General features: G+C 38.9%; 2 protein-coding genes across 8 annotated transcripts; both read left to right on the top strand.

Annotated features, from left to right (window-relative positions):
- The first annotated feature begins 12699 nt into the window (after positions 1-12699).
- On the top strand, positions 12700-17995 carry LOC102394284 (procathepsin L). 3 transcript variants are annotated; one of them, XM_006063091.4, is made up of 8 exons: positions 12700-12847; positions 14223-14359; positions 14647-14769; positions 14873-15019; positions 15124-15348; positions 16027-16192; positions 16754-16871; positions 17596-17995. In XM_006063091.4, exons 2-8 carry the CDS (start codon positions 14234-14236, stop codon positions 17693-17695), a joined length of 1005 nt encoding a protein of 334 aa, XP_006063153.1. In that variant the 5' UTR covers positions 12700-12847; positions 14223-14233; the 3' UTR covers positions 17696-17995. The 3 variants fall into 3 exon arrangements, with proteins under 3 accessions (XP_006063153.1, XP_025137840.1, XP_006063154.1); XM_025282055.3 differs by having other exon boundaries at positions 12744-12880; XM_006063092.4 differs by lacking the exon at positions 12700-12847 and adding an exon at positions 12877-13014.
- A 41730-nt stretch (positions 17996-59725) lies between these two features.
- On the top strand, positions 59726-142118 carry ZNF782 (zinc finger protein 782). 5 transcript variants are annotated; one of them, XM_044940277.2, is made up of 5 exons: positions 59726-59864; positions 62084-62134; positions 86513-86639; positions 132265-132360; positions 137801-142118. In XM_044940277.2, the coding sequence occupies exons 2-5, from the start codon at positions 62120-62122 to the stop codon at positions 139669-139671; spliced, it is 2109 nt and encodes a 702-aa protein (XP_044796212.2). In that variant the 5' UTR covers positions 59726-59864; positions 62084-62119; the 3' UTR covers positions 139672-142118. The 5 variants fall into 5 exon arrangements, with proteins under 5 accessions (XP_044796212.2, XP_044796213.2, XP_044796210.2 ...); XM_044940278.2 differs by having other exon boundaries at positions 59750-59877; XM_044940275.2 differs by having other exon boundaries at positions 59785-59864; positions 61956-62134.
- The last annotated feature ends 2061 nt before the right edge of the window (positions 142119-144179 follow it).

Here is a 144179-nt window from a genome sequence, read left to right as displayed (position 1 = left end):
ACCTGTGCACTTAAAACTAATGAATTTCTTTGTGAATGATACCACAAAGCTGACAATAAAAAAGATTTTAAAGCCTGATTGTGGATATAAAGCAAATTCAAATTCAAAATTTTAGCCCTGAAAAGTCCTTAGAGATCATCTAGTGGAACTCTTTATTTTCATATTTTTAAGTGAGGAAATGGTGGCTCAGAAATGATGTCATTTATTCAAAATTATACAGTCTGTTGGTGGTTATAAAACACCCCAGGACCTAGTCTTTTCAGTCTTCTTTCTATTCTGCCATCCCCCGACCCAGGATATTTAAAATGCAAATGTATCATATCACACAATTTACAGACATCCTAAAATACTTTGCAGATATATAGTACTTTTAATTTTTAACACACCCTCATTGTGTCCAGCCAGAGGCAGAAAACCAGTAAGAAGCATGTATTAAGAGATTCATTGCAAGGAATTCATTTATGCAATTGTGGGGCTGGCTGGGTAGGTCCCAAATTTGTGGGGCAGGTCATCAGGAAAAACATGATGGAATTCTCATGCCCAACCAAGTCCACAGAAGAGATTTCTTCTTCCTCAAGGAAGCCTCAGCTCTACTTTTAAGATCTTTCAATTGATTGAATCAGGCCCACCCAGATTATCTAGGATAATCTCCCTTACTTAAAGTCAACCAATATGGACTTTTATCACATTTTAAAATACCTACAACAACTAGATTAAAATACCTAACAACAACTAGATTATTTTTATTGAATAACTGGGGACTATAGCCTACCCAAATTGGCACATAAATTGACCATCACACCCATACAGCAAGTATGGACAGTACTACAATTTCTGTTTTTCTACTAGGGGACTGAAAGTGCTGAGTGCTTAAACTATTTGCCTAATGGCACATAGCTAACTCACATTTGGTTTTTCAGTTGTAAAATGGTTAGCAATTCTTACCTCATGTGGTTGTTGAAAGGAATATATTCAATTGTCAATTCCAGCTGCGTACGTAAAGTCCCTGGAACAATTGATTCTCAATGTGATAAAACAACAATTAGATCATATTTTGCTTATAAATGAGCTGGTGCACAAGTCATGAGGAAATGCACATCTCCTTCACTACAGATGGGAGTGTGTATTAGATACATATTCAGCAAGTAGCTCCATTTCCAGGAATTAGTTTTATAACACTTGAACATATTTGTAAAGATACATGTGCAAAGATGTTCAATGCAGTGTTGTTTGTAAATGAAAAAAAGTCTAAATGCTCATCAATAAAAGAAAAGGAGAGTATTAAAGGAATTACGATATAGTTAAACAAGGGAATACTATACGTATTGAAAGGAAATTATATCCATGGTATAGTATCAGATCTAAAATAGAAGAGTTGGCATTTTTTAAATTTTATTTTTATTTATTAGTTTGTTTTTGGCTCTGCTGGGTCTTCACTGCTGCATGAGCTTTTCTCTAGCTGTGGAGAGCAGGGGCCACTCTCTAGTTGTGATATGTGGGCTTCTCGTTGTTGTGGCTTCTCCTGTTGTGGAGCACAGGCTCTAGGGCATGCAGGCCTCAGTAGTTGTGGCATGTGGGCTCAGTAGTTATGGCTCCCAGGCTCTAGACCACAGGCTCAATAGTTGTGTTGCATGGGCTTAGTTGCTCCACGGCATGTAGGATCTCCCCAGACCAGGGGTTGAACCCATGTGTCTTGCATTAGCGACAGGTTCTTTACCACTGAGTCGCCAGGGAAGACCCGAGTTTGTATTATTGATACCATTTATCATCCAGGAGATAGTGAAGGACAGGGAGACCTAGCATGCTACAGTTCATGGGTGCTACAGTTCTCAGGGTTGCAAGGAGTCAGACACAACTTGGCGACTGAACAACAACATGATCCTAGATGTTTCGGGTAATACCTTTGGTGGTAGACAGGGGATGGTCCTGTACCCATTCTGTTAAAACAAATATTTTCCCCTGGAGAAATAACTTCAAGGTGGTGATGAAAGTGTTTTGGTTAAAACCTCAAAGGCTACACCATTCCTCCACTACCTGTCCTCTCTGATTGGAATATTGGCCCCTGTTTTCTCCGTTAACACAGGGGGACCTGCAGAAGGTAATGGTGAGGTCACCACAAGGAGACCATGAGAACAGCCTGAGGGCCAGTGGTGCAGTCAGACTCCCTGAAGACAGAGATCAGACATCAGGTCACAGTCGGGTGAGCTGGAGCAGAGCCAGGTGCCCCTGTGGTTACAGCAGAAACATCTGAATCAACCAGGCATGTCTGAGCTGTAATGAAGGTCAGAAGATCTTTTATTCGATGTCGTTCAGGACTCCTCTTTTTCCTGATGAAATCCAGAGAAGATAGAAGCGGCCACACTTTCTGAGCCTCCCTCTACCAGGGGCATGGAATGGCTATATGGAAACTTTATTACCTGTGGGCCCACAAAATAAGAAGGTGCCAAGATTGTTAGGTGAACAGTGGAAGGAAGGAAGCACAAGTCCATATATTATCCAAAGGGAATATTTGATTCTTCTCTACTGCATGGATGTAAGCGTCTCCAGCACAGGCAAGTATCAGTGTTTGTTCATCACTGATTCCTCAGCACAGGGTCTGACATAAAAGGGACTCAGTAAGGATTCCTAGGATGAACGGCAAAACATCACTTCCTGAATCCAGCCACTGTGCTGTTATTATCCCAAGGCTCCACCCTTCCATTCCAACCTCTTATACAGTATCCCCAGGAGGCAGAGAGTGGGGAAGAGATGGATGTAACACTCAGTCCTACAGATCTGACTAAAGGGCGAGCAGTAAGGGCGAGGCTCAGTCATTCATGTCATTCTGGATGCAGGCCTGGTACATGATGCCGAAACACCTTAAGACCCTTTGTCTCATGCCTACCACTCAAATTCCTTAAATGAAATTGGAAACATATTTTACAATTCTATCACTCTTTTAGAGGATTTCAAATCCTCTCATAGGTTCATGTGAGTTCCTGGAGGGGAGACCTTCCTAGGACAATAACATGAAAAAAAGGGAAGAAATTTGGCAAAGGATCATCCTGAATGGGAAGGATGCCAGCTCCCATGGTTTTGTGGTAATTGAGGGCTGTTTCCCTGGATCAAGTTACAACCTTCTCTACTGCCTTGCAGTAGGATTCTAAATGAATGATAAAAGCAATAACATGACCAACAGATCATATCTCAGTTGCAACAGAGGTCATGGCAATGTTAGTGTACCTTTGGAATGAATGTCATTCAAGGATATGTCCATTTTAGAGAGAGAAACTCTGAATGTGGCTGCTCGTATCAGTATTCATGTTATCTCATTTAATTTTTAGTACAATCTTATGAGGTGATTAGTATTATCCACATCTTATAGTGGATGAAACCACATCTTATAGTGAAGATATGGTCTGAATCTTCAAGGATGAAGCTTGGAGAGGATACGTTACTTGTACAAAGTTTATGACTACCAAAGTTGAGATTGGAACTATCTATATTTTGAAGAGAGTGCAATTGGGTATTAAATTGGGTCAAAGGGTACTGAAAGGTGTTGCTTTTATTGGTTTGTCATTTTTCCACTGACTTTTTTATGAAGACATGGTCATAACATAGAAAAGTTTTAAAGTAGAAGTTTTAGAATATTATTTAATTGGATATCAAAGTTTAATGTTTTCAGCAAAGCATTTTTATTTATCAGTTCTCTCCTCCATTTCAATCAAAATAATAAACAGGAAGAAGAGAAAGTATAAATGTTTTTCACAGCTTCTCCATCCAAAGGAAAAACTGTAAAGGTAAAACAGAAATGAAAGTTCACACCAGTCCCCAGTGTTTCCTGCTCTTTCACTAACTGGGCAAAATGATCAAACTATCAGCTTTCAATGGCAACTCCCCATTGTTCTTACAGAAAGATTTCATTGTCTATTGGATTCAGTGCCTAGATTTTCAGAGTATTCAACAGGGGGAAATGCCATACGATACCAAATGAATTTATTATGTTAGTACAGTGTATTCTTGGAAATCACTAGATTAAACACTTGATTAGATGAGTCTTACTTCCATGCTCATTTTTACTATTTCTCTCATGCATCTCTATTTCTTTTTCCTTAGTGTCCCTTTCAGATCAGATCAGATCAATTGCTCAGTCGTGTCCGACTCTTTGCAACCCCATGAATCGCAGCACGCCAGGCCTCGCTGTCCATCACCAACTCCCGGAGTTCACTCAGACTCACATCCATTGAGTCAGTGATGCCATCCAGCCATCTCATCCTCTGTCGTCCCCTTCTCCTCCTGCCCCCAATCCCTCCCAGCATCAGAGTCTTTTCCAATGAGTCAACTCTTCGCATGAGGTGGCCAAAGTACTGGAGTTTCAGCTTTAGCATCATTCCTTCCAAAGAAATCCCAGGGCTGATCTCCTTCAGAATGGACTGGTTGGATCTCCTTGCAGTCCAAGGGACTCTCAAGAGTCTTCTCCAACACCACAGTTCAAAAGCATCAATTCTTCGGCGCTCAGCCTTCTTCACATCCAACTCTCACATCCATACATGACCACAGGAAAAACCATAGCTTTGACTAGACGGACCTTTGTTGGCAAAGTAATGTCTCTGCTTTTAAATATGCTATCTAGGTTGGTCATAACTTTCCTTCCAAGGAGTAAGCGTCTTTTAATTTCATGTCCCTTTAGGGTTCTCCTAAGAGAGGTGCAGGAGAAGAATAGCAATCTCCTTGGGATCAGGCAGGAATGAGAGCTTCTTGGCTTACCATCTAAAGAGGCCACTTACTGTGACCTCCTCGACTGCCTTGGTGGATTCCAGCAGAGTTCTAGAATCAGGACTCTGAGGATGGGGTGGTGAGACTCAGGGCACCTTTGCTGATTAGCTCCTGATCTTGGAGACTCTCTAATGAAAGAAATAGTTCTAAGCTCCCTATGGTATTTCTAAGTATTTGAAAGATAGTGAAGAGGGTCTAGGATTTCTATGTTCTGGGAGCAAGAGAAGTTTCCCAAGTCCACGTGAGACCCACTGATTTCTGGACCAAGTACCATGGTCCCCAGGAAATTGTAGTCAAATTGGCAACAATCCCTCTCTTAGCCCAATGACTGTCATTCTGCAGTGATGTTTATTGCATGTCTGTCACACACTGGAGACCCTAAGACTAAAATAAAGTCTTTGTCCTCAAAATGATTTTGTTGGGGAGATCAAATATGAAACTTAGCTTTGTCAGTCCTCCTTGTGCAACTAAAACACATATTTTTACATCAAATTATCCTTTAGTTCCATTTCCCCTTTTGAACTTGGAGAAAAAATTCTTCTTTTATCACTATCCAAATTTACACAAATTCCATTCACTTTCCACAGAGTCATGCAACCATTACTGGACACTATTACTGAGCTTTGCATGACAATAATTTTTACAGTAAGCCCATGGAAATTTTTCTTATTTTTACTTTTATTTTATTTATTTATTTATTGGCCTTGACACACAGAATGTGGGATCCTAGTTCCTTGACCAAGAATTGAATCTGGGCCCTTGGCAGTGAAAGCACAGAGTCCTAAACACTGGACTGACAGGGAAGCTTCAAAACTGGGAAAGTGTGTGTTAGGGGTAAAATGCTATGCAGAAGGGTGGGTGCATTTGGAAGACATACATGCCATATCCTCAGTGTAGATGCTAATTAGCCTTGGAATGGCCATCTTGTGTGATCTTTGTTCTTTAGACAAGAAGCATAGCATGATGGGAAGGAAACACTCAGGCAGAATAATCAGACTGCAAGCTTACTAATTCAATGGTGTGGTGGGGCTACAAGACTGGTGAGAACCTATGCATTCCGCCATCTGCCTGTTTTCTCTTCCTAGAGTTGGAGAACACCATCTTCAACCAGAGTTGTGTGTTCTATACAGAACTCTTACATGCTATTTTATCTGGCCATGTTAGCAGTGATTCCCAAGAAAGATCAGATTCCCTATTTATAAGAGTAGGTTAGTTCTCAAAGTAGAAGCTGAGTTCCTCCGTGGATATTATGGACATAAGGATAAAGTTTAGATGTGATTGAGACCACAGCTATAGGACTGCTTTGAGGACAATGAAACTAAGATAGAGTGGTAGCAATCACAGGTTTTTTTGGTGGGGGGCAGGGAGTGGAGGGTTGAATACACAGGACACAAGAAAAAGCATACATAAATGACCAGAGTGGATTCGGTAACTCAGCAAAACTACCAGAGCTTCTACTGAAAAAAATTCCCTGGTTTTGGTTTTTGAGATGATCATATAGGGAATTGGGTATACCAATTCTATGGTTATATTTCCTTTTTGAGGCTTCAATTTTTTAAAAAAGGAATATTTCATATGTGTGTTTTTATAATTGGTGAATACATGAGCTTCTCAAAATCATGAGTTGTTGAAGCATTGTCATCAAAAGTAGGCTTAAAAATCTAACAATGACTTGATTATAGGGAAGACATAGAGCTTTTGTCTCTGAGAAATGATCAAGCAGGGAAACACTCAGGAGGCACAAGCAAAACACCCTGCTAGAAGCTGATCGGGTGGAAAGAGGCCCAGCCCAGGGCAGGCATGACTCCTCAGGCAGTCACATGCCTTCTGTGTGACTCACCTATCTTTTCCTCCTTTCACATGACACCAGGTAAGCCAGCATCAGCATTGAACTCCAGAGCCTGGCCCTGAGAAATTGTGGTTCCTTATCTCACGTTTCCTCAGTGCTCATGCTTCATTTTCCTTGTGCCCTCTGGCAACCAGAATCCAATTTGCAGAGTGAGGGATGGGGGCTGGGGGTGAGGGGCAAAGGCCAAGTCTCCAAAGCTCAGCTTCCTTTTCTAAGCTCTGCCTGCCTAGAGTGCATTTATTTCTTCACTTTAGAGAGGAATCCGGCACCACCCTTGGTTTTGTATAGCCCACTGCCATGACCATCTCCATCTGTAAAATGGGGCACCCGTCTCCTGGGGCAGTCGTTCTCCAAGTGGGTCCCCTTATCTGAAACATCTACATCACTTGTGAACTTATTAGAAGAGCAAATTCAGGAACCCTATGCCAGATCCACTGACTCAGACACTGGGGGTTAGAGGTCAGCAATCTGAGTTGTTACAAGCCCCTGCCCTGCCCCCAGGTGATTCTGATGCACTTCAAGTTTGAGAATTACTGTCATACTGTTGTTGGGAACTTAAATGAAGGCACACAAATAACATTCTTAGAACAGTGCCTGGCACCTGTGTTATTTAGCTATTAGAATTATCATTATCATCAGGGGACTCTTTTCCGATCATATTTTAATTTCCAGAAGTACCAGGTATTCACAGATGGAGTTATCTTTCCTATGAAACACTGCTCCCCCATACCCCCACCCCATGAATATATGCAAGCTCTATTCACAGCACAAAGGTCCTCTCTGTCTTGACCTCTTTACATAATGATGCAGTATGTCTAGGGAAAGACTATTAATAGGGATGATTGCAATAGAAAGATGCTCAAAGCCTAAACTAGAAGTATCTCAGGGTAGGAGTGGGTGAGCAATGCTTTTATATGCAGAGACCATGGAATAGGTGGTTGTGAAAAGAGGAGGGAAAGGGAGGTAATAAAAACTGCTGTGTGGGAGTCTTGAAACCTAAAAAAACTGTGTCAAACTTTGCACTAACAGGAGAGTCAAGGCAAAACTGTTGTCTGCAATAGGGTACATGAGAAAAGAAGTTACAGAGTGGGAAGGTGCCATACAGGGCTTAGCTGTACTAGTGAAGCCAGCCTAAAGATATGTTAAACACAAGTTTGAAACACAGTCAAAAAAACTGATTCTCACTTATACCATTCTTTACATATACCATGTTAGGACCCCAAACATACAAGGTCTTAATTCTTGGAACCTCTAAATGTTACCTTATATTATAAATATTTTGCAAATGTGATTACGTATTTGCGATGGAAAGATTACTCTGCATTATCTGGGTGGGCCTAAATATTCTTATAAGAGGGAGGTGGGGGGATATTTGACATAGACTGAAGGGGAGAAGGCAATGTGACCACAGAGGCAGAGATGAGAGTGATGCAGCCGCAAATCAAGGAGTGCCTGGCGGCCTCAGAAGCTGGAAGAAAGGAGGAGCAGGTTTTCTCTTAGAGCCTCTGGAGGGAGTACAGCCCTATCAACCCCCAGTTTTCAACCCAAAGGGATGCTGATTTTGGACTTCTGATCTTCACAACTGTGAGAGAATAAATTCTTGTTTTAAGCCACCAAACTCGTGGGAATTTGCTATAGCAACCATAAGAAACTCATATACCTTGTTTCATTAACAGACTTTCAGATTTTAGGAAGAGATCCTCATAATCTTAAATAAAAAATAAAAAAGTTGCTCAGTTGTGTCCGACTCTTTGAAACCCCATGGACTATACAGTCCATGGAATTCTCTAGGCCAGAATACTGGAATGGGTAATCTTAGGTAGGTAGAATAGAGAAAAGGAGTCCAAAATGGCGGTGGCTAAAAGACAAGGAAGCAAAAAGCCCGTGAAAATAGAACAAAAGAAGGTCCAGGACTGGAATGAGGACCTAAGGTAAAACAAACAACACTCCTGGCTGGCCCAATTTACATAGGACAGGCCCAGGGAGAGATAAACATATAAAAAGAGGAGCCAAAGCTAGCTCGCTGCTCTGCTCGCATGGGCTCTCTCTCTCTCTCTCTCTCTCTCTCTCTCTCTCTCACTCTCACTCTCGCAGGGCGCTCTTCTCCTCGTGTCTTTGGATCGACGTGCCCTCACGCCTCGAAGATGGATTTTCCTGCTATCTTCTAAATAAAATAGAGCTATAACACTGAGCTGTAACACTGATTTGTCTAAGAGCTATAACATGGTCCATTCGAGACCTGAGAGCTATAACATGGTCTATCCAAGACCTGAGAGCTGTGACACGCCGAGGGGGCTTTAATGTCTGTCCCTGCAAATCTTTGTTGTGACGAGACAAAGAACTGAAGAACATACACTCATGTGATATCTAGCCTTTCCCTTCTCCAGGGGATCTTCCCAATCCAGGGATTGAACCCAGGTCTCCCGCCTTGCAGGTGGATTCTTTACCAGCTGAGCCACAAGGGAAGCTCCTTATAATCTTAGGAGTAGGGAAAATCCCCCAAGGTCAGCTCCTATGTTACCTACTGCACCAATATGCTTTGCCATCATCTCATTTAAATATATTAATCATGGCTGTGCACATATGCTGTAAAATCAAGACTACTGTAGTTAATCTTAGTTTGTTTAAATGGAAAGGCTGAGCTTCAGAAAAGCCGTCAGGAAAGTTATATGTAGAATGTGCGTGCTGTCACTCAGTTGTGTCCGACTCTTTGCAATCCTAGGGACCGCTGCCCGCCAGGCTTCGCTATCCATAGGATTTTCCGGGCAAGGATACTGGAGTTAGATTGCCATTTCCTCCTCCAGAAAATCTTCCTGACTCAATGATTGAACCCTTGTCTCCCGTGTCTCCTACATTGCAGGCAGATTCTTTACCATTGAGCCTGTGGGGAAGTCTTTACATGTAGACATGTCTAAGTAAATGCACAAACTACACCAGGAGTGGTCAACAAGCACAAAGTAAGAATTTAATTAATTCTTGTAGATTGACTTACTTACTCACTTAACAAATTGGCTGTTTAACCCTATAGGAAAAGCAAGGTTACAGAAGCTTAGAAAAATGGGTTATTTCTTAAGTGGCTTTATTTGAACATCTAATCATAAACAAACACTTTTCTATAAAATTATAAACACTTTTCTATTAAATTATAACTAGTAAAACACTTTACAAATGGATTGGATAATGATTTTTAGGAGTAATTAATGGCTTATTGAAGTTAAACAAATTAGAGGGGGCTGTTATATTGGGGAGAGGTGTTAAGTGGCCTCAGGGTCTTGAATACCACCACGTAAGATTTGTTCATTCCAGTATGGTTTAAACTTCCAGAGATGAGATAAAGAATTTATATCCTGTTTCACAAGTAAGCAAAAGAAATCTAGACAGATTCACACAAAAATATCCTTTCACAGATGATTGTTAAGTTATACCAACTGCATTTTATCAAAAGCAGAGCTAAGGCTTGGTTACTTGGCTAAAATGTGACTGTCTCAATAATTAGTACTCACCTAAGTTACTTTGCAAAAAAGTGGGAATAGAAGAAGAAAAGGAACATAATGGTTAGTAATAACACAACTTTGTAATGCCTTATTTAAGAGATAATGTTAGCAGATTTCATGAGTTTGAGCAATAATTCATTGTCTTATTTAAATGGCTTTTTCCTGAATTTAGATATTTCTTAAATTTAGGGTTTGAGGATATTTGCTTAAAGGAAAAAAAGAGTCCATTTCCCCTCCATTGTGTTTTTATCACATTCCAAGAAACAAAGGAGATGCCATTCTTTGGAGCAGCATCAGTTACACTGCCTCCAGTCAGGTATTGCTCAAGGCAAACAGTCAAGAAGTAGCAGGTTTTTCCACCCTCTGCAATCCTAAGGAGCTGTGACCCAAGGGCAACTGTAAAACCCACGTGTTAGAATAACTTAGATTTCTTGTGATAGACCGAGTAAACAAACAGACAATGGTTCGACTTCATAGGACAATAGAACTCTTAACACACAAAAGAAAACGTTGCAGCAACCACTTCAGAACTGCCAGGATTTAGTGAGTGGTTAACAACTTATTTTTTCTTTCCAATTCCAGGACAAACCAAAGAAATCAAAATATTCTCCCAAAATGTAAGATGTATCATTTCAAGGTACTCTTCTTCCAGCTTGCTTATAATAACAGCCTCCAATCAGGGACTTCCCTGGTGGTGCAGAGCGTAAAGCGTCTGCCTACAGTGTGGGAGACCCGGATTCGATCCCTGGGTCAGGACGATCCTCTGGAGAAGGAAATGGCAACCCACTCCAGTACTCTTGCCTGGAAAATCCCATGGACGGAGGAGCGTAGTTGGCTACATACAGTTCATGGGGTCGCAAAGAGTCGGACACAACTAAGTGACTTCACTTCACTTCACTTCACTTCCATCAGGGATTATGGAAACTTTCCCCTTTTCTCATTATAAAGCTTTCCATCACCCAGACAAGAATTGCATCCTTCCCTATATCATGTTGTTTCCATGTAGGGAACAAGTTGTTCCCATGTAGGTGCTCTTCACTTATTTCCACGTGTGAATGATACTTGCGTTGACCACCACGTGTGTGTACATACTCAGTTGTTCAAGTGTCCAATTCTTGCCACCCTGTGGACTGTAGCCCACCAGGCTCCTCTGTCCAAGAGATTCTCCACACAAGAATACGGGAGTGGATTGCCATGCCTTCCTCCAAGGGAATCCTCCTGACCCAGAGAGACGCATCTCCTGAGTCTCCTGCATTGGCAGGCGGATTCTTTACCACTGAGCCACCTAGGAAGCCCCATTGATCACCCCAACTACTTCTAAATAAAGAAAAGAAAAAGAACAAAACAAAAATTTCTAGTGATTCGCCATACAATATATATTTCTGTAACCACCCGAGAATTCCTGGCTGCTAGCTGTGTTTGAAAGGAAAGAGATTCTACTTCAAAGAACATAAAATAGACATTTTTAATAAATTGATTTTTAAAAATATTTGTACTTCTATGAAAGTTACTAATTTAATTTTAACTAAGAGTTTTCAAATCGATATGCACTATTTTTGTTACATACATATAAAAGAGTTATGGGTGAGCGGTTGAGGGTGTTTATTTTCTAAAATACATTTTTTATAACGAATATGTTTCTTATATAATTTTTTAAATAACTTTTTAAAAAGTTTCTGAATTAATTTCCTCAAATCTTTAGCTCTCTATTTTTTCCTCTATCCAAAACTTTTCTTTTAACCACATAAACTTAAATCCTAACATTAAACATAATTAAACCACTGATTTTAGAAGTGGATTTCCTACATCTCAAGAGAAGTGCTTTGTATACTTCTCTTGAAGTAAGACAGTCTATCCTACTCTTGAAGGAAGACAATAATCCATAATTCAGAAAGTGGAGAAGCAAAAGTGATTTCCACCCTTTTTCCTCGACCCTTCTCATTTTTATTAACACAAATTGTCTGTAAATAGCTCATTTCTGTTGGTTTTATGACAGGCTTGAAAGGCGAGAAGACCCCCTGACTCGGAAAAACAGGACAGGGGCATAACAAAATACACGCCGCCTCTGCAGACCCACCCAGCCCATCCCTTTGCCTCCTGAGTTTTGGGCACAAGCTTTGAGGAAATGCCATTCCGCTCTGATTCTTCTCAAATCCAGCTAGTACCACCCTCAACCCGGGAGGGAACACGTCTGCCTGCGGGCTCGGGGTTCCTCCAGGCTGCCCCACCTTTGCTGTTGAATAAGCGGGAACCCCTAGACAAGACAGTTCTCAGTGTTCCCGCATAATTTCACCAAAAACTCTAGGACTAAAGGAGGTACAGAGTTACACTGAAAATCCATTTGGGGCTCCCTGTAAGCTTCTTTTTCGTGAACCCAGCCGAGCATAGGAATTCGAGGTAATTAGCTGATGTTGGTCCCCAGGAAGGCGCCGGACCCCTCCTCAACACTGCCCACGGACCCCCAGCTCTTCGTAGTCGGTCCCATTGAGGCTGGGACGGCCTTCCCTGGGACAAGTTGGAACAGAGTCGCATCACGCGCTCAGAGTACCCACGCCTGGAGGCCCTGCCCGCTGACCAGCTCAGCCAATCGCTGCGCGGGCAGGCGGGAGGGGCGGGGCCAGGCGGGCCGCAAACCCAGGCCTTAAAGGCTGAGTCAAGCGCGACCTGGCCAGCACCTCGGGCCTCGGCGACCTTTGGAGAGAGAAACGTGCGACCGTGGAGTGCGCCTGCGCAGCTTTGGAAGCCGCAGGTCAGGAACCCAGTCGGGCTGAGGCGGGTTCAGGTCAGAGACTGGAGGAGGCGATATCCAGGGACTCCGGGGAGAGAGTAGGCGCGACCTCCAGGAAACAACAGCGTCTATCCGCCGGGAGTTAACGAAGTTGGGTCGGCACTGCCTCGAGCTTTGGCCTCCTTGAGGTGGTGAAGGGGGAAGGGCTATTTTGGGGAAACCCAGGGCGAAGCTGAGACCACAGGGGGTACTAGGCCGGTCAGTCTCTGGGCGCAAAGTCCCGGTGGATCGCTGTAGTCTGACCTCCGAACGCAGGATTACGGGACCAGTCGCTCGCTGAGCCACCGTAAACATCCTCTGGAAGCGACTGGCTTGTGCGGAGGAGGCCTGAGAGTGGGGCGGCACGTTCCTGGGCTGGCCGCACCTGCAGCGCTGGTGCGAGCTCAGCCCGGCAGGGTTCTCCGAGCCCTAGGAGTCAGAGTCGGGCCCTGTCTGGCACGAGAACTGGGGCTGAGGTCGCCGTCGTGATCGCGTGCCAGTTTCAGGGAGAGAGAAGGAGTGTGGGCTTACACAGGACAAGGGGAAGGACGGGTGGAGGTCTGGGTGCACTTCGGCCCACTTTGTCTTGGGGAGGCTTTTCAGAAAGTTTTCAAGTAGCGGAGATTCGAAGGTGTAACTCTCCCTCTGCCGTATATTAATCAAGAAGAAAGGTGTGAGGTAGCACCTAATTTTTCGGGAATCATGTCTGTCCCTACTTTGGATCAGACGTCCTGATAAATAAAATTTTTCATCACCTCCGTACCTTCTTCAGTAAGTAACCTGAACCAATGGTTTCCTAGCTATTATTGTCTGGACTCCGACCCGTAAGATGGCAGAGACCCTTGCGTGCCTGCGTACATGTGTATTCAGTCTTGTCCGACTCTGCGACCCATGGACTGTAGCCTCCAAGCTCTTCTGTCCATGGAATTTTCCAGGCAGGAATATCTAAGTGGGTTGCCATTTCCTTCTCCAGAGGATCTTCCCGACTGAGGGGTTGAACTGGAGTCTATTTCGTCTCCTTCATTGGCAGGCGGGTTCTTTACCAGCTGAGCGATCCTTACCATGGTGAATTTTCAGTGCACTCATAGTGAAGTCGGTTTCAATTCCTATAGCACTTGTCAGCCTGTTTTTTCAATTTGATGGCTGAACCAAAACGTAATAATTTTGTGTAATATTTTATCTGTTCTTCTCCATCTGTATTTTTAACCTTTTTCTACAGACCTTTCATAAATATTTGAGAAGATCATTTAAATGTTCTCAGTCCACTATAGTGGCTGTAACATCTCAGAAGAAAGCTTTTTTTTTTACTTAAGGATTGTCCTCATCAAATTCTTACTAATTTCTTTTTCTTTCATAGGTTTTTGAGATATGAATCCTTCATTCTTCCTGACTGTCCTTTGCTTGGGAGTAGCATCAGCTGCTCCAAAACTTGATCCAAATTTAGATGCACATTGGCTCCAGTGGAAGGCAACACACAGGAGGTTATATGGCATGGTTGGTAACATCTGAAAATGTCCAGAGGGACCCCCACAGAGAATGATCTGTGCTGTTGGTCTGAATAGTTTCTGGAGTAGTTTTGTCAACTTTGACTAAGGTAGTAACTTAATAGCATATATTTCTGAGCACAGCATGGGCATTCCTGTGTGGGAGTTTGGAGAACAGCTCCCAGAGGTATAAAGCCATTTCTGACAATAATTTTTCTCTGTCTGAAAATCCATTTGGTGAACATGGGTTGGATTTTAAGGAGAAATAAAAATGATCAGTTATATGTTTACATCTAGTATGAAGAAGGATGGAGGAGAGCAGTGTGGGAGAAGAATAAGAAAATAATTGACCTGCATAATCAGGAATACAGCGAAGGGAAACATGGCTTCCGCATGGCAATGAATGCCTTTGGTGACATGGTGAGTGTGGCATGAATTGCTGAATTTTTTGTGCCCCCTCTCCTCTGTACTTTAGCAAAATAACTTCTTACTTTTTCTACATTTTATTTACTTTTCCTTAAAGACCAATGAAGAATTTAGGCAGGTCATGAATGGTTTTCAAAATCAGAAGCATAAGAAGGGGAAACTGTTCCATGAACCTCTCCTTATTGATGTCCCCAAATCTGTGGATTGGACTAAGAAAGGCTATGTAACTCCTGTGAAGAATCAGGTATGACAGTATTCAAATCCAGATCTTCTTAGGAGTGTTTAGGTATATGGATTGTTGTTGGTCTTTGTATCTGTCTTGTAAACTGATGGCTCTTTTATTTTCAGGGTCAGTGTGGTTCTTGTTGGGCATTTAGTGCCACTGGTGCTCTTGAAGGACAGATGTTCCGGAAAACTGGCAAACTTGTTTCACTGAGTGAGCAAAACCTGGTGGACTGCTCTCGGGTTCAAGGCAATCAGGGTTGCAATGGTGGCCTAATGGATAATGCCTTCCAGTATATTAAGGACAACGGAGGCCTGGACTCAGAGGAATCTTATCCGTATCTTGCAACGGTAAAAGGAGCTCCTTATCTTGTCATTACAGCTCTGCTTTCTAACATTTTCAGAGATAAGAGACACCTTATTCAGCATTCACATTTTAGATGCAAACTGTTAGAACCGCCATTATAAATTATCAGCTAATCCAGAGGTCTCTGATTTTAGATGGTTAACATAGTTTGTCTTCTATGCAACATGGAGAATATGTGTGCCATTTCTATGCATGCATGCGTGCTAAGTCACGCCAGTCATGTCAGACTCTTTGTGACATCATGGACTGTAGCCCGCCAGGCTCCTCTGTCCATGGGATTCTCCAGACAAGAATACTGGGGTGGGTTGCCATGCCCTCCTCCAGGGGATCTTCCTAACCCGTGTCTTATTATGTCTCCTGAATTGGCAGGTGGATTCTTTACCACTAGTGCCAGGTAGGAAACACCATTCTGTATATAATGCATATTTCTCCATAGTGAAAAATTTATTATGGCCAGGTAGATCTTAATGGCCTCATTGAAGAAATATCTACTACTTTTTCAACTTCAAACCAATCAGTAGCATTTTTCTGGGCTGCTTTATAACAAAATTGACTTAGAAATCATTAAGTTGCAAACTGCTGAGTCTTAATGGTCCTAGAATTCATGTTGCCCAGGAGGTGAATGGTAGTAATCAAGTCTTTTCCCCCTTTGCCTTTAAAAGGACACAAATAGCTGTAACTATAAGCCTGAGTGTTCTGCTGCCAATGACACTGGCTTCGTTGACATCCCTCAGCGGGAGAAGGCCCTTATGAAGGCAGTGGCAACTGTGGGCCCCATCTCTGTTGCTATTGATGCAGGCCATACATCCTTCCAGTTCTATAAATCAGGTAGGTGTTTGTCTTTTATTATAGAAATTCAGGCAGTCAAAATTGGAAGACACCACCATGATTGACTTTGGCATGGAGTCCTGTTTTTCTAGGACTAAAGAATTTTGAGTGTATTCATTTAATAATGGTGTTTCCATTTGACATTATACTTTAAGCATTTTCTCATTATGACAAACTCTTCATAAATATTTTTAAATGGCTATGTAATTAATTCTTTATATACAACCTATATGTAACTATTCTTCAATTGTTGGGCCCTTTTCCAAAGTGTTTTACTATTATAGTTAGAACTGTAAAGAATCCAATAGTTCAAGTATATTTTTATTTTAAGTGGAAAATTTATCTATTTTGTTGAATTTTGTTGATTTCTACTAAGTTGAGTTTTTATTTTTATTTTTCATCAGTCATTATTTTTGGTTGACTGTTTAAGTCTTATTTGGAATTTGTTTATGACATTTCTTTGAATTTTGAGATGCTTCTCTTTTAATTAGTCAATAGGATGGGTTACTTTCATGTGTCACTTGGAGCTCCTTATCCCAACACTGAATTTTACTCTCCCAGGTATTTATTATGATCCAGACTGCAGCAGCAAAGACCTAGATCATGGTGTTTTGGTGGTTGGCTATGGCTTTGAAGGAACAGATTCAAATAACAATAAATTTTGGATTGTCAAGAACAGGTATAAAACCCAAAATGTTATATTTTAAATTGAAAAGGGAAGTATTTAATTACAGGTACAAAAATTCTGAAATCCCAGAAAGTCTTTCTCCTTGTTAGAATAAACAGAGACGTACTAATATGTGATTATAAGATTCTTTAGTGAGTTTGTTGGGGTTATGTATTTGTAACATTGCATTTTTAAATTCTGAAAATTTTCTTAATTCAGAAACACATTTAGCCCAAGGGTTTTAGATAAAGAATTTTTCACCTGTAGAGTTGAGAGCTACCTTCCTTTTTCTGTCTCTAATTTTTGAACAAGGAATAGTGGGCAAAAAACATTTGCCTCTGCTGATTGTTTCAGTCTGAAAGATTGTCCAAGAGTCCAGCGGTCTCTGTGTATCCTTTCTTTCTATTATCATTTGATGTCCTGCCATTGCATTTTACTCCCAGTGATTAGAGGTCTGTGAGGGTTGTAAGAATCAATTTTCACAGCTAAAGCTCTTTAAAGTGAGGTGTAAGATAGCCTGTGGAGACAGACTGCTACATTGGAATCTCAGTTCTGCCTCAATTTCTTACCTTAAAAAGTGAAGATAAGGACCCACAGGAGTAATATAAATATATGTAACAGAACTTACAATTGTACCTAATACATGATAAGGACTATTTTAATTATTAGTTGTTATTAATGAAACTAAAGTGTACTTGATTCTTTGTATAAAAGGGAAAACATGTTCTTCTTTCAGCTGGGGTCCAGAATGGGGCTGGAATGGCTACGTGAAAATGGCCAAAGACCAGAACAACCATTGTGGAATCGCCACGGCAGCCAGCTATCCAACTGTTTGAGCTGATGGATGGTGATGGTAGAGGACTTGAGGACAGCACATCTGGAGGAATTTTGTTTTAAAACTGACCAAACCCTTACTGTATAAGATCATACGCTTGAATCATTGAGGATCCAAGTTGTGATTTGAATGCTGTGACATTTTTATAAGGGTAAAATGTTACCACTACTTTAATTACTATTATAAATAGCTTTATAATGTTGAAGACTTATTGCTTAACTCTAAGACTTTTGAATTTTCATTTTTTAAAAGGATATATAAAACTCTGCCTTTTACAATAAATTTTAATTCAATACATAAAGGTGGAACTTTCTCTTTTTAATGCATTAACTTGTAGTAGTTGGGGTATATAATTGGCCTGTAAAGACATAAGTGACTAGGTCAATGTTGCATTAGGACTAGACACTGGGTGACTTTGCAAATATTTTAGTTTTAAATATGCATATTTTATGTCAACTGTGTTACCTAGTGTTTCCAAAAGTAAATTTAATGGTTGTGATTAACAGATTTTCAGGTGCTTGTTAATAACTGGAGAAATGTGTTCAAGATCCATAAGAAATGAGGCTGAGCTACAAGAATAGTCCTCTGGCCTCAGAAGACTGATGAGATCACTAGGGCACACTTGGGCTTAGCTACCTAATCTCTGAATTGAAGAACCTCAGAAAGGAACAAAAGAGGCTAATCATGTGGCTATACAGTGACTACAAATAAAACAGTATTTTTGTATACTTAAAAGATGGGAAGGAAATATGCCAAACTTCTGGATGAATTAGGGATGATTATTTTCTTTAAGCTGTCCTGAAGAAACCATGTATTTTTATTAGGAAAAAAATTGTAAAAATATATGTACATCTCCTGCAAGCTAAAGAAGCACGCATACATGTTTAAAAAGTCTCATGTTCCCAGTCAAGGAAATACAAAGAATACGCTGCAGAAGTATTTAATTTAGCCATAATCGTTTGTGAAGGAAATGAGAGATGGAGGACAACTGGAACCTTATATCCCACAAAACCTTTAATAGCCTTTGTCCACAGCCATTTCTGGAAAATGCAGTTTACCACATTCAGTCAGGCTTTCCTTCATCTTACTTTACAACAGCAGGCTAACTCAGTGCTGTCTACCTAAGCAAGCATGTAGATGCTATATTGAGTGAAAGTATGATGGATTTTTATTTAAATAATAAAGTTTCAAGTCTGTCAAAGCAGAATACCTCCTGTAGATGTCTAAATTGTATTTTAGTATATTTGATGTTTCTATAACTTTAGCTTGCAAAAAGTTCCAAACCACATCTGTCATCTAACAAGATTTTTTTTTCAGAGGAGACAATAGACTTGAAATAGGGCTGGAAACAAATTTGATCATCACAAAAATCTGAAGTACAAACTTACTACAAGTATTTCCTATAGTCCAGATATTTGAATAGTTCCTTATAATAGTTAAATTGCAAAGGAAGTAAAGAAAGGTGAGAGAGAATTCCGCAAATTAGTTTATGTGGGTATGTAGCTCTAACACTTGCATGCATGTATGCTAAGTCGCTTCAGTCATGTCTGACTCTTTGCAACCTAGTGGACTGTAGCCCACCAGGCCCCTCTGTCCATAGGATTCTCCAGGCAAGAATATGGAGGGTTTTACTATGCCCTCCTCCAGGGGACCCAGAAATGGAACCCATGTCTCTTAAGTCTCCTACACTGGCAGCAGGTTCTTTACCACTAGTGCCACCTGGAAAGTCAAAGGGAAGGAAAGGGCTCTGTAATAAAGTTTCACTCATAGCACATACTTCAGTCAGTATGTATTGAAGGTATTTGGGGGCTTCCCTGTGACTCAGCTGGTAAAGAATCCACCTGCAATGCGGGAGACGTGGGTTTGATTCCTGGGTTGGGAAGATCCCCTGGAGAAAGGAAATGCTACCCACTCCAGTCTTATGGACTGGAGAATTCCATAGACTGTAGTCATGTGGTTGCCAAGAGTCAGACATGACTGAAGCAATTTATGCAGGCATGCAAGTGTTAGAGCTACATACCCATATAAACTATTTTTACAAATTCTTAAAATTTGTAAACATTTTTTAAATCCTTAAAATCAAGTATAGCCTGCCTATTTCTGTTAATAATTGGTGATTGATAAAAGTTAGAGCAATAAGGCCACATTAAGTGTTTTGCATGTAAAATTTGAATTTGGTCACATTTTCTAATCTTAGTTACCTTTTGACTGGTATATGAAAAGCAAAGGAAAACTTCTGGGATTTAGAAAAGCAAATATTAGTGATATCTTCACTTTAAGCAGTGGAGAAGGAAATGGCAACCCACTCCAGTATTCTTGCCTGGAGATTCCATGGACAGAGGAGCCTGGTGGACTCCAGTCGATGGGGTTGCAAAGAGTCGGACATGACTGAGCGACCATCACTCACTCACCGACTCACTTTAAGCACAGAATTTCACAAATGTCCATGATCATCTCTATTTCTAAATAATAAACTATTGCCAAGAGCTACTCCATGGTCTTGTTCCTTAGTACCATATTTTGAAACTTTTGTAGTTTATATACATTCAAGTATTAAAATCCCACTTTTATGTGACAACACTGGATGGGCTCTGGGGACACGAGAGTAAAGCAAACAGTCACAGTCCCTCCATCATGGAGCTCAACATTCTCATGTTGCTGAGCCTATGCATAACCTCCATCCCTGCCACAATGGCCACTTTGTTCACAAGCCCATTGGCAATGATAGGAGTGGCTGGGTAAAGAATCTGGTATCCACAGCACACTTCATCCTATTCACTTGATTTACTGAGGTCACCCTTAGGTGAGCATTCACCTAGGATTCAAATATACTTAATGCTTTTTGCCCATTCAGAGAGCTCTATCCACATACCTCTTCTCCAGACCTCTATGTTTTCTCCAGACCAATTTTCCAGTTATGTTCCAGATCTCTGATCGTCCAGCCAAACCATGGCCACAGTCCATGGATCAGTATATACTCCTACATCTGGCCATTTTTCCTTCTAAGCAAAATGAACAAGATGCTCAACATTCTGCTTACAGGGAGAATTATCCTTTGTCCCTGTCCTAGGAATGTCCCAGAAAAGGACTTTAGTGCTGCAGCTGTCCATTTCACTTGGCGCCCGTATATCATGCAAAACCTTCTGTAGCCCATATTTAAACATTCATTCTCTACTAAGACCCAGTAGCAATATAAAAGCTGTTTCTCAAAAGCATAGTTATTCACAGAGGATACCATGACTTTGTTCCAAAAGCCAAGGCTCTGCATTAAGATTTGCCTATCAGAGTCTCAATGGTTCCAAATAGCATCTCTCTTTGCTACTGATACTTTAAACACAATTAGATCTACTGGATCACTTAGCTCAAGTGGCAGAGCAGCTTACATGGCAACATTGGCATCCTGGACTTGTTAGAGAATCTTGTTCTGTTGTTCAGCTGCCCAGTCATGTCTGACTCTGCAACACACGGACTGCAGAACACCAGGCCTCTCTGTCCCTCACCATCTCCAGAAGTTTGCCCAAGTTCACGTCCCTTGCCTCGGTGATGCCATCCAGCCATCTCATCCTCTGACACCCTCTTCTGCCATCAATCTTTCCCAGTACCAGGGACTTTTCCAATGAGTCAGCTTTTACACACATCAAATGACCAAAACACTGGAGTTTCAGCTTCAACATCAGTCCTTCCGAGTATTCAGGGTTGATTTCCCTTAAGATGGATTGATTTGATCTCCTTGCTGTCCAAGGGACTCTGAGGAATCTTCCCCAGCACCACAATTTGAAGGCATCAATTCTTTGGCACTCTGCCTTCTTTATGGTCCAGCTCTCACAACCATACATGACCACTGGGAAGACCATAGCCTTGATTATATGGACTTTTGTTGGCAGAGTAATGTCTCTGCTTTTCAACACACTGTCTAGCTTGTCATAGCTTTCCTGCTAAGAAGGAAATGTCTTCTGATTTCATGGCCGCAGTCATCACCTGCAGTGATTTTAGAGCCCGAGAAGCGGAAAGCTGTCACTACCACCTTTTCTCCATTTGCCATGAAGTCATGGGGCCGGATCACATGATCTTAGTTTTTTTAGTATTCAGTTTTAAGCTGACTCTTTCACTCTTCTCCTTCACCCTCATCAAGAGTCTCTTTAGTTCCTTTTCACTTTCTGCCATTAGAGTGTATCATCTGCATATCTGAGGTTGTTTATGTTTTTCCCACCTATCTTGATTCCAGCTTGTAACTCATCCAGCCCAGCATTTCTCATGATGTGCTCAGCATACAGATTAAACAAGCAGGGTGACAGCAGACAGTTCTGTCATACTTCTTTCTCAATCTTGAACCAATGAGTTGTTCCATACAGGGTTATAACTGTTGCTTCTTGACCTGCATACAGGTTTCTCAGGAGACAGGTAAGATGGTCTGGTATTCCCATCTCTTTAAGAGCTTTCCACAGTTTATTATGATCCACACAGTCAAAGGCTTTGGCATAGTCAATGAAATAGAAGTAGATGTGTTTCTGGAATTCCCTAAGCTTTGTCTATGATCCAGCAAATATTGACAATTTGATGTCTGGCTCCTCTTCCTTTCCCAAACTCAGCTTGGACACTGGAAGTTCTTGGTTCGCATAAAGCTGAAGCTTAGCATGCAAGATTTTAACCATGACCTTACTAGCATGGTGGGGCTCAGCTGGTAAAGAATCTGCCTGCATTGCAGGAGACCTGAGTTCAATCCCGGGTTGGGAAGAGCCCCTGGTGAAGGGAAAGGCTACCCACTCCAGTATTCTGGCCTGGAGAATTCCATGGACTGTATAGTCATGAGGTTGCAGAGTTGGACATGACTGAGCAACTTTAACTTTCACTTTAGTAGCATGGGAGATGAGTGCAATTGTGTTTGTCCGAGTCCCACTCAAAACTAAGCTATTTGGGTTGCTCAATCAATGGACCAAAGTAGCTTGCCCAAATGAGAACTATGCTGCCTCTAAAATCCTAAGAAGCACACTAAGCATTGGGCTTGCCTCTCTTTTGGTTATAAGAGGGGCCAGATGAAACAACTCATCCTTCTTCTTAGAAGGGATATCTTGACAAGTTCAACTGAACAACTAGAAATTTAACTGAGATGAGGAGCCACTGAATTTTTGTAGAATTTATTACCCACCCTTTGATGTGAAAGTGTCTCCACTAATGGGACAAATAAGTCTATGGTAGTTGCTACTTCTTGCTCACTAGTTTAACATAATGTCACCAGTGTAATGAATCAGTATGATGTCTTGATAAAGGAAAAGACAATCAAGACCCATGCAATCTAAATTATGAAACAGAGCTAGAAAGTTGATATATACCCAAGGCAAGACAATTATAATGTATTATTGACCTTACCAGTTGAAGACAAACTGTTTCTAGTGATCTATCCTAATATGTATGGAGAGAAAAGCATTTGCCAAATTAATATACTGTATACCAGGAACTAGGGGATTATTAATTTGCTTAAGCTACTTAATGGAACATCTGTAACAGCATCTACAGTTGGAATTACCACCAGGTTATATTAATGATAATTCACTGTATGTCCCCTAGATACATCTGTTTTCTTCACAGGTCAAATAGGTAAGTAGAATGAGAAGGGGGTGAAAATTACAACCCCTGCATCCATCAAGTTCTTGATGGTGGTACTAATCATTGTAATCTTGAGGGAATGAGTCATTCCTTTTGGTTTATTATTAATATTGTGCTTGATAGAGGCAGTTCTAGTGGCTTCCAATAGGCTTTTCCTACCGTAATAGCCCTCAGCCCACATGTAACCCCTTCATGAATCACAACTTTGTCATGGTCAAGGGACTTGCATAACTCAATGAAGCCATACCATGCAGGGCCACCCAAGAAAGATGGGTCATAGTGAAAAGTTCTGACAAAATGTGCTCCACTGGAAGAGGGAATGACAAACCACTTCAGTATTCTTGCTGTAAGAACCCCATGACCAGTATGAAAAGGCAAAAGGATATGATACCAGAAGATGAGCCCCACAGGTTGGAAGTTTGCTACTGGGGAAGAAGGGAGAACAATTAATAATAGCTCCAGAGAGAATGAAGAGGCTGGGCAAAAGCAGAAAAAATGCTCAGTTGTGGATGTATCTGGTGGTGAAAGTAAAGTCTGATGCTATTAACAATACTGCATAGGAACCTGAAATGTTAGTTCTATGAACCAAGGTAAATTCGATATGGTCAAGAAGGAGATGGCAAGAGTGAACACCAACATCTTAGGAATCAATGAACTAAAATGGACAAGAATGGGTGAATATAATTAATATAACCATTATATCCATGACTATGGGAAAGAATCCCTTAGAAGAAATGGAGTAGCCCTCACAGTCAACCAAAGAGTCTGAAATGCAAGACTTGGGTGCAGTCTCAAAAATGACAGAATGATCTCAGTTCATTTCCAAGGCAAACCATTCAACATCGTGGTAATCCAAGTCTATTCCCCAACCACTGATGCCAAACAAGCTGAGGCTGACCAGTTCTATGAAGACTTAGAAAACCTTTTAGAACTATAGGGGGTTGGAATGCAAAAGTAGGAACTCAAGAGACACTTGGAGTAACAGGCAAGTTTGGCCTTGGGTACAAAATGAAACAGAAAAACAAGTAATAGAGTTTAGAAAAAAAGGTAATAGAGTTTTGTCAAGAGAACAAACTGGTCATAGCTAATACCCTCTTCCAACAATAAAAAAGACAACACTATACATGGACATCACCAGACAGTCAATACCAAAATCAGATTGATTATATTCTTTGCAGCCAAAGATGGGAAAGCTCTATACAGTCATCAAAAAAAGACCTGGAAATGACTGTGGCTCAGATCATGAACTCCTTATATCAAATTCAGACTTAAATTGAAGAAAGTAGGGAAAACCACTAGACCATTGAGAGAGTCATTTCCTAGGCAGGTTAATAAGAAGTCTAGGGGTCCCCGAGGAGAGAGGGGTCTGGAATTCTCAAGGAGGAAGAAAGGACAAACTTTTTTTTCCCTCTACATTCCTTAGGATTATATAACAATAATGTATCCTGCCTGAGGACAGTCTCTGGATTAAACCTGGCTAATCCTGTTATCTTAAAATGTAAGTTATGGGAGTAGGTCTGGTCTTTACAAGGATGATATAACAATAATGTATCCTGCCTGAGGACAGTCTCTGGATTAAACCTTCTGGCTAATTCTGTTATCTTAAAATGTAAATTATGGGAGTAGGTCTGGTGAGGACTTTACAACCTCCAGACATTCTTTGGATTCATTGGAGAGTATATAACTCCATTACTAACACTAGCAAGGGGGTACTCTTTCTACCCCCTTCTGATGTCTATGTCAGAAGCTTTCTCTATCTCCTTTATACTTTAATAAAACTTTATTACATAAAAGCTCTGCGTGATCAAGCCTCGTCTCTGGCCCTGGATTGAATTCTTCTCCTCCGGAGGCCAAGAATCCTGGCATCTGTGCGTGGTTCAGCAACAATCTTTCACCATTCAGGTATGACCTAAATCAAATCTCTTATGATTATGTAGTGAAAGTGACAAATAGAGTCAAGGGATTATCTCTGGTAGACAGAGTGCCTGAAGAAGTATGGATGGAGGTTCATAACATTGTACATGAGGCAGTGACCAAAATCATCCCAAAGAAAAAGAAATGCAAGAAGACAAAGTGGTTGTCTGAGGAAACTTTACAAATAACTGAGAAAAGAAGAGATGTGAAAGGCAAGGGTGAAAGAGAAAGATATACCCAGCTGAAGGCAAAGTTCCAGAGAATAGCAAGGAGAGATAAGAAAGCCTTCTTAAGTGAACAATGCAAAGAAATAGAGGAAAATAATAGAATGGGAAAGACTAGAGATCTCTTCAAGAAAATTGGAGATATCAAGAGAATATTTCATGCAAGGATGGGCACAATAAAGGACAGAAATGGTAAGGACCTAAAAGAAGCAGAAGAGATTAAGAAGAGGTGGCAAGAATACACAAAAAACTATACAAAAAAGGTCTTAATGACCTGGATAACTGCAATGGTGTGGTCACTCAACTCTAGCCAGGCATCCTGGATTATAAAGTCAAGTGGGCTCAGGGAGCATCAGTACAAACAAAGCTAGGGTAGGTAATAGAATTCCAGCTGAGCTATTTAAAAGTCCTAAAAGATGATGCTGTTAATGTGCTGCACTCAATATGTCAGCAAATTTGGAAAACTCAGCAGTGGACACAGGACTAGAAAAGGTCAGTTTTCATTCCAACCCCAAAGAAGGACAGTGACAAAGAATGTTCAAACTACCATATAATTGCCCTCATTTCACATGCTAGCAAGGTTATGCTCAAAATCCTTGAAACTAGGCTTCAGCAGTATGTAAACCAAAAACTTCTTGATGTACAAACTGGGTTTAAAAGAAGCAGAAGAACCAGAGATCAAATTGCCAACATACATTGGATCATAGAGAAAGCAAGTGAATTCCAGAAAAACATCCACTTTTGCTTCATTGACTACATGAAAGCCTTTGACTGTGTGGATCACAACAACTGGAAAATTCTTAAATAGAGGGGAATACCAGACCAGCTTACCTATCTCCTGAGAAACCTGTATGCAGGTCAAGAAGCAACAGTTAGAACTGGACATGGGACCATGGACTGGTTCAAAATTGGGAAAGAAGTACATCAAGACTGTATATTGTCACCCAGCTTATTTAACTTATATGCAGAGTACATCATGCAAAATGCCAGCCTTGATGAATAACAAGCTGGAACCAGGATTACCAGGAGAAATAACAACAACCTCAGATATGCAGATGATACCACTCTAATAACAGAAAGTGAAGAGGAACTAAAGAGCCTCTTGATGTGGGTGAGAGACAAGATGGCGGAAGAGTAGGTGAACGTGGAGTACATCTCTCTCCTTGGATACATCAGGAATACACCTTAGACAAAGAATATCTTGCAGAATACCAGCTCAGAGTGGCCAGGAGTCCCTGACCACCAGAAAGGAATATATAGATCCATATAAAACTTGGTAAGACGAAGGAAAGGGGGGGGGAAGGAGAGTGAGCAGGACTGGATTTGCACCCATTGGGTGGGGGAACTGACACAGGGGTCAGCAATTCTTGCTGTTGCCCTACATACCCTGGACAGAGAGACAGTTCCAGCACAGTGGCTGGAAGCTCAAGTGCAGGGATTGGAGAGCAGTCCCAGGGTGAAGTCTGCTGTTGACTATGGGTAAATGGCCAAAGTGGATGTGAGTCAGGAGATCGCAGTTTGAAATGCCTGTGCAGGAAAGCTGAGCAGCTGTGGAGGCAAGGCGATACTCCTGAGTCACACACAGTGGGTGGAGCCATCACTGTAGCCTCTCTCTTCCCACACACCAGCACCAGCAACAGAGAAATAGAGAAAGACTCCATAGAGGGTGGCCCTTTAAGTGCCTAATGTGTGGAGCAACAGAGAAGAACCAGCCAAAGAGACCCTTGGAATGTTAACTGCCAGAGGCTAGGAAAATACTCTAATTGGGCCATAGTTCTTGCAGCTTCCCTCATAGCTCAGTTGGTAAAGAATCTGCCTGCAATGCAGGAGACACCAGTTTGATTCTTGGGTCAGGAAGATCCCCTGGAGAAAGGGATAGGCTATCCACTCCAGTATTCTTGGGCTTCCCTTGTGCCTCACTTGGTAAAGAATCTGCCTGCAATGCAGGAGACCTGGGTTTGATCCCTGGGTTGGGAAGATCTCCTGGACTGGATGGCAACCCACTCCAGTATTATTGCCTGGAGAATCCCAATGGACAAAGGAGCCTGGTCAGCTGGAATTCCATCACCTCCACTAGCTTTGTTCCTAGTGATGCTTCCTAAGGCCCACTTGACTTTGCACTCCAAGATTTATATCTTTTCCCAAATTTGAGAAGTTTCAAACACTATTTTTTCAAGTACTTTTTCAGTGCTACTCTTTCTCACCTCTCTTTCTGTGTTTCTGATGGCATGTGTGTTAACTCTTTTGTTATTGTCCTACAAGTCCTTGAGATGCTGTCTTTTTTAAACTTCTATTTTGTAGTTGTGGTTTCTCACATATGGTGATTTCTATTGATTTGTCTTCATATCTCTGAATCTACCTTCTGTTGTGTCCACCTTACTATTGAGCTTATACAGCAAGTTTTTCATTCTGATTATTGTATTTTTCAGTTCTTTAATCTTCATTTGCTTATTTTTTGAATTTTTATTTCTTTGGTTAGATTTTCTATTTTTCACATTTCCAAAAATATGTAACTGCTTGTTGAAACATTTTTAAGATGACTACTTTAAAACCCTTGTCAGACAATGCTACAAAAAAAGAAAACTACAGGCCAATATCACTGATGAACATAGATGCAAAAATCCTTAATAAAATTCTAGCAATCAGAATCCAACAACACATTAAAAAGATCATACACCATGACTAAGTGGGCTTTATCCCAGGGATGCAAGGATTCTTCAATATCCACAAATCAAATTCTTCCATATCCGCAAATCAATCAGTGTAATACACCACATTAACAAATTGAAAAATAAAAGCCATATGATTATCTCAACAGATGCAGAGAAAGCCTTTGATAAAATTCAACATCCATTTATGATAAAAACTCTCCAGAAAGCAGGAAGAGAAGGAATATACCTCAACATAATAAAAGCTATATATGACAAACCCACAGCAAACATTATCCTCAATGGTGAAAAATTGAAAGCATTTCCCCTAAAGTCAGGAACAAACAAGGGTGCCCACTCTCACCACTACTATTCAACATAGTTTTGGAAGTTTTGGCCACAGCAATCAGAGCAGAAAAAGAAATAAAAGGAATCCAGATTGGGAAAGAAGAAGTAAAACTCTCACTGTTTGCAGATGACATGATCCTCTACATAGAAAACCCTAAAGACTCCACCAGAAAATTACTAGAGCTAATCAATGACTATAGTAAAGTTGCAGGATATAAAATCAACACACAGAAATCCCTTGCATTCCTATACACTAATAATGAGAAAACAGAAAGAGAAATTAAGGAAACAATTCCATTCACCATTGCAATGAAAAGAATAAAATACTTAGGAATATATCTACCTAAAGAAACTAAAGACCTATATATAGAAAACTATAAAACACTGATGAAAGAAATCAAAGATGACACAAATAGATGGAGAAATATACCATGTTCATGGATTGGAAGAATCAATATAGTGAAAATGAGTATACTACCCAAAGCAATCTATAGATTCAACGCAATCCCTATCAAGCTACCAACTGTATTTTTCACAGAGCTAGAACAAATAATTTCACAATTTGTATGGAAATACAAAAAACCTCGAATAGCCAAAGCAATCTTGAGAAAGAAGAATGGAACTGGAGGAATCAACCTATCTGACTTCAGGCTCTACTACAAAGCCACAGTCATTGAGACAGTATGGTACTGGCACAAAGACAGAAATATAGATAAATGGAACAAAATAGAAAGCCCAGAGATAAATCCACGCACATATGGACACCTTATCTTTGACAAAGGAGGCAAGAATATACAATGGATTAAAGACAATCTCTTTAACAAGTGGTGCTGGGAAATCTGGTCAACCACTTGTAGAAGAATGAAACTAGAACACTTTCTAACACCATACACAAAAATAAACTCAAAATGGATTAAAGATCTAAACCTAAGACCAGAAACTATAAAACTCCTAGAGGAGAACATAGGCAAAACACTCTCTGACATACATCACAGCAGGATCCTCTATGACCCACCTCCCAGAATATTGGAAATAAAAGCAAAAATAAACAAATGGGACCTAATTAACCTTAAAAGCTTCTGCACATCAAAGGAAACTATTAGCAAGGTGAAAGGACAGCCTTCAGAATGGGAGAAGATAATAGCAAATGAAGCAACTGACAAACAACTAATCTCGAGAATATACAAGCAACCCCTACAGCTCAACTCCAGAAAAATAAATGACCCAATCAAAAAATGGGCCAAAGAACTAAATAGACATTTCTCCAAAGAAGACATCCAGATGGCTAACAAACACATGAAAAGATGCTCAACATCACTCATTATCAGAGAAATGCAAATCAAAACCACTATGAGGTACCATTTCACGCCAGTCAGAATGGCTGCAATCCAAAAGTCTACAAGTAATAAATGCTGGAGAGGGTGTGGAGAAAAGGGAACCCTCTTATACTGTTGGTGGGAATGCAAACTAGTACAGCCACTATGGAGAACAATGTGGAGATTCCTAAAAAAACTGGAAATAGAACTGCCTTATGATCCAGCAATCCACACTGAGGAAACCAGAAGGGAAAGAGACACGTGTACCCCAATGTTCATCGCAGCATTGTTTATAATAGCCAGGACATGGAAGCAACCTAGATGTCCATCAGCAGATGAATGGATAAGAAAGCTGTGGTACATATACACAATGGAGTATTACTCAGCCATTAAAAAGAATACATTTGAATCAGTTCTAATGAGGTGGATGAAACTGGAGCCTATTATACAGAGTGAAGTAAGCCAGAAAGAAAAACACCAATACAGTATACTAACGCATATATATGGAATTTAGAAAGATGGTAACAATAACCTTGTGTACGAGACAGCAAAAGAGACACTGATGTATAGAACAGTCTTATGGACTCTGCGAGAGAGGGAGAGGGTGGGAAGATTTGGGAGAATGGCATTGAAACATGTAAAATATCATGTATGAAACGAGTTGCCAGTCCAGGTTTGATGCACGATACTGGATGCTTGGGGCTGGTGCACTGGGACGACCCAGAGGGATGGAATGGGGAGGGAGGAGGGAGGAGGGTTCAGGATGGGGAACACATGTATACCTGTGGTGGATTCATTTTGATATTTGGCAAAACTAATACAATTATGTAAAGTTTAAAAAAAAAAAAAGAAAGAAAGCCCAGAGATAAACCCATGCACCTATGGACACCTTATCATTGACAAAGGAGGCAAGAATATACAATGGAGAAAAGACAATCTTTTTAACAAGTGGTGCTGGGAAAACTGGTCAACCACTTGTAAAAGAATGAAACTGGAACACTTTCTAACACCATACACAAAAATAAACTCAAAATGGATTAAAGATCTAAACATAAGAGCAGAAACTATAAAACTCTTAGAGGATAACATAGGCAGAACACTCTCCAACATAAATCACAGAAGGATCCTCTATGACCCACCTCCCAGAATATTGGAAATAAAAGCAAAAATAAACAAATGGGATCTCATTAAAATTAAAAGTTTTGCACAACAAAAGAAACTATAAGCAAGGTGAAAAGACAGCCTTCAGAATGGGAGAAAATAATAGCAAATGAAGCAACTGACAAACAACTAATCTCAAAAATATACAGGCAACTCCTGCAGCTCAATTCCAGAAAAATAAACGACCCAATCAAAAAATGGGCCAAAGAACTAAATAGACATTTCTCCAAAGAAGACATCCAGATGGCTAACAAACACATGAAAAGATGCTCAACATCACTCATTATCAGAGAAGTGCAAATCAAAACCACAATGAGGTACCATTTCACGCCAGTCAGAATGGCTGCGATCCAAAAGTCTACAAGCAATAAATGCTGGAGAAGATGTGGAGAAAAGGGAACCCTCCTACACTGTTAGTGGGAATGCAAACTAGTACAGCCACTATGGAGAACAGTGTGGAGATTCCTAAAAAAACTGGAAATAGAACTGCCATACGACCCAGCAATCCTACTGCTGGGCATACATACTGAGGAAACCAGAATTGAAAGAGACACGTGTACCCCAGTGTTCATCACAGCACTGTTTATAATAGCCAGGACATGGAAGCAACCTAAATGTCCATCAGCAGATGAATGGATAAGAAAGCTGTGGTACATATACACAATGGAGTATTACTCAGCCATTAAAAAGAATACATTTGAATCAGTGCTAATGAGGTGGATGAAACTGGAGCCTATTATATAGAGTGAAGTCAGCCAGAAAGAAAAACACCAATACAGTATACTAATGCATATATATGGAATTTAGAAAGATGGTAACAATAACCCTGTATACGAGACAGCAAAAGAGACACTGATGTATAGAACAGTCTTTTGGACTCTGTGGGAGAGGGGGTGGGATGATTTGGGAGAATGGCATTAAAACATGTATAATATCATATAAGAAATGAATCGCCAGTCCAGGTTCGATGCAGGATACAGGAAGCTTGGGGCTGGTGCACTGGGATGACCCAGAGGGATGGTATGGGGAAGGAGGTGGGAGGGGGGGTTCAGAATGGGGAACACGCATACACCCATGGAGGATGCATGTTGATGTATGGCAAAACCAATACAATATTGTAAAGTAAAAATAATAATAATAATAATAAAATATATAAATAAATAAAACCCTTGTCAGATAATTATATCATATATATCTTGGGGCTGGTATTTGTTCATTGTCTTTTCTCATTTCTTTTGTGATTTTCCTGGTCTTGGTAAAACACATGTTTTTTGTGTGTGTGTGTTTGTTTTGTTATTATATCTGAGATATTTTATATATTACATTATGAGATTATGGATCTTATTTAATCTTCTTTTTAGCAGTCATAGTTCAAGAGCCAGGTGGGTGTATTTGTTCAGCTTCCTGTTAGGATCTTCCAAAGCATCCTGGCCAAAATGGGGCACTGACTCATGCTCCTTTATTGCAAATGGGTAGGGTAAAAGTTCAGATCCCTCATCACCTCATCGTCATTTGTCTGGCAAAGGTGGGGCACTGACTCACATCACATTGTTTTCTCTGAGTGATGTTGTATGATCAACTCACTGCTTGGCTCTACTGCCTTCCAGGTGGGAAAGAAGAGTGAGCAGAAGTCTGACTTACACCATTTTGTTACTGTGGGTAGGGGTAAAGGGTCAGCTCCCCATGGGGCCCCACTGACATAAGGCAAGGGGAGAAGCAAAGCATGAACTTCCTCTCATTGTACCAGTTCGTTCTGCCTCTCTGATGCCATATAAGGTAGAGAGTTAGCTCCCCAATAGGCCTTGATGACAGGGGTAAGAGAGGTGAAGCCTCGTTGTAACTACGTCTGCCTTGTACAACCTTGTGAAGTTTCACTGTTGCCATGTGGGAGTGGAGGATCAGTTCAAGGCTTGACCCCACTGATGTTCTCCTGAAGAAGCAGAGGGGAATCAGGCCACTGCCTGCATCTAGGAAAATACAGAATTTCAGCCCTTTCAATACTACTCTTTCTCTCCTTCTTTGTGTCTGGGTTTTAAAAATATGATGGCTTTGCTTTGTGAGATCTCCTGTTTTTATTCTCCTCTCTCATTTTAATTTAAATCTCTTTTCATCATCTCTGTTTTCCTTATCAAGCTTGATTTTGATTCAACTGCAAACAATTTCTTTTCATTGTGGGACTTTGTCTCACAAAAAGGGAACCCCAGCAGGTCAACTCAGAGTTCATAGCAGTTATATTGCTCTCTCTGTTTTTATTCTATCTTAACATAGGTCCCTTGCACTAAAGTGGTACTGGAGACAATGAACTTCCTTTTAGAGCTGCTGTTCTCAAACTAGCCCATCTCATTGTTTCCCTTGCATTCTCTTGCACAGATGCTACTAATGTGCAGATGGTGTGTCTCTACACCCATATTTTGGGATTTATGGGGCTATCTTGTCATCTTTTTTCCTTTTTTTTTTTTTTCTTGGTAAATTTATCCCTGATGCTTGATGTTTAGTTTTGTTTTGATACCTAGTTTTTTTTTTTTTTTTATGTAGTAGTTTAGAATGACTAAACTTTTTTGCCACTTTCATTGTCTTCCAAGAATCCCATCTCTCTTTCCATTCTTCATTTTCTATCATTCATTCTTCTCAGAATAGTCTGTGTGGTACTCTCTCTCCATTGTTTCTTCATGGATAAAGTGGCATCACAGGTACTCACAGGTTATCCAAACAGAAGAGAGAATTCTCATTTTGAGTCAATGACTGATTTAAGCCATCCCTCCCACAAGTTCAGTGATGATGTGCTCAGTCACTTCAGTTGCATCCAACTCTGCAACCTATGGACTGTAGCCAGCCAGGCTCCTCTGTCCATGGGGATTCTCCAGGCAAGAATACTAGAGTGGGTTGCCATGCCATCCTCCAGGGGATCTTCCCAACCCAGGAACTGAACCCATATCTCTGGGATCTCCTGCATTGTAGGCAGTTTCTTTACCCACTGAACCACCTGGGAAGCCCATTAGCACATTCGGTTCAGTTCAGTTCAGTTGCTCAGTCGTGTCCGACTCTTTGCAACCCCATGAATTGCAGCACACCAGGCCTCCCTGTCCATCACCAACTCCCAGAGTTCACTCAAACTCACCTCCATTGATTCGGTGATGCCATCCAGCCAGCTCATCCTCTGTCGTCCCCTTCTCCTCCTGCCCCCAATCCCTCCCAGCATCAGAGTCTTTTCCAATGAATCAACTCTTCGCATGAGGTTGCCAAAGTATTGGAGTTTCAGCTTTAGCATCAGTCCTTCTAAAGAATACCCAGGACCGATCTCCTTTAGAATGGACTGGTTGGATCTCCTTTCAGTCCAAGGGACTCTCAAGAGTCTTCTCCAACACCACAGTTCAAAAGCATCAATTCTTCGGTGCTCAGCTTTCTTCACAGTACAACTCTCACATCTATACATGACCACTGGAAAACCATAGCCTTGACTAGATGGACCTTTGTTGGCAAAGTAATGTCTCTGCTTTTGAATATGCTATCTAGGTTGGTCATAACTTTCCTTCCAAGGAGTAAGCATCTTTTAATTTCATGGCTGCAATCACCATCTGCAGTGATTTTGGAGCCCCCAAAAATATAGTCTGACACTGTTTCCACTGTTTCCCCATCTATTTCCCACGAAGTGATGGGACCAGATGCCATGATCTTAGTTTTCTGAATGTTGAGCTTTAAGCCAACTTTTTCACTCTCCCCTTTCACTTTAAGACCCCCTAAACCTTGTTCCTATTAGCTCAGGGTATCAGAATGAGGAGAAGTAAACCTACAGGTCTGTCTCCTGACTGCTTTCCTAAGGCATGTAACTGGTCTGTTATCAACTGCACACAGGCCTCCTGAATGCATAGTTTCTCTATCCTACAGAGCTCCTTAAACTGCTGTTGTAAGAGACATATGCAGTAAGCAAGGTCACCAGTATAAAGACAAATGCTAATCGAATAGTGTCAGAGCAGCATTTCACATACTCCCATCAAGCACAGAATATGAAGTAAGTGAAGAACAGAATGGAGAAATCATGTCCTAGAGCAGGGCTGGTGGGCACTGCGAGTAGGCTGTGTAGGAGTGTCCTGTGCACTACCGGGAAGCCAAGAGATGCACTCCACACCATGTTTCTACCAAGAAATGTTCCCAGTCTGACAGGGAAACATTTTATCCCTAAATAAAAACAGAGTGCAGTTCATGGACTGTGAATGCACATTTATGGCATAAAAGAATTTCAAATCTCTGTTTTCATAAAGCAAAAATCTCAAGTCTTCGTGATTGAGTTTCACATTAGCTGGCACTTTATTTGCTTACAACCTAAGCATTGTCAGTTTGAGAAGTAATCCACTGAGATACATAGATCTCTCCATCTAAATTCTAGGGTTTCTTCTTTTGATCCTTGATAAAAAAATTTTTATCCAAGAAACAGAGTAGATACATGAACCATTAGAGAATGAAATAGGGAATCAAGAAAGATTTAAGTTTTGGTGGCCCTTGCCTTTTTTTTAAAGTTTTTTAAAGACTATAGCAGAATAAAAGGATCACTGGCTCCAAGTCTCCTAGAGACAACAAGTGATGAAACTAAAACAAACAAGCAAACCCACATCCCTAAACAAGTTTCAGTTCAGTTCAGTCACTCAGTCGTGTCCGACTTTTTGAGACCCCATGAATTGCAGCAGGCCAGGCCTCCCTGTCCATCACCAACTCCCAGAGTTCACTCAAACTCACCTCCATCGAGTCGGTGATGCCATGCAGCTATCTCATCCTCTGTCGTCCTCTTCTCCTCCTGCCCCCAATCCCTCCCAGCATCAGGGTCTTTTCCAGTGAGTCAACTCTTCGCATGAGGTGGCCAAAGTACTAGAGTTTCAGCTTTAGCATCATTCCTTCCAAAAAACACCCAGGATCGATCTCCTTTCGAATGGACTGGTTGGATCTCCTTGTAGTCCAAGGGACTCTCAAGAGTCTTCTCCAACACCACAGTTCAAAAGCATCAATTGTTCGGTGCTCAGCTTTCTTCACAGTCCAACTCTCACATCCATACATGACCACTGGAAAAACCATAGCCTTGACTAGACAGACCTTTGTTGGCAAAGTAATATATCTGCTTTTGAATATGTTATCTAAGTTGGTCATAACTTTCCTTCCAAGGAGTAAGCATCTTTTAATTTCATGGCTGCAATCACCATCTGCAGTGATTTTGGAGCCCCCCAAAATAAAGTCTGACACTGTTTCCACTGTTTCCCCATCTATTTCCCAACAAATTTAGGCAACCTCAATTCCCTGCCCTGCCCCATGGTAAAAAACATGAATACTTTAGGTAGCAGTTCAGAATTTATCTTTATCTCTTACCTGACCCATCAATGGAAGTTCAAAGTCATGATTTTTTTTGGACATCCATATTTTTGCATATAGAATATAAACTCATATTAGATGATAACTGATTTTTTAAAAATTCAGGTAGAGAAAGAAGCAATAACTTTTAACTAAAACCTTCTACATTTTTTGATTACTGTTGAACTTGCTACCATTTAGCAAAGGCAAAATTTCATATGTTTACCTCAAATCTCATTGCTTTACAACTGTGGCATACCTTCCACTAAAAATAAAAAGATGAAGCAGTCAATCCAGTGATTAATTTAATACTGCTTTCATTGGGAAAAGGGGGAAGGGGGTCATGACGAAGAGGAGACCAATAAACAAAAAAGGTAAATTAAACATACAATGGTTTCCTTAAAAAAAAAAAAAGAAGAAGAAGAAGAAAAAGAGTTATCATTTTCAATTATCAATTATTATCAATTCAATTATCAATGGTGATAATTGAAGTAAAGGAAACTTTAGTCTTTTACATCCAACAATGTGGAAAGATGGGATGTATTTTTCAAGTTTAAAATTTCTATATTGACATTAACATTTTATAATTAGGCATAATATAAATATGCATCCAGTTAAAATTAATACATAAAAGTCTTGCCACATGACTAAGACTGAGACTGATTCTTCCCTACTAATGCTTTTGCAATTTTTTAAGTGAGAGGCTTGGTTCCACAGTTGCCAAGCAATAGAGATTAAAATGAGTCTTAAAAAGTCATCTTTTAAAATGAAATAGAAAGTAATTTTATCAAGAAATTAATTTCTCTAGTTGAGAATCAAAGGATAATTCAAAATCCCTATTGAAGGAAGCCTATCCTTCTTTTCCTTTATTTCTTTGCATTGATCGCTGAAGAAGGCTTTCTTATCTCTTCTTGCTATTTTTTGGAACTCTGCATTCAGATGTTTCTATCTTTCCTTTTCTCCTTTGCTTTTCGCTTCTCTTCTTTTCACAGCTATCTGTAAGGCCTTCCCAGACAGCCATTTTGCTTTTTTGCATTTCTTTTCTATGGGAATGGTCTTTATCCCTGTCTCCTGTACAATGTCACGAACCTCATTCCATAGTTCATCAGGCACTCTATCAGATCTAGGCCCTTAAATCTATTTCTTACTTCCACTGTATAATCATAAGGGATTTGATTTAGGTCATACCTGAATGGCCTAGTGGTTTTCCCTACTTTCTTCAATTTCAGTCTGAATTTGGCAATAAGGAGTTCATGGTCTGAGCCACAGTCAGCTCCTGGTCTTGTTTTTGCTGACTGTATAGAGCTTCTCCATCTTGGGCTGCAAAGAAAATAATCAATCTGATTTAGGTGTTGCCCATCTGGTGATGTCCATGTAGAGAGTCTTCTCTTGTGTTGTTGGAAGAGGGTGTTTGCTATGACCAGTGCATTTTCTTGGCAAAACTCTATTAGTCTTTGCCCTGCTTCATTCTGTATTCCAAGACCAAATTTGCCAGTTACTCCAGGTGTTTCTTGACTTCCTACTTTTGCATTCCAGTCACCTATAATGAAAAGAACATCTTTTTTGGGTGTTAGTTCTAAAAGGTCTTGTAGGTCTTCATAGAACCGTTCAACTTCAGCTTCTTCAGCATTACTGGTTGGGGCATAGACTTGGATTACTGTGATATTGAATGGTTTGCCTTGGAAATGAACAGAGATCATTCTGTCGTTTTTGAGATTGCATCCAAGTACTGCATTTAGGACTCTTTTGTTGACCATAATGGCCACTCCATTTCTTCTGAGGGATTCCTGCCCGCAGTAGTAGATGTAATGGTCATCTGAGTTAAATTCACCCATTCCAGTCCATTTCAGTTCGCTGATTCCTAGAATGTCAATGTTCACTCTTGCCATCTCTTGTTTGACCACTTCCAATTTGCCTTGATTCATGGACCTGACCTTCCAGGTTCCTATGCAATATTGCTCTTTACAGCATCGGACCTTGCTTCTATCACCAGTCACATCCACAGCTGGGTATTGTTTTTGCTTTGGCTCCATCCCTTCATTCTTTCTGGAGTTATTTCTCCACTGATCTCCAGTAGCATATTGGGCACCTACTGACCTGGGGAGTTTCTCTTTCAGTATCCTATCATTTTGCCTTTTCATACTGTTCATGGGGTTCTCAAGGCAAGAATACTGAAGTGGTTTGCCATTCCCATCTCCAGTGGACCACATTCTGTCAAACCTCTCCACCATGACCCGCCCGTCTTGGGTTGCCCCACGGGCATGGCTTAGTTTCATTGAGTTAGACAAGGCTGTGGTCCTAGTGTGATTAGATTGACTAGTTTTCTGTGAGTATGGTTTCAGTGTGTTTGCCCTCTGATGCCCTCTTGCAACACCTACCGTCTTACTTGGGTTTCTCTTACCTTGGGCGTGGGATATCTCTTCACAGCTGCTCCAGCAAAGCGCAGCCATTGCTCCTTACCTTGGACGAGGGGTATCTCCTCACCACCGCCCTTCCTGACCTTCAAGTGGGATAGCTCCTCTAGGCCATTCTGCGCCGGTGCAGCCACGGCTCCTTGGACGTGTGGTTGGCAAAGATGAGCTCGATAAAGGGCAGAAATGGTATGGATCTAACAGAAGCAGAAGATATTAAGAAGAGATGGCAAGAATACACAGAAGAACTGTACAAAAAAGATCTTCACGACCCAGATAATCACGATGGTGTGATCACTGGCCTAGAGCCAGACATCCTGGAATGTGAAGTCAAGTGGGCCTTAGAAAGCATCACTATGCACAAAGCTAGTGGAGGTGATGGAATTCCAGTTGAGCTATTCCAAATCCTGAAAGATAATGCCATGAAAGTGCTGCACACAATATGCCAGCAAATTTGGAAAACTCAGCAGTGGCCACAGGACTGGAAAAGGTCAGTTTTCATTCCAATCCCAAAGAAAGGCAATGCCAAAGAATGCTCAAACTACAACACAATTGCACTCATCTCACATGCTAGTAAAACAATGCTCAAAATTCTCCAAGCCAGGCTTCAGCAATATGTGAACCGTAAACTTCCCGATGTTCAAGCTGGTTTTAGAAAAGGCAGAGGAACCAGAGATCAAATTGCCAACATCCGCTGGATCATGGGAAAAGCAAGAGAGTTCCAGAAAAACATCTATTTCTGCTTTATTGACTATGCCAAAGCCTTTGACTCTGTGGATCACAATAAACTGGAAAATTCTGAAAGAGATGGGAAAAGCAGAACACCTGATCTGCCTCTTGAGAAATTTGTATGCAGGTCAGGAAGCAACAGTTAGAACTGGACATGGAACAACAGACGGGTTCCAAATAGGAAAAGGAGTTCGTCAAGGCTGTATATTGTCACCCTGTTTATTTAACTTATATGCAGAGTACATCATGAGAAACGCTGGACTGGAAGAAACACAAGCTGGAATCAAGATTGCCGGGAGAAATATCAATAACCTCAGATATGCAGATGACACCACCCTTATGGCAGAAAGTGAAGAGGAACTCAAAAGCCTCTTGATGAAAGTGAAAGTGGAGAGTGGAAAAGTTGGCTTAAAGCTCAACATTCAGAAAACGAAGATCATGGCATCCGGTCCCACCACTTCATGGGAAATAGAAGGGGAAACAGTGGAAACAGTGTCAGACTTTATTTTTCTGGGCTCCAAAATCACTACAGATGGTGACTGCAGCCATGAAATAAAAAGATGCTTACTTCTTGGAAGGAAAGTTATGACCAACCTAGATAGCATATTCAAAAGCAGAGACATTACTTTGCCAACAAAGGTCCGTCTAGTCAAGGCTATGGTTTTTCCTGTGGTCATGTATGGATGTGAGAGTTGGACTGTGAAGAAGGCTGAGCGCCGAAGAATTGATGCTTTTGAACTGTGGTGTTGGAGAAGACTCTTGAGAGTCCCTCGGACTGCAAGGAGATCCAACCAGTCCATTCTGAAGGAGATCAGCCCTGGGATTTCTTTGGAAGGAATGATGCTAAAGCTGAAACTCCAGTACTTTGGCCACCTCATGTGAAGAGTTGACTCATTGGAAAAGACTCTGATGCTGGGAGGGATTGGGGGCAGGAGGAGAAGGGGACGACAGAGGATGAGATGGCTGGATGGCATCACTGACTCGATGGACATGAGTCCAGTGAACTCTGGGAGTTGGTGATGGACAGGGAGGCCTGGTGTGCTGCGATCCATGGGGTCGCAAAGAGTCAGACATGACTGAGCGACTGATCTGATCTGATCTGATCCTTCTTTTAGAAATTTCCAATTTTCCATTGGTACTCAAGCTTAAAAAGAATTTATCATTTGAAATTTGCATAAGGAAATAATGAAAAACTTACTGGTTGAAGGCTACTAATATGTCTTCCTTATGGTTGCTGCTGCTGCTGCTAAGTCGCTTCAGTCATGTCCAACTGTGCGACCCCATAGACGGCAGCCCACCAGGCTCCCCCGTCCCTGGGATTCTCCAGGCAAGAATACTGGAGTGGGTTGCCATTTCCTTCTCCAATGCATGAAAGTGAAAAGTGAAAGTGAAGTCACTCAGTTGTGTCCGACTCTTAGCGACCTCATGGACTGCAGCCTACCAGGCCCTCCATCCATGGGATTTTCCAGGCAAGAGTACTGGAGTGGGGTGCTGTTGCCTTCTCTGTCCTTATGGTTACTAATAGATAAATATGCTCTAATTCTAAATAACTAGGGTTGCTTCCCTCCAATAACTTAGCAAGTAGTTTGCATTTTTAAAAACTAAAAGATCTTCATGACCCAGATAACCCAGATCACTCACCTAGAGCCAGACATCCTGGAATGCGAAGTCAAGTGGGACTTAGGAAGCATCATGACAAACAAAGCTACTGGAGGTGATAGAATTCCAGATGAGCTATTTAAGAATCCTAAAAGATGATGCTGTGAAAGTGCTGCACTCAATATGCTAGCAAATTAGGAAAACTCAGCAGTGGCCACAGGACTGGAAAAGGTCAGTTTTCATTCCAATCCCAAAGAAGAGCAATGTCAAAGAATGTCAAACTACTGCACAACTGCACTCATCTCACACACTAGCAAAGTAATGCTCAAAATTCTCCAAGCCAGGCTTCAACTGTATGTGAACTTCCAGATGTTCAAGCTGGTTTTAGAAAAGGCAGAGGAACCAGAGATCAAATTGCCAACATCTGATGGATCATCAAAAAAACAGGAGAGTTCCAGAAAAACATCTATTTCTGCTTTATTGACTATGCCAAAGCCTTTGACTGTGTGGATCACAACAAACTGTGGAAAATTCTGAAAGAGATGGGATTACCAGACCACCTGATCTGTCTCCTAAGAAATCTGTACACAGGTCAAGAAGCAACAGTTAGAACAAGACATGGAAAAACAGATTGGTTCCAAATTGGGAATGGAATATGTCAAGGCTGTATATTGTCACCCTGCTTATTTAACTTATATGCAGAGTACATCATGAGAAACGCTGGGCTAAGCTGGAATCAAGATTGCCGGAAAAATATCAATAACCTCAGATATGCAGATGATACCACCTTTATGGCAGAAAGTGAAGAACTAAAGAACCTCTTGATGAAAGTGAAAGAAGAGAATGAAAAAGCTGGCTTAAAACTCAACATTCAGAAAACTAAGTTTCTGGCATCTGGTCCCATTACTTCATGGAAAATAGGTGGGGAAAATAATGGAAACAGTGACATATTTTATTTTTTTGAGCTTCAAAATCACCACAAATGGTGACTGCAGCCATTAAATTAAAAGACGCTTCTTCTTTGGAAGAAAAGCTATGACCAACCTAGACAGCATAAAAGGCAGAGACATTACTTTGCCAACAAAAGTGTGTTTAGTCAAAGCTATGGTTTTTCCAGTGGTCATGTATGGATGTGAGAGTTGAAAAATATCTTTATGTTGTTGGACAATATCTTTATACTGAGCGCCAAAGAATTGATGCTTTTGAAATGCTGTGTTGGAGAAGACTCTTGAGAGTCCCTTGGACTGCAAGGAGATCCAACCAGTCCATTCTAAAGGAGATTAGTCCTGGGTGTTCTTTGGAAGGACTGATGCTAAAGCTGAAACTCCAATACTTTGGCCACCTGATGCGAAAAGCTAACTCATCTGAAAAGACCCTGATGCTGGGAAAGATTGAAGGTGGGAAGAGAAGGGGACGACAGAGGATGAGATGGTTGGATGGCATCACCAACTCGATGAACACGAGTTTGAGTATGATCTGGGAGTTGGTGATGGACAGGGAAGCCTGGTGTTGTGCAGTCCATGGGTCGAAAAGAGTCTGATACGAATGAGCCACTGAACTGAACTGATAGCCACATTTCTCACAGCCTTTAAAATACTGCTGTTCACAGAAAACTGTAGAATCTTTTAAAATTTATTTATATTTATTTTATTTTACAATATTGTATTGGTTTTGCCATACATTGACTTGAATCCAGTATGGATGTACATGTGTTCCCCATCCTGAACCCCCTTCCCACCTCCCTCCCCATCCCATCCCGCTGGGTCATCCCAGTTCACCAGCCCTGAGCACCCTGTATTATGCATCGAACCTGGACTGGTGAGTCTTAAAATACAAAATGACTTTTCATGAATTTAGGTCCTTTGGACTTAACCTATTTTTTGGTCAAATCAATCTACATAAATGTCAAGTAATTGACTAAATTCTGAACACTTTTAATCTAAATATGATTTTCCACATTTTATTAGATCTCTGATAGTATGTTGTTAGAATAAGCATACACACACATTTCCAAAATATTTCATTTTATGCAATCCAGGCACTTTTTATCAAATTAACAAGAAAAGTTTAATACTCAGATGGAAATGCAAAAGATCTAAATAACTAAAACAGTTTATAAAATAAAAATAAAATTGGAGAACTTATATTATTTGATTTGAAAAATCACTATAAAACTATAGTAATTGGCATGGGGTGGGAGGTGGGAGGGAGGGGACATACATATACCTATGGTCAATTTATGTTGATATATGGCAGAAACCAACACAATATTACAAAGCAATTATCTTCCAGTTAAAAGTAAACTTTTTAAAAAACTCATAATGTCAAATATAATGTCAAAAAAACTTATAATAATCATGATAGTGTGATATTGGCATAAGGATGGACCTACAGAACAATAGAGCAGAATGGCAAATCCAGAAATAGACACAAACATTTGTTCAATTAATTTTCTATACAGGAGCCAAGTACTTCAATGAACAATGATAGTCTTTTCCATAAATAGTGATGGAATAACTGAATATTTGTATAGGGATAAAGCTTAATCATTACCCCATACTCCATATTATGTATAAAAATTTACACAAAGTGGATCATAGTCCTGACTTTAAAGGTTAAAAATATAGTTTCTAAAGGGTGAAAATTTTTTAAACAAGGATTTCTTTACCAATAACATTAAGCAAAAAGAAAAAATCCATAAATGAGACTTCATCATGATTAAACCTTCTGCAATTTGAGAGAGTTTCTTAAGAAAACAAAAACTAACCATGTGATGAAAGGTTTTATATAACATAATCATCAATGTCAAATCCTGGTTATGATACTTTACAAGATATTTCCATTGGAATAAAATGGGTACATCTCTTTACATTTCTAGAAACTGTATATTAATCTATCAGTTCAGTTCAGTCATTCAGTCGTGTCCGACTCTTTATAATTATCTCAAATTAAAGGCTTAATCTAAAAAGAGCACATCACAGACAGAGAAAACATTTGCAAAATATATATCTAACAAACAGCCTATATACAAAATATATTTCAAGATTTTAGAGCTAAAAAATAAGATGATGAAACTTAATAAAGGTAAAATATTTGAACAGACCACTCACTGAAAAAGTTGCATACAAACAATGACAGGAAAATATGTTCAACATAATTGTCTATCCCAGAGATGCAAGTGAAATCTCCATCCAACTGAGTGGCTAAAATTAAATGACTGACACTTTTCTGGTTCCAGGCTAGATGTAAGCATGTGCCCCTATCTATGTTCCTCACACTGCTTTCAAAACAAACAAAGAACCAAAATAATTCTAGATGAAATTTATAAAGCAAGCAACAAAAGATGCCAGAAGTAGAGGGAAGAAGATAGATTGTATAGAGACCCTGAGACTAGAGAAAAGCCAGTGGTGATTTCTTGTAGGTGTTGTTTGTTTGTTTGTCTTTGTTTTTTGCCTCACATATCATAGCCTGGGCACTTAAGAGTCTTGTGACCTGAAAAGAACAATGGGCAAAAAGAGAAAAACTTCCAGAAAAAGCCCACTTTCTCCAGCATAAGAACCAGGAAAAAGGACAAAAAACTTTTGACCATTCCTTCCCAATTTAGGGATACATAAAAGAGCACACACAAAGACGCACACACTCACCCCTTAATAGTCACTGGCCACGGAAGCTGCAAGGATTGTAGACAGTCTTGTTTTTACCCCACCCTGCAATAACAAGGAGGCACCTTCTTGTCAGCCATGGAGCTGACATGAAGTCCTGACACTCATTCCTGACAAGTAATAATGGAGTAGCACTTTACATTTACAGCCATGGAGACTCTGGGCAAAGACTGATTTTCGGTCTCTTCCCTTCAGTAACTAGGTAGAACTCAGCCCTCGCCAAATGATCACAGACTGTGGGAACACACTTGTCTTTCATCACTAATCTGCAATAGCAAGGTGGTGTCCCTTTCCCTCCACATGGGATGCTGCAGCTGCAGAGAATATCAGCAAAGTTCTGTCTGTGCTTACCACCCTTCAGAAAAAGGGATACCCCTCCCGACTAAATAAGGAGGGATGGGGGTACAGAGGACTATAGAGAGAACTGAACTAGAAAGAGAAATTTTCTTAATCTTTGCATGAAGTCCTGTGCAGAACTCTAAACAGCCCATGCATAAACCAAAAAAATAAGAAAAGGTTTAAGAACTGAACACTGATGTGGACTTTTGCCCAGGTTTCAAATGCTGTCATAATTTAAAAAAATTAAAAGTTAAAAAAAACAAACAAACAAACCTGAATTTTGCAATAAGGAGCTCATGATATGAGCCACAGTCAGCTCCAGGTCTTGTCTTAGCTGACTGTATGGAGCTTCTCCATCATCATCTCTTGGGTTGTTGAAAAAGTTTGCCATGAACAGTGTTCTCTTGACAAAACTTTGTTACTCTTTGCCCTGTTCATTTTATACTCCATGGTGAAACTTGCCTGTTATTCTAGGTATCTCTTGACTTCCTATTTTGGCATTTTAGTCTGCTATGATGAAAAGGACATTTTTAATTTTTTGAGTGTTAGTTCTAGAGGGTGTTGTAAGTCTTCATAGAACCAGTCAAGTTCAGCTTCTTTAGCATCGGTGCTTGGGGCATAGACTTGGGATTACTGTGATGTTGAATGGTTTGCCTTGGAAATGAACTGAGATCATTCTGTCATTTTTCAGATTGCACCCAACTACTGAATTTCAGACTCTTTGGTTGACTATGAGGGCTACTCAATTTCTTCTAAGGAATTCTTGTGCACAGTAGTAGATAAAATGGTCATCTGAGTTAAATTCATCCATTCTCGTCCACTTGAGTTCATTCTCATCTATATGTCAATGTTCACTCTTGCCACTCCTGCTTGACCACATCCAATTTACCTTGTCGTGGACCCAACATTCCAGGTTCCTATGCAATATTGTCGTTTACAGCATCAGACTTTACTTTCACCACCAGACACATCCACAACTGAGCAATGTTTCTGCTTTTGCCCAGCCACTTCATTCTTTCTGGAGCTATTAGTAATTGCCACCCACAAGGGATCAGTTACACTGGGGCTTCCCAGGTGGCGCTAGTGGTAAAGAACCTGTCTGCCAATGCAGGAGACTCAAGAGACATGGGTTCAATTCCTGGGTCAGAAAGATCCCCAGGAGGAAGGCATGGCAACCCACTCCAGTATTCTTGCCTGGAGAATCTCATGGACAGAGGAGCCTGGTGGGCAACAGTCCATAGGGTCGCTGAGAGTCGGACACAACTAAAATGACTTAGCATGCACACACACTTCCTCAGTAGCATATTGGACATCTTCCTAGGTGTCTTGTAAGGGGAGCTTATCTTCTAGTTTCATATATTTTTGCCTTTTCATACTGTCTATGGGGTTCTTATGGCAAGAATACTGGAGTGGTTTACTATTCCCTCCTCCAGTGGACCATGTTTTGTCAGAATTCTTCACTATGACCTATCTGTCTTGAGTGGCCCTGCCCCGCATGGCTCATAGCTTCACTGAGTTATGCAAGCCTCTTCATCACACAAGTCCCTGTGATATATGAAGGCGGTTGTTCCACTGCCTTCTGATATTTTTCAAGTGACTTCATACTTCCATCTTTCCAAAATTTTTACCTTTTTGAGCAAAGAACCCTTCCAGGTACCTTTTATATTCTTCCAGGGAATTGAAATTTTTTGCAATAAGCAAATTTTGTAAAGACAAAAATAAATGGAAATCTGAAGGTGTAACGTCTGGTAAATACGGCAGATGAATCAGAACTTCCCAGACAAGCTGTAACAGTTTTTGCATGATCATCAAAGAAACATGAGGTCTTATTTTATCCTGATGGAAGATTATGCATTTCCTGCTGCCAATTCTGGAAGCTTTTCTGTGAGTGCTGCTTTCAGTTGGTCTAACTGGGAGCAGTGCTTGTTGGAATTAATTGTTTAGTTTTCCAGAAAGAGCTCATAATAGAGGACTGCCTTACAATCCCACCATATACACAACATCACCTTCTTTGGATGAAGACTGGCCTTTGGTGTGGTTGGTAGTGGTTTACTTCACTTGCCTCGTGATCTCTTCCATTTCATTTAATTGTATAGCATCTACTTTCCATCACCCATCACAATTTGTTTTATAAAGGGAACATTTTCCTTATGTTTCAGTAGAGAATTGCATGCAGAAATATAGTCAAGAAAGTTTTTTTCACATAACTTTTGTGGAACCCAAACATTAAAGTGATTAACATAACCAAACTGGTGCAAATGATTTTCAATGCCTGATTTGTATATTTTGAGTATGTCAGCTATCTCCTTCATGGTATAACATTCAGTTCAGTTCAGTTCAGTCACTCAGTTGTGTCCGACTCTTTGGGACCCCATGAACTGCAGCATGCCAGGCCTCCCTGTCCATCACCAACTGCCGGAGTCTACCCAAACCTATGTTCATTGAGTCAGTGATGCCATCCAACCATCTCATTCTCTGTCATCCCCTTCTCCTCCTGCCCTCAGTCTTTCCTAGCATCAGGATCTTTTCAAATGAGTCACCTCTTCGCATCAGGTTACCAAAGTATTGGAGTTTCAGCTTCAGCATCAGTCCTTCCAATGAATATTCAGGACTGATTTCCTTTAGGATGGACTGGTTGCATGTCCTTGCAGTCCAAGGGACTCTCAAGAGTCTTCTCCAACACCACAGTTCAAAAGCATCAATTCTTTGGCGCTCAGCTTTCTTTATAGTCCAACTCTCACATCCATACATGACTATTGGAAAAACCATAGCCTTGACTAGACACACCTTTGTTGACAAAGTAATGTCTCTGCTTTTTAATATGCTGTCTAGGTTGGTCATAACTTTCCTTCCAGGTATAACATTGATTGTTCTTAATTAATGTCTCAATTTGATTGCTATCAATTTCAACTGGTTTACCCAACCATGGAGCACTGTCCAGCAAGAAATCTCTAGCACAAAACTTTGCAAACCACTTTTGACATGTTTGATCAGTCACAACACTTTCTGCATACACTGCAGAAATCAAGTTTTGTGTTTCAGTTGTGTTTTCACCTTTCTTGAGACAATAAAGCATAATATGCCAAAATGTTACTTTTTTCTTTCATCTTCAATATTAAAATGGCTACACAAAAATTCACCAATTTTGATAAGGTTTTTCTAATGCATGTATTGTGACAGCTGTCACAATACAATCTAATTGTTCAAATGAAGTTAAAGACAAGTAAGTGCTACTAGAGCCATCATACGAAGAACAAAAATTAAAGAACCTTTTGGCCAACCCAATAAATCACAGAGAGAAGACAACCTGAGGGACCTATGGGACAGAAACCAAAGGTCTGACATTTAAATCATCAAAGCACCAGAAAGAGAGAAGAAAGAGTGTGAATTAATATTTACTGAATAAATATTTGAAGAAATAGTAACTGCAAAGCCCTAATACTTAGAAAAAGACACACACAAAAATCTAATGTCTGAGGAAGCGGAGCAAACACTAAAAGAAAAATCCAAATAATCTGTACCAAGACATATCAGAAGAAAATTTTTGAAAAATAAACACAAAGAAACATTCTGAAAGCAGCTAGAGATAAATGAGGGTTAAACCTACAGGAGAATAATGATTTGAATAACAGCTGATTTATCATTAGAAATGATGGAAGCCAAAAAAGGCACAACCTTTCTCAAGTGCTGAAAGAATGAACTGTCAACCAAAGTTTTACATCCAGAAAAAAATATTCTCTAAGAACAAAGATGAAATCTATATTTTCAAATGAAACAAAATTCAGAGAATCTGTCACCAGCAGATCTTCTCTAAAATAATGATTAAAGTAAGTTCTTCAGACAGAAAGGAAATGAGAGCAAAAGAAGACTTACAACGCCCAAAATGGAAAAAAATCAACAGGAAGAGTAAATATATAGTTAATACAATATACTATTTTTTCTATCTTTTGAGGTTTTCCTTTTCAGTGGGTGAAAGTAAAAATGATAACACTGTCTAATGTGATTCTCAGTGTAAGTAGAAGTAATATTTAAGACAATCATATTATAAAGAGGGAGGTTAAGGGTTGATAAAATTTCTATATAATCTTTGAAGCAGTAAAATATTGATACTAGTAGCCAATGATATGTTACAGAGATTGGGAGAATGGATTACAAAAGATGAAGACAAAATTTTAAAAAACCAAACTACATGCTATGCACAAAATCTCACATGAAATGTAATGATTTAGGTATGCTAAACCTAAAAGTACCAAAAAGATATAACATGCAAACACTAAGCCAAGAAACCTGGAATGACTATATTAATATCAGACAAAGTAAATTTCAGAGCAAAAAAAATTACCAGAGACAAAAACAATGTTATATGACTATAAAATAGTCTATTCATGAAGAAAAGATAACAGTTCTAAATATATATTCATCAAACAACAGAGATTCAAAACACAGTAGATGAAGTAAAATCTGACAGAATTGAGAGGAGAAATGGACAATAGATTATAATTATAGTTTGTATGTTGGGCTTTCCAGGTGGTGCTAGTGGTAAAGAACCCTCTTGCCAAAGCGGGAGATGCAAACAGATTCAGGTTCTATCTGTGGGTCGGTAAGATCCCCTGAAGGAGGACATGGCAACCCCCTCCAAAATGCTTATCTGGAGAATCTCTTGAACAGAGGAGCCTGGAGGGCAACAATGCATAGGGTCACAAAGAGTGAGACGTGACTGAAGTGAGTTAGCACACACACATAGTTTGGGATTTTAACACCCCTCCCTCAATAATGACAGAAGTAATGAACAGAAATTCAGAAGAAAGAGAAAAGAATTGAAGGACCCCATCAATCAACATAATCTAGGGGACTCCTTGGTGGCCCAGTGGTTAGGACTTGGTGCTTTCACTGCTGTGGGCTGGGTTTGATCCTTTGTCAGAAAAATAAAATCCCACAAGCCATGTAGCATGGCCATACACACATACACAAGCAAAAAAACAGGATCTAATTGAAATATACTGAACAACAGCAGAATACATCATTTCAAGTATACCTAGAAGATAAAGACAGTCTATGTCCTGGGTGTTCATTGGAAGGACTGATGTTGAAGCTGAAACTCCAGTACTTTGGCCACCTGATGCAAAGAGCTGACTCATTTGAAAAGACCTTGATGCTGAGAAAGATTGAGGGCAGAAAGAGAAGGGGACAACAGAGGATGAGATGGTGATGGCATCACTGACTCAATGGACATGGGTTTAGGTGGACTCTGGGAGTTGGTGATGGACAGGGAGGCCTGGCGTGCTGCGGTTCATGGGGTTGCAAAGAGTCAGACACGACTAAGAGACTGAACTGAACTGATGTCCTAGGATATAAAACAAATATGAAAAACATTAAAAGAATTAAAGTCATACAAAATATATTCTCTGACCACAGGGGAATCAACCTTGAAAGCAATAACAGTGATCAGAAAGTCTCCTGACCTTGGAAATTAAACAACACTTTACTCAATTATGACAAACTCAACATTCCAATGGTCAAAATGAAGCTTCAGGAAAATAATATATGTGTGAAAATAAAAATACAGCATAACATGTGTTGGATGTGGTTAAAGCAGTGCTTATCAGGAAATTTAGAGAACTAAAGTTATATAGTAGGAAATAAAACCAATAATCTAAGCTTCCACCTCAAGAGAACAGTAAAAGAAGAGAAACTAAACAGAAAGCTAGAAGAAAGGGAATGATAAAGATAAAAACAAGAATCAGTAAAACAGAAAACATGAAAGTAAAAGAGAAAATCAAAGTCAAAGCTTTGGGCTTTTTAAAAATACAAATGAAATTGATAAACATCTAGCAAGACTGACAATGATAAAAGGAAGATACAAATTACCAACATCAAGGATGAAAGCGAATTCCTACAGAACCCACGGATATTAGAAAGGATAATAAGACAATAACATGATCAAGTCTATACATAGAAATTCAACAAATTAGACAAAATGTCCCAATTCATTGAAAACCACAAACACAGCACTCATCCAGGATGAAGCTGATTGTTTAAGTAGTCTTATGTTAAATAAATTGAATGTGCAGTAAAAACAAACCAAAAAAAAGAACTTGCAAAAAAGGAAATCTCCAGATCAGTTGTCTTCACTGGTGAATCTACCAAACATTTAAAGATGAACTAATGTGTGGAATCTAGTCAACCTCATGGAAGCTGAGAGTAGAATTATAATTGCCCAGGGTTGGGAGAGGGAGGAAATGAGGAGATGCTGGTCACAAGGTATAACACTTCAGTATGCAAGATAAATAAATTCTGGAAATTGAAAGAACAGTGGGCAATGTGATGACTATAATTAACAGTACTTGAAATTTGCTATGAGATTAAATCTTAACTGTTCTCACCACAGAAAAAAAGAAAAAGAAAATGGTAACTGTGTGAGGTGATGAATATGTAAATTAGATTCTTTGTGACGATCACAATATATATGTAAATCAAAGTACCAAGTTATACACCTTTAATGTAAATGATTTTTGTCAATCATACCTTAGTGAAACGGGGGGTGATATAATATCGGAAATTGAAATTTTTAAAACCATATTATGATTATTTACAATTCTCCAAAAAAAAAACAAATTTGATAAAACATAAGCAGGATCTGTATGGCAAAAATTACAAAATGTTGACTAAAAAAATAAAAAAAAAACAAATGGAGATACATGCCATGTTTATAGATTAAAAGACTCAGTATAGCTCAGATTCCTGAGGTTTTGGAGTAAAGTTTGCCTTTACCTCATGATAACCATCCTCCATCTGAAAAGCAGCTTCTGATTTGCCACTGGATCCTGATAGACACTAAATTCCTGAACATGGGAAAGCAAGTGACATGTGACCCAAAATATCCATCATTTACTTGTGTAATCTTCTTCACTGAATCAAAATAACGGATACATAAAGCTATTTCTTTGTTAAATGGGATAGCAAAATGTAAGACCAAACCAGGGCTTCCCTGTGGTCCAGTGGTTAAGAATCCACCCGCCAATGCAAGGGACACAGTTTTGGTCACTGTTCCTAGAAGATCCCACATGCCGAGGGGCACCTGAGCCTGTGTACCACAACTTCTGAACCCATGCTCCGGAACCTGCCAACAGTAACTACTGAAGCCCGTGCTCTGTATAGTTCATGCTCTACAACAAGAGAAGCCACCACAATGAGGAGCCTGCTCACTGCAACTGGAGAAAGCCCACACACAGCAACGAAGATCCAGTGCAGACAAAAATAAATAAATTATATTTAAAAAAGAGACCAGAGCAAAACAGAATCAGAAAGTATAAGCAAACTGTATAATAAAGTAGTTCACAGTATCATGGTATCAATACTTATTTTAGAAAACTGTTGACCAAAGCCACCTGCATACTTGGGCAGCCATAATGATAATCACTTGCAAGAGCTGTTTTGCAACAGAGGTCCAGATAAGGAATAAGGTGCTGTAGTCAAAAACTAACTGGGAGAATTCAGGAGGGGCCTAAAAGAGGAAGGAGATGTCAATCTATATTCTACCAAACTCCCATAATCCTTCTCACTGAAATTCATCTTGGCTGAGAGACACACACACCACCAGGAAGGACCCTGAGTCATACTGAATACAAGTCAAGCAAGGTGATTGGCCAGAGAAAACCCGGAAACTAATCCCATTACCATAAAATCTGAGATTGTAAGCCACATGATAGAGCGGTTCTCCTGGTTTCCCTTACTTTGCTGCTCTCTGCCTGAATACCACTTCCCAATAAAATCTTTTGCTTTGTCAGTATGGATGTCTCCTTGGACAATTCATTTCCAAGTGTTAGACAAAAGCCCGCTCTCAGGCCTTGGAAGGGGTCCCCTTCCTGCTACACTTACTCTTATTGACTCAACACATGACCCCCCAAGCACCTTAGAGCCCCATGGGGAGTCCCCTATAAACATTTAACAGAGGAGGAAAGAGTACTTTTCTTAGGTTACAGATGTGTCTGCAAGGAATGGTGGCAGAATGGTGACCCTAAAAAGCTGTAGTGAAGAGAAATACTCCTTAGTGGGCAGAGTTTGGGGAGGTATATTTAATTGTCCACTTTGTTTGGAGGAAGATATGTTTAAAATCATAGTAATTCTCTTGGACTGCAAGGAGATCTAACCAATCCATCCTAAAGGAAATCAGCCCTGAATATTCATTGGAAGAACTGATGTTGAGGCTGAAACTCCAATACTTTGGCCGCCTGATGGGAAGAGCTGACTCATTTGAAAAGATCCTGATGTTGGGAAAGATTGAAGGTGGGAGGAGAAGGGGACGAGAGAGGATAAGATGTTTGGATGGCATCACCTACTCAGTGGACATGAGTTTGAGTAAACTCCGGGAGTTGGTGATGTTCTGGGAGGCCTGGTGTGCTGCAGTCCACGGGGTCTCAAAGAGTCGGACACGACTGAGTGACTGAACTGAACTGAGCTGATGTTGAAAATCATACTAACTCAAGATTAATGATTCAATGAGTTCACTGGTAGTCTAGGACTGGAAAATTATCAAGGAGACTTGGAAGAGACTATGTGGATGCACTTCTAGGAACCAAACAGAGAAGGAGGATACAAATAATCATACCGGACAGGACAAGAGGGTGAAAAACAAGTAGAATTTGGGTATTTATTCCTTTGGCCCTCTATACGAAGCCTTGAGTTGGCCATTTTAATGTTCCTCTTCTGAAGACCATAGCTCCTCTTGGGGCAATTTCTTGCCAAGCTGTAGTTATATACCCAGCCCCCCACCATAGGTCTGGTGGTGATAATGGCTCCATACAGCTACTAGTCACAGGGTGTGTCTCAGCAACCCTGCCCATATTTTATTAGATCTCCTTAAGTATCCCATTGTTTCCTAACAACTGACCACAGCAACCCTGATCATAAACTCCACAAGAGTAAGGATTTTTATCTCTTAATATTGTTTGTTAAAGTCCCAGCATCTAGGATCATGTCTACCACACAGCAGGTTTTCAATAAATGTTTGTTGAACAAATATATGTATGGCCCATTTTCTCTCCATTAAAACACTGTAGACTTAAAAATAGTCACAACCTAGAAACTGAGAGTTACGTTTTTGGTTTCTTTTGTAATTGTTGGAATGTTTAGGACTTCAAGCCTGGGAGACAGCATCTCAAGTGACCCTCAGAGAATTGTTCCGAAGAGAAAAGGGGAAGGAGTCAGGCCATATTCAAATTTGCAACAAAGGGGGCAGGTAGTCTGAACATCAAAGATTATTGTTTCAAGTTAAGAATTTAGCACTATTCTGTGCAAGAGAAGATGCAAGGGTCTGGGCTCACTAAAATCATTCCTTTCAGATGCATTTCAGCTGTCTGTGGCCAGCATCTTGGGTTTCCACACTCCCAATAGGGAGTGCCTCAGCCTGATGGCTATTAGATAGCAGGTATTCTTCTTCCTGAATTCCCTTAGGACTCACTGGCTCACACAGAAGAGCTGCAACACTCATGACTGTGACATCATTGTTTACTGATATGGCAGGAAATAAATACTCCATTTCACAACATGAATAGCAATTCATTTGGCATCACTAATAATTAGTTTTCAAAAATGCATGTTATCTGCTATCTGGTGTTGGAATGGATGTGAGAAAACAACATAAACTGATACAGTTTTTCTGAGGACAATTTGTTCAGTTCAGTTCAGTCGCTCAGTCATGTCTAACTCTTTGAGACCCCATGAATTGCAGCACACCAGGCCTCCCTGTCCATCACCAACTCCTGGAGTTCACTGTTAGCGTCTGTTAAATATTTAACATTAACAGGGCCTACATGGAGGCTCATGGTTAAAATGGCTCATTATGTTGACCTCACAAAGAATGAAGTCACATTGACCCTTGAGACTGATCGCATTGCTCAAGCACACATTCTGTTTTCCCACTAGTGCCGACTTTCTCAAGGCTATGTGACCACCAGATTCCAGACCTCAGGTTACATGACCACAAGACCCTAGCTGCGGGCTAAAAATTAACCACCTGCTCAGAGAATTTTTCATTGGCAAGAAATAAGGAGGACCCCATCAGGAAGAGAGGACACTGGTTCTTCTCAAGGGCCAGTCACTCTCTTGGTTTCGCTTTAATAAATTTCCTTTTCTTGCCTGACTGTCTGGCTCACTCTCTTTTCTCCACACTTGCCTTACAAACATGACCTTTTTTTTTTTTTTTTTTTTTAATGCCATCTGGCTTTCAGGATCTTGATTCCCCTGCCCAGGGACTGAATCAGGCCCTTGATAGTGAAAGCACAGAATCCTAACCACTGGACCACCAAGGAATTCCCATGTGTATACATTTTAACTGGGCAAGTCTATCATTTTGGCATTTCTGTTAAAGAAATAATCACAAACATACAAAAAATGTATGGGCAATGATGTGTGCTATATATTATTTATAAAAGTGAAAACTGGAAACAAACTGAACATCAGTCACAAAGAGACTGATTAAATAAACATGAGATACCCCTACAATGCAGCCAAGGAAAAGAATGCTTTAGTTCTACATAGCCTGACTAGATGGGCTTCGCTGGTGGCTTAGACTGTAAAGAATCTGCCCGCAATGCAGGAGACCAAGGTTCAACTCCTACATCAGGAAGATACCCTAGAGAAGGGAATGGCTCCCCTCTCCAGTATTCTTGCCTGGAGAATTCCATGGACAAAGAAATCTAGTGGGCTACAGTCCATTGGGGTCACAAAGAGTTGAACACAACTGGAGACTTCCACTTCACTTTCAACCTGACCAGATAACTGGATCAGGAGACACTTTGTGCAAAAACAAGTAGTAAATAAGTAGTGATCATGCTTTTTGGAAAACGCAGTTAGCTCTAACATAAAGTCTAGAAGTCAGCATCAGTTAATACTGGTTTTATATGGACAATGGGATGGAGAGTAGAGGGAAATTCCATTATCCGGCAAGGACTTATAATTTAAAGAGAAACATTAAAATATACTTACATTAAAAAATAAACAGGGACAACTGAAGTGTTTAAAAGAAAACAGGCTTATTTAATAGCTCTGCTCAGCACAGAATGTAAGGATGATAAAATATCAAGTTGCTAAGCTTATTACAACACTAATAAATGCGGTCGGGATGACCATCTACTGAACTGTCACATTTTGCTTTCCCAGTACAAGTTCAATGGTATTTACCTTAAAAGCTGCATTTAAAGAAAAAGAAGGGTATTTGATTATTAACAAACCAACTGCATTGTTTATGGAAAACACATTTTTTTGTCCTTCCTAAAGAGTCCACATGACACTGAGTGGGTCCATTTTTGCAAAGATGGAAAATTCAATCTGATTAACGATCCATGACCACTGGGAGTTGACCAACACAGAAGACTCCTTACCCAGTTGAGGTAAACCTGAATTCCTTTCACTCTGGTCTGGGGCCTAGCCCGGGAAGAGGGTCGAGGGTGGGGTGTGGAATGTGGCAGGAGCTCATCTTCACGGGAGACGTGCCTAGATCCCGGCTGCGGGGAAACCCACCCTGTCTCCCAGTGAAGAGGAAAAGTTAAAATTTTACATAACCTCGTGCTCCTTCTGCCTCTCTAACTCAGCTTACTCCTTGCAAAGTCTGGATCACGTAGGTCATATAGTCTCAGAAAGGGGGGACTTACAATACTAGGAACTGGAGCTTATCTTACTCACCCTTGTCCTGCTCTTTGCAACTGCCCAGCCCCTGCAAACCTGCTTAATCATGCCTGTCCATGGTAAAGGTCAGGCATCCCCCTCCCCATCTTGACTGCTGTTTCCAAGCGTGCAAAACCCCTTAGTTTAAACCAGCCTATTAGCAGCTAGTGTTGCCCACTATAGTCTGTCTATAAAAACTCTGTAACCCCTTTGTTACAGAGCTTAGAATGTTAACTCCTTTGTTAAATGTAAAACCCCTTTGTTCTGGGCTCAGAGCTTAGAATGTTAACTCCTTTGGGCTCGCTGGCGTAATAAACTTGAGTTCTCTAACGCTCCCGAGTGTGGTGCTTGGTTTCTGCAACACCAAAACCCAGGCGTGGGAGCACGCCCACAGACTCCTGCAGGGCAGGTGAGGACGCGCCCAGTCGAGCACTAGCACATCCACTCCGGCGGGAAGACGCCTCCGGATCCAGCCAAGCAAGGCGGGAGAACACGCCCAGACGCAGGACTGCGGTGGATTCCCTAAACGAGGCATAGCAAGGCCAGAGGATGCCAAGAGGGAGCGGCAGCAGTGGTGGCTGGGAGCAAGGGAAGAGGCCGTTAGCGCCCGCTGAAATGCGCCCACTGCCCTCTCTGCTGGCCCAGAGCCCTGTCCACCCTGGCAGCAGGGAACTGAGGAGGCTGAGCACCAGGGGCAGGGTGTTCCAGGCACGGGTCAGGCTGAGAATTTCCTAGGAAAGCTGCTGAAGCTTTATGTCTCTGCTCACGTAGATTCCACTAACTTCTTGATGATTGTATTCCTTTTTTCATCTTATGAATAGGAACAAACTTTAAAAATCATTGTTATAGAAAAAATATGTTTGATGTGAATTAATATTGACCTTATTAATATTAACTAAATTACATATAGTTAATATATTAACTTTAAATATATAAATATTTATTGCTACTGCTACTGCTAAGTCACTTCAGTTGTGTTCAACTCTGTGCGACCACACAGACGGCAGCCCACCAGGCTCCCCCCTCCCTGGGATTCTCCAGGCAAGAATACCAGAGTGGATTGCCATTTCCTTCTCCAATGCATGAAAGTGAAAAGTCAAAGTGAAGTTGCTTAGTCGTGTCCCACTCTTAGAAACCTCATGGACTGCAGCCTACCAGACTCCTCCATCCATGGGATTTTCCAGGCAAGAGTACTGGAGTGGGGTGCCATTGCCTTCTCCAAATATTTACTAGTGATTTATATTAATATTAACTAGGATCTAGTTAATATTAATATATATTAATACATTCGTTCTTATTTAGTTAATATAGTAACATATTGCAGATGTTAACAAGCACAATATATGTAATTTAGTTAAAAGATGTCCTTATAATATTATTCTCATATGTACCTAATTTGGTTAAAAACAAACCAGGATGTTTACTTAAGGTGGCAGCAGAGTCATCTCTGAGAAATACGTGTTTTTTGTTTTTGCCGCACTGTTGTGGGAGCTTAGTTACCTGACCAGGGAACCAACCCAAGGAAACTCAGAGTCTTAACCATGGAACTGCCAGTGCTTTTCTTGATAATCATTTTCTTATTTTGGATTGTGTGCATCTTCATACATTAATCATTTTTTAAATTCCTCTTTTCCCTTTCCTGAGATAAATTCTGTTTGTCTCAAATACTTTTATAGTATCGCTGTGCTCAACGTTCAAATGTCTTATTTGCCTTATTCCCAAAATGTGTCTTGACTTCTTTTGGCAACCTTGAGTTTTAATGGGAGCATTGATGGAAAAAGAATGCCTATTCTTTTCTTTGTATTAAAAAAATGTGAAAAACATAGTTGTGGAATAAATGTGAGGTATTAAAGCAGGACTCCAAGCAACAGTTAGAACCAGACATGGGACAACAGACTGGTTCCAAATTGGGAAAGGAGTATGTATGTCAAGATTGTACATTGTCACCCTGCTTATTAAACTTATAGGCAGAGCACATCATGTGAAATGCTGGGCTGGATGAATTACAAGCTGGAATCAAGATTGCTGGAAGAAAATATCAATAAACTTAAATACGTAGATGACACCACCGTTATTGGCAGAAAGTGAAGAGGAACTAAAGAGCCTCTGGATGTAGGTGAAAAAGGAGAGTGAAAAAGCTGGGTTAAAAGTCAACACTCAAAAAATGAAGATATTGGCATCAGATCCCATCACTTCATCACACATGGATGGGGAAACAATGGAAACAGCAAAAGACTTTATTTTCTTGGGCCCTAAAATCACTGCAGATGGTGACTGTAGCCATGATATTAAAAGATACTTGCTCCTTGGAAGAAAAGCTATGAACAACCTAGACAGCGTATTAAAAAGCAGAGACATTACTTTACTGACAAAAGTCGGTATACTTAAAGCTATGGTTTTGCCAGTAGTCATGTATGGATGTGAGTTGGATTATAAAAAAGCTGAGCACCAAAGAATTGATGATTTTGAACTGAGGTGTTGAAGAAGACTCTTAAGAGTCCCTTGGAATGCAAGGAGATAAAACCAGTCAATCATAAAGGAAATCAGTCCTGAGTAGTCATTGGAAGGACTTATGCTGAAGCTGAAGCTCCAATACTTGGGCCACCTGATGCAGAGAACTGACTCATTTGAAAAGACCCTGGTGCTGGGAAAGATTGAAGGCAGGAGGAGAAAGGGAGGACAGAGGATGAGATGGTTGGATGGTATCACTGATTCAAGGGACTTGAGTTTGAGCAAGCTCCTGGAGTTGGTGATGGACAGGGAAGCCTGGCGTGCTGCAGTCCATGGGGTCGCAAAGAGTCAGGACACAACTGAACGACTGAACTGAACACATATTCAAGTTTCCCAAACTGTCTCTTTTATGAAAAAAACTGCTATTTCAATCGGGAGCCAATAGAAGACTACCCGTCGCATTTGGCAGTTAAGTTAAAATTTAACCTGTTCTCTTCAGGATCTTTGAGATTCTGGGCAGGTTACTTTTAAGACACTGCTCTACTGCTTTCTAAAATGCATAAAAGCCTCCAGAGAGACCACAACTGTGGACGCGGAGGTCTATGGGAAATGTAGTCTTGAATCCGTCTGTTTCACCGCGCGGCACTCTGGGAAGAGCATTCTGGACTTCTTCAGCGCGTGTGCAGCCGTAGCCCCGCCTCCTCATTCGTCTCTGAACTCGAGGGGAGCGGTGTCGTTACGTGGGGTTCTGCTCGGAAAGTGAAGGGTGCGCACCTGGGGTGAGAGTGCGAGGGGGCGGGGGGTCAGCTGGGAGGGGGTGCCTTTGTGCCTAGGGATGAGAGCGGAAAATCTTTGACACGCACTCCCACCAACGCTGGTGTACATGCCCGAGCGGGCCCTCAGCCTGGGGAAGGCCAATAAGGGGTGACCCGGGCCCTCGGGCTCGGAGGGTGCAGGTCGGGTTGGTTCGGTTAAGAGCAGGTGTTCAGTCTAGGCCTGGTTGTGTGGGACCTTGGATTTGGCCTCGCCTGCAGCCTAACAGGGGAAAAAGCCCATGTCGGCGACAGGAGAGAGAGTGAATTTATACCGCTGATGATGGCCATGGGTCTGCAATGAGAACCCTAGCTTACGGAGCCAGAAGGGCTGGGTAAATGCCAGGTCTGTCACCTGTAAGCAGGGTTACAGAAGGAACCTGGATAAGAGTACAGTTTCTCATATGAAAATGATACTAATGATGACTGTTTCATGGCGTTGTTTTGAAACTTAGACCTAAGTCATCCCTTGCAAAGTATTTACACAAGTTCCAGATAATGAGCACTGAATAAGTTCCAGTGCTATTATAGTTGGAAGACACTTTATTCTTTTTCACTGGACGGCTTTATGTAACCTCACAACCACTTTAACAAAAGCGGAGGCTCAGGGTGGTGGAACGATGTGCTCAGGTCATAAATTAGTGGTGAGGGAATTCAGATTGGAGAGTAGGTGCGCTTTACTTACAACCTCAGGCTTTATCTAAATATCACACCAGCCTAAAACCGTCATTGTAGCCTTCACAGCCCTTAATAAAGTGGCCTGCCCCCAGTTTCCAGAAATATAAGGAACCTGAATGTAGATGGAATCCTACCATGTGTCAGATGTGTTCTGGGAATTCTACTGTCTCTTCCTGTCACTTGGGGCAGACAGAGGTCCCTGGCCTCTTCTACATTGTCAGGAAGTCTCTCTTTTACATTTAGTATTATAATAAATTCTAAGAATTAGGCGTTTGCTCCTAAAATGAATTTGTTTCTTAGATCCACATCCCACTTACCTTGAAATAAAGCTATCCTTGTGAGGTTGAGAGCAGGGAGTCTCTGTAAAAGGGAGTCTTACCTGGAAGAGAGCATGCATAAGACTTTAGACCTCGCTCCAGAATCTCATAGCAGAGACAGACTGGGCCTAGAAAGGAGTAGATGCTAAATTTGCAAGATCAGAAGCTGTTCTTAATCCCCCTGCTCAGAATGAGCCAGTCTTGGTGATGATGCCACCTCCAGAAGCCACCAAACTCTTGACCTTGGGGAGTTTGGGCCATTGCTGAGAAGAGCAAAGTGAGCTGAGGTGGTCCAGGGGCAGGCTACTCAGGAAGAGACATTTTGTTGGAGAGCTTGTAAGGGCAAGGGCTGGGGGTAAGAAATAACCAGCAGAGGGAGGAAATGCTGTCTCTCCTCCCCTTGAGTGGCCCCACTTATTACAGATGCTGTGCTGCTGTCACGTGTCCATCACATGTGACCCTTGTGACATCCTGACCTCACAGGATCCCAGGATGAGAATATGTGACGGGCTTTCCAAGGTCATCTATTTTAACTCTCTTGAAAACTTTAAAGACATTGAACCTGAAAGGTTCAGTAATTTGTCCAGGGAAACTCAGTTTGTGACAGAATTAGGAGAACAGTGCACTCGATGCTGTCGTAGGTTAGTCACCAAAAGCATCTTATCAAAAAGGCCTTTTAACAAATACATCACAGCTAAAACAATTTCAAATTATTGCCTTATAGCATCCCATCTAGGCTTTCTGTGGATTGTTTATACCAGGGGGTAAATAATATTATTAATAGTAAGAAAAATAGATAAATGATACATACTGAGTATTTTTCTGCTAAGTTAGTTTTAATGAAAGAATAGTGTCTTATTTGGTGTATTTGATTAAACTAATCCCTTGTTTTTATTTATTTGTGTGAGGACACATGCATTATTTTTAAACAGTTGAGAAAAGTTTACATTCACTTGGTAAAAAACCACAGATGTAATCCTCATGGTCATCTCACAGTCACACCAAGAGAGGTGGTGCCACCTGTACATGATCCCTCTCATCCTTTTCAAGGCCCAGAGGAAGATGAGGGAAATAAGGAAGATGATCCCCAACTGGGGTGCTGAGATTTGGGGAGGCGAATCTGGGAGCTCTACAACAGGTTAAATCTCATGACATCCATCTTCTTTCTGTCCTCTCAGCTGAACCACAATTCTCCACTCTCCCCAAAGCAGAAAATGAACATAATTCAGGTGAGCTCTTTATTCTTTCTCCATTCTGCATTGTATTGGATTTGTAAGTCGAAGAAGCATACATGTATTAATGGAAAAGGAAAACTAGAAATAGATGAAGTCAATCTTGAGGGATAATATATACACTGTCTTACTATTCACTGTGATGTTTGCTGTCAGCCTTTGATAGGTAACCTTTGTCAGGGTGAGTAGGTTACTTCCAGGAACCAGTTTGCTAAAATTTTACATTAGTCATGAATGCATATTAAATTATGTTGATTAAAGAACCTGCCTGAAATGCAGGAGACCCAGGTTTGATCCCTGGGTTGAGAAGATCCCCTGGAGAAGGGAATGGCTACCCACTCCAGTATTGTTCCCTGGAGAATTCCATGGACAGAGTATCCTGGCAGGCTACAGTCCATGGGATTGCAAGAGTTGGACATGACTGAATAACTAACACACACACACACACACACACACACACACACATTTTGTTATCTATTGGAGAAAAACTATAGCTTATATATCCTTTATAAATACTGTAAACAATATAATAGATTTTCTAGTGTACTAAACGGAGAAGGCAATGGCAACCCACTCCAGTACTCTTGCCTGGAGCATCCCATGGATGGAGGAGCCTAGTAGGCTGCAGTCAATGGGGTCGCTAAGAGTTGGACACGACTGAGCGACTTCACCTGCATGCATCGGAGAAGGAAATGGCAACCCACTCGTGTTTTTGCCTGGAGAATCCCAGGGACGGAGGAGCCTGGTGGGCTGCTGTCTATGGGGTCGCATAGAGTCGGACACGACTGAAGCGACTTAGCAGCAGTAACAACAGTGTTCTAAAATCCCTGTGTAGACCTTAATTGTTAATAAGTTTGGTAAGTTGCTTCTTACATGTTTTCCTAGGACTTTTTGCTAGTACTGTATTTAGGATGTTAATTTTTGTATTCACAAGTTGAATTACACATACTTTCTTGTTTCTGTGTCCAATTATGGTATCATGGCATGATCATAATTTCATGAAAGGAAATGGGACATTTTCCTGCTCCTTTAATAATATTTTAGATGAGAAAATTGTGTTTATGTGTAGGTTTTGTAAAGCTCACCTATGAATTAGGGCCTTATGAAGACTTTTTGCATGAAGATTTTCAGTATTTATTGGTCATAAGTCTATGGTGGATTTGTTTTTTTTTCTTTCATTACATTTTCATAGAAAATTGTTCATTTTTATTTAAATGTATTTATATGAGCTTGTTTATAGTATTCTCTTAGGATTTCTAAGTATTTGTTTCTTTTATCAGCAATATCCTTTTTGATCAGCTTTAAAATTTTATTCAGTATAATTGTTGCCAATCAGGAAAGGACAAAGTATGTTCTATTAGGCCCAATCTAAAGCTAAGAATTTCTGTGTCTGAGGGTCTTAGTATTCTGTGCTAGCAGTGGAATCTAAATATTGTGAGTAGAAGAACATACACTTGCCTTGTTTGTGATTTTTACCTTTGAGTACGTACCTGTCAGCACCCTTTGTTGACAAGAATATGCTTTCTCCATTGAATTGCATTAGCATTTCTGAGGGAAATCAACTAGCATCCTACGTATGGATCTGTTTCTGGATTCTGTTTACTTCTTTTTTTATTTTCTAAATATTTTTATTGAAATATAGTTGATTTACAGATTTCTGCTGCATGACAGATTGACTAAGTTGAATATATATATGTGTGTGTGTGTGTGTATATATATATATATATTTAGTACATTCTTTTTTATATTCTGTTCCATTATAGTTTATCACAGGATATAGAATATAGTTCCCTGTGCTACACAGTAAGACCTTGTTGTTTATCCATCATATATATAATAGTTTGCATCTGTTAATCCCAAACTCCCAGTCCTTCCCTCCCCTGCCTCTGCTCCCACTTGGGAACCACAAGTCTACTTTTTATATCTTTGTGGACTCTGTTCATTTCTGATGATCTTAAATCCTTTTGCTAATACCACATTTTCTTGATGAGTGTCTCTTTACAGTAGCTGTTGAAATAAATAACATGTGTCTTCGTACTTTTTTAAAGAGTGTTTTGGAGATTCAAAGTTCTTTGCTTCTCTATAGAAAGTTTTGAAAATCAGCTTGTTGATCTCAGGAAAACCTGCTGAGATTTTGATTTTGACTGCACTAACTCTATAGAATCTGTAATATAGCTCAATTTGAGGAGAATTGGCATCTTCTTCAAAATGAGTCTTCCAATTCATGAGCACATTATCTCTCTCACTGGGGGATTCAGAGGGTTTTCATTTTTTTTTGAAGTTTTTTTTTTTTTTCATGTGGACCACTTTTTTCAAGTCTTTATTAAATTTCTTACAGTATTGCTTCTGTTTTGTGTTTTGGGTTTTTAGCCATGAGGCATGTGGGGTCTTTGCTCCCTGACCAGAGATGGAACCCACACCCCCTGCGTTGAAAGGTGAAATCTTAACCACTGAGTCTCCAGGAAAGTCCCAAGGTTTTCATTTTTATTCTTTTGAGTCAAAATCATAGTTCTGACTTACAGTTTTTACAGTTTAAAAGAAAAGTCTGTGTTTTGAAGATAAGACTCTAGTGGTGTAGTAGTGAAAGCAGGAACAATATAGGAAGCTATTTCTGTAATCCTAGCAGGGATGATGATCGTAAGAGTTATTTACAAGAAGTAGTCGGATTCTGGAGGTACCTTAGGTAAGAGCCAGCAGTCTAAGAGTGTGTGTTTCTTCTCTACGACCTTACAAATAGAGTATGTCATCAAACTTTTTGCATTTCTACAAATGTGATTAAAAAATGATAACTAAAATTTAGTTTTACAAGCTTTCTTCTTCTCATAAGTGAGGTAGAACATCTTTTTTGTTTATAATTCATCTATATTTCTTTTTTATTGAACTGTTTATTTCTTAAACATTTTCCTGTTGATGTGCTAATTTTTAATTACTGTATCCAGCATAGCTTTATAGCCATTTTTTGGCAATATAAATTGTACAATTTTCCTAGTTTTTTGTATTTTTTCTCTGCTCATGCTTTTTATCTTTATTTTTTAACTGTGGTGAATTGTTTGGGCATTTGAAAAATATTTATTGAAATATAGTTGATTTACAATGTTGTGTTAGTTTCAGGTATATAGCAAAACGATTCAGTTATACAAATATACACGCACATATTTGTACACAAACACACACACACACATGTATAAAATACAGTGTATATATTCTTTTTGAGATTCTTTCCCATTAAAGGTTAATACAAGATAATGAGTATAGTTTCCTGTGCTATACAATCAGTCCTTGTTGGTTATCTATTTTATATATAGTGATGTCCATATGTTAATCCCAAACTCCTATTTTATCCCTCCATCCTTTTTCTGTTTGGTAACCATAAGTTGTTTTCTATGTCTTTGAGTTTATTTCTCTTTTGCAAATAAGTTCATTGGTATCTTTTTAGATTCTACATATAAATGGTATCCTGTATTTTCCCATTCTCTTTATGCCTTACTTCACTTAATATGATAATCTCTGGATTCATCCATGTTTTGCAAATGGCATAATTTCTTTTTTGTGGCTGAACAGTACTCCATTGTATGTATGTATGTATGTCTGCTTTTGTGTATATGTATATCTTCTTTATCCGTTTTACTGTGGAAGAACATTTAAGTTGTTTCTGTGTCTTAGCTATTATAAATCCATTCAGTTCGGTTTAGTCACTCAGTTGTATCCGACTCTTTGCAACTCCATGAACCATAGTATGCCAGGCCTCCCTGTCCATCACCAACTCCTGGAGTTTACTCAAACTCATGTCCATTGAGCTGGTGATGCCATCCAACCATCTCATCCTCTGTCGTCCCCTTCTCCTCCTGCCCTCAATCTTTCCCAGCATCAGGGTCTTTTCAAATGAGTCAGCTCTTTGCATCAGGTGACCAAAGTATTGGAGTTTCAGCTTCAACATCAGTCCTTCCAATGAACACCCAGGACTGATCTCATTTAGGATGGACTGGTTGGATCTCCTTGCAATCCAAGGGACTCTCAAGGGTCTTCTCCAACACCACAGTTTAAAAGCATCAATTCTTCGGTGCTCAGCTTTTTTTGTAGTTCAACTCTCACATCCATACATGACTACTGGAAAAACCATAGCCTTAACTAGACGGACCTTTGTTGACAAAGTTATGTCTCTGCTTTTTAATATGCTATCTAGGTTGGTCATAACTTTCCTTCCAAGGAGTAAGTGTCTTTTAATTTCATAGCTGCAATCACCATCTGCAGTGATTTTGGAGCCCCCAAAAATAAAGTCAGCCACTGTTTCCACTGTTTCCCCATCTATTTCCCATGAAGTGACTGGATGCCATGATCTTAGTTTTCTGAATGTTGACTTTTAAGCCAACTTTTTCACTCTCCACTTTCACTTTCATCAAGAGGCTCTTTAGTTCTTTTTCGCTTTCTGCCATAAGGGTGGTGTCATCTGCATATCTGAGGTTATTGATATTTCTCCCAGCAATATTGATTCCAGTTTGTGCTTCTTCCAGTCCAGCGTTTCTCATGATGTACTCTGCATATAAGTTAAATAAGCAGGGTGATAATATACAGCCTTGACTTACTCCTTTTCCTATTTGGAGCCAGTCTGTTGTTCCATATCCAGTTCTAACTGTTGCTTCCTGACCTGCATAGAGGTTTCTCAAAAGGCAGGTCAGGTGGTCTGGTATTCCCATCTCTTTCAGAATTTTCCACAGTTTATTGTGATCCACACAGTCCAAGGCTTTGGCATAGTCAATAAAGCAGAAATAGATGTTTTCTGGAACTCTCTTGCTTTCTCAATGATCTAAAGGATGTTGGCAATTTGATCTCTGGTTCCTCTGCCTTTTCTAAAACCAGCTTGAACATCTGGAATTTCATGGCTCACATACTGCTGAAGCCTGGCTTGGAGAATTTTGAGACTCACTTTACTAGTGTGTGAGATGAGTGCAATTGTGTGGTAGTTTGAGCATTCTTTGACATTGCCTTTCTTTGGGATTGGAATGAAAACTGACCATTTCCAGTCCTGTGGCCACTGCTGAGTTTTCCAAATTTGCTGGCATATTGAGTGCAGCACTTTCACAACATCATCTTTTAGGATATGAAAGAGCTCAACTGGAATTCCATCACCTCCACTAGCTTTGTTTGTAGTGATGCATCCTAAGGCCACTTGACTTCACATTCCAGGATGTCTGGCTCTAGGTGAGTGATCACACCATCTTAGTTATCTGGGTCGTGAAGATCTTTTTTGTACAGTTCTTCTGTGTATTCTTGCCACCTCTTCTTAATATCTTCTCCTTCTGTTAGGTCCTTACCATTTCTGTGCTTTATCGAGCCCATGTTTGCATGAAATGTTCCCTTGGTATCTCTAATTTTCTTGAAGAGATCTCTAGTCTTTCCCATTCTGTTGTTTTCCTCTATTTCTTTGCATTGATCGCTGAGGAAGGCTTTCTTATCTCTCCTTGCTATTCTTTGGAACTCTGCATTCAAATGGATATGTCTTTCCTTTTCTCCTTTGCTTTTTGCTTCTCTTCTTTTCACAGCTATTTGTAAGGCCTCCCCAGACAGCCATTTTGCTTTTTTTCATTTCTTTTTCCTGGGGATGGTCTTGATCCCTGCCTCCTGTACAAAGTCACGAACCTCTGTCCATAGTTCATCAGGCATTCTGTCTATCAGATCTAGCCCCTTAAATCTATTTCTCACTTCCACTGTATAATCATAAGGGATTTGATTTAGGTCATACCTGAATGGTCTAGTGGTTTTCCCTACTTTCTTCAATTTCAGTCTGAATTTGGCAATAAGGAGTTCATGATCTGAGCCACAGTCAGCTCCCGGTCTTGTTTTTGCTGACTGTATTGATCTTCTCCATCTTTGGCTGCAAAAAATATAATCAATCTGATTTCGGTGTTGGCCATCTGGTGATGTCCACGTGTAGAGTCTTCTCTTCTGTTGTTGGAAGAGGGTGTTTGTTATGACCAGTGCGTTCTCTTGGCAAAACACTATTACTCAAAAACTCTTTGCCCTGCTTCATTCTGTACTCCAAGGCCAAATTTACCTGTTACTCCAGGTGGTTCTTGACTTCCTACTTTTGCATTCCAGTCCCTTATAATGAAAAGGACATCTTTTTTGGGTGTTAGTTCTAAAATGTCTTGTAGGTCTTCATAGAACTGTTCAACTTCAGCCTCTTCAGTGTTACTGGTCGGGGCATAGACTTGAATTATCGTGATATTGAATGGTTATTATAAATAGTGCTGTGGTAAATATTGGGGTGCAGGTATTTTCAAAGTATGGTTTTCTCCAGATATATACTTAGGAGTGGGATCGCTGAATCATATGGTAACTCAATTCTTAGTTATTTTAAGGACCTTCCATAATGTTCTCCATAGTGACTGCACCAATTTACATTCCCACCAGCTGTGTAGGAGGATTTTCTTTTCTCCACACACTCTCCAGCATTTGTTACTGGTAAATGTTTTGATGATGGCCATTCTGACTGGTGTGAGGTGACACCTCATTGTACTTTTGATTTGCATTTCTCTAATAATTAGTGGTACTGAGCATCTTTTCATATGCCTGTTAGCCATCTGTATGTCTTCTTTGGAGAAAGGTCCATTTAAGGCTTCTGCCCAGTTTTTGATTGGGTTACTTGATTTCTTTTGTTATTTAGTTGTATGAGCTGTTTGTATATTTTAGAGAGTAATCCCTTGTTGGTAGCATCATTTGCAGATATTTCTCCCCGTCTGTAGGTTGTCTTCCATTTTTTTTTATGGTTTCCTTTGCTGTGCAGAAGCTGTTCCATTCAATTTAGGTCCCATTTGTTTATTTTTGTTTTTATTTAAATTACTGCAGGAGATAGTTCCAGAAAAATGTTGCTGCTACTTATGTCAAAGAGTGTTCTGCCTGTATTTTGTTCTAAGATTTTTATATTATCCAGTGTTACCTTTAGGACTTTAATCCATTTATTTTTCTATATGGTGTTAGTTCATTATTTTACATGTAGCTGTTCAGTTTTCCCAGTACCACTGGTTGAAGAAGAGACTCTGTTTTCTCCATTGTGTAATCTTGTCTCCTTTGTTGTAGATTAATTGACCATAAGTGTTTGGGTTTATTTCTGGGTTTTCTATCCTGTTTCATTAATCTTTATGTCTGTTTTTGTGCCAATACCATATTGGGTTTTTTCCTATTTATTTTTTAACATATTTTTAAATTGGAGGATAACTGCTTTAATAATCCCATCATAGATCACAGCCTTATCATGGAGAAGGGGCTTGCATACCTCACTGAAGCTATGGGTGGCCATGCAGGGCCACCCAAGATGGACAGGTCATATTAACGAGTTCTGACAAATTGTGTTCCACTGGGAAAGGAAATGGCAATGCCCACCAGTATTCTTGCCTGGAGAACCCATGGAAAGTATGAAAAGGCAAAAAGATACAACACCAAAAATGAGCCTCCCAGGTCAGAAGGTGTCCAGTATGCTACTGGGGAAGAGCAAGAGATGACTCTACACATGGACATCATCAGATGGTCAGTACCAATTTCAGATTGATTATGTCCTTTGCAGCAAAAGATGGAGACGCTCAGTTAAAATAAGACCTGGAGCTGACTGTGGCTCAGATCATCAGCTCCTTATTGCAAAGTTCAGGCTCAAATTGAAGGAATTAGAGAAAACCACTAGGCAATTCAGGTATGACCTAAATCAAATTCCTTATGATTAAATGGAGGTGATGAATAGATTCAGGGGATTAGATTTGGTAGACAGAATACCTGAAGAACTGTGGACAGAGATTCATAAAATTGTACAGTGTTACAGTGACCAAAAGTATCCCAAAGAAAAAGAAATATAAGAAGGCAAAGTGGTATTTGAGGAGGCTTTACAAATAGCTGAGGAAAGAGAAGCAAAAGGCAAGGGAAAAGGGAAAGATATGCCCAGCTGAATTTAGAGTTCCAGGGAATAGCAAGGAGAGATAAGGACGTCTTCTTAAATGACAATGCAAAGAAATAGAGGAAAACAATAAAATGGGGAAGACTAGAGTTCTCTAAAGAAAATTGGAGCTATCAAGGGAACATTTCATGCAAAAATGGGCATAATAAAGGACAGATATGCTTAGGACCTAACAGAAGTAGAAGAAATTAAGAAGGAAGAATATTCAGAACCATACAATAAAGGTCTTTTTCAGTTATGATTTTCTCAGGATATGTGCCCAGTAGTGGGATCGCTAGATATGTGGTAATTTTATTCCTAGTTTTTTTAGGGAATCTCCATACTGTTCTCCATCATGGCTGTAGCAGTTTGCATTCCCACCAGCAGTGCAAGAGGGTTACTTTTTCTCCACACCCTCTTCTGCATTTATTGTTTGGGGATTTTTCGATGATGGCCATTCTGACTGGTGTGAGGTGATAACTCATTTTAGTTTTGATTTTCATTTCTCTAGTAATGAGCTGTCTTGAGCATCTTATCATGGTGTTGTTGGCCATCTGTATGTCTTCTTTGGAGAAATGTCTGTTTAGGTCTTCTGCCCACCCCGGTGTTCAATGCAGCACTATTTACAATAGCTAGGACACTGAAGCAGCCTAAATGTCCATTGACAAATAAATGCATAAAGAAGTTGTGATACATATATACAATGGGATACTACTCAGCCATAAAAAGGAATACATTTAAGTCAGTTCTTGTGAGGTGGATGGACCTGGAGCTTGTTATACAGAGTGAAATAAGTGAGAAAGTAAAAAATATACCTTAACACATATATATGAAATCTAGAAAACTGCTACTGATGAACCTATTTGCGAGGCAGGAATTGAAGTGTAGACTTAGAGAACAGATTTTGGACACAGTGAGGGAAGGGGAGAAAGGGACAAATGGAGAGAATAGCATTGAAACATACATCACCATATGTAAAATAGAAAGCTAATGGGAAGTTGCTGTATAACATTGGGAGCTCAATGCAGTAGTCTATGATAACCTAGAGAGGTTGGATGGGGTGGGGGTGTGGAGGGGAGGTTCAAGAGGGCAAGGACATATGTATACATACAGCTGCTTTCATGTTGTTGTATGGCAGAAGCCAACACAATGTTGTAAAGCAGTTATTCTCCAAGCTAGGCTTCAGCAATATGTGAACCGAGAAAATACAGATGTACAGGCTGGATTTAGCATCACATCTTGCTTAAGCCTAGCTTGAAGGATTTTGAACATGACCTTGTTACCACGTGAAATGAGTGCAGCTGTATGTTAGTTTGAACGTTCTTTGGCACTGCTCTTCTTTGGGATTGGAGTGACAACACCTTTTCCAGTCCTGTGGCCACTGCTGAGATTTCCAAATTTGCTGATATACTAGGTGCAGTATTTTAACAGCATCGTTTTTTAGGATTTGAAATAGTTCAGCTGGAATTCTATCACCTCCACTAGCTTTGTTTGTAGTAATGCTTCCAAAGGCCCACTTGACTTCATAGTCCAGGATGTCCTGCTCTAGGTTAATGACCACACCATTGTGGTTATCCAAGCCATTAAGAACTCCAGGCTGGATGAATCCCAGGCTGCAATCAACATTGCCAGAAATATCAACAACCTCAGATATGCAGACGATACCACTCTAATGGTTGAATGTGAAGAGGAACTAAAGAAGCTCATGATAAGGGTGAAAGTGAAGGGTGAAAAAGCTGGCTTGAAACTCAACATTCAAAAAACTAAGATCATAGCCTCCAGTCCCATCACTTCATGACAAATGGAAGGGGAAACAGTGGAAGCAGTGACAGATTTTCTTTTCTTGGGCTCCAAAAATCACTGCAGATGGTGACTGCAGCCATGAAATTAAAAGACGCTTGCTCCTTGGAAGGAAACCTATGACAAACCTAGACGGCGTATTAAAAAGCAGAGACATCAGTTTGCCAGAAAAAGTCTGTATACTCAAAGCTATGGTTTTTCCAGGAGTCATGTACGAATGTGAGAGTTGGGCTGTATAGAAGGCTGAGCACTGAAGAATTGATTTAGGCTTGTGGTGCTGGAGAAGACTCTTGAGAGTCCCTTGGAGTGCAAGGAGATCAAATTAGTCAGTCCTAAAGGAAATCAGCTCTGAATATTCATTGGAAGAACTGTTGCTGAAGCTCCAATAATTTGGCCACCTGATGTGAAGAGCCAACTCGTTGGAAAAATCTTCTCCAGCACCACAGTTTGAAAGCATCAGTTCTTTGGTGCTCAGTGCTAGGAACGACTGAAGGAAAGAGGAGAAGGAGGCATCAGAGGATGAGATGGTTGGAGATGAGACAGCATCCCCGACTCAGTGGACATGAATTTGAGCAAACTCTGGAAGATAGTGGAGGACAGAGGAGTCTGACATTCTACAGTCCATGAGGTCGCAAAGAGTTGGTCACAACTTAGCAACTGAACAACTCAACAGCAACTTGGTTTACAGTGTAGTGTTGATTTCTGCTGTACAACAACATGAATCAGCCATAATTATATATATATATCCTCTGCCTCTTGAGCCTCCCTCCTCACTCCCATCTCACATCTCTGGTTTGTCACAGAGTGCCAGGCTGGGCTCCCTGTGTTAAATAGAAGCTTCACACTAGCTATATATTTTACACATGATAGTGTACAGATGGCAATACTACTTCCTCATTTCGACCTTCTCTCTCCTTCCTCCACTGTGTCCATGAGTCTGTTCTTTACTTCTGTGTAGTAAAACTGTACTATTTTTCTAGAAACCATATAGATGCATTATTTGTTTTTATGTTTCAGATGTATTTCATTCTGTATAACAGGCTCTAGGTTCATTCACCTCACTGCTGCTGCTGCTGCTAAGTTGCTTTAGTCGTGTCCGACTCTGTGCGACCCCATAGATGGCAGCCCACCAGGCTCCCCCGTCCCTGGGATTCTCCAGGCAAGAACACTGGAGTGGGTTGCCATTTCCTTCTCCAATGCATGAAAGTGAAGAGTGAAAGTGAAGTCGCTCAGTTGTGTCCGACTCTTAGCGACCCCATGGACTATAGCCTACCAGGCTCCTCCATCCATGGGATTTTCCAGACAAGAGTGCTGGAGTGGGGTGCCATTGCCTTCTCCACATTCACCTCACTACAACTGTGTAAAATTTGTTCCTCTTTAGGCTGACTAATATTCCATTGTGTATATATCACATCATCTTTCTTGATTCATCTGGTGATGGATATCTAGGTTGCTTCCATGTACTGTTGGTGGTGTTGTTCAGTCACTAAGTTGTGTCTGGCTGTTTGTGAGCCCATGAACTGCAGCATGCCAGCCTCCCCTATGCTTTACTATCTCCTGGAGTTTTGCTCAAACTCATGTCCATTGAGTCAGTGATGTCATCCAACAATCTCATCCTCTTTTGCCCCCTTCTCCTCCTTTCTTCGGTCTTTCCCAGCATCACAGTCTTTTCCAGTGTGTTGGTTCTTTGCATCAGGTGGCCAAATTATTGGAGCTTCAGCTTCAGCATCAGTCCTTCCAATAAATATTCAGGGTTGATTTCCTCTAGGGTTGACTGGTTTGATCTCCTTACTCTCCAAGGGACTCTGAAGAGTCTTCTCCAGCACCACAGTTTGAAAGCATCAGTTCTTTGGTGCTCAGTGCTCTTTATGGTTCAACTCTCAATTCCGAATATGACTACTGGAAAAAACCATAGCTTTGGCTATATGGACATTTGTTGGAAAATTGATGTCTCTGCTTTTTAATACACTAAGTTTGTCATAGCTTTTATTTCAAGGAGCAAGCATCTTTTAATTTCATGGCTGCAATCAACTGTCTGCACTGATTTTGGAGTCCAAGAAAATAAAGTCCATCACTATTTCCATTTTTTCCCCCATCTATTTGCCATAAAGTGATGGGGCCAGATGCCATGATCTTAGTTTTTTTTAATGTTAAGTTTAAGCCAGCTTTTTCACTGTCCTCTTTCACTTTCATCAAGAGGCTCTTTAGTACCTCTTCGCTTTCTGCCATTAGGGTGGTATCACCTGCATATCTGATGTTGTTGATATTTCTCCCCGCCATCTTGATTCCAGCTTGTGAGTCATCCAGCCTGGCATTTTACATGATGTATTCTGCATAAAAGTTAAACAAGCAGGGTGACAGTATACAGCCTTGACATACTCCTTTCCCAATTTGAATCAGTCCATTGTTCCATACCCAGTTCTACCTGTTGCTTCTTGACCTGCATACAGGTTTCTCAGGAAACAGATAGGTTGGTCTGGTATTCCCATCTCTAAGAAATTTCCACAGTTTGTTGTGATCCACACAGTCAAAGGCTTTAGCATAGTCAATGAAGCAGAAGTAGATGTTTTCCTGAAATTCTCTTGCTTTTTCTCTGATCTAGTGGATGTTGACAGTTTGGTTTCTGGTTCCTCTGCCTTTTCTAAATCCAGCTTGTACATCTGGGAGTTCTCAGTTCACATATTTTTGAAGCCTAGCTTAAAAGATGTTGAGCATGACCTTGGTAGCATGTGAGATGAGGGCAATTGTACAGTAGTTTGAATATTCTTTGGCATTGCTCTTCTTTGGGATTGGAATGAAAACTGACCTTTTCCAGTCCTGTGGCCACTGCTGACTTTTCCAAATTTGATGGCATATTGAGTGTAGCACTTTAACTGCATCATCTTTTAGGATTTTAAATATCTCAGCTGGAATAATATCATCGCCACTAGTTTTTTTTTGTAGTAATGCTTCCTAAGGTCCACTTGACTTCAACTCCAGGATGTTTGGCTCTAGGTTTGTGAGGACACCTTCATGGTTATCTGGATCATTAAGATCTTTTTTGTATAGTTCTTTGTTCTTGATATCTCTTCTTAATCTCTTCTGCTTCTCTTAGATACTTGTTTCTGTCCCTTATTGTGCCCATCTTTGCATGAAATGTTCCCTCAGTATCTCTAATTTTCTTGAAGAAGTTGCTAGTCTTTTCCATTTTATTGTTTCCCTCTATTTCTTTGCATTGTTCACTTAAGAAGGCTTTCTTATCTCTCCTTGCTATTCTTTGAAACTTTGCATTCACTTGGGTATATCTTTCCCTTTCTCCTTTACTTTTTGCTTCTCTTCTTTTCTCAGCTATTTGTAAGGCCTCCTCAGACAACCATTTTGCCCTCTTGCATTTATTTTCTTTGGAATGGTTTTGTTCACCACTTCCTATACAATGTTATGAACCTCCATCCATAGTTTGTCAGGCAGTTTGTCCATCAGATCTAATCCCTTGAATCTATTTGTCATTTCCACTGTATAATCAAGGGATTTCATTTAGTTCATACCTGAATGGCCTAGTGTTTTTCCCTACTCCCTTTAAGTCTGAATTTTACAATAACGAGCTCATGATCTGAGCCATAGTCAGCTCCTGGTCTTGTTTTTCTTGACTGTGTAGAGCTCCATCTTTGGCTGCAAGGAATATAATTAATCTGATTTAGGTATTGACCATCCATTGATGTCCATATGTAGAGCCATCTCTTGTGTTGCTAGAAGAGGGTGTTTGCTATGATCAGTGAGTTATCTTGGCAAAACTCTTGTTAGTCTTTGCCGTGCTTCATTCTGTACTCCAAGGCCAAACTTACCTGTTACTCCAGGTGTTTCTTGACTTCCTACTTTTGCATTCCAATCCCCTGTGATGAAAAAGATATCTCTTTTTGGTGTTGGTTCTAAAATGTCTTATAGATCTTCATAGAACTGTTTGGCTTCAACTTCTTTGGCATTATTTTTGGGGGCATAGGCTTGTATTACTGTGATGTTGAATGGTTTGCCTTGGAATTGAACCTAGATCATTCTGTCATCTTTGGCATTGCACCCAAGTACTGCATTTCAGACTCTTTTGTTGACTATGAGTGCTATTCCATTCCTTCTAAGGGATTATGTCCACAATAGTAGATTTAATTGTCATCTAAATTAAGTTCACCCATTCCCTTCCTAGGGAGAAGGCAGTAGCAACCCACTCCAGTACTCTTGCCTGGAAAATCCCATGGATGGAGGAGCCTGGTAGGCTGCAGTCCATGGGGTCACTAAGAGTCGGACACGACTGAGCGACTTCACTTTCACTTTTCACTTTCATGCATTGGAGAAGGAAATGGCAACCCACTCCAGTGTTCTTGCCTGGAGAATCCTAGGGATGGGGGAGCCTGTTGGGCTGCCATCTCTGGGGTCGCACAGAGTTGGACATGACTGAAGAGACTTAGCAGCAGCATTCCCTTCCTAAAATGTTGATGTTCACTCTTGCCGTCTCCTGTTTGACCACATCCACTTTACCTTGATTCATGGACCTAACATTCAGGTTCCTCTGCAATATTGTGCTTAACAGCATTGGACTTTACTTTCACCACCAGATACATCCACAACTGAGCACTTTTTCCACTTTGGCTCAGCCTCTTCATTCTTTCTGGAGCTGTTTCTTCACTCTTCTCTAGTAGTATATTGGACATCTACCAATCTGGGGGCTTATCTTCCAGTTTCATGTCTTTTTGCCATTTCATAGTGTTCATGGTGTTCTCAAAGCAAGAAAAATGAAGCAGTTTGACATTCCCTTCTCCAGTGGACCTCATTGTCTCAGAACTCTCCACCATGACCCATCTGACTTGGGTGGCCCTGAATGGCACGGCTCATAGTTTCATTGAGTTACAAGGCTGTAATTGATGTTATCATTTGGTTGGCTTTCTGTGATTGTGGTTTTCATTCTGGAGGTCATGGTATTGCAGTTCTTGCCGCTTCTGTCTACCCTCTGATGGATGAGGATAAGAGGGCTGTGCAAGCTTCTGATGGAAGGGAATAGCTGTGAGGGTAACTGGGTCTTGCTCTGGTGGGCAGGATCCTGCCCAGTAAATCTTTAATCCAATTTTCTGTTCATGAGTGGGGTTGAGCTCCCTCCCTGTAGTTTGGCCTGAGATGGACCCATCCTGGAGTCTGCATTTTCTATGGTAGTGCTAATGTTGACCTCCTCCAAGAGGACTTATGCCAACACACCATATCTAGCAGGACTGCTGCTGCCAGTGCCCTTGACCCTGTGGCAGGCTACTGTCAACCTACACCTCTGCAGGAGACTCCCACACACTCACAGGCAAGTCTGGCTCAGTCTCTTGTTGGGTCACTGCTCCTTTCCCCTGAGTCCTGTTGCCCCAAGGTTTTCTCTGTGCCTTCCAAGAGTCTCTGTTTCCCTCAATTCAGTTCAGTTCAGTCGCTCAGTCGTGTCCGACTCTTTGCGACCCCATGAACCACAGCATGCCAGGCTTCCCTGTCTATCACCAACTCCCGGAGTTCACCCAAACCCATGTCCATCAAGTCGGTGATGCCATCCAGCCATCTCATCCTCTGTCATCCTCTTCTCCTCCTGCCCTCAATCTTTCCCAGCATCAGGGTCTTTTCAAATGAGTCAGCTCTTTGCATCAGGTGGCCAAAGTATTGGAGTTTCAGCTTCAACATCAGTCCTTCCAATGAACACCCAGGACTGATCTCATTTAGGATGGACTGGTTGCATGTCCTTGCAGTCCAAGGGACTCTCTCAAGAGTCTTCGCCAACACCACAGTTCAAAAGCATCAATTCTTTGGCGCTCAGCTTTCTTTATAGTCCAACTCTCACATCCATACATGACCACTGGAAAAACCATAGCCTTGACTAGACAGACCTTTGTTGGCAAAGTAATGTCTCTGCTTTTTAATATGCTGTCTAGGTTGGTCATAACTTTCCTTCCAAAGAGTAAGCGTCTTTTAATTTCATGGCTGCAATCGCCATTTGCAGTGATTTTGGAGCCCAGAAAAATAAAGTCTGACACTGTTTCCACTGTTTTCCTGTCTATCTGCCCTAAGGTAATGGGACCAGATGCCATGATTTTAGTTTTCTGAATGTTGACTTTTAAGCCAACTTTTTCACTCTCCTCTTTCACTTTCATCAAGAAACTCTAGTTGTTTTTCACTTTCTGCCATAAGTGGTGTCATCTGCATATCTGCTGCTGCTGCTGCTGATGCTAAGTTGCTTTAGTCGTGTCCGACTCTGTGCGGCCCCATAGACGGCAGCCCACCAGGCTCCCCTGTCCCTGGGTTTCTCCAGGCAAGAACACTGGAGTGGGTTGCCATTTTCTTCTCCATCTGCATATCTGAGATTATTGATATTTCTCCCGGCAGTCTTGATTCCAGCTTGTGGTTCTTCCAGCCCAGCGTTTCTCATGATGTACTCTGCATATAAGTTAAATAAACTGGATGACAATATACAGCCTTGATGTACTCCTTTTCCTATTTGGAACTAGTCTGTTGTTCCATGTCCAGTTCTAACTGTTGCTTCCTGACCTGCATACAGGTTTCTCAAGAGGCAGGTCAGGTGGTCTGGTATTCCCATCTCTTTCAGAATTTTCCACAGTTTATTGTGATCCACACAGTCCAAGGCTTTGGCATAGTTAATAAAGCAGAAATAGATGTTTTTCTGGAACTCTCTTGCTTTTTCGATGATCCAGTGGATGTTGGCAATTTGATCTCTGGTTCCTCTGCCTTATCTAAAACCAGCTTGTTTCCCTAGTCCTCTGGAAATTGTTCTGTAGTCAAATTGCGCTGACCTTCAAACCTGGGGATTCCTGGTCCCTTTATCAGATCTCCAGATTAGGAAGTCTCATGAGGGGCCTAGAACCTTCGAATCACATTGAGAACTTCTTTGTTATAGTTGTTCTCCAGTTTGAGCATCATCCACCTGGCGGCTCTATGGTAGGGCTCCAGGCTATATGCTAGCGCTAATGTCAACACATTGCACCTCCCAAGACTGCTGCTGCCAGTGCTCCTGTCCCCACAGCAGGCCACTGCTGACCCACACCTCCTCAGGAGACCCTGAAACACTCACAGGCAGGTCTGGCTCAGTCTCTTGTGGAGGTCACTGCTCCTTTCCCTGGGTCCTGGTGTGCACAAGATTTTATTTATGCCCTCCAAGAGCCTCTGGCAGGTATGTGGTTTGATTTTAACATGATTGTGCCCCTCCTACCATCTCGTTGTGACCTCTTCTTTGTCCTTGGACGTGGGTTATCTTTTTTTTGGTGGATTCCAACATCCTTCTGTCAGTGGTTGTTCAGCTGCTAGTTGGGATTTTGATGTTCTCACTGGAGGAGAAGGGTGCACATCCTTCTACTCGGCCATGTCCTGGCTATTGTAAATAATGTTGTATGAACATTGGGGTGTATGTCTTTTTGAATTGTCATGTTTTCATGCTATATGCTTAGTAATGGGGTTGCTAGGTCATATGGTAAATTTATTCCTAGTTGGTTAAGGAATCTTCATGATGTTCTCTGCAGTGGCTGTACCAATTTACATTCTCATCAGTAGTACAAGAAGGTTCCCTTTCTCCACATCCTCTCCACCATTTATTGTTGGTAGATTTTTTGATGATGACAATTCTAAATGGTGTGAGGTGATACCTCATTGTAGTTTTGATTTGCATTTCTTTAGTAATGAGTGACATTAACCATTTTTTCACGTGTTTGTTGTCCATCTATGTCTTCTTTGGAGAAATGTCTGTTTAGGTCTTGTCATTTTTTTAATTCTGTTTTGTTTTCCTTATATTGAGCTGTTTATGTTTTTTGTAGATTAATTGTTTGTCAGTTACTTTGTAATTATTGTCTCCCATTCTGAGGGTTGTCTTTTCATCTTTACAGTTTCCTTTGCTGTGCAAAAACTTTTAAGTTTAATAAAGTTCCATTTATTTATTTTTGTTTTTATTTCCATTGCTCTAGGAGGGAGTCAAAGAGAATCTTGCTGTGATTTATGTTAAGGAGTGTACTATCTGTGTTTTCCACTAAGAGCTATATATATTTTCTGGCCTTACCTTTAAGTCTTTAATTCAACTTGAGTTTGTTGTTAGGAAGTATTCTAATTTCATTCTCTTTCATGTAGCTGTCCACTTTCTCCAGCTCAGAGGCTCTTTTTTCTCCATTGTATATTCCTGCCTCCTTTTTCAAAAATAAGGTACTCATGAGTACATGAGTTTATTTCTGGGGTTTCTATCCTATTCTGCTTAGGTGTATTTTTGTTTTTGTGACAGAACCATATTGTCTTGATGAGTATAGCTTTGTAATATAGTCTGAAGTCAGTAAGACTGATTCCTCTATCTGCATTTTTCTTTCTCACAATTGCTTTGCCTATTTGAGGTCTTTTGGGTTCCCAAACAATATGTAAAATTTTTTGTTCTAGTTCTGGAAAAATTCCATTGGTAATTGGATAGGGATTGCATTGAATATGTGGATGACTTTGGGTAGTATTCTCAAATTTTCACAATATTGATTCTCCTAATCTAAGAACATGGTATATCTGTCCATCTGTTTGATCTCTTTTATCAATATCTTATAGTTTTTTGCATACATGTCTTTTATCTCTTTAGGTAGGTTTATTCCTAGATATTTTATTCTTTTTGTTTCAGGGATGAATGGGATTGTTTACTTTCTGATTTCCCCTTTTGATTTTTTTTTTGATTTTTTATTGTTAGTATAGGATACAGGGGATTTCTATGTATCATTTGGTATCCTGCAACATTACTGAATTCATTGATTAGCTCTAGCAATTTTCTGGTGGCATCTTTAGGGTATTCTGTTTAGTATCCTGTCATCTGCAGATAGTGAAAGTTTTGCTTCTTGTTTTTCAGTCTGGCTTCCTTTTATTTCTTTTTCCTTTCTGACTGCCATGGCTAGGACTTCCAAATCTATATTGAATAATAGTGATGAGAGAGTCAGTTCCTAGGCAGGTTGATAAGAAGTCTGGGTCCCTGAGGAGGAGAAAGAGGTCTTGGGTTCTCAAAGCAGAGATAGGGGTCTGGAATTCTCAAGGAGGAGGAAAGGACATCTTTTTTCCCCCTCTACATTCCTTAGTCTGATGATTACACAACAACTCAGTTTAAACTCTGTACTAAGGGCTGATGTTGAAGCTGAAACGCCAATACTTTGGCCACCTGATGCAAAGAGCTGATTCATTTGAAAAGACCCTGATGCTGGGAAAGATTGAGGGCAGGAGGAGAAGGGGACGACAGAGGATGAGATGGTTGGATGGCATCACCGACTCAGTGGACATGAGTTTGAGTAAACTCCGGGAGTTAGTGATGGACAGGGAGGCCTGGCGTACTGTGTTTATGGGGTCGCAGAGTTGAACACGACTGAGTGACTGAACTGAATTGAAGGATTATATAAATGGCAACCCACTGCAGTATTCTTGCCTGGAGAATCCCATGGACGGAGGAGCCTGGGCGGCTACAGTCCACGGGGTCGCAAAGAGTCGGACACGACTGAGCGACTTCACTCATAACAACAATGTGTCCTGCATGAGGACAGTTTCTCCTTCCTGAAAACCTTCTGGCTAATCCTGTTATCTTAAAATGTAAATTATGGGAGTGAGTCTAGTAAGAGCTTTACAACCTTGAGACATTCTTTTGATTTATTGTAATAACTAATTAAAAAAGTATATAACTCGCTTGCTAACACTAGCAAGGGGGGCATTCTCTATCCCCCTTCTGATGTCTGTGTCAGAGGCTTTCTCTGTCCCTTTTCTTACTTTAGTAAAACTGCTACACAAAAGCTCTTTTGAGTGATCAAGCCTGGTCCTTGGTCCCAAAGCTAAATCTTCTTCGGAGATCACAAATCTGACATCATTCACCATAAGGTATCAGTGGCAAGAATGGGCGCCCATATCACGTTCCTGATCTTAGAGGAAATGCTTTTAGTTTTTCCCCATTGAGAATGTTGTTTGGTGTGGGTTTGTTGTATATGGCCTTTATTATGTTCAGGTAGGTTCTTTCTATGCCAGTTTTCTGGAGAATGTTTACCATAAATGGGTGTTGAATTTTGTCAAAAGCTTTCTCTGCATTTATTGAGATGATCATATGGTTTTTATTTCTCAATTTGTTAATATGGTGTATCACATTTATTGACTTATGTATATTCAAGAATCCTTGCAGCCCTGGGATAAACCCCACCTGATCATGGTGTATGATCCTTTTAATGTGTTGTTGGATTCTGTTTGCTGTAATTTTTTTGAGGATTTTTGCATCTATATTCATCAGTGATATTGGCCTGTGATTTTCTTTTTTTGTGGTATCTTTGTCTCATTTTGGTATCAGGGTGATAGTGGCCTCATAGAATGAGTTTGGGAATATTCCTCCTTCTGCAATTTTTTGGAAAAATTTGAGTAAGATCTGTTCAGTTCAGTTCAGTCGCTCAGTCGTGTCCGACTCTTTGCGACCCCATGAATCTCAGCACGCCAGGCCTCCCTGTCCATCACCAACCCCCAGAGTTCACCCAGACTCACGTCCATCGAGTCAGTGATGCCATCCAGCCATCCCATCCTCTGTCTTCCCCTTCTCCTCCTGCCCCCAATCCCTCCCAGCATCAGAGTCTTTTCCAGTCAGTCAACTCTTCTCATGAGGTGGCCAAAGTACTGGAGTTTCAGCTTTAGCATCATTCCTTCCAAAGAAATCCCAGGGCTGATCTCCTTCAGAATGGACTGGTTGGATCTCCTTGCAGTCCAAGGGACTCTCAAGAGTCTTCTCCAACACCACAGTTCAAAAGCATCAATTCTTTGGCGCTCAGCCTTCTTCACAGTCCAACTCTCACATCCATACATGACCACAGGAAAAACCATAGCCTTGACTAGATGGACCTTTGTTGGCAAAGTAATGTCTCTGCTTTTTAATATGCTATCTAGGTTGGTCATAACTTTCCTTCCAAGGAGTAAGCATCTTTTAATTTCATGGCTGCAATCACCATCTGCAGTGAATTTGGAGCCCCCAAAATAAAGTCTGACACTGTTTCCCCATCTATTACTCATGAAGTGATGGGACCGGATGCCATGATCTTCGTTTTCTGAATGTTGAGCTTTAAGCCAACTTTTTCACTCTCCTCTTTCACTTTCATCAAGAGGCTTTTGAGTTCCTCTTCACTTTCTGCCATAAGGGTGGTGTCCTCTGCATATCTGAGGTTATTGATATTTCTCCCGGCAATCTTGATTCCAACTTGTGTTTCTTCCAGTCCAGCGTTTCTCATGATGTACTCTGCATAGAAGTTAAATAAGCAGGGTGACAATATACAGCCTTGACGTACTCCTTTTCCTATTTGGACCCAGTCTGTTGTTCCATGTCCAGTTCTAACCGTTGCTTCCTGACCTGCATATAGGTTTCTCAAGAGGTAGGTCAGGTGGTCTGGTATTCCCATCTCTTTCAGAATTTTCCACAGTTTATTGTGATCCACACAGTCCAAGGCTTTGGCATAGTTAATAAAGCAGAAATAGATGTATTTCTGGAACTCTCTTGCTTTTTCCATGATCCAGTGAATGTTGGCAATTTGATCTCTGGTTCCTCTGCTTTTTCTAAAACCAGCTTGAACATCAGGAAGTTCACGGTTCATGTATTGCTGAAGCCTGGCTTGCAGAATTTTGAGCATTACTTTGCTAGCATGTGAGATGAGTGCAATTGAGTAGGATAGGTGTTAACTATTCTCTAAATGTTTGATAGAATTTGCCTGTGAAGCCATGTGGCACTGGGCTTTTGTTAGTTGGAAGATTTTTGATCATGGTTTTGACTTCAGTGCTTGTGATTGGTCTGTTCATATTTTCTGTTTCTTCCTGGTTCAGTCTTGGAAGGTTATACTTTTGTAACAATGTGTCCATTTCTTCCAGGTTGTCCATTTTTTTGGCATGTAGTTGCTCCTGATAGTAGTCTTTTATGATCCTTTGTATTTCTGCATTGTCTGTTGTAGCTTCTTTTTCATTTCTAATTGTATTGATTTGAGTCTTCTCCCTGTTTCTTTGATGAGTCTGGCTAATTGTCAACTTGGTTTATTGTCTCAAAGAACCAGCTTTTAGTTTTATTGAACTTTGCTCTTATTTCATTATTTTTTCATTTATTTCAAAATAAATCAAATATCTGATTTCTATGCTTTCTTTCCTTCTACTAACTTCGTCAGGTTTTTTGTTCTTTTTCTAGTTGCTTTATATTCTAAGGTTAGGTTGTTTTTTTGATGTTTCTTGTTTCTTGAGGTTAGCTTGTATTTCTGTAAACTTCCCTCTTAACACTTCTTTTATTGCATCCCATAAGTTTTGAGTTGTCTTTTTTGGAGGTAGTAACATACTGTTTTGATGACTATAGCTTTGTAGTATAATCTCTAGTCAGGTAGCGTGATCCCCTCTCCCCATCGTCCCAGTTCTATTTTCTTTTTCAAAATTACTTTGTCTATTTAGGGTCTTTTGAAAACATTTTATCTTTATATTGTTGAATTTAGCATTTTTTTCTTTTATGTTTTGTTGATTTTTAGTCATTGTTGGCCATTTCCCACTATAACGATATAAAAGAATTGTTCTGTGTAGTCTTTTAGAATATGGTTTTATTTTTTACATTCAAATCTTGAATATATTTTAATTTTTCCTGCTCTGTGGTGTGATACATAGACCTCTGTTTTCCAGATGGCCATCTATTTATCCAAATGACATTTGTATGCAGCCTTTCCTCACTCATTAAATGATGTTATCTGTATTTAAATAGGAAAGTGATTCTGTTTATCATTCTTCCTACTATCCACTTTCTCTAGTTTAAGCTTAGTCATCTTTCTGGGCTCTCACCAGTGCACTGCTCCTTTTGCCCACTTCTATGTTTGCATTAGACTGTGGACAATAGAATTCTAATTTTTTTAAATCTAGTATTACCTTACCCTCTATCTTCCAGAATTTTTTCAAAATTCAGGCCTTGTGCTGAGGTTTTTTCTGCATTCCTGTTTTGTCATATTTTTATTACTTTAAACGTTTTGTATTTTATCTGAATGTGTTTTTGGACACAGGAGATATAAGTATGTGTGTTTAGTCTATTCCCTTAAACTAGAGAAACAATTTTTGGTTGTAATTCTCCCTGGTGGCTCAGACAGCAAAGCGTCTGCCTGCAGTGTGAAAGACCTGGGTTTGATCCCTGGGTCGAGAAGATCCCCTGGAGAAGGAAATGGCAACCCACTCCAGTAGTCTTGCCTGGAAAATTCCATGGACAGAGGAGCCTTGTAGGCTACAGTCCCTGGGGTTGCAAAGAGTCAGACATGACTGAGCAACTTCACTTCACTTCACTCTTAATATTTTTGTTTTCTCTTTTTACCACTGAGAATTTATTTCTCAGCCTTCCTGGCTTATCTTTACACCTTACTTTTAAATTTTGCTATTCCCTTGAATTTATTCATTGGTTGTTTTCTTTCCTAAAATTTCTATATCCTTTCTGAGCCAGCCCTTTTTCTCTAATGACTTCAATTACCATCTTAAGGACTAATGTCTTCTAAATCCTTTTTTTCATTTTAGACCTTCCTTCTCCATTCCAGGATCATGCAGCCAATCATGAAATAATTTCATTTGTAAATTATGCAGGTGTTTTGAGTACAATTGAACAACATCTACTCTCTGTGACCCAACTTGTGATTCTTATTTATTTTTCCAGTCTCTGTGTATGGCATCAGCATCTATCTTGGTTGTGGAGCATTTCTTTGTATAGCTATACAAAAAAAAATAGCGACCAGATTTTTTTCCTCTAAGAATTAATTCCCTTTCTTTATCTCTGTTGCTTTGCCTTAGGATAGATCATCCCTAAAATTGGGTAGTTTGTTTTGTTGCTGAAGATATTGTCCACTATTCATATAAAGTGATAGTTCTAATGAGGAGAGATTTTTCTTCCTAGGAGACATTTGCAAGTATTTGAAGATATTTTTGATTGATGCTATTGATATCTGATTAGTAGAAGTAGGGATGCTGGTAAACATCCTGGAACACACAGGACAGTCTTCCACAGAAATAGCTTTATCTGGTCTAGAGTGTCAGTAGTGCCAAATTGAAGAAACCCTGTTCTAGTGTAAAGGCAGAGTTGCTCATCTTTTATAGCATTTTGTTTTAAACTCTAAACAGTTAAACATATGTTAGGAGAAAACCATGGTTTGAAAGTATACACTCACCCCAGTGTTCATTGCAGTGCTGTTTACAGTAGCCACAGCCTGGAAGCAGCCTAAATGTTCATCAAAGAATCTGTATAGATATGGTGCATATATACAATGGAATGTTACTCAGCCATTAAAAAATGAAATAATGCCATTTCCAGCATCATGAATGGAAAGGTGGGGAGGGAGGGATAAATTGGGAGTTTGGAATTGACATACACGCACTGCTATGTTGTGCTACTGTATAGCACAGGGAACTCTGCTCAGTATTCTGTCATAACCTAAATGAGAAAGGAATTTGAAAAAGAATATATATGTATATATAAATCTCTTTGCTGTACACTTGAAACTTATAGAATATTGTAAATCACCTATAGACCAATATAAAATAATCATTAAAACATAAACAGAAAACATAGTAAGAGTTAGTTTTCAAAAATATTTTCTACGTCCTGATTCTGAACCCTCAGATTGAGTAGAAATATATTGTTACAGGCATCAGTGTCATTCAAGGATGTGACTGTGGAATTCACCCAGGAAGAGTGGCATCAGATGGACTCTGCTCAGAGGACCTTGTACAGAGATGTAATGCTGGAGAACTACAGCCACCTCGTCTCAGTGGGTGAGCAGACCTTACCATGCAACTTCCTCGAGAATGCAGATTCAGTTCTTTCTTTTTTTAAATATTAATCACTTTTATTGAAGAATATTAAATGAAAAATAAAATTCAGCACTTCATTGTACAAATCAATAAGTTTAAAAAGTTATGCAGTAGCTTACCATCATCAGAGTCATGGTTTGGAATATTTTCATAATCCCCCCAAAATTCCTTGTACCCCTTTGCAGTGAGTCCCTTCCTCTCATACCTCTTCTCAGATGCCAGCCAATCACTGATCTATTTTCTATTTCAATACTTTTTCCTTGTTTTGAATCTTACATAAATGAATTTATATATAGTATCTTTTGTCTGACTTCCACATTTAGCATGATGCTTTTGAGACTCCTGTGTGTGTATCACCAGTTTATTCATTTTAGCCTGAGTAGAATTCTTTTGTGTGCATATACTACAGTTTGTTAGTCTTTCAGCTCATGGATACATGGGTGTTTTTCCAGTTTGGAGCTGTTATGAATAAAGCTTCTATGAACATTCACATATAAGTCTTTGTGTCAATATGTTTTTATTTCTTATGTAAATACCTAGGAGTGGGCTTACCTAGTCTTCTGGTAAGTTTATATGTAACTTATTCAGAAAGTTCCAGATGTTTCCCCATTGGGTCTACTGAATTTCATGCCTATAAGCAATGCCTAAGAGTTCTCATTGCTGTTACCAGCAGTTGGTTTGGTAAGTCTTACTATTTTTAACCATTGTAGTTGATGTCTAGTTGCATCTTATTGGATTTTAATTTGCATTTCTCCGGTAATTAACAATATTGAACTTCTTTTCATGTGCTTTTTAACCATTCATAATCTTTAATGAAGTGTTTCATCAAATCTTTTGCCCATTTTTTTCGTTTTGTTTTTTGGTTTGGGTCTTACAGTTGAGTTGAAGGAGTTCAGACCTTACCAGATACATGTTTTGAAAATGTTTCTTCTCCAGGTCTGGCTTGCCTTTTTAGAAGAAAATGTTTACAGATGGTTTTGGTTTGCTATATACTTAAAAAAATTTTTATATGACATGATTAAGATTCAGGGATTTAGATCAATGGTATTCTTCATGTTTCCCCTAATGGTTATATCTTACATAACTATAGTATAGTCTTAACACAAGGAAATAGGCATTGGTACAATGAATGTGAATAGCTTTGTATCATTTTTTTACTTTATAATTTTGTTTTGAGGCATGGTTGATTTATAATATGATGTTAGTTTCAGGTGTACAGCAGAGTGATGCAGTTATATATTCTTTTCCAGATTCTTTTCCCTGATAGGTTATTACAAAATACTGAGTGTAGTTCTCTGTGCTACAGAGCACATCCTTGTTGTCATCTATTATATATTGGGTTGGCCAAAAGGTTCATTTGTTTTTTTCCCATAAGATGGCTCTAGTAGTGCTTTAGTTGTCTTTCATGTCATTCGAAACCAGTTTGTTAGATTTTATTGTGACAGCTGTCATATCAGCATACATTTAAAAAAAACTTATCAAATGGTGAATTTTTGTGTAGCCATTTTAATATTGAACACGGAAGAAAAAAGCAACAGTTTTGACATGTTATGCCTTATTATTTCAACAAAGGTAAAAATGCAACTAAAACACAAAAATAGACGTGCAATGTATGGAGAAGGTATTGTGACTGATCAAACATGACAAAGTGGTTTGTGCAGTTTTGTGCTGGAGATTTCTTGCTGGACAATGCTCCATGGTCAGGTGGTTGAAGTTGATAATGATCAAATAGAGGCATTAATTGAGAAGAATCAGTGTTATATCATGCAGGAGATAGCTGACATACTCAAAATATCCAAATCAAGATTTGAAAGTCATTTGCACCAGCTTGGTTATGTTAATCACTTTGATGTTTAGGTTCCACCTAGGCTAAGTGAAAAAACCTTCTTAACCATATTTCACATGTGTTTCTCTACTGAAACATAATAAAAATGTTCCATTTTTAAAACAAATTGTGATGGGTGTTGAAAAGTGGATACTGTACAATAATGTGAAATGGAAGAGATTGTGGGGGCAAGTGAAATGAACCACCACCAATCACACCAAAGGCGTCTTCTTCCATGGAAGATGGTGTTGTGTGTATGGTGGGATTGTAAAGGAATCCTCTGCGATGAGCTCCGTCTGGGGAATCAAACAATTAATTCCAACAAGAATTGCTCCCAGTTTGACCAACTGAGAGCAGCACTTGATGAAGAGTGTCCAGAATTAGTCAACAGAAAATGCATAGTCTCCATCAGGATAATGCAAGACCACATGTTTCTTTGATGACTAGGCATAAACTGTTATGCTTTGGCTGGAAGTTCTGATTCACCCACCATATTCACCAGCCATTATACCTTCAGATTTCCTTTTATTTTGGTCTTTACAAAATTCTCTTAATGGAAGAAATTTCAGCTCCCTGGAAGACTGTAAAAGGAACCTGGAACAATTCTTTGCTCAAAAAGATAAAAAAGTTTTGGGGAAATGGAATTATGAAGTTACCTGAAAAATGGCAGAAGGTAAAGGAACAAAACAGTGAATTCATGGCACAATAAAGTTCTCGGTGAAAATGGAAAATGTGGCTTTTTTTTTTTTTCAATCAAAGGAACTTCTTGGCCACCTCAATACATAGCAGTGTGTATAGGTTAATCCCAAACTCCTAATGTATCCCTTTCTTCTCCTTTACCCTCTGATAACCATAAGTTTATTTTATGTGTCTGAGTCTGTTTATATTTTGAATTAAATTCATTTGTATCTTTTTTTTTATTCTGCACAAAAGCATATTTCATGATATTTTTCTTTTTCTATCTGGCTTACTTCACTTAGCATGATAATTTATAGGTCAACCATGTATCTTCAGAAGACATGATTTTATTCTTTTTGTGGCTGAATAATATTTCATTCTGTGTATGAGATTATATCTATATCTGTCTTACCACAATTTCTTTATCCATTCATCTGTGTATGGACATTGGGTTGCTTCCATGTCCTAGCTATCATAAATAGAGCTGTGGTAACATTGGAGTATATGTATCTTCAAACCATGGTGTTCACCAAATATATACCTAGGATTTGGAGAAGGAAGTGGCAGCCCACTCCAGTATTCTTGCCTAGAGAATCCTGTGGACAGAGGAGCCTGGGAAGGCTACAGTCCATGGCGTTACAACTTAGCGACTGAGCACACGCCTAGGATGTGCTTCCATGGATCATATGATAGCCCTATCATTTTCAGTTTTTTAAGGAACCTCCATACTGTACTCCATAGTGGCTATACCAGTTTACATTCCCACCAGCAGTGTGGGAGGACTTTTTTCTCCACAGCTTCTCTAGCATTTGGTACTGATAGATGTTTTGATGATGGCCATTCTGACTGGTGTGAGGTAATAACCTCATTGTAATTTTGATTTGCATTTCTCTGACAATTAGTGATATTCAGCATCTTTTCATATGCTTATTAGCCATCTGTACATCGTCTTTGGAGAAATGTCCATTTAGGTCTGCCTATATTTTGATTGAGTTGCTTGGTTTCTTTTGTTACTGAGTTTCATGAACTGTTGTGTGTTTTGGAAATTAATTCCTTGTTGGTAGCATCATTTGCAGATATTTTCTCCCAGTTTGTAGGTTATCTTTCATTTTTATTATGGTTTCCTTTGCTGTGCAAAAGCAAAAGTGTTGTTACGCTCCCATTTGTGTATTTTTGTTTTTATTTCCATTACTGTAGGAGAGAGATCCAGAAAAATATTGCTGCAATTTATGTCAAAGAGTGTTTTGTCTGTATTTTCCTCTAGGATTTCTATAGCATCCAGTCTTACATTTAGATCTTTAATCCATTTTGAGTTTATTTTTGTATATATTGTTCAGTTCAGTTTAGTCTCTCAGTCGTGTATGACTCTGTGACCCCATGAATCGCAGCACGCCACACCTCCCTGTCCATCACCAGCTCCCGGAGTTCACCCACACTCATGTGCATCGAGTCAGTGATGCCATCCAGCCATCTCATCCTCTGTCGTCCCCTTCTCCTCCAGCCCTCAATTTCTCCCAGCATCAGGGTCTTTTCCAATGAGTCAACTCTTCGCATGAGGTGGCCAAAGTATTGGAGTTTCAGCCTCAGCATCAGTCCTTCCAGTGAACACCCAGGACTGAGCTCCTTTAGGATGGACTGGTTGGATCTCTGGCAGTCCAAGGGACTCTCAAGAGTTTTCTCCAACACCACAGTTCAAAAGCATCAATTCTTCAGCGCTCAGCTTTCTTCACAGTCCAACTCTCACATCCATACATGATCACTAGGAAAACCATAGCCTTAACTAGACGTACTTTGTTCGCAAAATAATGTCTCTGCTTTTGAATATGCTATCTAGGTTGGTCATAACTTTCCTTCCAAGGAGTAAGCGTCTTTTAATTTCATGGCTGCAATCACCATCTGCAGTGATTTTGGAGCCCAGAAAAATAAAGTCTCTCACTGTTTCCACTGTTTCCCCATCTATTTCCCATGAAGTGATGGGACCAGATGCCATGATCTTAGTTTTCTGAATGTTGAGCTTTAAGCCAACTTTTTCACTCTCCTCTTTCACTTTCATCAAGAGGCTTTTGAGTTCCTCTTCACTTTCTGCCATAAGGGTGGTATCATCTGCATATCTGAGGTTATTGATATTTCTCCTGGCAATCTTGATTCCAACTTGTGCTTCTTCCAGCCCAGCATTTCTCATGATGTACTCTGCATAGAAGTTAAATAAGCAGGGTGACAATATACAGCCTTGACGTACTCCTTTTCCTATTTGGACCCAGTCTGTTGTTCCATGTCCAGTTCTAACTGTTGCTTCCTGACCTGCATAGAGGTTTCTCAAGAGGCAGATCAGGTGGTCTGGTATTCCCATCTCTTTCAGAATTTTCCACAGTTTATTGGGATCCACACAGTCCAAGGCTTTGGCATAGTTAATAAAGCAGAAATAGATGTTTTTCTGGAACTCTCTTGCTTTTTCTATGATCCAGCGGATGTTGGCAATTTGATCTCTGGTTCCTCTGCCTTTTCTAAAACCAACTTGAACATCTGGAAGTTCATGGCTTACATACTGCTGAAGCCTGGCTTGGAGAATTTTGAGCATTACTTTACTAGCATGTGAGATGAGTGCAATTGTGCGGTAGTTTGAGCATTCTTTGGCATTGCCTTTCTTTGGGATTGGAATGAAAACTGACCTTTCCCAGTTCTGTGGCCACTGCTGAATTTTCAAAATTTGCTGGCATATTGAGTGTAGCAGTTTCACAGCATCATCTTCCAGGATTTGAAATAGCTCAGCTGGAATTCCGTCACCTCCACTAGCTTTGTTGGTAGTGATGCTTTCTAAGGCCCACTTGACTTCACATTCCAGGATGTCTGGCTCTAGGTGAGTGATCACACCATCATGCTTATCTGGGTCGTGAAGATCTCTTTTGTACAGTTCTTCTGTGTATTCTTGCCACCTCTTCTTAATATCCTCTGCTTCTCTTAGGTCCATACCATTTCTGTCCTTTATCGAGCCCATCTTTGCATGAAATGTTCCCTTGGTATCTCTAATATATTGTTAGAGAATGTCTATAATTTCATTGTTTTCATGTAGCTGTTCAGTTTTCCCAGTACCATTTGTTGGGGAAGAGACTCTTTTCTCCATTGTATAGTCTTGCCTCCTTTGTCATGGATTAATTGACCATAAGTGTGTGGGTTTATATCTGGGTTTCTGTCCTCTTCCATTGATCTCGGTGTGTTTTTGTGCCAGTACCATGCTGCTTTAATGACTACAGCTTTGTAGTAGGGTCTGAAGTCAGGGGCCCTGATTCCCCCAGCTCTGATTTTCCTTTCTCAAGATTGCTTTGTCAAGTTTCAGGATCTTTTGTGTTCCCATTCAAATAAAAAATATTGGGTTCTAGTTATGTGAAAAAAGCCATTAGTAATTTGATACAAATTGCATTGAATCTGTAGATTGCCTTTGGCAATATGATCATTTTGAAAATACTGATTCTTTGAATCCAGGAACATGGTATATCTTTCCATTTGTTTATGTCATCTTCTCTTTCTTTCATCATATCTTATATCAACAGTTATCAGAATATAGGTCTTTTGCCTCCTGAGGTAGTTTTATTGCTAGGTACTTTATTCTTTTTGATGCAGTGCTAAAAGCATTGTTTCCTTAATTTCCTATTCTGATCTTTCCTTGCTAGTGTATAGAGATGCATAGATTTCTGTGTAGTAATCTTGTATCCTGCAACTTTACTGAGTTTATATATAAGCTGTAGTAATTTTCTTCTGTGTATTCTTGCCACCTCTTAATCTCTTCTGCTTCTTTTAGGTCCTTGCTGTTTCTGTCCTTTATTATGCTCATCTTTGCATGAAATGTTCCTTTGGTATCTAACTTTCTTAAAGAAATCTCTAGTCTTTCCCATTCTATTCTTTTGTATCTCTCCTTGCTATTCTTTGGAATCTACATTCAATTGCATATGTCTTTCCCTTTCTCCTTTGCCTTCATTTCTTTTTTTTTTTCTCAGCTCTTTGTAAGGCGTCCTCAAACGACCATTTTGCCTTCTTGCATTTCTTTTCTTTGGGATGGTTTTGGTCACTGCCTTCTATGCATTATTAAGAACCTCCAACCATAGTTCCTCAGGCACTTTGTCTATCAGATTTAATTACAAACCTCCATCCATAGTTCCCCAGGGACTTTGTCTATCAGATCTAATCCCTTGTCTAACCTATTTGTCACTTCCAGTGTAACATAATCATAACAGACTTGATTTAGATCATACCTGAATGGCCTCGTGGTTTTCCCTCCTTTCTTCAATTTAAGTCTGAATTTGGCAATAAGGAGCTCATGACCTGAGCCACAGTCAGCTCCAGGTCTTGTTTTTGCTAACTTTGTAGAGCTTCTCCATCTTTGGCTGCAAGGAATATAATCAATCTGATTTCAGTATTGACCGTCCAATGATATCCGTGTGTAGAGTTGTCTCTTGTGTTGTTGGAAGAGGGTGTTTGCTATGATCAGTGTGTTCTCTTGGCAAAACTGTTGTTTGTCTTTGCCTTACTTCATTTTGTACTCTAAGGCCAAACTTGCCTGTTATTCCAGGTGTCTCTTGACTTCCTACTTTCGTATTCCAATCCCCTGGGATGAGAAGGATATCATTTTTGGGTGTTAGTTCTAGAAGGTCTTGTAGGTCTTCATAGAACCGTTCAAAATCAGCTTCTTTGGCATTAGTGGTTGAAGCATAGACTTGGATTACTGTGATGTTGAATGGTTTGCATTGGAAATGAACAGAGATCATTCTGTCAAATTCTTGTTCACTATGAGGGCTACTCCAATCCTTCTAAGGGATTCTTGCCTACATTAATAGATATAATGGTCATCTGAATTAAATTCTCTCATTCCTGTCCATTTTAGTTCACTGATTCCTAAAAAGTTGATGTTCACTCTTGCCATCTCCTGTTTGACCACATCCACTTTACCTTGATTCATGGACCTAACATTCCAGATTGCTACGTTATTATTCTTTACAGCATCGAACTTTACTTTCACCACCAGACACATCCACACATGAGCATCATTTCTGCTTTGGTTCAGCCTCTTTATTCCTTCTGGAGCCGTTTCTCTGCTCTTCCCCAGTAGCATATTGGAACCTACCAACCTGGAGGCTCATCTTCCAGTGTCATATCTTTTTGCTGTTTCATGCTATTCATGGGGTTCCCATGGCAAGAATACTGACATAGATTGCCATTCCCTACACAGAAGAACTGTATAAAAAAGGTCATAATGACCCAGATAGCCATGATTGTGTGGTCACTCACCTAGAGTCAGACATACTGTAGTTGAAGTCCAGTGGGCCATAGGAAGCTTTACTATGAAGAAAACAATGGAGTATTACTCAGCCATTAAAAAGAATACATTTGAATCAGTTCTAATGAGGTGGATGAAACTGGAGCCTATTATACAGAGTGAAGTAAGCCAGAAAGAGAAACACCAATACAGTATACTAATGCATATATATGGAATTTAGAAAGATGGTAACAATAACCCTGTGTACGAGACAGCAAAAGAGACACTGATGTATAGAACAGTCTTATGGACTCTGTGAGAGAGGGAGAGGGTGGGAAGATTTGGGAGAATGGCATTGAAACATGTAAAATATCATGTATGAAACAAGTTGCCAGTCCAGGTTCGATGCACGATACTGGATGCTTGGGGCTGGTGCACTGGGACGACCCAGAGGGATGGAATGGGGAGGGAGGAGGGAGGAGGGTTCAGGATGGGGAACACATGTATACCTGTGGCGGATTCATTTTGATATTTGGCAAAACTCATACAATTATGTAAAGTTTAAAAATAAAATAAAATTAAATTAAAAAAAAAAAAAGAAAAGTAGTGGAGATGATGGAATTCCAGCTGAGATAATTCACATCCTAAAAGATGATGCTGTTACAGTGCTACACTCAGTCTGCCAGCAGATTTGGATATCAGCAGTGGCCACAGGACTGGAAAAGGTCAGATTTCTTTCCAATCCCAAAGAAGGGCAATGCCAAAGAATATTCAGACTACTGTACAATTGCACTTATCTCACATGCTAGCAAGGTCATGCTCAAAATCCTTCAAGCTAGGCTTCAATAGTACATGAATCGAGAACTTCCAGATGTACATGCTGGATTTTGAAAAGCAGAGGAACCACAGATCAAATTGCCAAAATTTATTGGGTCATAGAAAAAGCAAGAGAGTTCCAAAAAAACATATACTTCTACTTCATTGACTATGCTAAAGCCTTTGACTGTGTGGATCACAACGAACTGGAAAATTCTTAAAGAGATGGGAATACCAGACCACTTTACCTCTCTCCTGAGAAACCTGTATGCAAGTCAAGAAGCAACATGGTACAGTGGACTACTTCAAAATTGGGAAAGGAGTATGTCAAGGCTCTGTATTTTTTTTCTTTTTTTTTTTTAATTTTATTTTATTTTTAAACTACAATATTGTATTAGTTTTGCCAAATATCAAAATGAATCCGCCACAGGTATACCTGTGTTCCCCATCCTGAACCCTCTTCCCAAGGCTCTGTATTTTAACCCTGCTTATTTAACGTCAATGCAGGGTACTTTATGTGAAATTCTGGGCTTGATGAATTACAAGCTGGAAACAAGATGGCTGGGAGAAATATCAAAAACCTCAGATATACAGATGACACCATCCAAGTGGCAGAAAGCCAAGAGGAACTAAAGAGCCTCTTGATGAAGGTGAAAGAGAGTGAAAATGCTGGCTTAAAACTCAACATTGAATAAACTAAGATCATGGTGTCCAGTACCATCACTTCATGGCAAATTGATTCAGAAAAAATGGAAACAATGGCAGATTTTATTTTCTTGGGCTCTAAAATCACTGCAGATGGTGACTACATCCATGAAATTAAAAGATGCCTGCTCCTTGGAAGAAAAACTATGACTAACCTAGACAGCGTGTTAAAAAGTAGAGACATCACTTTGCTGACAAAGATCTGTATAGTCAAAGCTATGGTTTTTCCTTTGGTCATGTACAGACATGAGAGTTGGATTGTAAAGAAGGCTGAACAATGAAGAATTGATGCTTTAGAACTGTGTGCTGGAGAAGACTCTTGGAAGTTCCTTGGACAGCAAGGAGATCAAACCAATCACTCCTAAAGGAAATCAACCCTGAATATTCATTGGAAGGACTGATGCTGAAACTGACGCTCCAGTATTTTGGCTTCCTGATGCAAAGAGCCAACTCATTGGAAAAGACCCTGATGCTGGAAATGATTGAGGGCAGAAGGAAAATCGGGCAACAGAGGATGATATGGTTGGATGGCATCACCGACTCAATGGATATGAGTTTGAGCATACTCTGGGAGATAGTGAAGGACAGGGAATGGTGTGCTGCAGTCCATGGGATCACAATGAGTTGGACATGACTTAGTGACTAAACAACAACAAAGGAGTATTCTGGTAGTATTTTTAGGATTTTCTGTTTATAGTATGATATCATCTGCAAACAGTGACAGTCTTACTTTTTCTTTTTAAATTTGGATCTTTTTTTTTTTTTTCTTTTTCATCTGATTGCTGTGGTTAAGAGTTTCAAACTGTGTTGAATAAAAGTATCAAGAGTGGACACTCTTGTCTTGTTCCTGATCTTAGAGGAACTCCTTTCAGATTACAGCATTGTGTATGATGTTAGCTGTGGACTTGTCATATATGGCCTTTATTGTGGTAGGTTCCCTCTGTGCCTGCTTTGTGAAGAGTTTTTATCATAAATGGAAGGTGAATTTTATCAAAGGCTTTTTCTGCATCTGTTTAGGATCACGTGGTTTTTATTCTTCAGTTTGTTGATTTGTATTACACTGATTTGTGGTTATTGAAAAATCCTTGCATCCCTGGGATAAATCCCACTTGATTATGGTGTATGATCCTTTTAATGTATTGTTGGATTTGATTTGATAGTACTTTGTTGAGAAATTTTGTGTCTATGTTCATCACTGATACTGGCTTTCTTTTTTGTGGTGTCCTTGTACAGTTTGGGTGTCAGGATGGTGGTGGCCTCATAGAATGAGTCTGGAAATGTTCCTTCCTCTACAGTTTTTTGAAATAATTGCAGAAGGATAGGTGTTAGCTCTTCTCTAAATGTTTCCTAGAATTTACCTGTGAAGGTATCTGGTCCTGGACTTCTCTATGTTGGGAATTTTTTAAAAACACAGATTCAGTTTCAATACTTGTAATTAGTCTGTTTATATTTTCTGTATCTTCCTGGTTCAATCTTGGGAGATTTTACCTTTTAAGGATTTAACTGTTTCTTCTTGGGTGTCCATTTTATTGTTGATTTTTGTTGGCCTGTGAAAACTCGGCAGTGGCCACAGGACTGGAAAAGGTCAGTTTCCAATTCTAATCCCAAAGAAAGGCAATGCCAAAGAATGCTCAAACTACTGCACAATCGCACTCATCTCACATGCTAGTAAAGTAATGCTCAAAATTCTCCAAGCAGGCTTCAGCAATATGTGAACCATGAACTTCCTGATGTTCAAGCTGGATTTAGAAAAGGCAGAGGAACCAGAGATCAAATTGCCAACATCCGCTGGATCACGGAAAAAGCAAGAGAGTTCCAGAAAAACATCTATTTCTGCTTTATTAACTATGCCAAAGCCTTGGACTGTGTGGATCCCAATAAACTGTGGAAAATTCTGAAAGAGATGGGAATACCAGACCACCTGACCTGCCTCTTGAGAAATCTGTATGCAGGTCAGGAAGCAACAGTTAGAACTGGACATGGAACAACAGACTGGTTCCGAATAGGAAAAGGAGTACGTCAAGGCTGTATATTGTCACCCTGCTTATTTAACTTCTATGCATCATGAGAAACGCTGGACTGGAAGAAACACAAGCTGGAATCAAGATTGCCGGGAGAAATATCAATAACCTCAGATATGCAGATGATACCACCCTTATGGCAGAAAGTGAAGAGGAACTCAAAAGCCTCTTGATGAAAGTGAAAGAGGAGAGTGAAAAAGTTGGCTTAAAGCTCAACATTCAGAAAACGAAGATCATGGCATCCGGTCCCATCACTTCATGGGAAATAGATGGGGAAACAGTGGAAACAGTGTCAGACTTTATTTTTTTGGGCTCCAAAATCACTGCAGATGGTGACTGCAGCCATGAAATTAAAAGACGCTTACTCCTTGGAAGGAAAGTTATGACCAACCTAGATAGCATATTTAAAAGCAGAGACATTACTTTGCCAACAAAGGTCTGTCTAGTCAAGGCTATGGTTTTTCCTGTGGTCATGTATGGATGTGAGAGTTGGACTGTGAAGGAGGCTGAGCACTGAAGAATTGATGCTTTTGAACTGTGGTGTTGGAGAAGACTCTTGAGAGTCCCTTGGACTGCAAGGAGATCCAACCAGTCCATTCTGAAGGAGATCAGCCCTGGGATTTCTTTGGAAGGAATGATGCTAAAGCTGAAACTCCAGTATTTTGGCCACCTCATGCAAAGAGTTGACTCATTGGAAAAGACTCTGATGCTGGGAGGGATTGGGGGCAGGAGGAGAAGGGGACGACAGAGGATGAGATGGCTGGATGGCATCACTGACTCTATGGACATGAGTCTGAGTGAACTCTGGGAGTTGGTGATGGACAGGGAGGCCTGGCATGCTGTGATTCATGGGGTCACGAAGAGTCGGACAGGACTGAGTGACTGAACCGAACCGAACTGAACTGAACTGAACATTTGTCTTATATATTGTGGTCCTCCTGTGCTGGGTGCATACATATTTAGAATTCTTTTATCTTCCTCTTGGATTTATTGCTCGATCATTATGTAGTGTCCTTCTTTGTCCTCTGTAACAATCTTTATTTTTAAAGTCTATTTTGTCTGAATCGGTATTAATACTCCAGCTCTCTTTTGATCTCCTTTTGCATGGAACACCTTTTTCCATCCCCTCACTTTCAGTCTGTATGTGTCTCTAGATCTGAGGTTGGTCTCTTGTAGACCACATATGTACAATTCTTTCTTTTTCTCTCAATTCAGCTAGTCTCTGTCTTTTGGTCAGAGCATTTACTCTGTTTACATTTAAGGTAATTATCCGTATGTAAGTTCTTATTGCCATTTTGTTCATTGTTTTAGATTTTTTTGCAGGCCTTTTCTTTCTTTCCTTTGTTTTCTTCTCTTGTGGTTTGGATTCCTTTTCTTTTCTGTTTGTTTATCATGGATTTTTGTTTGCAGTTACCATGTTTTCATATAGCAGTATGCATATATTGATATATAAGTGATTGTTTTAAGTTGCTGATCTCTTCATTTCAATTTACATTTCAGAAAGCCTTGTACTTCTACTCTCCATATCTCACAGTTACTGGTTTTGCTATATTTGTGTGTGAATAATTTCCTACCTTACTATATGTTTGTCTTTACTAGTGAACTTTCCCACTATGTAATTTTCGTGTTTCTAGTTATTGCCATTTCTTTTGCACCTAGAGAAGTTCCATTGGCATTTATTGTAAAGCTGGTTTGGTGGTGCTGAACTCTCTTATCTTTTGCTTGTCCATAAAGCTTTTGATTTCTCCATCAGATCTGAACAAAAGCCTGTTCTGGGTAGAGTGTTCTCGGTTGTAGGTTTTTCCCTTTTAGCACTTTGAACACATTGTGCCACTCCCCTCTAGCCTGCGGAGTTTCTGCTGAAAAATCAACTGATAGTCTTATTTCCTTGTATGTTATTTTTTGCTTTTACCTTCTTTTAATATTTTTTTCTTTGTCTTTAATTTTTATCAGTTTGATCTCAGTGTCTTGACATATTCCTCCTTGGGTGTATCCTGCATGGAATTCCCTGTTCTTTCTGGACATGGGTGATTGTTTCCTTTCCCATGTAGGGGAAGTTTTCACCTGTTACCTCTTCAGATGTTTTCTCAGTCCCTTTCTTTCCTTCTTCTTGGACCCCTACTATCCAAATGCTATTGCATTTGACCTTGGCCCGGTGGTCTCATAAACTATCCTCATTTCTTTTCATTCTTTTTTCTTAATTCCATTTCACAGCAGTGATTTCCATCACTATTCTAGCTCACTGATTTATTCTTCTGCCTCGTTTATTCTATTGCTTTTTTCTGGTGTATTTTTGTTTTAGTTACTGTATTCATCTACTCTCTTTGGTTGTTCTTTATACTCCTAACTCTTTGCTAGAAACCTCTTGTATCTTCTCACTCTATGCATCCATTCTTTTCCTCAGTTTTGTGTTCATCTTTACGATAATTACTCTGAACTCTTTCTCTGATAAATTGGTTATCTCCACTTCACTAAGTTGTTCTTCTGGGTTTTATCTTGTATCTTCATCTGGGAAATGCTGTTTTGCCATCCCTTTTTAAATTTCTATTTGTATTTTTATGAATAAAGTACTTATGTGTTTTTTTTTTTTTTTTTTTTACTTTGGGTAACTGGCCTTCTGTAGGGGATGTCCTATGTGTCCCATCAGTACACTCCCCTCTCATCACGTAAGGGCCAGAGATCAGCTGGTCCTAGGATAGGTTCTGACCTGTTTGAGGACTCAATTCTTCAGACTGCATGATTGTAATTTTTTTGCTTCTTATGTCTGTCCCCTGGTAGATGAGGTTTGTCTGGAACCTTTGCATGCTTCCTGGCAGGAGGGTCTGGTACCTGCCTGCTGGTGGAGGAGCTGGGTCTTGTTGTTCATGTAGGCAGGACTGTGTCAAGGGGCATATCTAGAGGTGCCTATGGGCTCAAGATGTCATTAGGCAACCTATCTGCTGATGGATCGGGCTTGCTCCCACCTTGTTGGTTGTTTGGCCTGAGGTGTCCCAGCACTGGAGTTTTTAGGCTGTTGGGTGGGGCAAAATCTCATTGCCAAGAACCAAAAATGTCTACTTCTAGCCAGAGTTTATGTCCCTGCTGTGTCCGCCACCAGCTTATAGAGCCCAGAGAGAGCTACAGCCGCCATAGGAGACCTCCAAGACTGGTAGGTGGGTCTGGCCCGAGCTCCCATGGAGTCACAACCTTTTTTTTTTTTTTTCTCATTTCGGAGTCACTGCTTTGCCCCTGGGCCCAGTGTGTGCAGGGCCTTGTATGTACCCTCCAAGAATGGAGTATTTCCCCAGTCCTGTGGTACTCTTGTAATCAAGCCCCACTAGTCTTCAAAGCCACATGGTCTGGGGGCTACTCCTCCCTATTCTGGACCCCTAGACTGAGAAGTCTGGCATGGGGCTCAGAGTTGTCACTCCTGTGGGAGAATTTCTGCGACAATTATTTTCCAGTTTGTGGTTCACCCACCTGGATGATGCTGGATTTGATTACATTGTGAGGACTCCCCCACTACTGTGTCATGGTTTCTTCTTTGTCTTTGGATGTAGAATATCCTTTTTCTGGTAGATTCCAGTCTTTCTTATCAATGGTTATTCAGCAGTTAATTGTGATTTTGGTGTGCTAGGCCATTTTATCATATGTGGATTCGTGTAATCACCACGACAATTCAGACTCAGAACTATTCCATCACCACAAAGATTTCTTCCATGATACCTCTTTATTTTCATATTCATCCTTTCTCCTACACTATGCATAATCTCCGCCAACTATTACTTGGCTCTTCATCTGTACAATTTCCAGGACATTATGTAAATGGAATCATGCAGATTCTGACGTGTTGAGATGGAAATCCATCCAAGTTGTAGTGTGTGTGTATCAATAGTTTATTTTTTACTACAATGGTATTCCACTCTATAAATGAATATGTTATAGTTTGTTTAGCCATTCACTTATTAAAGCATATTTAGTTGTTAATAATTTGGGGCTATTATAAATAAAGATGCTACGAACATTCATGTTCAGATTTTTGTGTAAGACAAATTTTTCTCAGGGATAAATGCCCAGAAATGTGATTGGAGTTGTATAGTAAGTATATATTTTGTTCTTTAAGAAACTACCAAACTCTATTATCAAAAAGATTACAAATAACAAATGTCAGCAAACATATGGAGAAAAGGGAAACTTTGTACTCTATTGGTGGGAATAGAAATTGGTGCAGTAAGCAGTAAATGTGGAAAACAGTATGAAGTATCCTCAAAATACCAAAGATAGAACTACTAGCAATTCCACTCCTGGGTATATATCCAAAGGAAATTAAAACACTAATTCAAAAAAGATATATGCACACCAATATTCATAGCATTATTTACAACAGCCAAAATACGGAAGCTACCTACGTTTCCATCCACAGATAAATATATATGTATATAATGGAATATTTACTCAGCTATAAAAAATTTTCTATATACAACAGCATAGATGGACTTGGACTGCATTATTCTTTAGTGAAATAACACAGACAGAGAAAGACAAATACTGTTCGGTGGATTAGTCACTGAGTTGTGTCCCAGTCTTGTGAACCCTATGGCCTGTAGTCTGCCGGGCTCCTCTGTCCATGAGATTCTTCAGGCAAGAATACTGAAGTGGGTTGCCATTTCCTTCTCCAGGGGATCTTCCTGACCCAGGATTGAACCTGGGTCTCCTGCATTGCAGGCAGACCAACTGAGCTACAAAGGAAGCTTTGTATTTGTAGTTTTCCCAATACTGTATAATATCACTGTATTATATAGTGTAGCCAATATAATATGTGGAACCTAAAAATAAGACAAACTAGGGAATATTACAAAAAGAAACAGACTCACAGAGAAAGCAAACTAATGGTTACCAGTGAGGAAAGTGAAGGGGGTGGGGTAAGATGGAGGTAGGGGAGTAAGATGGACAGACTACTATGTTTAAAATAAATAAGGTACAGGAATGTATTGTATAGCATAGAGAATGTAATCAATATTTTATAGTAATCATAAATGGATTATAACCTTTAAAATTGTGAATGACTATGTCATACACCTGAAACTTATATAATTTGTAGATCGATTATGCCTCAATTTAAGAAAATAGAAACTGCCAAACTGTTTACTAAGAGTGGCTGTACCATTTTGCAAATTCACCAACAGTTTGTGAGAAATCCAGTTACTTTTTATCCTTCTTAGTACTTGGTATTGTCAGTATTTTTTGTATTAGAAAAATGCTTTCCCTACATCTTTTGAGATGGTTTTTTTTTCTTTCATTTATTTAATGTGGTATGGCACATAAATTGATTTGCATGTAGTTAACCATCCTTGTGTCCCAAAGGTAAACCCCACTTGTTCATGGTAATAAGTGTGTAGTAATATCTCATCTTGGTCTTAACTAGCTTTTTTTAAATAGCTAGTGATAATTAAAATATTTTTTCATGTGTTCATATGCCATCTCTATATCCTTAGATAGTAAATGTCTGTTCATGACTTTTGCATATTTTTTTCTATCTTTATTGAGGTATAATGTCAAAAATTGTATATATCTAAGGTATAAGACACAGGGAAGCCCTAGTGGGTTAGCAGTAAAAAATTTGCCTGCAATGCAGGAGACTTGCAGGAGATGTGGGTTCACTCCCTGAGTCAGGAAGATCCCCTGAAGTAAGAAATGGCAACCCAGTCCAGTATTCCTACCTGGAAAATTCCATGGACAGAGGAGCCTGACAGGCTGAAGTCCATGGGGCTGCAAAGAATTGGACATGACTGGGCAACTAAACAACAGCAACAAAGGTGTAAGACTTGATGTTTTTGTATATGTATACTTTGTGAAATAATGGCCACAATCAAGCTAATTAACATACCCAGCACCTGACATAGCTACCTGTTTTGGAGGTTGGGGGTGGAGCCATGAGTACACAAAAGATCTACTCTCTTGGCAGACTTCAAGTATAAAATACAGTATTGTTAACTATAGTCACATTTGTGTATTAGATCTCCATAGCTTATTCATCTTGGTTAATTGAACTTTGCATCCCTTTAACCAGTATCTTCCCATTCTCTAGCTCTCCAAGCCCTGGAAACCAACATTCTACTCTCTGTTCCTATGAGTTTGTTTTGAATTCCACCAAGATTGTGCAGTATTTGTCTTTCTGTTTCTGGCTTATTTCACTTAGCATAATGTCCTCTAGTTTTATCCATGTCAGGGCAGATGTCAGGATTTCCTTCCATTTTGTGGCTAAATAATATTCTATTGTTTGTATGTATACCGTATCTTCTTTAATCATTCATCTGCCAATAGACATTTTTGGATTGTTTAAATATCTTGAGTATTTTGAATAATACTGAAGTGAACATGGAGTGCAGATACTGATTTCACTGGCTTTGAATACCCAGAAGTAAAATTTCTGGCTCAGAAATTAGTTCTGTTTTTAGTTTTTTGAAGAAACTCTATTGTTTTACATAATGGCTACACCAATTTACATTCCCATCAACTGTGTAGGAGGGTTCTGTTTTCTCTACATCTTCAGCAACCCTTGTCTTTTGTCTTTTTGATAATCACCGTTTTCTAACAGGTGTGAGGTGATATCTCATTGTGGTTTTGATTTGCATTTTCCTGATGATTAGTGATGTTGAGCACATTTTCATATTCCTGTAGGACATTGTATGGCTTCTTTTTGAGAAAAGTCTACTCAGGTCCATTTCCCATTTTTAACCTGGTTATTTGCTTTTATCCTATAGAGTTGTAAGACTCTTACTTTTTTTAGATATCTACTCATTATTATAGTTTTCAAATATTTTCACCCATTCTCTGAGTTAACTTTTTCATTCTGTTGATTATTTCCTTCTCTATCCAGAAGCTTTTTAGTTTGATGCAATCTCACTTGCCTGTTTTTGCCTTTGTTGTCCATGCTTTTGTTGTCATATAACAACCGTTGCCAAGACTGACGTCAAGGAACTTTTTACCTAAGTTTTCTTCTAAGTGTTTTGTGATTTCAGACCTTACCGTTATGTCTTCAATCCGTTTTAAATTGATTTTTGTATACAGTGTGAGACAAGAGTCCAGATTCAGTTTCTACATGTGGATGTCCAATTTTCCCAGTACTGTTTATTGAAGAGACTGTCCTCTCCCCATTTTGTGTTTTTAGCACTCTTGTGAAGACCAGTTGACTGTAGATGTTCGGATGTATATTTGGGCTCTCTGTACTGTTCCACTGATCTGTAAATCTCATTATGCCAGTGTAAAACTGTTTTCATTACTCTCATGACTATATCAGTCCAGTTCAGTTCAGTCACTCAGTCATGTCCAACTCTTTGCGACCCCATGAACCACAGCATGCCAGGCCTCCCTGTCCATCACCAACTCCCGGAGTTCACCCAAACTCATATCCATTGAGTCAGTGATGCCATCCAACCATCTCATCCTCCGTCATCCCCTTCTCCCCCTGCCCTCATTACTGTATAGCCTTATAGTATATTTTGAAGTCAGAAAGTGTGGTGCCTCTAATTGTTCTTCTTTTTCAAGATGTTTTGGCTATCCAACATCTTTTTTGTTTCCATATGAAATTTAGGATCATTTTCTCTATTTCTATAAAGAATGCCACTAGGATTTTGATAGGGATTCAGTTCAGTTCAGTTCAGTCACTCAGTCATGTCTGACTCTGTGACCCCATTATTCTGATGACTATATCAGTCCAGTTCAGTTCAGTCGCTCAGTCATGTCCAACTCTTTGCAACCCCATGAACCGCAGCATGCCAGGCCTCCCTGTCCATCACCAACTCCCAGAGTTTACCCAAACTCATGACCATTGAGTCAGTGATGCCATTAAATCTATAGATCACTTTGGGTCACATGGACATTTTAACAGTATTTCTTCAATTTGTAAACATGGGATGTCTTTCCATTTACCTGTATCTTTAATTTCTTTCATCATTTTATAATATTCAATGTACAAGTCTCTGACCTCTTTGGTTAATTTCTAAGTATTTTTTAATTTCCTTTTTGGATAATTCATTGTTGGTATAGAAACGCAACTGAATTTTGTAGATTGATTTTTGTATCCTCTAACTGTACTAAATGTATTTATTAGTTTTAATACAGTTGTTTTGGTTGAGTCGTTTGGATTTTCTACATATGGAAGTTTGTCATCTGCAAAGAGAGATAGTTTACCTTCTTAGTTTTTATTTAGATGTTTTTTGTTTCTTTTTCTTGTCTTATTGCCCTGAGTAGGACTTCTCGTGGTTCTAATAGAAGTGACAGTATGCATTCTCACTTAGAGGGAAAACTTTCGGTTTTCCCCCATTGGTTATAGGCTTTTCATATGTTGCCTTTACTAAGTTGGGAAAATTGTCCTCTGTACCTATTTTGTTGAGAATTTTAATTTTGAATGGCTGTTGAACTTTGTCAAACGCTTTGCCCACATTTTTTGTGATCTCTTCTTCTTTCATTTTATATGGTATAGCACATAGATTGATTTGCATGTAGTTAATACACATCCTTGTGTACCAAGGGTAAATCCCACTTGTTCATGGTTTAAGTTCTTTTAAATGTACTGTTAAATTTAGTTTGCTAGTCTTTTGTTGAGGATTTTTGAATGTCTGTTCTTGAGGGATATTAGCCTATAGTTCTCTTGCAGTAACTTTCTCTGGTTCTAGAATCAGGAGTGATGCTGACCTTGTAAAATGAGTTTGAAAGTGTCCCCTGTCCTTTTTAAAAAGTGTGTGTATTGGAGTATAGTTGATTTACAATGTTGTGTTAGTTTTAGGCATATAGAAAGGTGGTTGAGTTATACGTATACATATATTTGTTCTTTTTCAGATTCCTTACCCATATAGGTTATTACAGAATATTGAGTGGAGTTTCCTATGCTATACAGTAGTACCTTGCTTTCCATTTTTTAAAAGAGTTTGGGAAGAATTGGTATTCATTCCTTGAGTGTTTGGTAGAATTCTACCATAAAGCCATCTGGCCCTGGACTTTTCTTTCTCAGGTTTTTGATTACTGATTATTGTTGTTTAGTCGCTAAGTCCTGTCTGACTCTTTTGCAGCCTCATGGACTGTAGCCCGCCAGGCTTATCTGTCCATGGAATTTCCCAAGCAAGAACACTGGAGTGGTTGCCATTTCTTTCTCTAGGGGATCTTCATGACCCAGAGATTGACCCCATGTCTCCTGCATTGGTAGGTGGGTTCTTTACCACTGAGCTGCCAGTGAAGCTGCTTGATTACTCCTGGACAAATGCTGGGTCAAAAAGGAAATGAAAAGGAAATTCTAAAAGTATCTTAAGGTCTCCTTATTTTTTAATAGGTCAGTTCAGGCTTTTGTTTCTTCATGATTCAGTTTTGACAGGTTGTATCTTTCTAGTAATTTATCCATTGTATCTGTTGTAATATCTCCTCTTTTCATTTTTATTTTATTTATTTGAATTTCTCTCTTTTTCCCTTTAGTGTAAAGGTTTGTTGACTGTTTAGCTTTTCAAAAAAAACAACTTCTAGTTTATATTACTCTGTTCTCTATTTCTGCTCTAATCTCTATTATTTTCTTCTTCCTACTAACTTTGGCTTAGTTCTTTTTTCTAGTTCCTTGTGGTATAAAATTATTTCTTTGATATGCTTCTTTTTTATGTAGGCATTTATCATTTTCTTCTTACACTGCTCTTGCTGCCTCTCATAAGTTTTAGTATGTTGTGTTTTTGTTTTTCTTAAGATACTTTTAGAATTCCCTTTTCATTTCCTTTTTGACCCAGTACAGTATGTTACTTAATTTCCACATTTTTGAATTTTCTTTTTTTCTACCTGTTGATTTCTAGTTCAGTAAAGATGCTTAGAGTGATTTCAGTCTTCTTAAGTTTGTCAAGGCTTGGTTTGTGACCAAACATCTATCATGAACAATGATCCCCGTGTGCTTGAAAGAATGTATATTTTTCTCTTGGGTGAAATCTTCTGTATATATCTGTTTATATATACACACACACACATGCAGTCTAGAGTTAGATGTGTATATGTCTATAATGGTTATATCTTCTGTGGAATTGACCGTTTTATCATTTTATGGTGACCTGTTTAGTCACCAGAGACAGTATTCTGTCTGCTGTAAGTATAGCCACTTACGTTTCTTTTTACTATTTCTGTGGAATATCTTTTTCCATCCCTTCACTTTTAGCCTATGTTTGTCTTAAATTTAAAATGAATCTCTTGTAGATAACACATCTCTGAATCTTGTTTTTTAATCCATTCATGTATTCTATGCCTTTGATTTGAGAATTTAATATGTTTACATTTAAAGTCATTATTGATAAGTGAGGACATACTGTTACCATATTGTTAACTGTTTTCTCTCTTACAGTTGTTTTGTCCCTTTCTTCCTGTCTTGTTGTCTTTTTTTATTATTTAGTAATTCTTGTATGATTTCTTTTGATTCTTTCTCTCAGTATCTTTTGCATGTCTATTGCATTTTTTTCTTTGTAGTTAGCTTGACTTTTGCCAAAATATTTTGTAGTTATAACCATCTATTTTAGGTTGATAGCCTCAACTGCTCACAAAAACTCTACACTTTTACTCTTTCCCCCATACTTTTTGTTCTTGCAGTCAAAGTTTGCTTCTTTTTATATTATGTATCTATTATATAATCTTTATCTAATTTTTGTCTTTTAATTTTTTATTAGCATAAAAATTATTTTAACTATTACAGTATTACATTATTCTGTATTTATTTATTTGCCTTCATCAGTGAGACTTTCAATTTGCTGTTTAATATATTTTCACTTCATTTTGAAAAACTCCCTTAATTCAACATTTGTTATAAGGCAGGTCCAATAGTTACAAACTCAATTAGTTTTTTGAGTTTTATTTTTCTCAGAAAAGATTTCTTTTTCTTCGTTGCAAAGGATACTTTTGATAAGCCTAGTATTCTAAGTTGGCAGGTTTTTTCTTTTAGTGTGTTGAAGGTGACACCCTACTCTCTCCTAACCTGCAAGGTTTGTGCTGAGTAATTGACTAATAGTCTTATGGGAGCTCCCTTCTATGGGATGAGTCACTTTTCCCTTGCTGCTGTCAAAATTCTCTGTCCATAACTTTTGACAATTTGATGATGTGTCTCAATGTACTTTAGGTTAATTAATCTTATTTGGGACCTTTGAGTTTGATCAATCTGGATGTTCATTTCCTTTCCAAAGATTTGAGAACTTTTTAGCCCTAATACCTTTTTTATTCTTTTACTTTTTTATTAAAATATATTTGACATGTAACACTGTATAAACTTAAGGTACTCAACTTGTTAATTTGATACATTATATGGTGATATGTTTGCCATTGTTGTGACAATTAGCACCTCTATCACACTACATAATTATTCTTTCAGCTAAGTCGTGTCTGACTCTTTTGTGACCCCATGGACTGTAGCCCACCAGGCTCTTCTCTCCATGGGATTTCTCAGGCAAGAATACTGGAGTGGGTTGCCATTTCCTTCTGTAGGGGATGGATCTTCCTGATCCAGGGATTGAACCCGTGTCTCCTGCATTGTGGATGGAAGCCACTGAGGAAGCTTTTCTTCTTAGTAGTTGGAGTAATTAAGTTATAATCTCTTAGCAAATTTGATGATTATAATACAGTATTGCCTATTTTTACTGTGCTGTGAATTATATCTCTAGGCTTATTTACCACTCATTACAAGTTTGTAATCTTAAATAACTTCTATCCTGCTCTGTACCACCTACCACCCTTGCCCTCCCCCCCCCCCCCATTCTTGGAAACTGCAATTTTATTCTCTGTTTTTACAAGTTTGGCATTTTAAAATTCCACATATAGGTAATATCATACAGTATTTATCTTTCTCTGTTTGACTTTTCTCACTTAGCACAATGTATAATGTGCTAAAAGTCCATCCAGTGTTGTAAATGAAATGACAAGCTATCCTCCTGTCTCATGGCTAAATATTCCATTGTATATATGTACCACATTCTCTTTATCCATTCATCTATCAATAGACATTTAGGGTGTTTCTAAATCTTGACTACTGTAAGCAATGCAGCAGTGAACATGGGGTTATATATGTCTTTTTTTGTTTTTTTTAGATAAATGCCCAGAAGTGAAATTGTTGGACATGTTAGATCATTTTTTAATTTTCTGAGGTGCCTCCATACTCTTTTGCATCAAGGCTGTACCAGTTTACATTCCCACAGACAGTGTTCCCTTTTCTCCACATCCTCACTGCCACGTTATTTCTTATCTTTTTGATAATAGCCATTTTAACAGGTGTGATGTGATACCTCATTGTGGCTTTGATTTGTATTTCCTTGATGATTTATCATGTAGAACATCTTTTTATATACCTGTTGGCCATTTATATGACTTATTTAGAAAAATATTATTCAAGTATTCTGCACATTTTTAATTGTTCTTTTGTTATTGAGCTGTATGAATTCTTTATATATATTGGATATTGTCATATATATGACTTGCAGATTTTTTTCTCCCATTCTGTATGTTGCCGTTTCATGTTGCTGTTTCTTTTGATGTGCAAAAGCTTTTAAGTGTGATATAGTCCCATTTGTTGATTTTTACTTTTGCTGAATTTCTTTCTTTTTTTTTTTTTGGTGTCATATTCAGAAAAGTATTGCCAAGATCAATATTAAGGACCTTCTTCCTTGTGTTTTCTTCTATTAATAAGAATTTTATAGTATCAGGTTTTGTGTTTAAATGTTTGATCCATTTCAAATTAATTCTTGTGGGTGGTGTAAGTTAGGGCCCCAGTTTTATTGCTTTGCATGTGTTTATCCAGCACCATTTATTGAAGAGGCTATCTTTTCCCCATTTAGTACTCTTGGCTACCTTGTCAAATGTTAGTTGACCTCATAAGCAAGTATTTAATTCTGGGATCTCTATTCTGTTCCACTGGTTTGTACATTTTTGTGCCCGTACTATACAGTGTTTACTACTGTTGTTTGAAATCAGGAGGTATGATACCTCCAGCTTTGGTCTTTTTCCTCAAGGTTGCTTTCGCTATTCATGGTCTTTTGTAGTTCTGTACAGATTTTAAGATTTTTTTTTTTCTATTTCTGTGAAGAATGCCATCATCATTATGATGGAGATTGCATTGAATCTAGTGATGACTTTGGATTATATGGACATTTTAGCAATTCTTATGATCCATGCACACACATCCATTTGTTTGTGTCTTCTTTGATTTCTGTCAGCAAAATCTTGCAGTTTTCATTGTAGAGATTTTTACTTCCTTTTGTTAAGTTTATTTCTAAATGTTTTATTGTTTTTGATGCTATGGTGAATGGAAGAGTTTTCTTTCTTTTACATGTTTCATTCATTCTTAATGTATAGAAATAGATTTATACCTCAATATTTTATTTTGGGTGATTGCAAATGTTACTGTATTTTAAGTTTCTGTCTCCTTATCAGTTGCTAGTTTATATAAACATTTTTATATGATGTTCCTTTATACTGACACCTTGCTGAACTTTCTTGTGAGTGATGAGAGTGGACACATTTGCCTCGTTTGCAACCTCAGAGGAAAAACATCTTGTCTTTCACCAAGTGATGTTAGAAGATTTTCTTCAGCTATTCTTCATCAACTTGAGGAAGTTTTCCTCTATTCCTTGTTTTCAGAGAGTATTTATCATGAATGAGTATTGAATTTTGTCAGACACTTCTGTTGTATCTACTGCTGTGATTATGTTTTTTTCCTTACTTGCCCCATTAACATGGTAGACTCCACTGGCTGATTTTCAAGTAGTAAATTGGCCTTGCATAATTGGAATAAACCTTACTTTGTCATATATTTTTATTTATTGCTCAATTACATTTGTTAGTATTTTTAAAGTAGTTTTTTCACTTTTATTCATGAGAGACATTGGTCTATATTTTTTATACTGTGTTTATCTACGATTTATAAATTTATAATGTAAATTTACATTATTTATATAATGCTGGCCTCATTCAATTCATTGGAAATTTTTTCCTCCTGTTCTGTTTTCTGGAAGAGACCATGTAGAAGTTTTGTTTATTCTTCTTTAAATGTTTGGAGGAATTCCCTAGCAAAAGCACCAGGGCCAGATTTCCTTTTTGGATGTTTTAACTTACAAACTCAGTTTCCTTAATAGTTATAGTACTATATAAATTGAGTCTATTAGATTTAAAGAGTAGAGTTTCTCATACTATTCTCTTATTTTCATTTTAAAGTCTGTAGGATCTGTATTTATATCCTTGTTTTATTCATCATGTTGATAATTTGTTCTCTCTCAAATAAAATTTGTCAGTTTCATTGCTCTTTTCAACCAGCTTCTATCAACCAGCTTTCAACCAACTACAGACTTTTCTCTGTAGTTTTTCTGTTTTTAATTTCACTGATTTCTGCTCTTTATTTTTTTCCTTCTGCTTAAGTTGGGTTGTGGTCTTTTATAGTTTCTGACTGTGAGACTCTTTTAGATGTTTCTTTTCTAATGTAATAATTTAATGATATAAATCTCTCTCTCTTCACTGTTTTAGCTGCATTATATAAATTGTATATAAAGTCACTAAAACATTTTTAATTTCTATCTCCTTCTCTGATAGAATCATCACTTACATGATATATGATCTTGAAGAAATGAAATTAAAGTATAACAACTGTTTGCTGTTGTTCAGTCACAAAGTCATGTCCGACTCTTTGCGACCCCTTGGACTGCAGCACACCAGGCTTCCTGTCCATCACTGTCTCCCAGAGTTTGCTCAAACTCATGTCCATTGAGTTGGTGTTGCCATCCAACCATCTCATCCTCTACCTTCCCCTTCTCCTCCTGCCTTCAATCTTTCCCAGCCTCTGGGTCTTTACTTAATACCTACTATTTGGTGGACCCCTGTACAGTCTTGAAGATATATAACATATCCCCAATTTTCATAGGGTGGTCTGAATACTCAGTCTAGTCATTGAACTAACTAGTAGAGAAGTATTAATAATTATGAACAAAACACAGAGCATCTCTGCTTTCAGGGAGCGTGACATTTTGAGAGGGAAATAAATTATATAAACCAATGTAACTAAATTTGATAGGCATCAGGAAGCAAAAATATGCAATGCAGTTTCTCTAGTAACAGTACTTTAGAGAGCCCCATGAAATCTTTCTATAAAAAAAAGTATGATATGAGACTTCCTTGGCCGTCCAGTGGTTAAGACTTCATGCTCCCAATGGGACATGGGTTCGATCTCTGGTTAAGGAAATAAGATTCTGTGTGCTTCACAGTGCAGCCTGAAAACATTTTTTTAATAAAAATTAAAATGCCTGATATTCATTAGTACGGGATGAAGAATACATCAGGAGAGGTATTCAGTGAACTATGTACTATTTTATAAAGTTTTTTAAATTCCAAAAGAATTATTAAGATAAAGTGATGCTTGAACACATCTCTAAAGAAAGTATAGGAAGAAATGAAATAAGGAAATATAAGTATTCCAAGGAGTATATGGTGTTCTTTCAGTTCAGTTCAGTCACTCAGTCGTGTCCGACTCTTTGCGACCCCATGAATCGCAGCACGCCAGGCCTCCCTGTCCATCACCAACTCCCGGAGTTCACTCAAACTCACGTCCATCGAGTCGGTGATGCCATCCAACCATCTCATCCTCTGTCGTCCCCTTCTCCTCCTGCCCCCAATCCCTCCCAGCATCAGGGTCTTTTCCAATGAGTCAACTCTTCGCGTGAGGTAGCCAAAGTACTGCAGTTTCAGCTTTAGCATCATTCCTTCCAAAGAACACCCAGGGCTGATCTCCTTTAGAATAGACTGGTTGGATCTCCTTGCAGTCCAAGGGACTCTCAAGAGTCTTCTCCAACACCACAGTTCAAAAGCATCAATTCTTCGGCGTTCAGCTTTCTTCACAGTCCAACTCTCACATCCATACATGACCACAGGAAAAACCATAGCCTTGACTAGATGGACCTTTGTTGGCAAAGTAATGTCTCTGCTTTTGAATATGCTATCTAGGTTGGTCATAACTTTCCTTCCAAGGAGTAAGCGTCTTTTAATTTCATGGCTGCAGTCACAATCTGCAGTGATATTGGATCCCAGAAAAATAAAGTCTGACATTGTTTCCCCTGTTTCCCCATCTATTTCCCATGAAGTGATGGGACCGGATGCCATGATCTTCGTTTTCTGAATGTTGAGCTTTAAGCCAATGTTTTCACACTCCTCTTTCACTTTCATCAAGAGACTTTTTAGTTCTTCTTCACTTTCTGCCCCATAAGGGTGGTGTCATCTGCATATCTAAGGTTATTGATATTTCTCCCGGCAATCTTGATTCCAGCTTGTGCTTCTTCCAGCCCACCGTTTCTCATGATGTACTCTGCATAGAAGTTAAATAAGTAGGGTGACAATATACAGCCTTGACGTACTCCTTTTCCTATTTGGAACCAGTCTGTTGTTCCATGTCCAGTTCTAACTGTTGCTTCCTGACCTGCATACAGGTTTCTCAAGAGGCAGGTCAGGTGGTCTGGTATTCCTATCTCTTTCAGAATTTTCCACAATTTATTGTGATCCACACAGTCAAAGGTTGCCTGCAATACAGAAGACATGGGTTTGATCTCTGGGCTGGGAAGATCCCCTGGAGAAGGAAATGGTATAACATGTGGAAAAGGACCAAGAGAATATATTGAAGCCATATTCTGAAGTTTTTAAGCAATAGGTAGACATTAAGTGTTTTAAATAAAATAGTAACTCAATCAGATTGTTCCTTTAATAAATGTACATTTTTGACACTAAAAATAATTCCAGGTGTATTAGATTTTACATAACAACTTCATCTTCAGGAATCTATCCTAAAGCTATATCTGCACAAATATAATATAATACATACACAAGGTCATTCATCACAACATAGTTGATAATAGGAATAAAACAACAACAACCCAAACATTCATCATTGATTGATTGATTTAGATTACATCTACCCACAAATTACTGTTATGCAGCCATAACATAAGAAGAGTTTATACACAGATAAGGAGTAATATTCAGTATATATTAAATCAAAAAGAAGTTAGAATAGTGTGCATTAAAAGTTATCTTTTGAGTAAAGAAAGGGAGAGAGGAATATATTCAATTGCTTATATCTGAAAAAATGAAAATATTGGAAGAAAATCAGAAAATAATAAAAATGGGAGGGAGGGGAGTGACTGGAGGGGACGGGAATGACTGGAGGGGACAGGAATAAATGTGAGACTTTAGTTATACCTTTTTATACAATTTGAATTTTTTAACTACATGAATATTTTACATACTTAAAAAGCTACAGAAAAATTTTAAAGAAGTTTTTGTTAAGTGTGAAAATTTGGAGACTGTTTCATACAATTTTGATTAGACATACTTCACCTTGTTCCTTCTCTTAAATACAGCTAAAACCCTAGACATTATATATAAAACAAACATAATACTTTGGACAGTGGGTTAAAAAAACAATCCAGAAACACCAACAGAACGGACAAAAAAAAATAAAAGCCCAAGTAAAACCTGCTTCCTCTAGACAGGGAAAAGAATAGAGGTGGCATAGAAAAATAGAAAATTTTAGATAGCTGCCCTACCTCAGCTAAAACACCATGGAAAAACTGAAGCCCATCTGCATTAGTAAAGACTGACTTCTATCATTCTGCTCTAACAAGTACCACTCCACCTTTCCAATAGCATGATGACAGAGAAAGCCTGATGGGGAACCAGGACTTTCAGCACTGACTAGCAGCAAAAAGTGGCCCCAGTCCCTCCCTCATGGTGTCTGGTGAGAGGCCAAGTGGAGAACCTGGACTTCAAACCTCATCTGGCAGTAAAAAACAGTATCTCTCTAGCTTCCATGGTGTCAGAGGCAGCCTACTATAATAGAAGATAAAGAAGATTCACAGTCACATAACATAATGCTTAGAATGTTCAGGATGCAGTTGAAAATATTAACAGTAACAAGTTATAAGGTGAATTAAAGCATCTGGATAAGTTAATGACAGCAGTAGCACAAGGGATGGCAAAGGTCACAGGGAATAAGCTATTAACAGGGGCCTGCACTAAATTAGAAGTGAATTGTTACAGTGTTACTGTAATACAGACACAGAGTACTTTAAAATGTATATTGTAAACACTGGGCAACCACTAGAAAGATTTTAAAAGAAGTGTAAATGATACACTAAGAGAAGAAATGAAATGGATTCATATAAAAAGAATGGCTGCAAGAGTAATACACCATGATAACACTAACCAAAAGAAAATGGAAGTAAATATTAATTTTAGACAAAGTATACTTTAAAACATGGAAGATTACCAAGAATAGAGAAAATTGTATACTGAAGTCAGTTCTCTAAGAAGACATTAAAGTCCTAAATATTTATGCACCTAACATAAATTCAAATACAGGAGGAAATTCAAATTCAAAATACAGAAGGAAAAAACTGATAGAACTGGAAAGAGAGACAGTTAAATCCACTATTAGAGTTGGAGCCTTAAACTCTATTCTGTCACTATTAATAGATCAAGAAGACATAAAATTGATAGGGATATAGATGACCTGAATAGTGCTGTCAGCCAGTTTGGATACCAATACATACACACATACATATATATGTGTACACACACACACACACACACAGACTATTCCAGCTACAAGAGAATACACTTTATTTGCAAGTATACATGAAATATGTATTCCAATACTTTGTCCACCTGTTGTAAAGAACCAACTCATTGGAAAAGATCCTGATGCTGGGAAAGATTGAGCACAGGAGAAAAAGGGGGCAACAGGATGAGATGGTTGGATAGCATCATCGACCCAATGGACATGAGTTTGAGCCAACTCTGGGAGATAGCAAAGGACAGGGAAGCACGGCATGCTGCAGTCCATGGGGTCGCAAAGAGTCAGACATGATTTAGCAACTGAACAACAATGAAAACAACAGATACATAAATCGTTAACCAAAATAGAACACATTCTAGGCCAAAAACACACTTCAACAAACTTAAATGTATAGAAATTAAAAGTATATTCTCAGATTACACCAAAAGTAAATAAGAAATCACATGTAGAAAGATAGCTGGAGTACTCCAAAATATTTGCAAATTAGCCAAAACATTTCTGAATGGTGCATGAGTCAGAGGTTATAAGAGAAAGCTTGAGAATTTTTTAATGAAAAAAAAAAAAAAAAAAAAAAAAAAACCTTGTACATGCAGCTAAAGCAGTACTCAGAGGTTAGTTTATAGTACTAAGTGCACATAGTAGGAAAAACGATCTAAGGTCAGTAACCAAAGTGTCCATCTTAGGAAACTAGAAAAAGGAAATTAAACCTGGAGCAAGCAGAAGAAGGAAATAATAACAAAGCAGAAATCAGTGAAACTGAAAATAGGAAAAAAATGAAGAAAAATAAAACAAGTTCTTTAAAATGATCAATAAATTGATTAATCCCTAGCTAGGCTAACAGAGAAAAGAAGAAAGACAAATTACCAGTATGAGTTATAAAAGAACAGTCAGCACTACTGATCCCTTAGACACTAAAATACATATAATAAGGGAATACTGCAAACAGTTCTCTGCCCATAAAGTTGATTATTTGAATGAAATAGACCAATTCCTTGAAACACAAATGTCCATATGTACTTGTGATGAAATACCTTGAATAGTTCTATATCTGTGAAAGAATTTTTATTTAGAGTTTAAAACCATCTAAAAAAGAAAGTGCCAGACCTAAATGATTTCACCAGTAAATTCTATCAAATTTTTAAGGAATAATACCAATTCTGTACACTCTTCCAGAAAAGTAAGCAGCAGGAAAGAATTCCCCACCATTTCATTAGTCCAGTATTAACATACAATGGGAAAACTAGAAGAAAGCTACGGACTTTATATTTCTCATGGACTTAGATCTAAAATCTTTTATAAATATTAAAAAACCAAATACAGCAATTTATTAAAGGGTGATATATTCAAATTTGTTTCACTGCAGAAAGGCAAGACTGGTGCTACATGTATAAACCAATAAATGTAAGTCACAGTAACAGACAGTAAGAAATACTGTGTGATCATAGCAATGGAAAATTTTTTAAATTTCCAAGGCATTTGTATATTTGCATCCCCCACAATATCATGTTGAAATCCCAGCCTTCAAAGTATTTAAAGGTGGGGCCACTCAGCAGTTATTTGGTCATGAGGCCAAAACTATCATAAATGGGATCAGTGTCCTTAGAAAAGGAAGCCCAGAGAGCTTACTCACCATTCTATCATATGAGGATACCTCAAGAAATCAGCCATCTCTGAACCAGGAAATGGGTCCTCATCACACAGCGAATCTATTGGCACCTGGATCTTGGACTTCCCAGCCTCCAGAACTATAAGAAATAAATGTTTGTTGTTTATAGACCACGCAGTTTATGGAATTGTTACAGCAGCCTGAATACTAAGACACAATTCATTGCGAAAAAAGTAAAGAATCACTCTCAGAAAATTAGGAATATGAGAATATGACCCAATAAAGGATATATATGAAAGATCTAATGCTAACAACATACTTGTTGTGGGAGATAGAACACTTTCCCTCTAAGTTAGAAAATAAGGTAAGGATCAATTTCTCATCACTATTATTTAGTGTCTTACTGGAACTCCTTACTAGTAAAGTCAGGTTAAGAAAAGGGGGAAGAAAGTATATAGATTGAAAAGGAACAAATTAAACTGCATTTTTTCACACATGCCATTTCCTATAGAAAACCCCCCAAAATATACCAAAACATTCCTGGAAATAATAAGTGAATATAACAACTTTACAGGATCCACGGTCTATTTGTAAGTTATTTCTGTCCTGTATATTAAAAATGAACAATTGAAACTTAAGTACAAAAAATAATAATAATTGTGTTAAAAAGAGGAAGTCAGATCAGAACAGTCGCTCAGTCATGTCCGACTCTTTGCGACCCCATGAATCGCAGCACACCAGGCCTCCCTGTCCATCACCAACTCCCAGAGTTCACTGAGACTTACATCCATCGAGTCAGTGATGCCATCCAGCCATCTCATCCTCTGTCGTCCCCTTCTCCTCCTGCCCCCAATCCCTCCCAGCATCAGAGTCTTCTCCAATGAGTCGACTCTGCGCATGAGGTGGCCAAAGTATTGGAGTTTCAGCTTCAGCATCATTCCCTCCAAAGAAATCCCAGGGCTGATCTCCTTCAGAGTGGACTGGTTGGATATCCTTGCAGTCCAAGGGACTCTCAAGAGTCTTCTCCAACACCACAGTTCAAAAGCATCAATTCTTCGGCGCTCAGCCTTCTTCACAGTCCAAATCTCACATCCATACATGACCACAGGAAAAACCATAGCCTTGACTAGACGAAACTTTGTTGGCAAAGTAATGTCTCTGCCTTTGAATATGCTATCTAGGTTGGTCGTAACTTTCCTTCCAAAAAGAGGAAGTACTTAAGGATAAATCTACAAAATATGTTTGCAGAAAACTACAAGACGCAGATGAAAGAAATTGAACAATATCCAAATAATGGAGAGATGTTTTATTTATGGATTGGACAACTTAAGATATCAGTTCTCTCTGCTATCTTGATCTATAGATTCAAGGCAGTATCTTTCTTGATTACAGGAAATTTTTATCAGTAAACTGATTCTAAGATTTATATGGAAAATCAAGGGATCTACAATAGCCAAAATGAATCTGATAACAGAGAATGGTATTTCCTGATTTCAAGGTATATGATATTGGTGAAAGAATACTCTTGTTATTGAGTGGAACAGAATGGAAACTTGAGTAGATATACACAAACATAATAAAGTGAATTTTGACAAAGTTCAAAGGCAATTCAATGGAGAATGTATAATTTCATCAAGTAGTGCCAGAACAATTGAATGTCCATATGTTATAGAAACAACAACCTAAAATTCAGGCCTCATATCTTACCCAAAAATAAGCTTAATATAGATCATAGGCATAAGTGTAAAATGCAAAACAGAACCATCTAGAAGCCAAAAACGTAGAATATCTGTGAACTAGGATTGTCAATACATTTTTACATACACCACCAAAAGAAGATTTATGAAAGAAAAAAATTGATATGTTGGACTTCATTATAATTTTAAAATGGTGCTCTGAAAGACACTGTTAAGAGAATGAAAACAAAAACCGTGGACTGGAAGAAAATTTGTTAATTGTACTTGTACTCAGGAATTGTACAGAATATACAAAGAGCTCTTAACATTCAATAGTAAGAGATAATGATGTCAGTAAAATAGTGAGCTAGAAAACTCCAAGCTCTCATTCCCCCATAGAAACAATGTTTTAAAAGTTTGTCAGAACTCTGAAGAGTGAAGTTTTATAGTTGAGAACTAAACAAATACACGATCGAGAAAAGGTCATCTACAAAATGGTAGAAAATTCTTTAGTGTTTTTACTCATCTTTGTCCCACACACTGCTGAGTACAGTGATGGTCTTGGTCTTGAGCAGATGGCTTCCCAGTTCCCAGGTCCTTCCTCAAACCAGAAAATTTACAAATTAATTTGCAAATTATTTTGTATGTCTGTTCTGACCTATCGGGGGGGATACCTAAAGGGTTAACTCAAGGTGTTCATCTGTTTCACATAATACAGAGTACAGGCAGGAAAAGTGACAAGACATGCTCCTAAAAGACACAAAGCAGACTACAAGTCCATAGATGCCTGGGGCAAGAGATTATGAGTGGAGATATACAATAGGCCATCTAAGACAAAGAGGATAAGCTGGGGAAAGATTCTTGAAAATTAGGACACTCAAAAGTAGCCAAAAACATAGGTAAATTTAAAAAGCCATCGACTTGCCTGGGCAAGACACATACTCAGAATCTAAGACTAGAGAAGACCTTAAGCTTCCACCACAGCCTGACTTTTGGCATAAAACAAACCTAGGTAAGTGGTGATGGAGTGCCACAGAATAGATCCAGTTTGCAGATAGGGAGAGGTGGTTCTCTCATTTTTGTGTTGTTTCCTTTTGGGCAGTTTTTTATTTTTTAGCTTCTATCAAGGAATTCCATCAAAATATCAGCTAAATGTGAACCGAAGGAACAGAAAGTTTGGTGAGCCACACAGTACAAGCAATTGATTTTACAAAAAAATAGTTTGGGTAAATCTTAAGACACTTGGACTACTACAGCCTCCAACAGTCAAAAAAATAATAATATTAGCAAACCCTGGAAAAGAGGAAAATCTGATTTCCAGAGTTGACACATTTTAATAATCAAATGCCCTATTTTCAATGAAACATCACAAAGTATACAGAGGAATGGGAAAACATGCCTCATTGAAGGGAACAAAATTCTTTGACAGGAAAAACCACCCTTGAGGAACCCAGACATCAAATTTTCTGGAGAAGTACTTTAAGATAACTGTCTTAAATATGACCAAAAAGCAAAGAGAAAACATGGAAAAGAACTAAAGGACATTAGGAAAACAACATATGGATAAAATTAGAACAGCAAAAAAAAAATAAAAGGAAAAATTAAAAGGAACAAAACAGAAATTCTGCAGTTGAAAATTTTTCTGAAATGCAAAATTCACTATAGGACTTCAACAAGAGACAGAAAGACAGAAAAAGAGCTAGAAGATAGGACAATTGAAATTACCTAATCTGAGAATCACAAAGGAACAAGAATGAGGAAAAGTGAACAGACCAAAAGACTTTCGAGGTCCCGTCAAGAGGAAAAATGAATGCATAATGTGAGTCCCAAAAGAGAAGAAAGAAAAAGGAATAAAAAGTTACTTGAAAAAATAATGGCTAAAAACTCCAAACTTGATGAAATACATGAATCTATAAATCCAACAAGTTCAATGAACTCTAAGTGTAAGCCCCAAAAGACCCAAACTGAGAAACATACTCTGTCAAAATATATACAGAGAATCTTGAAAGCAGTGAGAAAAGTGACTCATCACATGCATGGGACCCTGAGCACAATTATCTCCCTATTCCCCCCAGAAACTCTGGAGAACAGAAGGCAGTGGGATAATGTATGAAGTGCTGAAAGAAATGAACTGTCAAGTGAGAATTCTATATCCATAGGAAATGGCAATCCACTCCAGTGTTCTTGCTTGGAGAATCCCAGGGACGGCTGAGCCTGGTGGGCTGCCATCTATGGGGTTGCACAGAATCGGACACAACTGAAGCGACTTAGCAGCAGCAGCAGCAGCAAGATAGTGCTTTAAAATTGAGGGAGAAATTAAGAAATTCTAAGAAAATTAGAGGGAATTCATTACCACTGGAGCTGCCCTTAAGGAATGTTAAAGGAAGTCCTTCAGGTTGAAATGAAAGGATGTTAGATGGTGACTGGCATCTAAAATCTCCAGTAAAGGCCAAGGTATGGACAAATAGAAAAGCCAGTTTTAGTTTTAACTTTGGTGTGTTGCTTCATTTTTTATATTCTGCAAAACTAACAAATAAAAATGATTATGAATCTATATTATTGGGCTCACAGTGTATACAGATGTAATTTGTGAGATGAGTAGCATAAACGTAGAGGACAGAACTGTAAGAGCTTTCATATGATTGACGTCAAGTTGACATTGATTTAAATTAAATTCTTATAACTATGTATATAACCCCTGTGATAACCACAAAAAAAACTACAGAATATACATAAACAAATGAGACAAATCAAAATTTATCAGAACAAACAATCAGCTAAACACAAATGGTGCTAGTCATGGAGAAAATGAAGGCAAAAAACTATAATATGTACCAAAAGCCGGTGGCCAAGTGGCTGAAGTAAGTCATTCCTTGTCAGTAAATACTTCAAGTGTAAATGGATTAAACTGTATCAAAAGAGAGAGATTGTCAGCGTTTTAAAAATGAGCCAACTTTATGCTGTTTAGTCTTATAAGAGACTTAATTTAGATCTAAAAACACACTTAGGTTGAAAATGAAAGATGGGAAAAGATATTCTATGAAAATAGTAGTCCAAAAGACAGTAGAGGAGGCTATTCTATTAATAGACAAAATAGACTTTGAGTCAGAAACTGTTACAAGAGGCAAAAAAAAGAACATTATATATTGACAAAAGGGTCAGTCCACAAAAAATAAGAAATGCATAAGCATATATGTATCAAACATCAGAGTCTCAAAATATATGAAGCAAACACTGACAATTGAAGGGACAAGCATATGATTCTACAGTAATGAACACTTCTGTATTCCACTTTAAATAATGGATTAAACAACCAGAGAAAGATTAAATAAAGGACTTGAACATCATAAAACAACTGAACCTAACAGAGAAGACTCCACCCAAGTTCAGTAAACTACACATTTTTTTCTGATGTGCACGTGGATCATTCTCTAAAATAGACCACAAAACAAGTTTTAACACATTCTAAAAGACTAAAATCATATGTAGTGTCTATTCCAAACACAATTAATAAAAGTAAATCATTAACAGAAAATGGAATGTCATAAACATATAGAAAATAGAAAGTGAAGTCACTCAGTAGTGTCTGACTCTTTGCAGCCTCATGGACTGTAGCCCACAAGGCTCCTCCGTCCATGGGATTTTCCAGGCAAGAATCCTGGAGTGTAATATTTCCTTCTCCAGGGGATCTTCCCGACCCAGGGATTGAACCCGGGTTTCCCTCATTGCAGGCAGACGCTTGACTGTCTGAGCCACCAGGGAAGCATATAGAAAATAGCATGCTCTTAACCAGTGAGTGAAGAAATCACGAGGGAAATTAGAAAATATCTTGAGACAGTAAAAACATGAAAACAGTAAATTCAAAAGTGGAAAGATATTTAAAGTTTAACCAAAACCTAAAGCTAGATTCCTTTCTCTTTAGATATTGAGACATAAAACGCATCAGTTGGTTCTTTTGAAGTTTGGGCTTATGAAGCTCTTCTGTCAGGCTTCCCAGCGTGGGGATCCAACAAAGGGACTGGGAATCCCCAGGGAATCTGAACTTGAAGCCAGTGGGATTTGATTATAAGACTTCCACAGGACTGGGGGAAACAGACTCCAGTCTTGGAGGGCACCAGCAAAATCTTGCACACACCAAGACTCAGAGGAAAGGATCTGTGACCCCCCCAGGAGACTGAACCAAAACTACTTGCTGGTGTTGGAAGGTCTCCTGTGTAGGCATGGATTGGCAGGCGCTCACCACAGGGATGGGGGCACTGGCAGCAGCAGTCTGGGAAGGTCCCCCTTGGTGTAAACCCTCTTGGAAGTTGCCATTAACCCTACTAAAGAGCCTGTATACCCAAGGCCTGGGTAGCTTCAGGCCAAAAAACTACCAGGGAGGGAGCACAACCCCACTCATCAGCAGATACTTGAATTAAAGCTTTATTGAGCATGGCCCTGCCGAACAGAGCAAGACCCAGTTTTTCCCCACTGCCAGTGCCTCCTATCAGGAAGCTTACACAAGCTTTTTAACCTCCATCAGAGGGCAGACAGAAGAAGCAAAAATAACCACAGTCCCACAGTGACTAAAACAAAAGCCACATTACAGAAACTTAATTAGCTTGGAAAAGCAGAAAGTTATGTCCTAGATGAAGGGCCAAGATAAAACCCCAGAAAAAAAACAACTACATGAAGTGGAGATGGGCAACATTCCAGAAAAATAATTCAGAATAATGATACTGAAGATGATTGAGGATCTTGGAAAAAGAATGGAGGCAAAGATTGAGAAGATGCAAGAAATGTTTACCAAAGACCTAGGAGGACAAAGAACAAACAGGGATGAATAATACACTAGAAGAAATCAATAGGAGAATAACTGAGGCAAAAGAACAGATAAGTGGCCTGGAGGACAGAATGGTGGAAATCACTGCCACAGAACAGAATATAGAAAAAAAAAGAATGAAAAGAAATGAAGACAGCCTATTTTAAATAATAGGCTGGGACAGACCTCTGGGACAACATTAAACACACCAACATTTGCATTACATGGGTCCCAGAAGGAGAAGAGGGAGAGGAAAAGGACCTGAAAAAATATTTGAAGAGATAATAGCTGAAAACTTCCCTAACATGGGAAAGGAAATAGGCAACCAAGTCCAGGAAGCAGAGAGAGCCCCAGGCTGGATAAACACAAGGAGGAAAACACTGAGACAGAAAGTAATCAAACTGACACAAATTAAAGGCAGAGATAAAATATTAAAACCAACTAGGGAAAAACAACAACATAAAAGTGAGCTCCCATCAGGCTATCAGCTGATTTCTCAACAGAAACTCTACATACCAGAAGGAAATGACATGATATATTTAAAGTGATGAAATGGGAAAACCTACAACTAAGAATACTCTACCCAGAAAGAGTATTCTTCAGATTTCTTGAAGAAATCAAAAGCTTTCCAGATAAGCAAAAGTTAAGAGAATTCAGCACCACCAAACCAGCTTTACAACAAATGCTAAAGGGACTTCTCTAGGCAGAAAACAAGAAAAGAAAAAGACCTACCTACAGAATATAAACCCCAAACAATTAATAAAACAGTAATAGGATCATACATATCAATAATTAGCTTAAATGTAAATGGATTAAGTACACCAACCAAAAGATATATAGACTAACTGAACAGATGAAAACATGTGCATGTATCCAGTTCCACTTAACCACATAACTCTACTTGATCCCCCCAGATTGTATATAATTATTTTATATTGTTAGGTTAATCATGTTCCCATTATGACTTGCAACTGTAATTATCTTTTTGTCTATTGATTGTGAAAACTGATAAACATCTTTATTGTGATTATGTAACTGTAACAATACCATTGTATCATCATTGGTCAACAGAAAAATGATAGAATTCTATATCACCAAAACTACCATTTAATAGAAAAACCTGTAATCACTTTTTAAAATTCAGATGCATATCAGAATTATCTTGGAATTTTTTGAAAATGCCCAGGTTTTGCTTTTTTTTTTCACCAGAGCTCCAGATATGTTTCTAATGAGTAGCCATGTTTAAAGACTGCTGGAATATATGAAGATCTTTTTTGATGTTCTTTCTCAAGCCTTTATCAAGCATAGTAGAAATGCTTTTGTATACACATATATAAATATTATGTATAATATATATATATTTTAGAAAACATGAATTTTTCTAATTAAAAAATTTATGGCATTTTTATTATACTTGTTTGACTTAGTATAAATAGAATGTTAGATTTCTAACTTAAATAGATATGCAACAAGCAACAAAAGTTTACTGTATAGCACAGGAAACTATAGTCAATATCTTATAATAACCTATGCTGCTAAGTCACTTCAGTCGTGTCCGACTCTGTGCGACCCCATAGATGGCAGCCCATCAGGCTCTGGCATCCCTGGGATTCTCCAGGCAAGAACACTGGAGTGGGTTGCCATGTCCTTCTCCAATGCATGAAAGTGAAAAGTGAAAGGGAAGCCGCTCAGTAGTGTCTGACTCTTCGCAACCCGGTGGACTGAAGCCTACCAGGCTCCTCCGTCCATGGGATTTTCCAGGCAAGAGTACTGGAGAGGGTAGCCATTGCCTTCTCCATATAATAACCTATAATGGATAATAATTTCAAAAATAATATATGCATATATGTATAAATCACAAAAAAAAAAGAATTCTACTTTTTAAATTTAGTAATGTTTATCTTTTTGCCAGTTTTTCTAAATGTCCTATGGACATCTAATAACAATGTATGAGATACAAAATTTTAAATATATTTGTATAGGATATGAGTACTATAAATAGAAATCTATTATATTTAAATTATTAATGACCTCATTCAAGATGCTCCTATTATTTTTTCTGCACTTGATAAAATATTCTCAGAGAAATGTTATTATGTCTTACAATGATTATATATTTTTTGTTTTCCCTTATATTTCTTATTTTTGTTTTATGTATCTTTGTTTCTTGGTTGTTAGGTATCTAATGGTTTATGATGTCTATCTTCTTTGTGAGTTGTATCTTTTATTAATAAAATATTCATCTTTGTTTCATTTTAAGAGAAAAAAAGACAATTTGGTACTGACACAAAAACAAATATAGATCAGTGGAACAGTATAGAAAGCCCAGAGATAAACCCATGCACCTGTGGTCACCTAATCTATGACATATGAGGCAAGACTAAATGATAGCAAAAAAGGCAGTCTCTTCAATAAGTGGTAGTGGGAAGACTGGACAGTTACATGTAAAAGAATGAAATTAGAACATTCCCTAATACCATCTACAAAAATAAACTCAGAATGGATTAAGGGCCTAAATGTAAGACTGGACCCTATAAAACTCTAAGAGGAAAACATAAGAACACTCTTTGAAGGAAATGGCAACCTACTCCAGTATCCTTGCCTGGAAAAATCTCATGGACAGAGGAGCCTGGTGGACTGCAGTCCGTGGGGTCGCAAAGAGTCAGGCACAACTGAGCGACTAACACTTACTTACCTACTTGACATAAATCAGAGCAAGATGCGATCCAAAAGTCTACAAGTAATAAATGCTGGAGAGGGTGTGGAGAAAAGGGAACCCTCTTACACTGTTGGTGGGAATGCAAACTAGTACAGCCACTATGGAGAACAGTGTGGAAATTCCTTAAAAAACTGGAAATAGAACTGCCTTATGATCCAGCAATCCCACTGCTGGGCATACACACTGAGGAAACCAGAAGGGAAAGAGACACGTGTACCCCAATGTTCATCGCAGCACTGTTTATAATAGCCAGGACATGGAAGCAACCTAGATGCCCATCAGCAGATGAATGGATAAGCAAGCTGTGGTACATATACACAATGGAGTATTACTCAGCCATTAAAAAGAATACATTTGAATCAGTTCTAATGAGGTGGATGAAACTGGAGCCTATTATACAGAGTGAAGTAAGCCAGAAAGAAAAACACCAATACAGTATACTAACGCATATATATGGAATTTAGAAAGATGGTAACAATAACCCTGTGTACGAGACAGCAGGGGAGACGCTGATGTATAGAACAGTCTTATGGACTCTGTGGGAGAGGGAGAGGGTGGGAAGATGTGGGAGAATGGCATTGAAACATGTAAAATATCATGTATGAAACGAGTTGCCAGTCCAGGTTCGATGCACGATACTGGATGCTTGGGGCTGGTGCACTGGGACGACCCAAAAGGATGGTATGGGGAGGGAGGAGGGAGGAGGGTTCAGGATGGGGAACACATGTATATCTGTGGCAGATTCATTTTGATATTTGGCAAAACTAATACAATTATGTAAAGTTTAAAAATAAAATAAAATTAAAAAAAAAATCAGAGCAAGATGTTTTTTGACCCACCTCCCAGAGTAATGAAAATAAAAATAAACAAGTGGGACCTAGTTAAAAGCTTTTGCAGAACAAAGGAAACCACAAACAAGACATAAAGACAACCCTCAGAATGGGGAAAAATATTTGCAAACAAAACAACTGACAAAGGGTCAATCTCCAAAATATAAATAATTTCAATTTACATAGTAAAAAAGATGCAGTTGACAGTGTAAACACAGGAAACAAATCAATCATTGTGGGTGGGTAAGCCAAAAAAATGCTTAAACTACCACAAAATTGTACTCATCTCACACGCTAGTAAAGTGATGCTTAAAATTCTCCAAGCCAGGCTTCAGCAATACGTGAACTTCCAGATGTTCAAGCTGGTTTTAGAAAAGGCAGAGGAACCAGAGATCATATTGCCAACATTTGTTGGATCATTGAAACAGGAAAGGAGTACCAGAAAAACATCTTCTGCTTTATTGACTAAGCCTCTAACTGTATAGATCACAGCAAACTGAAAAATTCTTCAAGAGATGGGAATACCAGACCACCTTACCTGACTCCTGAGAAATCTGTATGCAGGTCAAGAAGCAACAGTTAGAATTGGACATGGAACAACAGACTGGTTCCAAATAGGAAAAGGAGTATGTCAAGGCTGTATATTGTCACCCTGCTTATTTAACTTATATGCAGAGTACATAATGCGAAATATCAGGCTGGATGAAGTACAAGCTGGAATCAAGATTGCCAGGAGAAATATCAATAATCTCAGATATGCAGATGACACCACCCTGATGGCAGAAAGCAAAGAAGAACTAAAGGGTCTCTTGATGAAAGTGAAAAAGGAGAGTGAAAAAGTTGGCTTAAAACTCAACATTCAGAAAACAAAGATCATGGCATCCAGTCCCATCACTTCATGGCAAATAGATGGGGAAACAATGGAAACAGTGAGAAACTTTATTTTGGGGGCTCCAAAATCACTGCAGATGGTGACTGAAGCCATAAAATTAAAAGACACTTGCTCCTTTGAATAAAAGCTATGACCAACCTAGACAACATATTAAAAAGCAGAGACATTACTATTACCAACAAAGGTCCATCTAGTCAAAGCTATGGTTTTTCCAGTAGTCATGTATGGATGTGAGAGTTGGACTATAAAGAAAGCTGAGTGTCGAAGAATTGATGCTCTTGAACTGTGGTGTTGGAGAAACTCTTGAGAGTCCCTTGGACTGCAAGGAGATCAAACCAATCAATTCTAAAGGAGATCAGTCCTGGTTGTTCATTGGAAGGACTGATGCTAAAGCTGAAGCTCCAATACTTTGGCCACCTGATGCTAAGAACTGAGTCATTGGAAAAGACCCTTGTTCTGGGAAAGATTGAAGGCGGGAGAAGGAGATGATGGAGGATGAGGTGGTTGGATGGCATCACCAACTCAAGGGACATGAGTTTGAGCAAGCTCCAGGTATTGGCGATGGACAGGGAAGCCTGGCATGCTGCAGTCCATGGGGTCGCAGAGTTGGACACAACTGAGGGACTGAACTGAACTGAACTGAACTGAACTTATAATAAGTATTGGTAAATTTCTCAGCAACTCTGCACGTCTGATCTACATAAGTTTAAAATCCCCAATATTCCTAACTCGCACTATTTCCCGTCTCCTACAGTACATTATTGTTGTTTTAAAACACAATTTACTATTTTTAAGAGTTCTGAAAATGATAAAAGTTTATTTTATTTTATCCACTTGTGTCCAGATTATGGTGCTCTTTTTTTTCTATATATTAATCCAAATTTCCACCTGATCTCATTTTTCTTCTAGCTGAAGAATTTCTTTCAGAGAATTAACTTTCCTGTAATACATATCAGTTGGTGATAAAGTCTTTCAATTTTTATTTGTTTGAAAATGCCTTATATTAGTCAAGTATAAAATTCTAGGTGGGCTTTTTTCTTTCAGTACTTTAAAATTGTTACTTCATAGTCTTCTGACGTATAATTTCTGACAAAAAGTAGGCATCCATTCTTTTTTTTTCTTCCATACATATTATGTCTTTTTCTATTCAACATTTTCTTTTTATCTGTGACTTTAGCAATTTAATTATAATGTATCTTGGTGTGGTGTTCTTCATGTTTCTTCTCCTTGGCATTTATTTAGCTTCTTAGGTCCATGGATTTATACACTTCTTGGGTTTCCCTTGTGGCTCAGCTGGTAAAGAATCTGCCTCTAATGCGGAAGACCTTGGTTCAATCCCTGGGTTGTGAAGATCCCTTGGAGAAGGGAAAGGCTACCCATTTCAGTATTCTGGCCTAGAGAATTCCATGGACTGTATAGTCCATGAGGTTGCAAAGAGTCAGACACAACTGAGTGACTTTCACTTTCACTTTGCTTTCAAAAATCTAACTTTTGCCCATTATTGCTTTATCCATTCTCTCTTTGTTCCTTCTGAAATACTAGTTACCCATATTAGACAACTTTATCCCATAGGTCAGAGATAACTGTTTATTATTTTCTAGTCTTTATCCACTGTGGGTTTCTTCTTTCATAGTTTTTAACCTTAAAGTTATCCATTGTGCCTTATGTCATTTAACCTTCCATATGTAGTGTGTGTGTATGTGTGTGTGTGTGTGTGTGTGTGTATATATATACTGTTATTAATCTTATCCATTTTTTTTTGTTTCTTGTTTGGTTGATTTGTTTACTCATTTCAGATATTTTTCATATTGAGAATTCCAGTTAGGAACCTTTTTAAATAAATTCTCATCATATTCTTGAACATATGGAGTATTTTTACTGTTTTAATGGCCTTGACTATTAATTTTATGTGTCATTTCTTACTCTGTGGCTTACTGATTCATTTTTCTTCTTGATTACAATAATATATCCCTTTTATTCATATTAAGTACTTTTTTATCGAGGGCTAGATGTTACAGATTTTATGTTGTTAAGTGGTAGTTTTGCTGTACTGTCTGAAATCTTCTGGGCCCTTTCCTAGGATGAATTTAAATTACTTGGAATTACTTTAATCCTTTTAATGTTTGCTTTAAGTTTTGTTATATTGGATTCAGAACTCATTTTACTCTCAGACTCATTTGGCCCCTCTACCAAGGCAATAAATGCCCTTCTGGTTATTGTATCCAATTGGCCATGGGTTAGGAAGTTTTATACCTCTCTGTGTGCTTTGTGAAATTTCAGCCTACGCTTTTTCACTGGTTTTTCCCCAACCTCAAGTGTTTTCCTTACATTTTCAAAAGTTAGTACTCAGGAGACCCTTCTGCAGATCAGACAAAGACTCTGTATCTTTCTTCTCTTGTATTTTCTCTTACAAATCCTATTTGTCATGACTTTCTTGAAGTCCAATTCTATTGCCTTAACTTAATGAGTCCGCCAAGCAGTTTTGGTGGTCTCTTTTTGTTTAGGGTTGAAAACTCTCTAAGCAATAAGCTTTGGTAATCACAGGGCTCACCTCATTTGTTTCTCTGTTCTCAAGTATCACTGTCTGTACTGCCTGTTTTCTAAAGTCTAAAACCCATTTCATACACTTTGTATGGTTTGTTTAGATGTCTGATATGGAGGTGTGTGTGTGTGTTTGTGTGTGTGTGTGGTTGCTTCAGTCATGTCCAACTCTGTGATCCCATGGACTGTAGCCCACCAGGCTCTTCAGTCCATGGGATTCTCCGGGCAAGAACAGTTGAGTGGATTACCGTGCCCACCTAGGGATGTAACCCGCATTGCCTTCATTAGCAGGCAGGTTCTTTACCACTAGCACCACCTGAGAAGCCCTCGTGGAGAGGTAAATTGGTTCTTTTACTCCATTACGGCCAGCTATAGAGTCAGTCCTGATGAAATCTTGCTTAAGGAACAGACATTGACAATTTTAGAACTTAATGTTATTTAGGCTTGTGACTTACAGTTTTAAGAAGAGTGATCCTTTATAAGTATAAGAAAATGGTTTTGGCTATCATTCCCTCCACCAAAAAACAATTCTAGCAAGCACCCTCAATGTGCCATTTCTGAAGCTGTACCTTTCTTCACATTCAGAAACAATGAAACCTATGCAGCTAACTCAAGTGCTAAAGTATTTCCCATTTACAGGGTACTGCTTTACAAAGCCAGAACTGATCTTCATGTTGGAACAAGGAGAAGATCCATGGTTATTAGAGAAAGAATTTATAAACAGAAGTTCCCCAGGTGAGTTACTGAATACTGGCAGAAGGCATCCAAGAAAATTAGATCCGAAGTGATCACCTAGATAGAACTCAGCAGTTTGAAATGTTTTTCAGCCCTCTCCTATTAGAGGTCTTTACATTTGAAATTTTAGAAATAATAAATCTAATAAAATGTGAGAAGGGGACAACTAAAAGGAATGGAATATAAGCATGTTGATATTCTCATCTTTAAAAGATGGGAGCTAAGTATACCCTTTGAAACTGAAAAATTAAGTAATGGATGCATATTTAACAGTAAAAAGGTAAAAACTAAGAAAAGTTAATAAACTGAAATTGGGAGTAACAGAGCAGAAGAGAGAAATAAATTAATTTTATCATTATATAATAAATTACTAGATACAATCAAAATTAATAGATGATTAAGAAATTGTATAGTTAGAAAGGATAAAGACTAGAGCAAAGTGCAACCCTCCTAATTGTTAAAAGTTATTTACATTTGACAGACTAAAGAAAACAGACCTATTACTAGAGAAGTTTCTTATAAATACTATATCAGGGTCCTCAGGATCATCATCAGGTTTATTAATTCACCTGGAGGACTCAGCACACAGGCATACTCGTAACTAAGATTTATACCGTGAAATCATACAGAGCAAAATCAGTAAAGAGAACAGATGTATGGAGCAAAGTCAGTAGAAAACCAGTTACGACAACTCATGTGAAATATCTACCTGAAAAGTTCATTTGCAATGAAAAGAGTCTGATGCTGGGAGGGATTGGGGGCAGGAGGAGAAGGGGACGACAGAGGATGAGATGGCTGGATAGCATCACTGACTCAATGGACGTGAGTCTGAGTGAACTCCGGGAGTTGGTGATGGACAGGGAGGCCTGGCGTGCTGCAATTCATGGGGTCGCGAAGAGTTGAACACGACTGAGCAACTGAACTGAACTGAACTGAACCCAGAGTTTTTACTGTAGGCACCCATATGTCAAAATTCTAGGCTTTCTGATAGAAGCTAATTATTCAGCATAAATATATTTTTTGTACAAACAGTTTAAGCACATTGAGCCCCTCTTAGCAATTCTGGGAATCTTGGTAACCATCTTGAAATCTGAGTTCCCAAATGCTAGTTAAGGGCTCATCTTGTAAGCAGGCTTTTCTAAGGGTAACAGTCTAGGCCTGCTGTGTTAAAAATTTTCACCACAAAAGCTATTCAAACACACAACATAAAACAGAGGAAGACAAACATATCTGACATATCAACTCTCAATGTAAATGGATTAAATACACCTATTAAGAGAAAAGGCTATCATATTGTATCAAAGAGATTGTTCTTGCTTAGTCACTAAGTCATGTCTGACTCTTTCACGACCCCATGGACTGTAGCCCTCCAAGCTCCTCTGTCCATGGGATTTCCCAGGCAAGAATACTGGAGTGGGTTGCCATTTCATTAGCCAAGGGATCTTCCCAACCTAGGGATCGAATCCACGTCTCCTGTTTGGCAGGCAGATTCTTTACCGCCAAGCCACTAGGGAAGCCCATCAAATAGTACATCTACAAAATAGTTTAGGAAGTTTGAAAATGCAGTCATGAATTATTAAGGCAGTAAACATAAAAGCAACTCAGTGTTTATTTATTTCAAAGTTCAGTTCAGGTCAAAAACAGGTGGAAAAAGGACATTTTGATAATGCTAAAGAAGATAATTTTTAAAGGATACAGAAAAGTTCAAAATATTAGTACACCAAATAAATTGTCATCAAGATTCATAAAACAAAAAACTGCAAGAGTTATAAGGAGAAACAGGAACTCATTATATGTAGTCAACCTTAATATCCCTCTCTAATTTTGTTTCACAACCTGTGGACTCTAGAATGTGTGTGTGTGTGTGTTAGTTGCTCAGTCGTGTCTGACTCTTTGCAACCCCATAGACTGCAGCCCACCAGGCCCCTCCGTCCATGGGATTCTCCAGGCAAGAACACTGGAGTGGGTTGCCATTTCCTTCTCCAAAAGGAACTATAGAAAGAAAGAAACTAAAGTCGCTCAGTTGTGTCCAACTCTTTGCTACCCCATAGACTGTAGCCTACCAGGCTCCTCCATCCATGGAATTTTCCAGGCAAGAGTACTGGAGTGGATTGCCATTTCCTTCTCCAGGACTCTAGAATAGTGCTTGGCAAACTGTGGCCCACATGCCAAATCCTGCCTACTGATTGTTTTGGCAAAGAAACATTTATTGGAACACAGCAATAGCCATTTGTTTACGTATTCAAGCTACAAGGCAGACTTGAATAGCTACAATAGAGACTGAATAACCAGTAAAGCCTAAATCATTAACTCTATGGCCTTTCACAGAAAGTTTACCAACCTCTTATCTAGAAATATAAATAGCATATTTTATAAAGATGAATGTAATATGTTCTGAAAACAAAGCTATGCAAACACACTACATAACTATTCTTAAAGAATAAACTTCCTTTTAAGTCATGACCTTAGAACATTGATAAAATGTAAAGGTGGCACCAGGTGGCGCTAATAGTAAAGAACCTCCTGCCAGTGCAGGACGCATAAGAGAGGTAGTTTCAATCCCTGGGTGGGTAAGATCCCTTGGAGGAGGGCATGACAACCCATTCCAGTATTCTTGCCTGGAGAATCCCATGGACATAGGAGCTTGGTGGGCTACAGTCCATAGGGTCGCAAAGAGTCAGACACGACTGAAGTAACTTAGCAAAGTTATTTTAGGCAAATTCTACAAAGTAAAGACATTGTTATATAACACTATAAATTGCAGACAATATGAGAAAATTTTAAATTATTCTATCTTAAAATTAATAATGACTATATATATGTATATATCTTTAAAAACCTATTCTTCAAAGTTGGTACAATATGCAGAAATCTTTTTTAATGAAAAGCATGATTATTAGACCCTTTGAGCTGTAGACAGAGCAATGCTGAGAGGAAACTATTTTCACCTCATATACTTATTTTTAAAAGCAATAAAGTTTTAAAAGAAAACTAAGCAAGCTAAAAGATGCAATAAAGATAAAACATTATAGTTATAAGTCATTATAATTATAAAGCCAAAAGGTGGTTCTTGGAATAAAACCAAATAAAATAGCTAACCTCAGCTAGAAAAAGGGAAGAAAGTACTATTACTCATTTAAATTTTGGCTCAGATTCCTACTTCTATCATATAATCTCAGAATATTTTAGTCTATATGTGATCTCTTACTTTTGTAAACTCTTAACCCATGTGATGGATGTGTCTAAAGAAAATAAGATTCTGTGCCAGATAGCATACAGTTACCAAGAGTTCCTTTCCTCACCTGGATTACAATCTCCCAAGAAGAATGGTCTCTGTTTCACTCTTCCTGCCTGGGCACTTTTCACATAATAAATATTATTTAATAGTATTGTAGGCTGATTCCAAAGTCAGGTGGAGAGAGGTATTTCATATTGATTCACTCAGAAAAAACTGTCCATGAATGTAAATAAGCAAATTTCTGTGACTTTTGAATCATCAGGTATGGGTTGTTATTGCATCTGAGCCCTTATATGTGAAAGAACTCTAGGTAACTTTTAGACATGGAGCTTTTTATGTACCTCTAAATTTATAGAGGGATGCAAAGAATATCACAGTGAAGGTTTTATTTTGGAAAAGTGAGCAAAGAAATCTTCATAAAGCATATCTATGGTGCTATAGATTAAAAGGTGAACTATTATTTTAGGTACAACCAAGAAAGAGAAAATGCTTCTCATTTATGGATTTTCCTTCAATTTTAAGATGCCTCTTGATTTTGGTGATGGGTATTTACTATAAAGTCACAGATATGGGTGCTTTTATCCCTTTATAAAGTGAATGATATACAGGTAGTAGCTTCTTTCAGGTTTTAAAATAAATGTTGCTTAAATTTGTGAGAAGGATGTTACAAACTTTGTTTTTTGTTGTTAAGATTTGGGAAAATAGTGTGCCCTACCTGAAGGGTACCTAGGTTCTCAATAGTTCTAAGGCTAGAATGGAGGATAATTTAGGGAAAGAATTGAGTATGAAGTTATTGTTGGAAATGAACCACTTAATGAGGACTGATATGCTATCAAAAATTAGAGCAGAAAATCGTGTGTACTAGACAGGAGACCTGGGTTCGATCCCTGGGTCAGGAAGATCCCCTGGAGGAGGAAATGGCAATCCACTTGAGTATTCTTGCCTGGGAAATTCCATGGACAGAGGAGCCTGGTGGGCTATAGTCCATGGGCTTGCAAAAAATCAAACACAACTGAGTATGCATGCATGCTCATGCTAAGAGGATTGGTAGCAAGAACACATACTGAGCATATAGTTAGTGTAAAACTTTCTTTTTCTGAATTACATCACTTTAATCTTTCATCTGTTGGTACCTAAGGTAGTATAGCCAAAGCCTTCAAATATTTTTAGCATGGGCATGACATTTTTGCATGGAGTGTGGTAACAAGAAGACAATAGCAGTCAAATGTTCACAGGAAATTTGTGGTAAATAAATATAAAAAAGGATACTTATAAGATTTCTAGGGCCAACTTGAAACACAATCCTTAAGATCTTGCAGTGAATAAAAACTAGATATGTGGAAAAATAGATGGAAATTAAGGATTGGACAGGAGCAAGACTAGTCTGGAGGACATATGTGAACAAATTAAAAAAAAGGAAAGTAAAGATTTGATGATTAAGAGGGATTCACTGCTGAACAGCCCTGATATAATACCAAGGCACTAGAACCAGGAAAGAGGGGTAACTCCAACATAGGCAGAAAAATTACTTTAACTCTCATCAGTTTTCTCACTTCCACCTATACACTTATGTTTCTGATTCTTTCTTTCAATGTAAGAAAGTTGGTGCCATGATTTTTGTTTGTTTGTTTGCCATACCATGTAGCTTGCAGAATCTTAGTTCCCAGACCAGGGTGGAGCTCCATTTGGAAACATACAGACTAGTGGTTTTCTTATCATTGTACTCTATGTTTCACTGTGAATATAGTCACTGGTGTGCTTCCCTAATGCAAACTCGATCTCAGTAAAGCCACTAAAAGCAATTCTCCATTGATACATTTTGTTATCTACTTAGAGCAAAATCCTTGTGAAATTCATTCCAGTCTTTGTTTTCTCTGTTCCCAGGATTCAGCTCTCTTAAATATATTCTCCTTTCTTAATTGTTGCTTTCCTTTATATCCTCTTCTTTTTCCAGTTTTGAAAATTATGGTTTAAGTTACCAAAGATATGTGTAATTTCATTTCTAGATTGCTCTCTTTTTCCAGTAGAAAAAGTTTTTAACAACAAAAGAAGAGAGAATATAAACTTGAAATTACTTTATTTTTGGGAAAGAAACTGAGCCAGACACCAAGGAGTCAAACACATAATGGGGCATAGGTATATAAATCTCATTTTATAAGTGTGTTAAATATCATAAAATATTTTTAATTTTCTCATTTTTAGAAGAATTCCAACCTGATGAACTCTTAGAGGAGAGCCTAGAAAACCAAGGCAAACGCTTGAGGCAAGTTTTATTCATCAACAAATCATTGACTATGGAACAAGAAATATCAGGAAAACCATGTACTCTGGACATAAACATTTTTCCTGCAGAAACAATACCCTGTAAATTTGACACTACAGGGTCTACTTACTTGCTTCTTAGCTCACTGGCCCCACACTGTCAATATTCAAAAAAGACTTATGTGCCTAATGTATGTGAGAATTGGCTTTTCAGTATTAAGGATGGCAGAACTAATACTGGAGAGAATTCTTTTGTTTGTAGTAAAAATGTGAAAACCTTTGGACATAAAGACAAAGTTATCCAGCATCAGACAATTCAGACTTTGCAGCAAGCTTTTGAATATAATGAATGTAGAAAAGATTTTCTTGAAAAGACTGCCCTTGTTATGTCTAAGAGTACCCATCCAAAAATGAAACCTTATAAATTCAATAAATTTGGGGAAAACCAACATCAGAAATCAACCTTGATAGTGTCTCAGAGCAGTCATCCAGAGGAGAAGAGTCACTATGAGTTTAATAAATATGAATGTACTAAAAACAGAAATAATTTTAGTAGGATCACTCAAAAAACTGACATAGAAGGGAAATCTTTCAGCCAAAAATTACACACTAAAGAACAGGAAAATTTTTATATAGGGGTGAAATCCTTTGAATATGGAAAGAATTTCAGCCATAATTCAACCCTTCCAGTGCATCAGAGAATTCACACAATAGAACAAACCTATGACTATGGCACATGTACAGACACTTTGGGTTACCAGTCAGCTTGCAATGTGCATAAGAAAACTCAAATAATGTTGAAACCCTATGAGTGTAATGAATGTGGAAAATCCTGCATTAAAACTTCATGCCTAATTCAGCCTCAGAAAAGTCACATGGAGGAGAAACCCTTTGAATGTCATCAATGTGGGAAAGCTTTCAGTGAGAAGTCACGTCTAAAAAAACATGAGAGAACTCACACAGGAGAGAAACCCTATAAATGTGACGGATGTGAGAAAGCTTTCAGTGCAAAGTCAGGACTAAGAATACATCAGAGAACTCACACAGGAGAGAAACCTTTTGAATGTAATGAATGTGGGAAATCTTTCAACTATAAATCAATCCTCATAGTACATCAAAGAATTCACACAGGGGAGAGACCCTTTGAATGTAATGAATGTGGAAAATCTTTCAGCCATATGTCAGGCCTAAGAAATCATCGGAGAACTCACACAGGTGAAAGACCATATAAATGTGATGAATGTGGGAAGGCTTTCAAACTGAAGTCAGGCCTAAGGAAACATCATAGAACTCATACAGGGGAGAAGCCCTATAAATGTAATCAGTGTGAGAAAGCATTTGGTCAGAAATCACAACTCAGAGGACATCATAGAATTCACACAGGGGAAAAACCCTATACATGTAATCATTGTGGGGAAGCATTTAGCCAGAAGTCAAACCTTAGGGTACATCACAGAACTCACACTGGGGAAAAACCCTATAAATGTGATGAGTGTGGAAAAACTTTCAGGCAGAAATCAAATCTTAGAGGACATCAGAGAACTCACACTGGGGAGAAACCCTATGAATGTAACGAATGTGCCAAATCTTTCAGTGAGAAGTCAGTCCTAAGAAAACATCAGAGAACTCATACAGGAGAGAAACCCTATAATTGTAATCACTGTGGTGAAGCTTTCAGCCAGAAATCAAACCTCAGAGTACATCAGAGAACTCACACTGGAGAGAAACCCTACAAATGTGATAAATGTGGAAAAACTTTCAGTCAAAAATCAAGCCTTAGAGAACATCAGAAAGCCCATACAGGGAAATAAAAATATAAATATAATGAAGACGGAAAAACTCTGAGCTGAAAATAAAGCCTCACAATATAAAATACATATGAGAGAACTCCTAAGAATATAATAAAAACTTGGAAGTTCTTATGCAAGATACTAGTTTCACTCAACATCAGAAAACTTAACATGAGCAAATCTCTTGGAGTATATTTTATACGGGCAGTTTCATCTTGACTGTAGTCCTCATTGTAGATCAGAGAATTCAATCCAGTAAAGAAACTAAAATAATACAAGAAATACTCTAGGCATTCAATCCTTAGAAAACTCACGCTGCAGAAGAACTCTGGGAATGTAATGAATATGTCATAACTTTGTCCCAGCAAATCAAAATTGACTCATCATCAGAGAAATCAAACAGTGAGAAAATTGGGAATGGAGTAAATGTGAGAACTGTTAGTCAAACACCAGTTTTTTCAATAAGCAGAAAATAACATAAAGGGTAGAGACCTTACAGTATATTAAAACAGACAAGAAAACAAGGTAATGGATGTGGGGAATCCTTCTACTATGTCCAGCCTCAATTTGACTAACATAAGGGTAATAACTATATGACATATAATGCCATATGTCATATGATATATGACATAATGAAATATTCATTGTTCACCAATAACCATTTCCTCCTTTTCTAATGCCACACCTAGCTTAAATTTCTCAACCACTGTCATCCAACTTGAAATCATATTTTTGACCTCTAGATAGTGAAATGTAGGGGTCAATGACAAGTCTTACTAAATACATCTCTCAAATTCTTAATGTCTTCTCCTGTCCCTTGTCAGAATGCTGTGGATATGACCCCCAGCAAAACCAAGGGGCTTATGCACAGAAGATGAAAGAGTACAAAATAGAAAGAAACAGGGCCAAAGAATAAATATTGAATGGAATTTTCTCCTGCATGTACACAGACTTTTTGCTATGAGGAAATAGAATTGTTCTTTATTGAGCTTCTGCAGGTTCGAGTATACTTAATACTGACATATACTCAAACCTATGAATATGATTTCTGTGGACATGTGAACTCAGTGAAGTACATCAGAAATATCACACAGGAAAAACCCCTGGCAAATCCTGAATGACCATAGCTTTTGTCCATATCTCTTCCTCGTCAGTCAGGTGAGTATCAGGGGAAGATATCTAATATTACTGCATATTATAGGTAATCCATTACCCCAAAAATGAGATCTCATTGAATATCTGATAATTGAGCTGTGAATGTGTCAAAGCTTTTAATGAGTCATCAAAGTTTAATATCACTCAGAGTTTGTTATGAGGGAAAAATTTATCAGTTTGAGAAAGTTAATAATAGCCTTTATGTTAATCAAAACTGTTGTTTCTTGTGTAATATTAAGACATTTAATGAACTATAACAGTATTGGTTCATGGACATTTACTAGAATAAGAAGATTTTTAAAAATAAGAAATAAATGGTATAAGTTAAACAGTGTTGAATATATGTGAATATTTTCTGAGTTTTCTGTTGTCTACATCAGTTTGTATGTGCATGCCACTTAAATGTTTGTTTTATATGTATCCTAGAACTCTACAGCATTGTAATAGTATTATGTACCCCTTATTTAGTAACTGTTCTGATATTAATACATCATCTACATGTATATTAATAACAAATAAACCTTTCACAGGAAGTATCTGAAAATTCGAAATCCTATACCACATTTCTTTTCTCTTGTTGCCTCCTGACATGTGCATATAGGAAAGGCCATTTTTACTAAGCTGTCTTTTTTCAACAAAGACAGACCCTGTTTTCTGTGTACTTTTGTCTTATCTCAGGGTCACTAATACAAATATTGTGTTGAAGCCTACACACATACAAATTTATGTAAATGTGTTTGTGTCCTGCCTCTCTTCAATGTCACTGAATCCTTCCTCAGTTGTATCAAGTATACTGATAATCCATCCCTTAAAAGGCATTCTTCATTTGTTGTTTTTTTTTTATTTCCAGCATTTAAATTTTACTATAATTTCTCTCTCTTTTGAACTAACCTATCTGATCTTGAATGTTATTTAGCTTTTTTTACAATCATTTTATATGGTGTGTGGCATTCTCTGTCTCAGTTAAACAACTGCTTGAGTTCTTGTTTCTCCCTGCAGCTACCTAGCTCTCCAGACTTTGGACTCATTTTTTGCCCCATAATCTCAGATATCTGATGTAGTCAAAAAAAAGTTGTTAATTGAAACTCTTCCCAGCTATCTTCTTATTTAAGAATAGAAACAATGCTTTTTCCTGCTCTCTAATGATCTGAAATGTAACTGAGAGTTGTTAGTTGATTTTTGACATATGTTCCTGGGTAATTTGATATGGAAATGATGATAAAATAATTGGATATTCATATATTTCAAATGCACCTTGATATTTATACAATAATTAAAGTTTTATTCAAAATAAATTATAAACTTAAACAAAATAGCTAACAGTATAAAATTTCTTTTGGGAAACATAGAAACTGCTTTGAAGCATGGAGAGATTTTTAAGATGTAATACAAAGAATTGTGTGAGACATAAAAGCAAAAAAGATAAGCTGGAGTTTATAAAATTTAAAGTGTTTGCTTTTCAAGATTTTATTTTGAAAACAAAAAAATCACACATTGGGAGAAAATGTCTCTAATAGATGTATCTGTCAAAGTACTGAAATTCACAATATGCTGTGTTCATAATGCAATAATTCCAGGCCAGAATACTGGAGTGGGTAGCCATTCCCTTCTCCAAGAGATCTTCCCACCCCAGGGATCAAACCCAGGTCTCCCACATTGCAGGTGGATTGTTTATCATCTGAGTCCACCTGAGAAGCCCAATAATACAAACAACTAAGTTTAAATTGGGAAAAAAGATAAGATTAAAACAGGTATTTCACAGCAGAAGATATATAGATAGCCAGTAAGTACTAGAAAAGATTCCAAAGCTTTAATCATCAGGAAAGTGTAAATTAAAAGTATAATGCTATAATGTGGTAGCATTAAAAATCCATTTGATAGTTCCTTGTAAAAGTAATGCTGCTGCTGCTGCTGCTGCTGCTGCTAAGTCGCCTCAGTCGTGTCCGACTCTGTGCGACCCCAAAGATGGCAGCCCACCAGGCTCCCCCGTCCCTGGGATTCTCCAAGCAAGAACACTGGAGTGGGTTGCCGTTTCCTTCTCCAATGCATGAAAGTGAAAAGTGAAAGTGAAGTTGCTCAGTCGTATCTGACTCCCAGCAACCCCATGGACTGCAGCCCACCAGGCTCCTCATCCATGGGATTCTCCAGGCAAGAGTACTGGAGTGGGGTGCCATTGCCTTCTCCAAAAGTAATGCTACCTTATCTAAAACCAACCATTTCAATTCTAGGTGTTTACCCCCAGCAAAACTTAAATTATTGTAAAAAATAAAATAATTTTTAAAAAGAATTGTATTAAAATGTTCATAGAATCTTTATTTATACTATCCCCAAGTTAGAAAGAACCAAAATGTCCATCAGCAGATAAATGTATAGTCAGTGATGTTGCCTAACAATGGAATACCACTCAGTAGTGAAAATGAAGAACCTATTAATATTACACTAATACATGTAACAACATTAATAATAAGATTAGGCTGAGCAAAGGAAGCCAGGCACAAGAAAGTAGAGCTGTATGATTCTATTTATGCAAAATTCTAAGAAAGACGTCTAATCTAGAGGGATAGGAAGCAGCCCATTGGTTGCCCTGGTGTGGGGTGAAGATTAATTTGGTAGGGGAACAAGGGAATGTTTTAATATGACAAAGTTCTATGCAGATTGTGATGGTATTTACAAAGGTATATAAATTTTCAAAACTCATCAGAAGGTATCAAAAATGCATGTTCATGTTAGTCGCTTAATCGTGTCCAACTGTTTGCAACCCCATGGACTGTAGCCTGCCAGACTCCTCTGTCCATGGAATTCTCCAGGGAAGAATACTGGAGGGGGTTGCCATACTCTCCTCCAGGGGATCTTCCTGACCCCAGAGATCAAACCTCAGTCTCCAGCATTGCAGGCAGATTGTTTACCATCTGAGCCACATATTTATATAAATTACACATCAATATATCTGATTTTAAAGATTATAAAAGTGAATTTTGGATCTCCAGCATATTATGGGACTCAGATTCTGAATTCGTCACATGGTTCACTTGCTTTACTCCTTGTATATTTATTCCCTTCTCCCTCCCATGTGGCTGTGTGACCTTGGGCAGGGCAATTCTCCTTTATATCCCTCAGTTTCCTCATTTGTGAGGGGTGCATAATGATGGTAATTACCTACAGTGCTTCTTGAGGGCATTTTCTGAGTTAATCTATGTCAGTTATTTTAAACAATACCTGGCACAGAGTGAATGAGCAATAAGTAATAACTAACCATTATCTTTTGAATTGTGGTGCTGGAGAAGACTCTTGAGAGTTCCTTGGACAGCAAAGAGATCAAACCAGTCACTGTGAAAGGAAATCAACCTTGAATATTCATTGGAAGGACTGATGCT

Source organism: Bubalus bubalis, chromosome 3 (genome assembly GCF_019923935.1).
Source record: "Bubalus bubalis isolate 160015118507 breed Murrah chromosome 3, NDDB_SH_1, whole genome shotgun sequence".
NCBI lineage: Eukaryota > Metazoa > Chordata > Mammalia > Artiodactyla > Bovidae > Bubalus > Bubalus bubalis.
Note: the sequence above shows the minus strand (reverse complement) of the source record. Positions and strands in the feature narration are given on the sequence as shown.

What these genes read in the sequence shown, in the direction of transcription:
- ZNF782 (XM_044940275.2), top strand. Translation starts at nt 62,054, where the DNA reads ATGACATCCATCTTCTTTCTGTCCTCTCAGCTGAACCACAATTCTCCA. An exon ending in AGAAAATGAACATAATTCAG is followed by an intron (nt 62,135 to 86,512) that starts GTGAGCTCTTTA and finishes ATATTGTTACAG; the next exon opens with GCATCAGTGTCATTCAAGGA. An exon ending in CAGCCACCTCGTCTCAGTGG is followed by an intron (nt 86,640 to 132,264) that starts GTGAGCAGACCT and finishes TCCCATTTACAG; the next exon opens with GGTACTGCTTTACAAAGCCA.
- LOC102394284 (XM_006063091.4), top strand. Translation starts at nt 14,234, where the DNA reads ATGAATCCTTCATTCTTCCTGACTGTCCTTTGCTTGGGAGTAGCATCA. An exon ending in TGAATGCCTTTGGTGACATG is followed by an intron (nt 14,770 to 14,872) that starts GTGAGTGTGGCA and finishes TTTTCCTTAAAG; the next exon opens with ACCAATGAAGAATTTAGGCA. An exon ending in CTTATCCGTATCTTGCAACG is followed by an intron (nt 15,349 to 16,026) that starts GTAAAAGGAGCT and finishes TGCCTTTAAAAG; the next exon opens with GACACAAATAGCTGTAACTA.